Genomic DNA, 144179 nt, shown 5'->3' with positions numbered 1-144179 from the left:
GCCATGGCCATATTAGGATGGGAAGACGGCGCATCCAGAAACCTAGACATTAAAGGGGCACCTCTAGGACCCAGCGGTGTAGCTTCTTCAGGACGCAGTTGTTAAAGGGGGAGGGCACTGACGAACGGCCCCTGACACTGGCTGTTTCCAGGGGCGCCGTCTGTGGGGGCAGTCGGGCGTCTGCCCCGATTCCTTCTCCCAAAATAGTTATTGGGACTGGAGAATGAGGGTGGTGAAAAGGTAAATGGGTTTGGAGGGGATACGAGAGGAGATAAGGAGTGTGGGAGGGGCAAAGAGGCGTTGGCACAATTAAGGAGGATGTGGAACGGTGTAACACCAGAGGGAGACAAATAGGTGAAAGGATGAGAAACTGGAAACGAGTGAAAGGAGGGGAGAAGGTGGTAGAATAGAGGCTTTAGAAGCGACGTGGTAAGACAGGGAGAGTTGAGCTAAAAGAGGCGCTAGGAGACAAGTGTAAGAATGAGGGAGGAGGAAGACAAAGAAGTGCCGATAAAAATCTGAAGCTCTCCCGAACAGGTGCCTTTTGATTACCTCTTGACATTGTAGTTTTCCTTTGCATGATGGTATCTGTAGTTTTGGGCATTAAATATTTACAACTACAAATATGAGAAATAAAAGAAAAACAAGCATGGGTGAACCTCTCACACCTGACAAGAGGTAACTTGAACTCTCCGAGGACAGTGGGTTAGAAGGATAAGCGAAAAGGGGGTCGAGGGTTGAAATGGAGGAGAGAGGTAGGGGAAGGGCAGAAGTGCTGTGGGGCAGTGAGGAGGCAGGAGAGTGACAGACAAAGGGAGAGGCAAGGAACAGCGACCTCACATTCTTCCAAGCCAAGTGTGAAGAGCAGATCAGGGCCAGTTTTCACGTTTATAGTTGAATAAGACACATTTAGTGGTACTCATCGACCCCAGAGGGCCAAAGGGTTGAGGGAAATTTCCAGGATACAAACCTGTGACTTTGAGGTCAAATAAAGGTCGTTGGAGTTGATGCATTAGTCGACTGATCAGGCCCAACAGGAATAGATGAGCCCCTTGAAATCCTGGTGTTAGGGCGAGACACAGGTAAAGTGAAAAAGAGAGACCGACAGAGAGCCTGGGGCTAGAGGGAGAAAAGGATAGAGTCAGAGCAAATAAAGAGTAGAAACCTTGAGGGATGTCAGGAGAAGAAAAATACAGAGAGTTAGGAAATGGCCAGAGGAGTAGAGGAAGTGGAAAAGGAAATACCCTGAGGGAGAAGAGATACAATATTAGTGAACTGCTGTCGTGTTACAATATTGAAAACACACATCACTATCCCTGAATTGAGGTGTAAACACATTTAGAATGTGGAGTGTTCCTGTGCACTGCCAGTGACCTGGCCATAGAGAGCATGAAAGAGCTGAACTTGGATCATGAATTCTAAGCTGTTCTGCCCCGAATATACATTTGGCCCAGGGACCTCAAAATCCTTAAGATGTTCCTGCACCCACAGCACCCCCTATTTGCCTCCCTACGTTCTCTCCCGTCAGAAATCTTCCACTACCACACTCCATGCATCCTCACCTGCCCCAGTCTGAGTAAGAATCCCCACCTTCTGCAATAAACCTTTGTACTCAATCCCACTGCTGTATGGCCAGTCTTTTCCTCAAAATGTCACATTGACACTTCCTGTGATGTCACTGCTTCCGATTTAAATTCTGTGATTCCACTTCCTAATATGTCACTTGAGTTCGCAGTCATGCCGTGAGGCTGCCATTTACATGAAATTCGGATGCAAACGCTTCTGGAGGATTGCATGCACCCACAGAGAACTGCGTGCAGGCACTAGACATGTCATGCACTCACGAGACTCATGAACGTCATGCATGCTGAAAGAAATACATGTCATCACAGTGCATGCAGCACAGGGTGCTACATTGAGGCATATGGTACATGCACGCAAAGAGCGGTGCATGCATCCATGCAGGAAATTGGTGGTGCAGGAAAGTGCCGAAAGTTCAGCAGGCCCTGGCTGATCCAGGGAAGTGCAGGGCAATAGATGCCTGCATAGGATGTTGCATACAGCCAAATACTAGAGTATTGAGGCAGAATGTACGGAACATATAAAAATATAGTGTAAGAAGGGACATGCATAGAGGGCAAGGATGGAGTACGCAGGAACAACACAGTGCTTGGAGACCAGGCAAGAACATTCTAGGACAGGATGGTGCAGGCAATGCTTTCACAGACACATGTGGAAGATAAAAAGCCACAATCCTGTGCCCCTTGCAGCCACATGTATGCCCTGAAGACTTATGTGGTCCAGAAGGCCCACTAGGATTTGAAAAAATCTTTGATCCAATTCCTTTAAGATGACTGGTGGACAAGCCGCGAACCCTAGGGACGAGATCTGGGTCCTCTACAAGATTAGGAGCAGGCTGGTCCCGGGCCCTGACCCCTTGTATGCATTCATCAATGAAGTTGCGCAGGGGCAGTCAGGCATTATTAAGAGTAATTCTCCTCCTGGGTTGCTTCTCGAGACTTTTGTGGAGTACTCTACGAAATTAGGTGGCCTATCTGACTGGTGCAGAGTTTTCCATAAAGAGTGTTTTGAAAAATAATGTGAAATTACCTGTCATTGGAATTGACAGCCGACTGTCATGTGACGTTCGTTATCAGGAATATTGAGGACCAAATATTGAAAAGTCACAGTATAATGGCCAGAATATCGATGGACATTATATATAAGATTTAGGGATAGAAACTGTATACAAATTTACCTTTCAATATTTTGTCCCTTGATATTCTGGCCACTATTTCCTTTCAATATTTGGTCCTCGATATTCCTGACCTGACCTACCCTTGGTCTAGCCTGCGTTGATCTTAAGGTGGGGTTGTTCTATGTGACTTACAAAGATATTTCCATTGGCTGTTTTCTGGTAAATTAGGTTTTACCCTTCCCACATTGGGCCCTCTGAGAAGCAACACTTGCATGAAGGGGGAAAGTGGAACAGATTCAGAGAGCGCAGATACATTTATACCTAAAAAACAAAGGTTAAAGTAACATTATAGTTAGGTGAAAATTTCAGTGACAAGGTAACGTTTTAAATATACAAAAACAGTTATAGTTATCTCAACTAACTATAGCTCATGCCCTAAGGTAACTATAACTCTCACCTCTGCCATGCGCAATTTTATTATCAATAATTTAATTGCAAATGTTGCAGTGATATTATCAATGATGTCATAGAAGTTGTGATTGAGTGATGTAATATGTTGGGTAATTGGCAGTGCATGGCGAGGGCCTGACCGGCGAGCCTACCTGGATTAGGATGTACTTGGCTACATCTCCCAGAAGGCCATCCTTCTGGGAGGAACGGGAAGAGCATTTAATCACGTGAGACGCTGGGGAGCGTCGTACGTGATTCTTGTCCTATGGTGGCAGTTGTGGTTGCGGACGCCCTGTTCCCGCGGAGCAGTTGGATTTCGGGACCGCATTTGCGGTCGAAACGCCTGTCCCCCTTGTTAAAACAGCGGCTGCTGTTTTGATTCATGAGAACTCCCGTACGCGTTCCGCTCGGCTGAGCGGGAACGCATTGTTTGTTCCGGTTTGCTTTGGTTCTCTCGGCAGGCTGGGAGACGCTGGATTGCCCCCTCTTTGCTCGGTTGAGGAAAGCACTAATTTCTCCCCGATTTCCTTTTGGTCCTCTCAGCGGGCAGGGAGACGCTGGATTGCCCCCATCCTGTGCCTTGCTTAGACCTTTGATTGCTGATTTCGAATACCGCTCGGCAGAGCGGGTATTTTCCTTCTACCATTTGATTCTACGACTCCCAGCTGGGGATCGTGGGGCAGATTATCCTGCAGCTCCTGTGGGGAGTGATTACCGGTGCCGGTCCTGGAGGGGCATGATAAGACCCTGAGTGTTCTGCTGTGTGCGGGGAGACCGGTAAGATCGGAGTCACACAAAGTGGATGACATCATTTGTGACTAGTTACTTTCCTTTGTTACTGAGTATCCGAACTGGGGCTGGGGCTGCAGTAACTTCCTTGGATTATATGTTTTCTTCTCACGCTCTAGCACATTATTGTTTTCGGATGCTTCAATCCCTATTTTGCTGGTGCTGGAGATGGCTTTAATTACAGTTCTAGGGTGAATTTATAGATTGTGAGTCCTACCTGCGGTGAGAGAATCATCTTGTTGTATGGAAAGGAAGAAGGGTTCATCTCCTGATTTTGTTACCAGGCACAGAATAGCACCAAGCGAGAAATACATGAGAGTAGTTAGGAAATCTTTTGTTACAGGTATCCCTTTTCCACCGCTGTTCCCACCCTATCCTATCCCTCGCTTGATTACTTCTGTACTCTGTACACATACAATTCAGCCAGAGTACGGGGAAATCAGGAGGTGGACCCCTTTGAGCATCATCCTGATCCTGATGAGCCCGTTGACTGTGACAGAATCACGTACTCACGAAGGCCTCGCCTCCTGGTCAGGAAGATCCTCAGAGATGGCTACTTTAGATGATGTTCTACAGGCTCTGGTCCTAGTACAACAAGAACTAGCTACTTCACGGGCTGAGACTGCAGCCCTGAAAGAGAGATTGGAATGGCAGACAAGGAATCCTTTTGACATTTCAGCAGGCGCCCAGCAGATTCAGGTGACGGTTGCTCCACCCATCCCATTAGCTAGCCCCGAAAGATACTCAGAAGATCCCCATAAGATACAGGCTTTTCTGACACAAATCACTTTCCATTTTTCTTGCAGACCTGCTTCTTTCCCGACGAATCTGTCTAGAGCAGCCTTTGCTATTTCATACCTAACCGGGGATGCGGCCAATTGGGCAGTCCCTTTGGTCAGGAATGACGACCCTTTGCTGTCGGATTGGGCAGCCTTTCGAAGAGAATTCGAACGGGTGTTCGATCGGAGGGCCACCACACTGAGCGCCGACAGAGAACTTCTGGAGTTACATCAGGGCAAGAAGGATCTGGTTACTTACATGACCACGTTCAATCGATTAGTGGCCGAGACCACCTGGCCGAAAGAAAAAAGAATGGCGCTTTATTACCAGGGGTTAAAGGAAGAGATTAAGGACGTGCTAGCCCAAATAGACCCGCAGCCTACCACTTGCACTGACTTGATACATTTAACCTTAAGATTAGATAATCGACTCGCCGAAAGGGGAGGAGATCGTAGAAGGAGCGATAGAGCTTCAGGAGGGAAAACCGCAGGACTCAGGGTCTCTACATGTATTGTGGCAAAAAGGGGCACTATGTGAAAGAGTGTACCCTGAAACCAAAGAGACAAAAACCTTTCTATGCTGGTAAAAACATAACACTCACAGTGGTGGAAAGTTCCGATACCAAAGGTAATCATGTACCAGGGAATGTTTCTGAGGGGACGGAATGGAGGTTGCCATCCTTAGCGGCCATTGACTCTATAAACACAGTGGTGCTCATCGTATTGTCCATGATTCTTCGGACAAGAGAACAGCAATATCCAGCGTGGGGTATGATTGATTCCGGAGCCACCGGAAATGTTATCGATAATGGGTTGGTACGTCGCCTGGGACTAGCGAGAGTACCCAACAAAAAACCCGAAAAGGTGTTGGCGGTGGATGGTACCCCGTTAAAATCAGGCCTGATAACAGAACACACTGAGGTAATGGAATTGATCCTCACAGGCAATCCACTAGATCATGTGGAGTCCATTGTTTTGAACATAATTGAGGCCCCACAATATGAGGTAATCTTGGGTATGCCGTTGTTAGGGCAACACAACCCCACCATGGATTGGAGGCTCAAGACTATCAGATTCCTCTCCGAAGAATGTCGGAATAGTTGCATGAAAGACACTGATTATCACACCTTAGCTTTAGCACACATCTTTCAGGTAGTCCACTGCAGCCGAAAAAGAAGTAGAGTTGCAGTCTGCTTATGAGGAGTAGAGGGAGGTATTCAGTGTAATCAAGGCAAAGACTACCACCTCATCGCGAATATGACTGTCGCATTGATCTGATAGATGGGGTGGCTCTACCATCATTTAGGGTATACGCTCTATCAGAGCCGGAGACTAGACACTTACTAGAGTATTTGGAGCACTTTAGTTCTATTGGTTTCATTCGACCTTCACAGTATCCGGCGGCCTCCCCTCTTTTTTTATGGCAAAAACCAACGGCGATCTAAGAACCTGTATCGATTATCGCCTGTTGAATAAACATACAGTGAGGAACCGCTACCCTCTTCCGCACATCCCCGTCTTTCTGGATCAAGTAAGGGAGGCCAACATCTACACCCGGTTGGACTTCCGAGGAGCCTATCACTTGGTAAGGATCCGCGAGGACGATGAGTGGAAGACGGCGTTCAAAACTAGGTACGGGTTGTTTGAATACTTGGTCATGCCGTTCCGGTTGTGCAACGCCCGGGCGGCTTTCCAGTATTTTCTCAATGATGTGCTGAAGCAATACATAGACCAGTTTGTCATAGTCTACATCGATGACATTCTGGTCTATTCGGTTTCTCGGGCACAACGTGTGAGTCACGTCATCCTCATTCTCAAAAGGTTATTAGACAATAGCCTTTACTTCAAACTCAGTAAATGTGAGTTTAATGTCTCAGAGGTGGAATTCTTGGGGGTTATTCTGAATCCTCAAGGGTTTCGAATGGCGGAAAGGAAGGTTGAGGCAGTACAGCACTGGCCTGTGCCTAAAAGTGTGAAAGATGTGCAATGTTTCAAGGGTTTTTCCAACTATTACAGGAGATTTATCCCACAGTTTTCTCAGTTGGCCTCTCCAGTGACTAGATTGTTAAGGAAAGGAATTCCTTTTGTGTGGACCGCAGAGGCCATGGGGGCTTTCGAACAAATGAAAAAGGCATTTAGTACTGCTCCAATCCTGAGACATCCCCAGCTAGATTTACCATTTGTTGTAGAGGCGGATTCTTCTGATTTGGCGGTGGGGGCTGTCTTATCTCAGAAAGACAGACATATGGACAATTGCATCCGGTGGCCTTCTTGTCAAACAAGCTGAATCTGGCCGAGAATAACTACACAGTGGCAGGAAAAGAACTATTGGCCATCAAAAAGGCTTTTCAGGAGTGGAGGCACTATCTTTGGGGGGCACAGCATCCAATAACGGTCTACTCCGACCACCGAAATCTACAATTCATGCAGACCTCCCGCCATCTTTCGCATCGACAAATGCGGTGGATGCTGTTCTTCGCAGAATATGATTTTGCAATCACATTTCGTCCAGGGTCTGATAATTGTAAGGCAGATTCCCTATCCAGGCAAGGAGAAACGCTACTCCACAACATGAGGTACAACGAGCGATCATACCTCCTAATTAGGTTCTATGCACTGTCACAGTGGAACACTTCTTGGATCAAGTCGCTAGTCATAGGTCTCAGGCCCAGTGGCAGGTATGGGCAGGGCAAAGCAAACTCCGAACCCTTAAACATGGGATGCCCATGTATGATGGAAAACTGTACTTGCCCACACACCCTCTACGTCTGAAGGCTTTCAATTGGTGTCATGACGCAGTTCTAGCAGGTCATCCCGTAAACAAGAAAACATTACATTTAGTGAAGCGCCAATTCTGGTGGGAGGGCATGGCAAAGGACGTAGAGTCCTGGATCAGACAATGCAATACCTGTGCCCGAGCCAAAGGAGATCAGACCAAGAGCAAAGGAAAGCTTATGCCTCTACCCACACCATCACAACCATGGCACACAATCAGTCTGGACTTCATAGTTGGCCTACCATCCGATCAGGGATGCAATGCGATCTTGTTAGTGGTGGACAGCTTGATCAAAATGGGACATTTCATCCCTTGTCATAACTTACCTTCTGCTAGCCAGACCGCCCAGCTGTTGTTAACACATGTGGTGAAATTACATGGAATACCAAGGGTCATCATTTCCGACAGAGGTCCTCAGTTTGTGGCACGATTCTGGCACATGTGGTGCAAAGCCCTTCGAGTGGAAGATGCCTTATTCACCAGTTTCCATCCCCAAATGGCTGAGCAGACAGAAAGACTAAATCAGAACATCAGGAAGTATCTAAGACGTTATTCTGAAGAGGCTGCACATTCCAGGGTATCTCTGTTGTGGTTGGCTGAACTGTCCTACAATAATGCCTGGCACAGCTCCATAGGGGACACTCCGTTCAGGGCTAACACCGGGTTTCATGCTAACACTTTGCCTTTGGTGATCCCGAGTGAAGTGCAAAATCACCCTACAGCAGCAGCCCATGTGAAGACACTCCTGTAAACCCACCGACAGATACAAAGTCGCTGGATCAGGCAAAGACGTTCTACGAAAAATGGGCCGATCTGCACCGTCAAGATGGTCCTACGTATCAAGTAGGCGACAAAGTATGGTTATCTACGAAGAATATACGCTTTCTCTATCGCAGTATTTTCCATCCTCGATATATTGGTCCTTATTCCATCCTTCGCAGAATAAATCCAGTGGCCTACAAACTTAAGCTGCCTGCTTCCTTGAGAAAACATCCGGTATTCCACTGTAGTTTGCTGAAACCCGCCAGAGGAGCATGGCGAAAGGCTGTGTCACCAGTGTTGAGGGATGGCCAACTGGAGTACGAGGTTCGCGGAATCCTGGATTCCAGATATCGCCAGGGTCGGCTGTGGTTTCTGATCTCCTGGAAGGGATATCAATCGGAGGATGACTCGTGGGTACCCAGTTCTGAGGTACCTGCACCTCGGGAGGGCCGTCTGTTCTATTCTCAAAACACTGGGAAGCCTGGTGCTAGGAGGCACTTTATTTTTTATTTTTTATTTATTTGCTTATATAGCGCAGGACTCGACCCCCGGAGGGGTATCTCTGTGCTTGTACTGTAGCTAAGATGTCTAGCTATGGTCCATGGGCTGCACTGTATTTTAGGATGCCGAGAACAGGTATGTTTTAAGTGATTTCTTAAAGGTCTGAAAGTTGGTATTTTGTCTCATAGTGAAAGGGAGCGAGTTCCAGATTATAGGGCCCTTGTAGGATAGAGCTCGACCTCCCTGTCTAACCTTCCTAATCTTGGGGACCTGAAGCAGCAGTTGATTACTGGAGCGTAGAGAGCATCCAGGACTGTAAAGGTTGAATTTATCTGCTAAATATTTAGGGCCTGAGCCAAAGAGACACTTATGTATTGTACAGCAGACCTTGAACTTGACACGTTGCCGAACAGGCAACCAGTGGAGTTTGTTCAAGAGAGGGCGTGAGGGAGATCTGGCCGGGGCATTAAGGACCAGTCTTGCCGCGGTGTTCTGGGCCACTTGTAGTCTGCTGAGCTGTTCCTCATTGGCTGAAATAAAGAGGCCATTACAGTAGTCTAGTCTACTGACCACAAGGGTCTGGACCAGGGTCTTTCTGTACCTGTCGGGCAGGAATGGGAACACACGCCTTAAGAGTCCGATGACCCGAAAGCAGGACCCAGTTACCTGGTTAGCATGTTCTTTTAGCAATAATGCCTGATCTAACCGCACTCCAAGATTCTTCACTGCCTGTTTGGGGCAGGGTACCGGCCCCAAATCCAATGGCCACCACTCAGGAGACCACAGGAGGTGAGCCTCCCCGAACAGCATGACCTCAGTTTTGCCCACGTTACATTGGAGGCAATTAGAGGCCATCCAATCAGACACCGCTCTCATACCTTCAGCAAAGGATTTTTTAATTGCGGGTGTGAGGGTCTGAAAAGGGAACAAAAGCTGGGTGTCGTCGGCATATGACACCGGGGTGAATCCATACACTCTCACAATGTCAGCCAAGGGGGCCACATACACATTAAAGAGTGTGGGGCTTAGGCATGAGCCCTGTGGCACTCCCTTGGTGAGCTCCCTGGAGATGGAATGAAGGGAGCCCAATCTGACGCCTTGTGAGCGACCCGAGAGAAAACTCTCCAGCCAGGACAGGGCCGAGCCTCCAATCCCCACCTTCCGTAGATGACCGAGAAGAATATCATGTGACACCGTGTCAAAGGCAGCGGATAAATCTAACAGCACCAGAATCATAGAGCCCCCTCCATCCAGTGCCATCCTGATGTTGTCGGTCACGGAGAGGAGGGCAGATTCGGTGCTGTAGTTAGGTCTAAACCCAGATTGAGAATAGTCTAGACCTTCCGCTGCCTCGATGTATTTAGACAGATGGGTGTTCACATGTTTCTCGGTGATCTACCTCTTGTTTTGAACTGGGGTACTGTTTGTTTAGTTTCAAAGGGGCCAGCAAATTAAGTGCCTCTACAAGAGAGTTGTTGCACTTAAATATAGTGGACTCCACATTGTCTGTTGCTAAAATGATAGGTTTCTTCCACACCCTCTGTAGCTCCTCAGCTGGTACCTTATGCCATTGGCGGCGCCAAACAGGCGGGAGAGGGAACTTTTGAGGGGGCTTATCCATGCCTACCAGAGAAAATTCAACCAAAAATTGATCAGACCAATTCACTTGAGTCACGGGACGACACCGTATTTTGGAACAATTGGAGAATACCAAGTCCAGGGTATGACCCCCTATATGTGTAGGGGCCACTATTCTGTACCACAAGCCCTAAGGAAGATAGATCAGAAAGCAGGGATATAGTATCAGGGTGCGTGGGAATATCTACATGAGTGTTAAAATCACCCAAAAGGATGAAATCATAATTTGCCTTAAAATGCGGGGCCAGTAATTCCATAAGAGAAAGTGCAAAACCTGAATAGGGTCCAGGAGGGTGATAAACTAAGGCTCCCTTCCAGTGAGTTTTAGAAGCTGAGCTAATCTTAAATATCATAATTTCCATTGATGTACAACTCCTTTGCTCAAGCACGGAGATCTTCAAGTCTTCTCTGTACATAATAGCTATGCCACCCCCTACTTTGTCCGGGCGATCCAGTTTTAGTATTTTATATCCTACAGGGACCCCCAACATTATTGCGGGGACTGTGTGAGGTTTCAACCAGGTTTCCGTTAGGAAACAGATATCCGGTTTTACTGTGTGAACAAGGTCCCAAAGTTCAACATGGTGTTTGGGCAGGGAGCGGATATTCAGAAAAATGCTCTTCAAGCCACAGGGTAGTATGGCTTCCCCAGTATTTCTGCAGATGGTAATGGTAGTGTGGGAGGCCTGAAAACGACAGTTAAAGCAAGAAAAAGGGCCTTCCAGGCATGGCCAGGAGCCCTGAGCACATCCCGGCAGCGAGGCTGTCTGCAGATCTTTTAGTGCTCGGGCTGTATACCTAATAACATGTGCCTCATCCTGAGCTCTGTCCACCTGAGCAGAGTCCATAGCCCCTAGCCCCGTCCTGTCGCGGACGGAGCCACTCTGTGGCTACTCTTCGGCGTAGCTTTGGCTCCCTAGCGCACGACCGCTGCGCGCTCGTGGTCAGGCGAGGGCTAAATAGCCCTTCGAATCCAGCCACTAGAGCGCTAACCGCTCCAGTGATTCACAGGAAGTGCCTGGCTCTCACGTGACCCGCACAACGGTACTAGCTACCCTGTCGGAGCGAGGCGGTCAGGAATTAAGATTGAGCCCAGGCTTCCTCGCTGCCCTGCAGGTATCGTTCCCCCCTACTAAATCAGGTTTAGGGAAAAGTTGTGAATACTAGCGCTTCACAAGTGCAGGCTGCCACTAACACGCTGGCAGTTTCAAAGTGCGATTCCCATATGGTAAAAACAGCTAAAATTCAATTCGGATTTAATTTAAAAAGATTAATGATGACAGATTATAATTAAAATACACAGCACAGCGTAGCGCATAGAGCACAGGTTAGGCACCTCAGTGAAGCAAGCGGATCGGGGGACTCTGCCACCATCCCTTACCGCCTCGGGAGGGGGGCGTACTGTCAGGGTCTGACATGCGTGCCTACCTGGATTAGGATGTACTTGACTACATCTCCCAGAAGGCCATCCTTCTGGGAGGAACTGTAAGAGCATTTAATCACATGAGACGCTGGGGAGCGTCGTACGTGATTCTTGTCCTATGGTGGCAGTCGTGGTTGCGGACGCCCTGTTCCTGCGGAACAGTTGGATTTTGGGACCGTGTTCGCGGTCGAAACGCCTGTCCTCCTTGTTAAAACAGCGGCTGCTGTTTTGATTCACGAGACCTCCCGTACACGTTTCGCTCGGCTGAGCGGAAACGCATCGTTTGTTCCGGTTTGCTTTGGTTCTCTCGGCGGGCGGGGAGACGCTGGATTGTCCCCTCCTTGCCAAGTTGAGGAAAGTGCTCATTTCTCCCCGATTTCCTTTTGGTTCTCTCGGCGGGCAGGGAGACGCTGGATTGCCCCCTCCTGTGCCTGGCTGAGACCTTTGATTGCTGATTTTGAATACCACTCGGCGGAGCGGGTATTTCCCTACTACCCTTTGATTCTACGATTCCCGGCTGGGGATCGTGGGGCAGATTATCCTGCAGCTCCTGTGGGGAGTGATTACCAGAGCCAGCCCTGGAGGGGCTTGATAAGACCCTGAGTGTTCTGCTGTGTGCAGGGAGACCGGTAAGATCGGAGTCACACAAAGTGGATGACATAATTTGTGACTAGTTACTTTCCTTTGTTACTGAGTATCCAAACTGGGGCTGGGTCTGCAGTAACTTCCTTGGATTATATGTTTTCTTCTCATGCTCTAGCACATTATTGTTTTCGGATGCTTCCCTATTTTGCTGGTGCTGGAGATGGCGTTAATTACAGTTCTAAGGTGAATTTATAGATGGTGAGTCCTACCTGCGGTGAGAGAATCATCTTCTCGTATGGAAAGGAAGAAGGGTTCATCTCCTGATTTAGTTACCAGGTACGGAATAGCACCAAGCGAGAAATACATGAGAGTAGCTAGGAAATTACATGAATTAATGTGTGGTTTCTTTTGTTACAGGTATCCCTTTTCCACCGCTGTTCCCACCCTATCCTATCCCTCGCTTGATTACTTCTGTACTCTGTACACATAAAATTCAGCCAGAGTACGAGGAAATCAGGAGGTGGACCCCTTTGAGCATCATCCTGATCCTGAGGAGCCTGTTGACCGTGACAGCAGTTACTTGAGATGACTATAAAAAGGGAATTTCAGTGGTTTTATGAAGATTCGTCAAACGGAGCCAAAGTTGTTAGGAAAACTCATGAAAACTCAGACCTAAGTTTAACTACCCAGGTTAACTGGGTTATATATATATATATATATATATATATATATATATATATATATATTCACTTAAAGAACTCAAAGGTTACTGGGTCATTGTAGTTAAAAAATAGAATAAAAAAACCTTAGAAATTCACTGAAAAAAAGAAAGGTTACAGGAACGTTATAGTTGGGCTCAGATTTCACTCATTCAAATCAGTGAAATTTGGAAGTTATAGTTCCCTGAGTTAACTATAACCTAAGCCCCCACAGTGCACTGCTTATTACACCACTCAAGAAATGGTCAGTGACATCACTGATGACATCACTGTTAACACCTCAAATGACCACTGATGACATCCTTAAGTGAGTGGAAGTGTTTTTAAGTGTTTACGAGTGTTAAACATATATATTAACCTACTGCAAAAGTTAAATTAGCATATTAGATGCACTACTACTGAGTGATATTTCTTCTAACATATTAAATAAGTGGCTGTGTGACTGTATGTATCCTTGTATGTATGAGTGTGTAAGTGGCTGTATGGGTGTGTAAGTGGGTGTGTGAGTAAAATGTGTGAGTGGCGGTACTGGTTGGTGAGTGGGTGTGTCAGTGGCTGTATGGGCGAGTGAGTGTCAGTGTGTGTGGATCTATGGGTGGGTAAGGGGGTTTGTAGTGGCTGTATGGGTGAATGAGTGGGTGTCTGCATGACTGTATGAGCGAGTGACTGTGTGCAAGTGGCTGAATGGGTGAGTGAGGGGCTGTTTGAGTGGATGTTTGGTTAAGTGAGTTGGTTTGTGAGTGTCTGTATTGGAGAGTATGTGTCTATGTGAATGGCTGTATGGGCGAGTGAGCAGATGTGTGAGTGCTTGTATGAATGTGTGAATGGGTATGTAATTGGCTGTGTGGGTGGGTGAGTGAGTGTGTGAGTGCATGTATGGGGAAGTGAATGGCTGTGTTGAGATGCTGTATGGGTGAGTGAGTGGCTGCGTTGAGAGGCTGCATGGGTGAGTGAGTGATTGTATGAGTGTGTAGGGAAATCGTCTGTGTGAGTAGCTTTATGGGTGGTTGTGTTGCTATGTGAGTGGCTGTACAGGTGATTGACTGGTTGTGTGAGTGGTAGTATGGGTGACTGAATCATTGTGTGAGTGGCTGTACAAGTGAGTGAGCGAGTTTGTGAGTGTCTCTATGAAGGAGTGTGAGGGTGTGTGAGCACTGGCATGGGTTTGTGAATGGGTATGTGAGTGGTTGTGTAGGAGTGGGCGTACAAATGTTTTTTATGGGGGTATGAGCAGGTGTGTGAGTGGGCCTGTGGATGATGTCATCAGTGATGTCATTTGAGATGTCATCAGTGATTTCATGTCATGAGTCATGAGTCAGGAATGATGTGATATGTGAGATCCTAAGCAGTGCATTGCAGGGGTGTAAGTTATAACTAACTCAGGTAACTATAACTGCTGAATTTCACTGGTTTTGTGTGAGTGAAATCTGAGCCTAACTATAATGTCCCTGTAACCTTTGTTTTTTTTCAGTGAATTTCTAAGGTTTTTTCAAATTCTATATCCTAACTATAACTTCCCTGAAACCTTTGTTTTTTGTATGTGAATTTCTGTGTTTTTTTTAACTAGTAGTCACATTTTCAGAGTGGTAGAGAAAGGGAGCAGGGCCTTCAACCAGCTCTCAGGAATCCTACTGTGTCTGACTTAGTATAGGTAACAGGAGGGCTTCTGGCCCCCCAAGAGCCTTCAGCATCCAAGAGGACTTCAGCCCCCAATCAGCAGTGCGCTAGGAGGTGCGTTTGAAGAGTGGTGGAGAAAGTGGGCGTGGCCTCCAAAGACCTCTCAGCAATTCTGCTGTGTGAGACTTACTACAGGTAACAGGAGGGCTTGTTGGCCCCCCGGACACGGACACTGTAGAGCCAAGGTATTTCATCTCCCAACCAGCAGTGCACCAGGAGTCACGTTAGCACAGTGGTGAAGAAAGGGAGCCTGGCCTCCGAAGACCTCTCCGTAATCGCGCTCTGTGGGACTAACTGGAGGTAACAGGAAGCCTTGTTGGCCCCCAAGGACCCTCTGGAGCCAATGGGACTTTAAAAAAAATATATATGTATTGATTTCGAAGGCAGAAAAACAATCTAGTAAGGCAATGGTGTACAAAATGCTTAGATTACATAAATCCCCTCCGTACCTCCTCCTTCCACCCTCAGGCAGAGCAAGATCAATATTCACGAACATTCGAAATACAACTGTGCGTCAACAGACAGTTGTATGCGAGGCAATAGCAATGATGACGGTAGAGAAGCCCTCACATGGAACGGGATCCCAAGAGCCGGGCAAAGCAACACGCAAATGGACCGAGGTACCATTCATGGGGCGGCCTAGGTCAGAACATCAGGCGGGCACCTCAACACAATCCCTTAAGCTGAATAGATAAGGGTTGCAGCAGTGCTGGAGCCAATGGGACTTCATCCCCCAACCAGCAGTGCACCAGGAGGCCTGTCTTGCAGAGTCTTCATGAAAGGGGCATGGCCTCTGACAACCTCTCAGTAATCCTGCTGTGTGGGACTTACTGGAGATAACAGGAGGGGTAGTTGGCCCCCAAGGACCCTCAAGAGCCAAGGGGTCTTCATCCCCTAACTAGTAGTGCACAAGGAGGTGCGTTTGCAGAGTGGTGGATAAAGGGGGCGTGGCCTGCAACAACGGCTCAGCAATCTCAATTTGTGACACTTACTGGAGGTAACAGCAAGGGTAGTTGGATCCCAAGGACCCTCTGGAGTCAAGGGGACTTCATTCCTCAACTAGTAGTGCACCAGTAGGCGAATTTGCAGACTGGTGATAAAAGGGGGTGGGGCCTCCAGTGACCTGCTGTCTGTTTTTTTAGGTCGAGGCTGGGGAGCACGTACACTGCTCTGCTCTGCCAGAAGCCCCACCTACTCTCCACCCATATTTGTCATTGGCTTGTGTCATTGTCCTTCGTAAATGCTGGCTTCTGATTCGTTAATAGACATGTTAGTCCCTCCTTAGTACTGCTTTGCCTTCATTTGTAATCTCCCATAAAGGCTGGCCCTTTTACTTCGGTTGTTACTCAGTATGTCTTTTTAGGGAGCGAGAATTCAAGTGCTCGAAATCCTCCTCAAACCAAGGGATTTGTTCCTTGCGGTTTTCTTGAAGTTCACGTGGCCACAGGCACGCGCTTTTGGGCCATAAACTCTGTTCCCCACAGCCTTACATTCATTTCTCCTCCCCCTCCCCAGCCAGCTTCCCCCAGGCCGTAGCAGCACTCCTCCCACACCAGCACCTCCCTTCTCTCTCCCCGCAAACACAGCCTTTACTTTCATTTCTCCTCCCCTCCCGAGCCATGCCGAATTCTCCTCCCACCTCCCACGGCCGTCCTTTCTGCCCGCACGAGCCTTCTCTTCTCTGCTCTCCCCTCGGGCGCCGTGACATACTTCAAAGTCTTATCACTTCACACGGCCGCAGGCCGTGCAACCAGAGCACTTCAGTTGGTGCGCAGCCCCCCTCCCAGCACTGCCTTGTTTAGTCTGTCAGCACTATTTTCTTTAATGAGTTTCTCCTACTGCAGGCACAACATCGTTTTCTACAACATTCAGTACGCCATGCGCTCTTTCACTTCCCAACCAGCCGGGACAATGGCGGCCGCTTCTTTGAATAGGCCTCGCATTTACAAGAGTTTGAGCTATTTGCATTATAAATGACAATGCCTTTTATTTATGTGTTAAAAAGCAAAACAGATAAATAAAAGGCATTGTTATTTACAATGTCAATAGCTTAAACTCTTGCAAATGCTAGGCCTATTGCATTGCAAAGGCTTATTTTTAGTTATTAGGGGAGGCGGGTCATGTGCCCCCCTTCCTTGTGCCAATTTGGGCACCAGAGATACCATCCCTCAGGGCCTTTTTTGAATGAGGGAGTGGGCCATGTGACCCCGGCCTCTTTTTGGGGGCTTTTATTTTACAAATTAAAGGGAGGAGGCCAAGCATCCCCCCTCCCGGGTCTATTTAGGCCCCATGGACCCCATCCCCTGGGGCCCAACCTTTTGATTGATTTAATTTTAATAAACACTAAGGGGAGGGGGTCGCGCAGCTCCTCTCCCAGGCCGTTTTCGATGGCGGGAACCACATCTCCTGGGGTCCGGCCTCCCTTCTGGATGCCCTGGTCCCACCCAGGGCACCAAGTTAGTTTTGTTGGAGACCGCGAGGAGCCTCAAGGCCCCTGCAGTCCCTGCTGGCTCCCCGACTCCTGTAGGAGCCAGCATTGCTTTTACAGAGAGGAAGCAGCTAACATGCAGCTCCCTCTCTATAAAAGCAATTTTGCTCTGCTTCTAGCAAGCAAGACCATTTTTATGCTTATGCTTTCTAGAAGTGGACACCGGCTGCTATAGCTTGGCAGGAGCAATGGCTGCCAAACCATAGCAAAAGGTTTTGGCCTGGGGGTGAAGGGTACTACAATGTGTTCGGTTGGGCCATTCAATTCCCATGTATGGTTCCAGGATGGGGCGCCCCTCCTTTCTTAGAATTTACCCCGAGGAGGTAGTGGTTCCGAGGGCTGCGGGGGGCTGTACCCCCCGCATGCATTCAAATGAATAAAAGCCCTGGGGAAGTGACAGTCCAGGGGCTCCGTACGGTCTGCATGACCCCCCTGCATTACTTTCAGGTTAAGTTCCTGGGAGGTGACAGTCCCCAGGGCTGGGGGGTCTGAGAGGCCCCCCAAGCGAAAAATAGATGCACTCTGGTCAGGGGCTGGTCCCCGAGGCAGTGGGGGAGGCAATATGGACCTCCCCCACTTCATTTTTAAAGAAGCCTAGCGAGAGTCTGGGAGTGGTGGACCCCAGGGCAATATTCTGCCCCAGGAGGGGGCCCTATGCACCCCCCTCCTTTATTAAGCAATTGCTCCCGGGGCCTGCCCCACCTGGGGACCAACAAATAATGAAGAGCTGGAGCCTGGGCTTCGTTATTTTTAAAAATGTTTGCAAAAAACAGTTTTATTAGCCTACGGGGTCCCTGTGGGACCCCACTAGAGGCCTAGGTGTTCGGGATGTTTCTATCCTGCTGCCTTGTCTTTAAAAAAAATAATAATCTGGGACTCAGGTCAAGCCGAGTCCCAAGATGGCTGCCAGCCAACATTTCCTTGTTTGAAGTGTTGGCAGCCAATCAGAAATCAGCACGAGATCAGACGGACTCTCGGATCCTCCGCACCCCTATATATACAACCGAACATTTCTTTAAAACACCCCACAACTACTGAATGGATTTACACCAATTTACAACAAGTATTTGCAATACAATAGGTCTCGCATTAACGAGAGTTTAAGCTATTGGCAATGCAATAGCCTAATCTCTCATAAATACGAAACCTATTGCATTTTAAATATTTGTTTTACTTGTGCCCATGCAACACTTTCACATTCATGTTTGCTGCACCCCTTTCTTTACACAAACTGCTTCTAAAGAAAGGCGCATATCCGACATTAAAGCGAAACCGCAGCATGGGGGCATTGACACAAAAAAGCATCTGTTTGTCAAGTTGATAAAACAGATGTTTTTTTTGTTTTTTTTGTAAACATCACCCATGCCGCGCTTTCACTTTAATGTTGGCCGGGTACCTTTCTTTAGATGCGGTTTGTGTAAACAAGGGGGCGCACTCTATGAATGTGAAAGCAAGGCATGGGCGCTAGTGAACCAAATAAATGCATAAATAAGTAAGCGCGGCTGCTAAATGCGGACCACTCTGGTAAAATAAATAAATAAAAAGGCGCGGCCGCTATAGTTAAAGAGGACCGCCATTAGTAAAAAATAAAAGTGGGCTGCGTGATGCGAGGTAGTGGGTGGAATAGGGGAAGAGCATTAAAGAAAATAGTGCTCACCGACTTATAAACCAGACCATGTATCAACACCAGTAAAAGAGCCAGTTGTTATGGGAGGTAACAAATGCAGACAAGGCGGTACCAAGGAGGGACTAACAAGCCTAATAACGACTCAGAAGCCAGCATTTATGAAGGACAATGACACAAGCCAATTAGAAATATGGGCGGAGAGTGGGTGGGGCTTCAAAGCCATACTCCACTATTGCGTGCCTCGCAGCAGCGCATGCGCTGCCCAGGCTCGACCTAAAAAGGGCTCTTTCTGGACCAACAGCTACCTTTCTGCCAAATTTGGTGTTATTCCGTTCAGCAGTTCGTACTCTATACATGTCTAAACTTCCTATGGAAATGAACATGGGAAAAACACATTTTTGGACCCTCGCTCTTTTATACCAGTGATTCAAGGAACAGGTTGAGCCTTACGCAGCTGCTCGAGTGCTTTCCAAACTGCGTGTGTCAACCAGGAGCTTGATATTTTGCCCTGGATATCCCCTACACCATTTGCCAAAGGTCAGGTGTCATAGGCAGGCATGCAATGAGCAAAAGACAATTGAGGAAATTTAAGGGGAGGGAGAGTGTGACTTAGTTGACCATATGCGCAGAGGGAGTGTAATGAATGTTGTGTAGCGACAGAAGATGCAGGAATGTGGCAGGGACGAGAGTTATCTCAGAGTAATTTGTTGACCTTTACCACGATAGGGCATTTCCCAGTTGAGCATTCGTGTAGGAAGTACATTAGAAGTTGAAGGTGCACTCAGACTGGAACTGTGAATAAATATACAACTCAGCGACACTGGGCTGATTACATGCTGTGTTCCATGTTAGGGTAATGAGGCAGGCTGTGAAGACATACAACACATTTTATATAACTAATACATGTGCACGTGTAGCCAGCTAGTCAAAGATATACTCAATATCCATAACCCAAAGCTTGTGCAACACGATTACACGTCCAGATGAAACCTGGTTCTATATTTGTCTGTGTTGTGATCGTTGCAGGAAGAGTGACATTGATCTCACTCCAAGGGATTACATGGTTGTGAGTAAACACAGTGCGATACAATATCGCCGCTTTTATCAGCAGGAAACTGCCGATAAAGCGGCGATAATGGGCTTGATAATATGCTCTATGGAATTTCAATCGAAGCCCATGTTAGATGTGAAGACATCTAACATAGGCTTCGATTGGAATTCCAAAGAGCATATTATCAAGCCCATTATCGCCGCTTTATCGGCAGTTTCCTGCCGATAAAAGCGGCGATAATGTATCCTTGATAATATGCCCCAGTGTTCCGTATGTTGTAATTTTATTTTGTTTGGGACATGTATTTACAATTGCCAAATAGTAGTAAACACCTTCTTACAGCAACCACAGCAAGGTATCTTAGCACTATAATTTAATCTTAGCAGTAGAGCAAAGGACAACTAATTAGAAAGGAAATGATTTCTGACAGGTTTGGGGACATCAGAATGGGTGAGAGAACAGATCTGCACATGGTGGGTTGCAATTAGGGTGGATGGTAGGAAAGTGATGCTAATGGTTGAGATAGTTGAGGCGAGGGTGGGTGTTAGGAGACAGCTCAAAGCCCCGTAAGGGGTGTTCAGGCAGGGGCGACTCCGCCGTAATGGCGGAGGAGCGTCGCCCCATTGCCAGCAAATGATAAATAAAATGATAATAACACGTTGTTATTATTGTTTTATTTATATCTGTCTGAGTTACTTCTGTACGACAGGAGGGGCATTGCCAGGCCATGGCATGGAATTTTACTGTGCACTTATATGTGCACATGTATGTTTGTCAGCCTGTCTTTGGCCGGCGAAACACACAGTCGCACTTATGTTTCTCCTACCCAGCTGCATTGTACAGCTGAGTTGGAGAACCCCCACAGGCTCCCGGCACCGTCTGAGCAGCAAACAAGGCTGTTCAGACCAACACTGGTGCTGCTCTCATGCTGGAGAGCAGCGTCGGGATTTGGTACGGTGCCTGTGCATTTAGGCTCATCCACTTCTGGAATGAGAGGATGAACAAGACGCCCGCAGAGGGAGTGGAGCACAGCGGCAGGTACGGTTTTTTTTTTTCCAAACCTCTCCCTCCCCACCCCCTCGCAGCCCTACCAGTTTTGATTGGTGGCAGCCACCACTATGTTCAGGTTAAGGTAAGTGGTAGGATAGTAAAGTTAGGACTTGTGATGAATAACAGAAGACAGCTACAGTCAGAGGGGGCACCTTTTGTAATAAATAGCAGGGTGTGTGAAATTCACATAATATTTATAAAAAACTTCGGAAAAATTGCACAACATTACGAGTAATTAGGTAAAGTGCAAATACATCATTTGTGTGAAATGTGTCATTTGATGCTAGAAATAGCTAAAAATAAAGTAAAACATAATTGCCATAAACAACAGCTCCTAGAATGCTGGTTGTTTGCATTGTTCCCACACTCCTGCGCTATAATCTTGCCATGTATGGCAGCATAATTATTCAATTTGGCATAATTTTGGTAATTTTGTTTAGCAAGAATAACGTGGAAACCAGGAATATCCACCTGTTTTTTTCAGCTGAGGAAAATAAGAAAGATCAGAGGATTTCTCACCCAGGATGCTTTGACCCAGGTGGGCCTTGCCATGGTTATGTCCCATGTTGAATATGCCAACTCGCTATATTTTGGCATCCCACTCTACCTAACCAAACGCCTGTAACTGGTACAGAACCAAGCAGCAAGACTGATTTTTCTTTAGCCTAGACACCATCATGTCACCCCCCTCATGAGGAAGCTGCACTGGCTCCCCATCTCACAGCTTTGCGCCTTCAAGGTATGCTGTCTCATCTTCAAATCTCTGAATGGAAGGAGCCCGAAACTCTTAGAGATAGCCTTATTCAGAGGCACATACCCACGCGCAACTTGCGCTCGGCCCACAAGCACCTTCTGTCAAACCCCGCCTTCAAACTAAAGCGCTTGGGCGTTGCTAGGTTTGCCGTTCTAGCTCCCAGACTCTGGGACGCTCTCCCCTCCGAAATCCGATCATGCAACAATCTCCTAAGTTTCAGGAAGCTTCTCAAGACCTGGTTATTCATACAAGTTTACAAGTAATTCCCTAGGGTCAGGTACCTCTCAGAGTAGCACCATGAAACCGTACGCGCGCTTTACAAACATTTTTAACATAACATAACAATCAGCTGAACAAACACTCCAGGAACCCAACACATCTTTCCCCTAATGATACAAAACATAATGAAACTTTATTAACTCAGTAACAAAATGAATAATTCAAAAATAGAAATGGAAGGTATGAATTGGACTATGAGCTAACACCAATCCTCAACAGAACAAGAAAAAATTCAACAATGCCGGAAAATCCCTGTAGCACAATAATATAATACACAACTGAAACACGCAATACCATGTCAGTACATTGTCTTAGAAATGGTGCAGTTTACATCTGACACAAGAATGACTAATAGTGCAAAGCAGAGTCATTGGTCTATGTCAGTACATAATCCTTGAGATAGGTGGTTTTACCTCTGAGCCAAAAAGAGACCCTTCACAAGAGAACAATCTTGCTGGGAGGATTACCAGCCTCCAAGTTCTTCAGTACCTTTGTTTTTGTTCATTTCCATCATTTTGGCAGAAGAGCCTCCGTGTTCTTCAGTACCTTTGTTTGTTTTCATTTTCGTCACTTTTGTCAACCTAAACATGCTCCAAACTCCTCCATCGCTCAAAACAACCACATTTTTCCAGCCTCAATGATTTTCTTGGGACCAAAGTATTCTGTTCTCCCCTTTGGTGACCACCCCTGTTTACAGCATATAAACCATATCCCCTACACTCCATCTCCTTCCACAAGTCGCATGCTTTTCATCAAAATGCCTTTTGTACCTATTTTGATACTCACAATTTCTTGTGATGACTTCCCTTTCCACCGGCCATTCCCATAATTTCCACGCCACAACAGATTCAATTTGGAGCCAGCCACCCTCCCCTTGAGACATACAAAGGGGGAAATATCTGTCACACTATTGGGAGTACAGCGATGAGCCGAAAACTTCTCCCTCAATACTCCCTTGAGGGATACACTATTCCCAATGGCAACCAAAGCACACTCTTTGACCAACCTGTTCATGCGCGCCACAAGACCATGCCTGCTGCCCTTAAACAGCAGTACGACGGTGAACAATAGATAGTTCACTTAAAAACTCCTTAATTTCCTGTGAAACAAATTGCACACCATTATTGGTAATGAGGATTTTAGGTACATCTTCAGGTGTAAGAACATCACACAAAAATTCTAAAACACTCATTGTAGTAACAGAATTCATGCAAGAAGCTGTAACCCATTTCGAAGTATAAACTATCAATACTACCACGTACCTTTTACTCTGTCGCAACAAATGAAAAGGTCTCAGTAAGGTCTTGTGCACTACATGCTTGGCATTTGAAAAAAAATATTTGATGTTTGAAATTTTTCAGCAAAACCAAATCTTCCTTAAAAACGTCTTCAAATTCACTCACTAAGTAATTATCATGACTCACAATTTTCAATCAGTAGCACTTGGTCAGGGAATTCGGGTTTTCAATGCCTCCAACCTAACAGATTATCACCTCTCTTAGCTACAAAGATCTTCCCAACAGTCTGCCTTCCCTTAAAACTGATGTTCAAAAGTATAGCCAATGAGGTCAATCTTCATTCCATCATATCCGCGAGAACTGATATCTGGTGGAAAAAGAGTGATCTTATTACATCCAAAATCTTTTTCCAGTTCTTGTCCCACACTGAGGTGTAAGGAGCCCCCAAATCTGCAAGCACAGGTAGAACCTTACCTCCAATGTGAACACCACACCCATATATTTTACAGCAATGCTAATGCATTGAATGGCTTTGACATTGTCGTCTGGAATCCCCTCCAACATAAAATTTACTATAGAATTCTAACAGATAAGAGCAAAATTGCCTTTTTCCCCAATGTCTGCATAAAGAAGTGTGGGCATGGCTATCTGGACTATTAGACAAATGGATGGAGCTGTCACATTTGAAAACCCTTAACCTGGAATCTTTGTACGCACTAAAATGCAATCTAGAGGTTATGTTGTAAACAATTAGGCATCCCAGCTCTATGGTTCTAGAAATGTATTGGTTGAATGTAACAGGGTACAACCATACAGGAAAACCAGCCACATCCACTACCAGCCACATCAACTGATCATGAGAGATAGTGCCAATATCTCCTAGGTAGTCAGATGGATTCAGCTGAGAAAACTTTCCAGGAACCAAAGAAATGGACCACTACACTATACCTGAATGAAAAGCCCCAATCAAGGAGAAACCAGTCTTGGGTTGCTTGTCTTCCAGTTCACTGATGACCTGGTCTGGGAGTACAGGCTGGACTGCCCCTATTGAAGCAGGGTCAAAGCTGATTTGCACATCGTTGGGTCAAAACTGAGGTGGCCTGTTGTGCAAAATACCAATGTACTGGGATGCAGCACTGAGTAATTATCAGTGGCTGAGATAAATTAAAGCTTTTCACCCATCACTTTAATAAATAATATGAACATACATATTTTATGCAGCATGCTATTCACAAGTAAAGAATAACATGGTTATGTAGGTCCTTTCAGGCGTAAGTACTAATGTCGTCTGTGATGGCAGCTGCATTAGCCATTTGTCGATGTCAATAATGTTCCCTCGTGCATAATCATAATTGGCACTTGTGTAATCTGCATCCTTCTCCTCCTTTGGTTCTTCCAGCATGCCACAATGGAATATAAAATGCAATACAGCTTATTGTATTGTAATTGCATTTATATAGTGCTTACTAACCCTGATGAGGCGTCAAAGTGCTTTTTGTCTAGTAGCACGCTACTACGGTACCCAAAAAAGATTAGTGGTGAATTAGTATAGGAAGATATCAAATTAATTTAAGCAGTGAACATGTGAGTTTATTATTTGGATTGAAAAAGGATAGTCGAGGGATAGAAAAGGGAAGGGCAAGCCCTGATGAGGTGTCGAAGCGCTTTTGGCATGTAGCACTCTACTCCAGCAGCCTCTAAAATCTAAAAAGGTGGTGAACCAACAGCTTATCACCTTTCTGGCTGAGAACAATTTGTTGCACCCGCCCCACAATCGGGTTTTAGAGCATGCCATAGCACATCTGGCTTGTACAGGTGTTTAGGAAGCAGAAGTACCACATCTTGGAGTAGATTAGGACCACCAGACGAGGTGGGGACACCGATAAACTAAGAAAAACCCGGGAACAATGGTACTTCTGCTTCCTAAACACCATCCTCAAAGGCTTAAATACCAGGGAGGATTGGACGAAATGTATCTAGAGTAACCTGCATCATTCTAAATCTTAGGGACATGAATACTCTGATAGGCTTTTGCTTATCACCGCCAAGTACTCCTGATAGTGTGGGCCCACAATCCCTCACCATTCAAATATGATTTCCCTTCCATTAGGATAGACTTATATTCCTTCGTATGCAGACATTCCATCCCTCAACCTTTTTATTGTCATTATTAGGAAGCGGGATAGTCCGCTCCCTGTCTCTCTAATAAAAGAAGAACACTGGTAGTTTTCAATCTCTTTCCATGGCCATGTATCTATTAAGAGAAAAAAAGAAAAAACCGAAGGAAGAAACCTGGTCAAAATCACTGTGAGTGTGCCATGTTGAGTCTGAGACCTTGAGTCCATTAATGACACTGTAGTGATACCACTGGGCTAGAGAAAATTCCCATCAGCCCACCCATCTGGTGGATTTTCGTCACGTGGGAGATGACTCATAAATCCATTTCTTAAAGCACCTCAAATTGGTGCAAAGAAGGATTCTGAAAAGTTTTTAGACCACAGTGATTCACTAGTGATGCCAATGGGGTGCAGTGCGCGTGAAAAAGTGAAAGTGCAAGATAAAATTGACTCAAAGGACCAAAAATGAGTTTATTAGATATGGTACTATGGTCAAAACTAAAAACAACACTAGTGTAGTCGGAAATTCTTAATCAGCATTGCGAGTCCGGCTCACCCGTTTAACATATAAACAGGAAGTGCAACATATCAACTCTACGTAGAAAACACACAAGTCAGGGACTACGTCCAATGGGATTTAGGCATTACAAGCCCGCGTATGCAAATATTCCTGATCCATATACACCGTCCCGATTGGCTTACGCATGGACCTATGAGGCACCAGATAGGGTATTTAAACATGGCGTCTTCCGTCTTCTCCCTGGTAGACTCCACTCAACCAGAGAAGCAGGCAGCCCTCTGCGACTTAATAGGTAAGCGGTGCATTGAAGCATGTGGGATTAGTGACGGATAGCTCTAAGACTAAGCGCACAATCTTTAATAGCCTCGTTTGTATTTTTGTTTTTTTTCTCGATCTCCAGTAAAGCACTTTTCCACGTCGCAAGGGCATGACGTAAGCGCCCCTGGTTTTTTAAAGTAAAGAAAAGCGCATCACGAGGATCGACCATTTGGACCTACTGCAGCCAGAGTTTAAGCGCCCCAGTAACAGGTACGACAGCTTTCTAACAAACCAAGATGAGGCAACATGATAGGGTATAATGATCACGTTCAGTGTCTACCCCCTGCAAATGCAGTTACAATATAGATGCCCCCCTCTAATTGTCCATTACCGTTCTGATTTGTAGGATATCGGACCTGCAACTCGATAAAGATACGCATTTTAAAAGGACATATGAAGCCAGCGTTTCTCCTCCTATACTTTATGTCATCAGGAAAATACTGAAATTTGACAGCACTCAAAAGTGGATTTAGAGGTAACTAAACAACAGTAATAATATGTGCGCTGTAGAAAGTCCAAATAAATAATCAAAAACATAGGATGCAGGGCTTAATTCCCGTTTTTGTGTTTACCAAATAGGAATACCAACCTCATGTGGAAACTATAGAAACGCTAAATGCAACTAGACGTTCTCTGCCTAATTCGCTAATAAGATGAAGCGGTAATAGAAGAGAAACGTAACAGCACCTTTGGCTTTAGAGGTATTTTTAATCATTTTACTCCATCTTTTGTATCATAGCTTAGTATGAGACCAGGTCTAATGTCCGCCTCTATGTTGATTACTATAGGAAGAATAACTTTATCACAGACATTACCTTCCACACCCAATTCGATGAGACTGGACACTTTACCGAAAGTTACCACAGTGCTGGGTAAGATCATGTCTCCCTCCTTTTAGACCCAAAGGTAGGAGGGATAAGTACCACCCATAAGTTAGGGTTTGATAAATATAAAACCAACATCCCCATCCTACATGGCCCATCAAAGAGCGCAAAGAAGGTGGCTATAATTCTGTAACTCCACTTCCACTATAGGATACTACTTAGGATTTGAATAGGGACGTTTGGTATTATCCAATAGACTATAAGTTCAGGCCCTTTAAAACAGAAACTGAAAGTGAAATAAGTGGATTAGCTTGCTCTTAGACACATAGAGATGTATGTATATGTATTTGAAACCATCGTTCAAGCAGATTAGAAAATAAATTGTGTTTCTCTCCAAAGCATTTCTGTATCCATGTTATATGCTATTGCTTTTGATTGGCACTTATAAATACAAATAGAAGTGTATGACCAATAGTAAAGTACTAGGAAGGCTCACATTGAGGCAATTGGTTTGGAATTTATACCTCCTACTGTATGAGATTAGAATATGTCTAATTGTTTAGAATTACCAAGTATTATCTCTAATTCATTGTGTATCCATTTTTAGGGAGATTGTACTGACCCCAAGTACTACGACAGATACCATTTGTAGTCTTGATAAAGGTGGATAGAATTTTGGGAAGCCACCGAAACGCGTCGACGCATTCTTCAGTATAATTCACGACTCGGATATCCCTGTTGATACACTGTACCGTAGTGTGCATAACATTGGTGTCAGAAATTGAGTTGGAATATACACTGAGTATTGTACAAGTTCAATGTCTTACTGTTTTCTGTCTTTATGTATCAATTTTGCTGGTCAATATTGAATGTTAGGTATTTTTATTGCTATTTCTTTTAAACCTGTGTTAAGTGGTCTTTAAACCGTCCACTTTTTTAATCATTGTGTAACCAATAAATTGTGTTCTTTTTATACATGCAAATTTTGTAATTGTTTTCGTTTCCAAACTTTAATTGTGTTTACAAATGTAACTCTGTTCAAGGGAATCTCTCCTTTTTTTCCACTGGTTGGTTAACCCTACTTCCCTTGATTCTAGTTAATGGGTACCTCTCTATTTGCTCTCTACAGCTAGCCCCCTCAGAGGCTGGTTTCAGAAAGGGCCTGAAAACCTGGCTTTTTACCCATGGACTTCCCCTCACCACTTTCATCTCTCGTACTGCACGCTTAGCGCCGGGACACTTCCGGTTGAGGTAACCGCACGCACTTTACAAAATTCTGAATTATTATTATTATTACTAAAAATATCATGGAAAGCACGCAGAAATACAAGATAGGTGCGTGATTCCACAGCTCTGCAGACCCTCCTCACTGACAAAATATTTTGATAAACGTAAGAAATGAAGAAGAACGTATGTACAATGAGTAGTGGATTCATTTTGGAGTAAAGAAATTTCGATTGCATACCAATCATTGATATCAATGAACAGGATCTCAGGAGGTGAAAATTTTGGCACAGCGCACTTTTGAGACTAAGGTCACGTACTGGTGTATCCATTTAGGAATGGGTCTACATTGACCATATATTGTTTGAGGAGTCATCTGTTTAGTACCTGCTTGCCTTGGAATTTTAGGCTGAGGAAGACTCAAGACTGACGAATTCAAGGTCTTTCTCGCATTTTATGATGACTGAGACATATCTATTTTGAACGGCATCTTATCGGGAGACCAAGACAAGTGCGTCTACAAATAGAGGACTATGCTTACATAAGTGATACAGAAGAGGGATCTGATTGTTATTTGCCGGACGTGAAGAGAAAAGGACACTCAGTGGGACAAATATACGGATTGAGGAGCGCTGAAGAAATTCTTCAACAGGACGAAACGCGTTGGCTACTGAGAAGAGTTATAAGAAAATAAAGATTGAAGGAAAAATGACCTGTGTGAAAAAATTTTGAATGAACAGACTATCTTATTGTGTGTGCGGACCAAAATATTTTTGTACTTATTAAGCTGACTGGACAGAATCTCAGCGATCTTCGGATTCATGTAAGTTTGAAGGCTTTCAAATGGTGGATCAGCTGTCATCACTGATAAGGGTCAGAAAGCAGCCTGTATCACTATGGTGGATCCCGTAGGGACTAGGTGGAGGGCTGTCAAATTCAACGGTGAGCCAGCTGTCACCACAGGGTCCCTTATTTTCCACACTGTGAACAGGGAGGAGGCCTTGTTTCCTGGTCTGGGGGGTCGTGCCAGCTATCTGTAATCTTTGCCCGGAAAGTCTGCCTGGTCGTGTGAAAGGGCCTGTACTATAGGCAGGAGCCCACCAAGTTTCATTATGGGCCTGCCGGAGAAAGAAGAGGGAAGACTCTAGGCAGGTGCATTCCAGAGAGAGAGGTTTAGGGTAGGTTTTGCTCTGTCACCTCTCCTCCACTTTCACTCATGGCTAATAAGAGGCATGGAGTCCATTAGGTACAATGCAGCTAAATTGAGGAATAGTGTTAACTCAGTTAAATTATATGTACGTGAATATTGAAAATACTATGGCAAATTCATTGTAGAGTAAATATATTGTGCTTCCCTCAATGGTAGCACTGCCGATGGTAGAATTTACACAAGAGAAGGAAGCTACTGCTAGGGGTCACACAGAATCAGTGATCAATTTGAGCCGGTGGTTGCAAGTGGGCCCCACCGGCACTCATTTTAGGGTCCCAGCACTTATTTTTCCTCATCAGACTCTAACTCAAAGCAAGACAGAAAATAACAATCAACTGGGAAAGGAAAGAGGAAAAGACGGAAAAACTGTGAGAAAGGGCAAAAACAGGGATGAGTGCAAGAGTGAAATAAAGGAGCAGGGAGTACATGGTGGTGGAAGAAAGGAGATAATGTGCAATCAAGACTCTGCAGCGTTGGTAGTTGGTAATTGCGACGCTTCTCATCACCAGCTGTGGGTTTTTGAGAAAAACTTTGGAGACCGCAACTGGTTAAATTACAAATTAAGAACTGCAAATACTGACATACCTATATACGGGCACAATGATCGTTTATTTTGGAAAGAGTAACTATAAGGAGTCATTCGATAATATCAGGACTGATGTTCTAGACATGCAATCAAAAATGAATACAACACCAACCTATTATAGTGCCTAGCCTGATATTAAATGCTACTTAAGCAGAAAAGGTTTCTCAGCACAAGTGCCCTTCAAGTCAAAACAGGAATCTCACAATTCCTAGGAATAATCAGCACCTAAAAAGGAGCACTCGGAATTTGGTAACAACAGATTGAAAATCAGCAGTCGGAGCTCTGCAATACAGCAATGCAATGGAACTATGAAAAGCATTAGGCTTTAGGAGGCTGGTGAGTGAAATGACGCAATTCTATGAAGTCCAGAGATCTATATTCTTGAAGACCAGCTAAAATATTTACAATAGCTACAAAATAGAGTGATTAAGCTAGCAGATGGCAACTTTAACAATAAAGACAGACTTGAAAGATGAAAGTAGAAAGAACCATATACATTCATTTGAGGCATTGGGACAATTGTAAGACAAGAAATCCATGCAGCGCATAGAGAGCAAGATCTCCAAATGACCAATCAGAACATTTAAGCCACAGCTCGAGAAACAAAGAGCCCCCAGGATAAGCCTATTTTATAAAGGGGTTTTTGCTGGTATGAAACCAGTTTTAATATCAGTAGGGTTATCAAAAAATTGCGTCCTGAATTATGGAAGAGAGATTTAGGACTTCTACGTCTCAGTGGAATGCTTGTCACCATGGAAAATGGTGTAACAAAAACTTTCCAGATCCGGAGCATCTCAATGTATTTTAGAGCACCTCAATTTCGAAGACAGACACCTCAATACCTGGAATGTTTTCTGTATCGTAAAAGAAGAATTTATTGGATGCAAAATGAATACTTACAATAAAGTAATTTCAGATACATCTATGTGTCAGGTTAAGTCATGGGATGCATAGTTAAGACTCCATGGAAATCGAGAAGGGCAATAGACATCGACACATGACGAATGGAATTGCGTTGCCTATGAAAAACGCTATAAACGACGGCTCTTTCTACGAATTCTGTACAAAGGAGGAACATAGGCTGGGGAATAAAGTTCCCCACTTCCCATGTAATAGTTGTATGCATTGCTTTGTTCGGTGGCACATATTATACACATTATCAATGTCACAGAAAAAAGAGTGCAGATATACTGGATGGTGTGGTGTTTACTGTTGAACCCCTTTGGTAGCCACTAGTCGGACAGCTAGGATCAGAATACATTTGTTCTTCATGCATAAGAACATGCATCAGCACTCAGAGGCTTTCAGAGGAGCGCCTGGAAGTGCAGGCTGACCAGCATCTGTTTGGTAACTGGAAATGGAAAACATATTATCTTGTTACATAATAGATGTCTTGACACATCTGGTATATCAAGAGGTGTCTTCGAGGAGAACAATTACTATGACAGGTGCAGGCATAATTAATAATGTGAAATGCAGGCGCATCCTTCATTATCTGAAAACAGTGAATCTTGAATAGGGCTTCAGCAAGAAACTGATATGTCCCAGAAGAAACTGACAAACTCTAAGAGTGAGTCAGCAAACTATATCACAATAGCAGGGGCAAATAGAAAACATGTGAGGCCCGCATCCTGAATAATGCATCAGGTTTGTAGGGTTGCTAGGATATAAAAGTATCATGAAGGGAAAATTGTTGTGATATAATTGCAGATGACAAAAAGACAATTCTCAATTCCACCTAAGAACCCAGCGATGATAGGTCTGGCTTCCTGTCATGCCCGAAGAGACTCATTTTAGAGGCATGACATACACCTGTGAATTTTGGAGATAATTGGAATTTACTAGATCCAGCCCTGCCCGCCTATTTAGTAATTTTAGTTTGACAGAGATAAGCAGATAAGGAACATACTTGTTGACGTTTTGGGACATCACATGAATGCATAACATATATCTAAATCCGCTGTTAATGGCCTATTTTCTACAATCTTGTACTTAACTCTTTAAACCTTGCTACTCATAATTTCTCAATGTGAAACATTAGCAGATGATGTACCAGGTTATTCACCTGTGGTAATTTGAAGAAGTAATGTTAGGACATACAGCAAGAGGCTGTGTCATCTAATCTAATTAGATTATAGTTCTTAAATAAGATTTACATTGCCTACATTTATGGAGGACTGTACTGTCCGAAACCTGCAGCAATGTTTCAGCTTGCCTGTGATATATGAAATGTATTTATGATATGTGCATACATAATACGTCATTCAGAGAGCACTGGGCTCAATTATTTTATTGAAGAGATTGAGGCATAAACATGTTTGATCACTGATCTGCACAGTGCCCATCTCACATGCACTTGACAGCCATGCTCTCTCTTGAAGCAAGCTGATTGCGAGCTGAGCTGGCCAAGGGCATCAAGAGCCTTGTGTGATCATCTGAAGCTCTGCGCATCGCCCTAGAGCAGACCTGTCACCGGGGCGCGCACACCGACAGCAGCACCATGGGGATCTAAGCAGAGTTAGAATGAGGCGATGTTTGCATGGGCATTATCTGCATATCTGCTGACTCAGGAAAGAAAAAATTATTATCACTTCAAAAAACATAGCCCAAATGAGGCGCCCAATGGCATCCCATTGTAGTTCCGCTGATATGTGCAGCGGGTATATACAAACTGCTTAGCTCTAATTAGGGTAGTAGCAGGGCTTGAAATGGAAAAATAGAAGTGCAGATACCCTATACCAGAGTACCTGCATGCTTCTGAGAAGTGTTGGTACTCTCCAGTTAAAAATATTGCACCTCTGCTGAGAAGTGCAGGTGTGGTCCCTCTCAAAATAACGAAGTGCAGGTACTCAGTACCTGACAGTACCGGCCCATTTAAAGCACTGGCCGTAAGGCCCCTTTCAGAAACACCAGCACACATGGGCACAAGGACTGTAAGACACAAGGGGAATGCATTGAAAACTGCCCGCAAAAATGCAGCTTCAAATGACAATCATGCATGTACACCCGGACAGGGCTACACGAAGAATGTACTGTAGTAGGCAGGCGGCAAGTACTGACAAAAGCATTGTGGGTGCTAACGGTCTATGAGTGCACTTTAAGCATATTCTTCTGTGCTGCTGTCGGTATGTGTGGGTTTCAGTTGAATCACCCGTGCATCTGCCTTTGGATCCCGTTGTGCTACTGTCAGTGTGTGCTGCCTACAGTGCATTCTTCTGTGCTGCTGCTCTTGTGCTCTACCCTACTTGGGACCTACTGTTCTTGGCAGCATGCACATGCACTCAAATCAGAAAATGTGACAACGCACATGAATTTACAGTGAATTCGGGAATTTTTGGGAAGTGAGAAGGTTCAGTGGATAAAATACACACACGACCTGCTCGAGGAAGCTCTGAATATCTGCTGGCTGATTTGGCCTTTCATTCTACTGAAGGTGATTAAGGCCTTCATTTTGGAGTCACATTATTATATTCTTTGTGTGAGCTGTGTGGGCAGTGTGTACTGCTTCGAGGGGCTTTCAACTTAGGTTATTATCTCGCTGTAAAATCACTCCTTGTTACTTCTATTTTGCACTGAAACCCTGTTATTTAGTCACCATGTAGAAGCATGCTTGCATGCAGGGAAGGAAGTCTCCAACCGTCCCAGCATTAGCGTCCATTTAACTGAGTCTCAGCATCAGATCAACATCCTGTGATTTTGTGCAAATCACTTAGGGCCATATGTATCAGGCCTTTTTGGATTCACAAAGGCCGGAATTCGGCGAATTCCGGCCTTTGCGAATCGCAAAAGGCTGTTTAGCATTTTTTGCTATGTATGTAAAAATCGCATCATAAGGAATCGCAAAAATGTGCGAATCTTTATTTTGCTATAGCATTTAAGGAATCGCAATTTTGCGATTCCTTAAATGCTATGTATGATGCAATTTTCAATAGCGATGTTAGCTTAAGAAATCGCAATTTGGGGGAGGAGCCTAACCAGCAACCATGATGGCCGCCTGATCTCTCGGCTCCGCCGACCCTCTCGCTTTTCTCCCGTTTTCCGCCTAATCCTGTGGTTTATCCTGTTATTACGTAGTATCGGCGGAAACGGGAAGAGACCCCGGATCTATTGGTGTGCTTTGTTGCTGGACCCCGGCGGTGCAACGATTGAAGCATCTCCGTCCCTGCCTCGCGCTGCGCGGCTACGGCCGGGTCTTTGTTCTCGTACTGGGACCGGCCTCGCTCACTACAACAGTCGCCGTCGCCGGTGGACCAACCACGGTGGCGCAAGCCTCGTCCTGCTCCCTGTGGCGTGCTTTCTTGTTTTATGGGCTCGCACGTCGCCGCTACGGGGAACACATTGTATCGTGTTTTTCACCCGGACACGACTCTACTTGATACTTTGTCTCCCTACGAGCCGGGCTGGGCGCCATCTTACAGGCTGTTCTCCCTTCCTGATACAGCGGACCCTGGGCTGCTACCGAAAATACAGCTGTCCTCCCACGCCAACGCTCATACTCTGCGCCCATGCAGTGTGCCTCCCCTGAGCCTCTAGACTGGTTGCGCCATTACTCGGATCTACGCGGTGCCCGGCTGGCCACGGATGGTAATGGTGGATGGCTTGACGGGCAGTGCTGCCCTTGTTTGCCCCGCGTGCGGAGGACAGCTGAATCCTCTCATCCCGGTGCACCAGTGCTGCTCAGTGACGTGATGTGCACCCTGGCTACTCTGGGAGAAGCTCTACATTCGGCGGCTCGTGAACTGGGAGACCGGCTGGCTTTGATTTCCCCTGTGGCGCCATTGCTTGCACATGGACGCCGCCGGGAGCGGGACACTGTGTCTCATGTTGATGCTGCCCTCTGTTGTCCCTTCACTCCGGCTATTACTGGCAAATTGAAGGTGCGAGACCCAATTGCAGTCAAGATGCCGGCTGTAATATCCTTGGAGCAGGCTGCAGTTTCGGGACGTGTGGTGCGGCTGGAGCAGCGTAGCTGGGCGCCATGTCTTGTTTCTCCTCCCGAGGTCCCTGGCGTGTCTCGATTCCTCATCCTGATGCGACTCCTATTGACTGGGCTTGCCAATCCCGGGGGATCACGGATGTGCGCTATTCTTGTTTGTGCCACGGACGCCTACATTGCTGTGTATCGGATGGACTTTATTGATTGTCTCTCCACTCAGGTCTGGTTATTTGGTTCGCCTGCTTCCTTCAAGATGTCTACCGTGAGGCCGGACTATGTCGCTGCTTCACATCGCAGGGGGCAGGGCTGAGAGCGCTCCCCATTATGTCGGGACTGTTTCACTTGCATCGCTGGGACACTGATGGACTACCGGGGATATCGAAGATGGGTATTGTACTGGTCGCGGGGTCTGGGATCGGGCGGCCGGAATGAAACGTTGTGGTGCTTTGGGGAAACTCGCTGGCCCTCCTCCGGCCTTCTGTGGATTAGGTTTTTCTTCTTTCTTTTCTCTTTTCTCCTTTTCTTGCCTTTTTCTTCTGTGTTTTATTCCCCCTTTTTTTGGTCTCTTTTGTCTATATTTCGGGTTCCTACTGGGCGACAGGCACGCTGCTAGGGGGGGGGCCGTAGTCACATGCAGTGGTGCAGGGTGGGGGGATGATGTTTTGTATTGTTTTATGTTTCTATGGCCTTCTTTATTCTTCGTGGTTTTGGTTGTTATCCCTTTTTCCTTTGTTATTCCCTTTTTGTATTCTCCCTTCTTCTCGTATATTTAGATCGGGCCGGGGATCGGGTGGTGTTCCTTTCTGGGTGGGTTCCGCACTTTGTGTTTATGGGGTTTGCGCTGTTTCTGGGATTTTGTGTGCATAGCGCTGATAACAGTACGTACCCATTGAATGCTCGCATATCCTGTTTCTCCTCCCGATTAGGTTTTCAATGGGTGTTTTTCCTCCTTCGTGGCTTGTTCCCGATACAATTCGCTTCACTGTATGACGCCGTATTCTCTCTTCCTGTTATAAAAAGTGCCCTCTCCAGTCCTGCTGGATAGTGGTTACGTTTGCACATACATCCTGAAGTGGTTTGTCGATTGGGTGGGCGCAGTCTTGCGCGGACTGTAGTGTATTGTTTGTGTATACTGTTTGCAATGCTTTACGCACGACTCCCATTGTTGTGGTTCCTTTGGTTGATATTCTGTCGTATGGCCCACCTTGTCGGTTGTCTGACCTGAGTGTACGATTTCTCTCTAATCTCATAAAATGAAACCTGCATGATTCTTTTTCCGTCTGCTGTTAATACGTTGTAGCGCTATTGTTTTTCGCTTTCCGCTTTTTGCGATGACCTGTAATGTTTCTGTATGTCATGGCGGCCGGCCCGTAGTGGTTGTAGGCAGACGCTGTGTACTGCCCATAAGCTGAATAAAGGTTTTCAAAAAAAAAAAAAAAAAGAAATCGCAATTTACCACCAACTTTCAATTGGTGGTAATTTGCGATTTCTTTTAAAAATGCACAAATTGGCATTTTTTAATGTGGCATGTGACGCACATACATGCCCATAGGGCATGTATGTGCGCCATATGCACACACATGCTGATTTCAGGAGTGCAGCAGGGTGTTCTTGAGACACCCCTGCACCCTTAAAATCAATCTCATTTTGCAAATAGCAAATTGCGAATCGCAAAATGAAATGCATTTCACAATCATTCCTATGGGCCTCCTTGCCCATAGGAATGAATGGGAAATTATTCCTTATTTGCGAATTCGCATCTTGCAAATTCGCAAATAAAGAAGATTAAGGAATCGCAAAAAAAATGCGATTTTTTACATACATACCGTTTTGCGAATTCTAAATAGCGATTCCTTAAAAATCGCTATTTAGAATTCGCAAAACGGAACTATGATACATATGGCCCTTAATCTCCCAGTGACCATGTCACAATGATCTGAAACACGGGCCTACAGTAACCTCCTCCATTGCTTTGGCTCTTGATAACAACCAATGTATGTGCTTACAATGTTTCAGATAAAAGCTAGGAGGGCATCCTTTATCATCGATAAAAAAAAGGCAAAAAATAAATGTGAAAAGTAATCTGGTGTGCATGTAAAACGCTGCAGTGTCCTCAGTCCTATTTTGAGCTTTTTAGAAAAAAACTGGATGGGGTGGGTGGGGGCGAAAAAACTAGATCTAGGCAGCTTGGGGGAAAGAAGAAATTGGTGGAGGTGGGGAGAAAGTAATAGTAAAACAAGGGAGGAGGGCGCACCATCTCACTGCACTGTATTTAACGACCAATTGATAGGCGAGGACACAGCTTTTCCATGTGGACCTTTGGCCACCTTCAGCCTGAGGAAACAGAGAAGACAGCTCCCAAGAGCCCATGGCATGAAAGGCCTGCTGACACGGCGCGTGGGAATCCGAGGATGCGAATTTTTGAGGTCTAGCTACGGGCAAGATCTTCGGGACGCTAAGCATGCCAAGCCACTGCTTTTCGTGGCTTAGTGGAGAGTAAAGGACCCTAGCAAGTTGCCCCACCCGCCTCAGCACCACTTTCAAACCCCGTCCCTGTTATAACATGCTCCCAAGAATGGGATATCAGACACCTGCAGGCCACCCTCTTGGATTCTGGATATACCAAACGGCCACGATCACATCCGCGTGAGCCAAGGAGGCAGTAACATGAGCAGGTGGTGGAGAGCAAGTACCTGCAAAAGATTAAGCATGGTGTCCATGAAGAGGGCACTTCACTGAGCCAGGGAAACGCTCACAGGGGAAGGAGAGCAAGGTCTGTGAAAGATAAAACGCAGTGCCCATGAAGCGGCGCTAAGCCAGGGAAATGCTCATCCAACTTTAAAAAGTCTCTGAACAGAAAGTTAAAAAAAAGCTGAAGCCTCCAAGTCCTGGGGTAATACTCCAGGGGAGTCAACAACTTGGAAAAAGGAGGGACCAGGAATCAACATTACCCACTAGGAAGCAAGGATTTGTACAAGACAACCGACTAGACAAATCCAAAGCAATAGGAGGAGTCAAAGCCCACACAGTACGTACAAAAGATCATCCTGACAGCGGAAGAGCTATCTAGGCTTGACCTAAAAAGAGAAAGAAGGAGGAAGAAAAAAACATAAACACAGTAACAACGAGAAAAGGGGAGGATAAAAAAACATTCAAGAGTGATATATAGAAACTGGCTGTATAGGTTGGTGGAGAAAGAGTCAGAGGGTTGTAGCAACCATTCATTTATTTACAAATTAGCACTGCACATGAGGGTGGATTTCTGTAGTTGTATTAAAGGTCCACTGTGGTAGAACATGGGATGTATAAAAACTGGGAATACATCATTTATTTTGAGTTTAAAAGAGGAGAAGGGAATTTAAACGGATAGGGACAAATCTATATCCACATTTAATCAGGTGTAGGAAAATACTGTTTACCTCAGTTTGAGAAAGTCAGGTTTAAACAAGGGAAAACATAATTTGAAAGGACTCATTTCAAAGCCATTGGAACAAATTCTGCTTCCATATTAGCATAGGGTACTGAAGAATAGAGCAATCATTCGGGTCTAATGTTTATTTGCACTCCTTCATCTTAAAAGATTATTTTTCAAAGAAGGTTATCCATCTATCAAGTTCAGGCAGGAATTATACCTGGGGTGTAATTTGTTAGATGATTAATGGAGTAAAATTATTAATGTTGCCACTGAGGGTGCGAGGGATTCTGGTGGTACACACAATGTGTTCACTGTAAGACTCTCCAAAATTCGTACTGGTCCCTAGATAAGTTGAACAAAGTGAGTCTTAACACATATGGCACCTGCACATGATCACAGTTAGTACCCTGTATACATAACACAGAAGTACGGAAGTGCCCAACTCTGGAAATGCTTTGGTCTCAATAGGGGAGACAGTTATACCTTTCACATGCAAGGTCTTGCCTAACAATTTAGAATGGCTATATTGCCCGAATTATCAGATGCTGGAAACAATCACAAAAGTGTTTGGCCTTTATTATGATTGTGGATAAATTGAACAGTTTGTTCAGGGATACGAATTCTGAGTTGTGCTGTTTTCTCCTGACATATTTTGCCAGTTAAATACTACTAAACGTTTGGAGGAAATACCCAGTGAAAAGGCATAACAAGCACATTTAGCTACGATAAATTCTAAATTTGCATGTCATGTCTCATTATAAGGACAACACAATGCAGTAACAATCCAATAACCGAATACTTGCCTTTGACCCTGTACGGTGCCTTTCCATCTAGCTCTGCCCTATACAACATACATACATATCTGCATACATAAACAGACCAAACTTGAAGGCATTTACATAAGTATTCCTGGCATAGCGATATTTACTGGGTAAGGTAAGTAACTCACTTCATTCTTCTACCCTCGTAGGTGGCTCAGAGCAACCACCAGCATGGGCTCTAAAACAGGTATCTTACCTACATGGGAAAAAAACTTCCAGCTCATTGCATGGTACTTGGTTGACTAATATGGCAATGCGGCTAGCTTTTATAACTTGATTTCCAGATCAATTGATCAAGAAGGTATGTTTAGTAGATATAGCCTTTTTTTTATTAGGCATTGAAATCCTGCTCACACAGATAGAAAATCTGAATACATCTTGGGATATGGTGGTACGTTAAATACTGTTGATATTATAATTGGGAATTTAATTGTTGTCTGATGCTCACTGAGATTTGCATAATATATTTCTTATATCTCTTGTAGTAGCTCTACTTTTCTTTTAAAATGCTCATCTATATAGCCTGCTATGAGGGCAACAGACATTGTTTACAGACCCCGAATAATGTGGGCCTCTTGCATGGGTGAGGGCCTTTAAAACCATTATAGCCCCCATGGCAATAGAGCTCCAATTAAAGAAGATCATTCCACTGACTGAGGGTAGAATGTTAAAAGTTAAAAAAAAGAAACAAAAAGACATGCATTAGCAATGTTGGCACAGAAGGTGTCTCTACCAGCCATTGTGGACGATGACGCAATTGATTATCTTCAGTGGAGCTCTCAACATTCCAATGTTCAAATGTTATATACATCACTTTCAATAGACCATATATTTGGTGTTATTAGTTACTTTTCATGGAATGTAATGATATAATTTATTCTACAGTCACTTCTGGGCACGCCTATTTTCGAATAATCATATAAGACTAATACCATGACAACTTTTCTAAGATACACTGCTTGGACACAATCACAGAATTTCTGACACTATGTCAGACTCATGGCTGTTGTGACGCTCTGTGCTTCAAAGCAACTTTTTTTTTTTAGTTTTTGCCATCCACTTTGTACTCTAGTGGCTGTCATGGATTACTCAGCCCCCAGAGACAGCAAACATGCTCATCAGAATGGTTCATGTGCAAGCCATGCAACGCATCCCGCTTGAGGCGAGAAACATTGAAGTCAGCTAGTGTCTCTGAAAGAACGGTTGTACTGGGGCGCGTATGGGGTAGAGGGATCAGTTGCCGGACTATTTTCAGCCCTACCCGCAGCTCTTTTGGGATAACATTCAATAAGAAACTTAACAATTTTCCTTAATGACAAATTTGTCTTTATGCATCACAAAGTGTCAGATTCCGTGATGAATAAAATTTTATAAGGGGTGACTTCTACTCATAACGAATTTCAAAGAAATTCCAATGCAAGGGAATTTCTCTCAGCGCCTGGGCAGGTCTTCGGACTAGCACCTCATGTCTGTGCGCCCGTACCTCAAACCCTACCCCTTCTTTTTGAGGCCACACCTGCTTCATGGTATCCTGAGCTCGGGGCTCACCTCCTCCTGCGATGACCAGACCTATTTGCGTACCAGTCTAGCCAGGAGGTGTTAACAGCCCATTCTCTGGTTGCTCCAGGGACAGACATGATTAGAACCTCTTGTGCTCCTCTTCATCCAGGATGGTGCAAATTCCTCCCTTCGAGTATATTGCATGTGGCTTCCGCTCTGCTGTTCTTTCTAGGATGTACCATGTATTACAAAGAGCCACTGAATCAACAAGAGACGAATACAACTGTTCATAGAGAGTTTATTACAAAAGTACAGTCTTTCAATGAAAAGAGACATTCTGATCTCTGCCCAGGTCAGCTGCACACACACATCTCCCAAGCACTGAGGGCATTCGCACAGCAGGGATCACGGTACTTACAAGCATCTCTAAAGCCATTCGACGCACTTGAAGAGGACCTCTGCCCCGCTACACCTAAACTCTCTCCACAGTCTCATTTGCTTTTTCTCAGTTGCAACCATAACGGTCCAAAGCCCCAGGGCCAGCGTTTCAGAAATAGTTGTGATTGCAGCACCAGCGCCTCTCCTCCTTAGTTGGACTCCAGTTATAGCGGAATGTGGCAGCTTGGCATCAGCTATGCAGGCCTCGCCTCTGGGGTTCTCTGAAGCTCCTGCCCTTTGTGTTCTAAATTTCATACCCCAAAGGGCGTTGTCTACTGAGCACTAGGTCTATGTCCCCCAAATACATGGCTACAATAGTCCAGCATCTTCAGTACTCCCACAAGGTGGCATAGTCTACCAAATCTGCATCCGCCTTCAGAGTACCTGCCTGGTCACCGCGTAGGTACTTGCCATTCTTGCCCTTGATGGCTATGCGGCCGTGCTCTCGGAACTCGAAAAAAAAGTCCTCAGACATGTCCCCGTCACAGAAAATGGTGCCATTGCCTGCGATGTACCAGAATTTGCCATCCAGCCCTGAGAGGAAGAGACATCAAAGAAGGAGGTTAGTACTCGAATTGGTAAAACCCACCTGTTTCCTTTGGAAGACCTCTAAGGAGTCTTGCAAAGCCCTGTCATTGGTGTTGTGTCTTTTGTTTGCTGTTTGGAAACAGAGATGGATTGGTCTACTTGGAAGCAGGGACAATGGTCATCAGACTTGTGCCCCTAGACAGTTAGAAGTGCTGGAAAGAGCTACATGTCAGACAGATATGAGACTTGCTCTTTGAAAGGCCTGTCTTCCAGAGGCAACAGAATCTTGGGAATCAGGGGGAATCACTGAGTTCAAGTTAGCCAAGTATGTCTCTTCATAATGACAATTGTGTTCCAGTTTTACATTTGTCTAACGCACATTCACTGTCGACAGCATTACATGGCTTTGTGAGTTTCTCCTGCCCAGGAATTTCTGCTACAGTATCATCTGATCCCAAAAGAATCATTTCTTATGCATGAAATCTGGTTGAATAAGATGCCCCCATTTGCACAATCCTTTGGAATTATGCTATGAATAAAAGCAGCATGTCCACTGCCCTGTGCTTGGCTGTGGAGAGATAGTGAAGTTTCAAGCCTGTACCATTTGACCAAAGGAAACAGCCACTAGCTTAAAGGATCCCGCCAATAAAGAGCCGCAATCTATTAATTAGCAAATCAATGCTGTGACGCACATTCTTGAACCGCTTTAGTAGTTGGAACTCAGAAGCAAAGCAATGCCCTAGACTCCTCACATAAACCTTGAGAACCTTAAATGGAAAAAGACCTGAACATTTCTGATGAAATCAGAAGTATCCCTGAACCCTAGAATGTGTGCCAGTGTTATTATGGTGGATAGACTAGGATCCCCCCACCCTTAGACGAGCAGAACTATCCAGGAGGTGCCATGTGGCAGAACGCAGGAAATTAGTGAAGTAGCATCATGCCACACACGATCCCTTCTTGTAATGCCTGTTCTCCAAGATCGTTTGAGCAAGTAATTTACATTGTGGTTGGAGAGACTGGATGTACCTCTAACGGCAGATTATATGATGCCACTTCCTCTTGGGGGGATGCGGTGGGGCAGGCGGGGCGGCAAGTTGACCTTGGCAGTCCATAGTGATGGACAGGCAGAATGTGAAAAAGTGAAGTGCAACATGCCCATGTGGGCAATCTGAGGTCTCTTATAGTTGTCATCTCCCTCACCACCAAGAGTGGTGGTTCATACTCAGTGAGATATTCAAAGCCCTCACAGGTAGTTAGGTCACAGAAATGTTACTGAAATCAATGGTGCTCACTTAATAAACATCAGAAAGACGGTTGAAAGGGCCCTGCTAAAAATGAAACTTGTGTGCTGGAGGTCATGTGGGGTTATGTGGGGTTTGCAACTGCAGGTGCATTGCCCCACTGGGCTTTTTCACGTGGCTAATGCTTGCGAAGGTTCTTATTTCAAGTCAAGACGGCTATATGCAGCCTTATCACAATACTTAGTATTGTGGTTGCTGATGAACCAGGAATGAGAAAAGTGACATCTATTGTGTTCTACAAGGTAGGTGTGGAGCACTTTGAAGGGGTAAGACAGCTTGCTCTGCTGTGGTCAACTTACTTTAGAGAAAGCGTATACACTTTGTTTGCCAGGGGTCAACCTAGCCGCACCATCCTCCAAAGTTCTAAACTGGGGGTGAAAGTCTGTTTTCTCACTATGCCTGAGCCTCACCTCTCTGTGAAAAGCTAGTAAATGAGCACCTCTTTAATAAGTGCAAAAAGTGCCACTCGGAAGTCCATAGGACCCTGTTTCCCAACACCAGTAGCAATGGCCTGTCACAGATTCAGCCAGCCAGAGGTTCCCAGCTGTGCCCGGATCCTGCTTACCTTTAATCTGGTAGGCCCCATCATGGAATACAATCTGGAAGACATCGTAGGTGGAGCGGTTGGCATCCAATGTGCTGGAGCTCTTATGGTAGCAGACGAATCCGAGGTCACCACGCAGGACCAGGATTGGCCGATTGATTAGCTTCATGATAAACTCCTCATCCTCACCTATGGGGAGGAAGCACAAAGGCTGGTTGAAGACCTCTGTTTTTCTAAACCGAAGGCTGCTTGTAAGGGTTCCTGTTTCCAGGGTCATCTATATCTGGGCAGCGGATTCATCCTGAGCAATTTACGCTAAGGCAGTTAGTACAGTTATTTAGATAGTAAGGTTACACAATTAGAAAGTATACGCGGTATAATTAAACAGCTGGTATGGTTAAGTAGTTAGCATAGGTGCAATTAGAATGGTATAGTCAGTGGTACAATTGCACTGTGATGTACTTTTGCATTATCCTGGAGAACAAAGATGATGTAAGAAGGCATGCATCTGGTGTGTGCAAAGACTGGTCTCTCAGACTCCCTATTAGAAAGGGCAGATGTCCAATGTGAAGTAGCCAGAGGATCATGTTCCCTAAGTATATTAATTGGCCTGCATTCCCAGAGGAGAACCTTCCTCTCTCTTTAAATCCACCCCAGTACAGTTGTATAAAATGGTATGTTATGCTGGGTACCTCAGTCTCACAGAAATATATAAAATGAGATACTTTGAAAATAGCTTCACAGCTTTGGTAACTATTCTACACATTTGAGGATCTCTTCTCCATGCGCTGGGTGCTTAGATTAATAGGGATTGTATGGAATGCAGCTGAGTTGGTGTCTATATTTTCAGTTTCCTGCATGGCTACATGCTTTGGAAGAGAGCTGGGGGGATTTTTACAATAAAATGTTGGAGCGCGGTGTTACTTCAAAATTGGTACTGCTGCGCTCTGACATTTTTTAAACGCAGGGATGTGCCATATTTACCAAAATATGCAGCACCCCTGTGTTTCCCATGGCACTGGCGCTAAAATAGCCACCTAGCGCCAGCGCAGGCACCCTTGCGCCATGTTGCAAGGGTGCCTGTGCTGCAGCGAAGATGGTTTGCGTGCAGGAAGGGACATTTTCCTGTACATAAATAATCTTTAAAGGCAATTTGCGGTTTCTATGTTTGCTGCATAAAAAAAGCAAAATACGAGGAGAAATTAATAATTTCTTCTTGTATCAGCATCCTAGGGCCAGGCTTTACCTGTTCTTCGTTTTTGGTGCTGCCCCATCTTTGTAAAGAAGGGGCAGCGTCAAAAAGCAATGGGTGTTGCGGTGGAATGCCCAACGCAACACCCTTTGCCTGCCCTCTGCCGCTGCGGACTGCTGTGCAAGGGTCATTTTACAAGGTGGCGTTAAGCCACATTAAGTGGCTTAACGCTACCTTGTAAATATGAGGTAGAGAGCAACGCCACCGGTCCGTCAGAAAAAGTGACGCTCCGGTGGCGTTAGGGGCTTGTAAAGATGCCCCCACATTTTCTAAGTTGTTGGCCGAGAGCAAGAGAGAGAACTTACATTTCAATGCAGAGAACAGCGCGACTAAACATAGTAAGAATACTTTTTTTATGTTGTTCTCCAAAAAAGATCTAAGATCTTCTTGGTCCAATCGAACTTTTACTGATTTAAGATGTAGAATGTGCGATTATAAAAATGAATCAATACTCCACTTACTTTGCTGCTGCCCTGGGGCTAAAAAGGAACAGTCAATATGCATTAGACTGATTTTTATTGCTGACAGAATAACGAGATGTATAGATGCACTAAAATACTGCTTTAATACAGGGAATATTTCAGAACTATGTTGGGATGGTAAGTTTTTTCAGCCGGGATTTAAAAAACTTTTGTCAGTTTCTAATTTAAGTGCTAGTCTTTTATAGTATTTATATTTACATATACTTAGAATAGTAGTTTTATTATAGACAAACTGTCCTTAGTCTACTTTGTTTCTTTCTGAATTGTAATGGTTTTAATTAATCAAATGCAATAAATGTAATCATGCATTTCATGCCACTTACTGCAAAAAGGACAATCCGCTTTTACATGGAGGAATATGGAGGTCACTTGGTTTAGGGGTGAGAAATTAACTTATCAATACTGCAGAGAAACACTAGATTGAAAAGGCTGATTGAGCAAGTTTCCCTTGTGTATGTGTATGGAGGCAGGAGGGCCGGGGACACCATCTCCAGGAGGGGGGCACTTCCGCCAGAGAAAGTCACCTAGTTCCATTCCCCTATCATGAAGCTGGCCACCCTTGATCCAGTGCTGGATGCCTGAGGAGAAAAGACTCATGGTGCCCTCTCGTGAAACACTTAAACTCTCACTCGTGTGACTTTTTCACTATACCCAAAGGTAGAGGTCAGCAGACACCCCCCTTCCGTCTGCATGGTAAATGTGTTAGTCCAGAAGGAAGGAATATGTAGCCCAATTCTACACTGATATAAACTTTAGAAGCTCAGGACTCCACTGACAGAGATTAAGATTTCTTTCCAAGGGCAGTGTATGGGCCTTTTTGATACTCAGGGCCACAGGAATTATGAGGCTGGGGAGGGTCACATTATTTAGCAGGGTTGTCTAAATTATGCAGCAAAAAAAAAGGCAAATTATGAGGCGAAGTACAGCATGTTTCTTGATAGTATTACTTCATTATTTTGGCATTTTTAAAGTGTGACACTGTATGGGCAAAGGTTTCACAGCATTAGTATCAGAATAGCACCCAAATACACCAAAAGATAAATGAAAGGTGACCAGTCGGGCCTTCCACTGAACGGCAACATGTATTGCTGCGTGTTTTAGTAATAGTGGATCTCTTTGAGCTAGAAACCATTGTTTGTTAGAATCTGCAAATTATGCAGCAGAAAGATTATGTGGCAAACGCGATAAATGCATTATTATGCGGAAAAATCTCAGTTTCTCCTGTTAGCTTTACTTGTCCGGATTGAGCGAGAAGGTGCTATTGCACTATTTTGATATATTTTTTTTTTCACTGCAATATATTTTTTATTTTTTTCACTGCAATTGACAACCCACACCATTACATACATTTGGTTTTTGGTATGATTCCTCACTGTTGGTCCCTTTGGTTTGGAGAAGCACACAATACCAACAGGTGTGTCACTCCTTAACCGGATCATCTTTGATTTTATCCCAGATGATGATGCTCTGCCATATGGGTGGGCTGATGGGATTCATTTTCTTTTTGTTGTACACACTTCATAGGTAGACAGAGATTCTCTTTTTCTTCGCCTATACTAGCTGTAGAGACCATTGACGGTCTTGTTTTGTATAGTGCTATTGCACTAACGCCATCTGCCTTCATATTACCATTTCAGAATATCGAGGTAGCAGTGCCTCCACCAGCTTGTCTCTACTGGTAATGGTTTCCCTAGGGTGGAGACCTGTGACCACTCTTCAGCCCATAGGGATGAGCTCTCCTGCAGTTGCTACCCAATGTTAAGTGCACACTCCGTCTTTAATGCTGGCGGCGAGGACCTCATGCTGTTTGCTCAAGGTCACATTTCCACTCCTGCTTCGCTATGGAGATGAGGTGTCTTAGACACACATATTTTATGCACTTCGTAGTATGTCAGCCTGCTTGCTACTCAAAGTTACTTGCTCACATTTTAGTGAGTGTGCATATGAGGTCTGTGCTTATTACTTACTGGCACGCACCCTCTCCCTAATGCCCATGGATAGGAAACACCTGCTTGATATGGTCATGGACCTGTGTGAATGGAACCTATGCTAATAACACGTGAGCACATTTCTGTTCCTTAACCTCAGTGGATATGAATCCACTGTTCATCATTCTTTCCCACATGCCCACTCCTAACTCTTTACCTGCCCCATCTCCTTCCTGCCTGGTATCCTGACAACCTTCTGTCTGCCGGGTACCTCGGTGTACCATTCAATAATATTAGTACAAGGTTAGGGCAGTTTAGCACTACCACACCCCCCGCTGTCAGGTACATTAAATGCACCCACTGCTCAGGTACATTAAATGCACCCACTGCTCCTCTTCCACACCATGGACGCATTTATCAATTCTTAGTTGTGAGCTGGATCAGCTGTTGCAATAACCTACTGGTGGGATAACCACTAACCAGCCCTCCGTCTCCATCAGCAAAGTCATTTATTGTGCTGTAGGATCCAATACAACCATCTCTGACATGGAACCATGCCTCATCACTGGAATCGGGCGGACTGACAGCCAAAACAAGCAACAGATGTGTGCTGCACGTCTGATTGTTTACTGATATTTACGGTACATCACTCTCACAGCTTATTATTGTATAATCACCAAGGCATTCATAATGCTCAGGCATACCTGCTCAACGTCCCATGTACGACCACATGTCACCTCAAGATTCTGTGTCTTGAATTTCCCTCTAAATATCCTGCATAGTCAACTTCATTCAACAACAGGAGGAACTGAAGTTCTTTCCAAAGGTCCACCTCTTTGTTATAGAGAATGCTTACAACCAAACTCCCTAGCTTCCCTGCTCTACCACTTGTATCCACTGCAACCCCAAGCTGCAACCTCAAGCTACGCCCCCAAGCTGCAACCCCAAGATGTAACCTCCAGGTGCAACCTCAAGCTGCAACCCCAAGATGTAACCTCAAGCTGTAACCCCAAGATGTAACCTCCAGCTGCAACCTCAAGCTGCAACCCCAAGCTGCAACCACAAGCTGCAACCCCAAGATGTAACCTCCAGCTGCAACCTCAAGCTGCAACCCCAAGCTGCAACCACAAGCTGCAACCTCAAGATGTAACCTCTAGCTGCAACCACAAGCTGCGACCCCAAGCTGCAACCCCAAGATGTAACCTCCAGCTGCAACCTCAAGCTGCAACCCCAAGCTGCAACCACAAGCTGCAACCACAAGCTGCAACCCCAAGATGTAACCTCCAGCTGCAACCACAAGCTGCGACCCCAAGCTGCAACCCCAAGATGTAACCTTCAGCTGCAACCACAAGCTGCAACCCCAAGATGTAACCTCCAGCTACAACCTCAAGCTGCAACCCCAAGATGTAACCTCCAGCTGCAACCTCAAGCTGCGACCCCCAAGCTGCAATCCCAAGATGTAACCTCCAGCTGCAACCACAAGCTGCAACCCCAAGATGTAACCTCCAGCTACAACCACAAGCTGCAACCCCAAGATGTAACCTCCAGCTACAACCTCAAGCTGCAACCCCAAGATGTAACCTCCAGCTGCAACCACAAGCTGCAATCAATCAATCAATCAATCATGCCATTTGTATAGCGCACTACTCACCCGGGAGGGTCTCAAGGCGCTTGGGGGGGAGGGGTATGCTACTGCTCGAACAGCCAGGTCTTGAGTTGTTTCCTGAAGGCGAGATGGTCCTGGGTCAGCCGAAGGTGGATGGGGAGGGAGTTCCAAGTCTTGGCAGCCAGGTAAGAGAAGGATCTTCCTCCGGCGGTGGCTCTTCGGATGCGTGGTACGGCTGCGAGGGCGAGGCTGGTGGACCGTAGCTGGCAGGTGGGCGTGTAGAAGGTCAGGCGGTCGTTGAGGTACTTAGGGCCCAGGTCGTGGAGAGACTTGTGTGCGTGGGTGAGGAGCCGGAACGTGATCCTCTTGTCGACGGGGAGCCAGTGCAGGTTCCTCAGGTGGCTGGAGATGTGGCTGCGTCGGGGGACATCCAGGATGAGTCGGGCGGAGGCGTTCTGGATGCGCTGGAGTCTTTTCTGTAGCTTGGCTGTGGTTCCGGCGTAGAGGGCATTTCCGTAGTCCAGTCGGCTGGTGACGAGTGCCTGGGTGACAGTCTTCCTGGTCTCGGTCGGGATCCAGCAGAAGATCTTGCGAAGCATACGCAGGGTGTTGAAGCACGATGAGGAGACGGCGTTGACTTGTCTGGTCATCGAGAGGGAGGGGTCCAGGATGAAGCCCAGGTTGCGTGCGTGGTCGGTTGGCTTGGGTGCGGTGCCCAGGGCTGGGGGCCACCAGGAGTCGTCCCAGGCGGAGGGCGAAGATCCCAGGATGAGGACTTCCGTCTTGTCCGAGTTCAGTTTCAGGCGGCTGTCCTTCATCCACTCGGCGACGTCTTTCATCCCTTCGTGTAGGCAGGTTCTGGCGGTGTCGGGGTCTCTGGTGAGGGAGAGGATCAGCTGGGTGTCGTCGGCGTAAGAGATGATGTTGAGGTTGTGCTGGCGTGCTATGGCTGCGAGAGGTTTCATGTAGATGTTTAAGAGGGTGGGGCTGAGTGAAGATCCTTGCGGGACGCCGCAGATGACTTCGGTGGCCTCGGAGCGAAACGGGGGGAGGCGGACTCTTTGTGTTCTTCCGGCGAGGAACGAGATGATCCACTCCAGTGCCTTCTCTTGGATACCGATGTTGCTGAGGCGCTGGACTAGGGTGCGGTGGCAGACCGTGTGGAACGCAGCGGAGAGGTCCAGGAAGATGAGGGCCACTATTTCCCCCTTGTCGAGCAGGGTCCGGATGTCGTCGGTGGCTGTGATGAGGGTTGTCTCGGTGCTGTGGTTGGCTCTGAAGCCGGACTGCGAGGGGTCGAGGGATCCGTTCGTCTCGAGGAAGGCGGTCAGCTGTCTGTTGACGATCTTCTCTATGACTTTAGCAGGAAAAGGGAGGAGCGAGATGGGGCGGAAGTTTTTGAGATCGGTGGGGTCCGCTGTAGGTTTCTTCAGGAGGGCGCTGATCTCGGCGTGCTTCCAGCTCTCCGGGAAGGTGGCGGTGTTGAAGGAGGCGTTGATGATGTTCCGGAATTGGGGTGCGATGGTGGAGTCGGCCTTGCTGAAGACGTGGTGTGGGCAGGGGTCGGTCGGTGATCCGGAGTGGATGGTGTTCATCGTGCGGGCTGTTTCTTCGGTGGTAACCGTGGTCCAGGTGCGAAGGGTGGCGGTGGGGGGCGTTGGTTCGACGGTTGGGTGCGTGGGTGGGGCGCCGAAGCTGTTGTGGATGTCGGCGATCTTGCGGTGGAAGAACGAGGCGAGGGAGTCGCAGAGGTCTTGTGACAGAGTGATGTCGTTGGTGCCGGTGCTGGGGTTGGAGAACTCCTTGACGATAGTGAAGAGCTCTTTGCTGTCGTGGGCGTTGTTGTCCAGTCGTTCCTTCAGGGATTTCTTCTTGGTGGTGCGGATGAGCTGGTGGTGCTTGCGGGTAGCGTGTTTGAGGGCGGTCATGTTGTCGGTGGTCCGGTCGAGGAGCCAGGCTTTCTCGAGGGTGCGGCAGATCTTCTTGGAGTCCTTGAGGTCGTCGGTGAACTAGGATGCCTTCTTGCTTCTGGGTCTGCTGGGAGGGTTCTTTAGTGGCGCGAGGTCGTCGGCGCAGGCGGTCAGCCACTGTGTGAAGTTGCGGGCTGCTTCGTTGGGGTCCGTTATGTTGGCGGGTGGGCTCTGGCTGAGGGAGGTGGTGAGCTGGTCTGCGGTGATCTTGCTCCAATTCCTGTGAGGTACCTGTTGCGGGTGGTGGTGGGTCGTGGATCTTTTGAAGCTGAAGTGGACGCAGCTGTGGTCGGTCCAGTGGAGTCCGGTGGCGTGGCTGAAGGTGATGTACTTGCTGGAAGAGAAGACGGGATCAAGCGTGTGGCAGGCGTAGTGGGTGGGGGTGTTGACCAGTTGCTTGAGTCCGAGGTTGGTGAGGTTTTCCAGCAGGGCGGTGGTGTTGCGGTCCTTGTTCTCCAGGTGGAAGTTGAGGTCTCCGAGGAGGATGTAGTCAGTGGAGGGGAGGGCGTGCGGGCTGATGAAGTCTGTGATGTATTCGCTGAATTGTGTGCGTGGTCCCGGGGGTCTGTAGACGAGGGTGCCTCTGAGGGTCGTCTTAGGGTCGGTGTGAATCTGGAAGTGGAGATGTTCGGCTGCGGCGAAGGAGTCGTTGGCGTCGGTCGTGATGCGGATGGTGTTCCTGTGGACGATGGCGATGCCACCTCCGGTCTGGTTGATGCGGTCCCTCCTGATGATCTTGTACCCGTCCGGGATGGCGATGGCGATGTCGGATGCAGAGGAGGCGTTCATCCAGGTTTCCGTGAGGAAGGCGACGTCCGGTGATGTAGCGTCGAGGAGGTTCCAGAGTTCCACAGCGTGTCTGTGGACGGAGCGGGTGTTGATCAGGATGCAATTGAGGTGGTTGCTGCTGGTGTTTGTCTTGGCAGGTGCGGGGCAGGTTCGGAGGCAGGTGAACTTGCAGGTGCAGCAGGTGAAGGGTCCGTGGGTGCGTCTCGGGGTGGCTCGGCAGCAGGCGTGGGTCCGGACGGCATTGAGTGCGTTGAGAGTGGCAGCGTCGTAGGTCAGTCGGGTCGTCTTGCCTCGGCGGGGAGGGCCAGGGGTCCTGGCGCTGGGCGCGGGCCAGGCGCGGACGGGCGCAGACGGGCTTACCTTTGGCGCACCTTCGGCGCTCAATCGGCGCTCCCGCTGCGCGCGTCCGCTGCGCGGTCGCTCTGGGGGCGTCATAAGTAAGGAGCCGGGAGGGAGGAGCAGCTGGGTGGCGGGAGCGGGGCGGCGAATGGAATCACAGGGGGGCGGGGCCGCAGGGAGGCAGCGGCGGGAAATTCCAAGAAGCAGCGGGCAGCGGGAAATTCCCAGGAGCAGCGGGAAATTCCCAGGAGCAGTGGGCAGCGAGCGAAGGAATCTGCAGGCAGGAGGCGGCAAAGGCAGGCAGGAGCGGCAGCAGTGAGTGGGGCGACCAAGCCCTGTGGAGGGCAGAGCGGTCACCCCAAGATATAACCTCCAGATATAACCTCCAGCTGCAACCCCAAGATGCAACCTCCAGCTACAACCTCAAGCTGCAACCCCAAGATTTAACCTCCAGCTACAACCTCAAGCTGCAACCCCAAGATGTAACCTCCAGCTGCAACCTCAAACTGCAACCACAAGCTGCAACCTCAAGCTGCAACCACAAGCTGCAACCCCAAGATGTAACCTCCAGCTGCAACCCCAAGATGTAACCTCCAGCTGCAACCCAAAGATGTAACCTCCAGCTGCAACCTCAAGCTGCAACCCGAAGCTGCAACCACAAGCTGCAACCACAAGCTGCAACCCCAAGATGTAACCTCCAGCTGCAACCACAAGCTGCAACCCCATGCAGTAACCCCAGAATGTAATCTCCAGCTGCAACCCCAAGCTGCAACCCCATGCCGTAACCCCAAGCTGCATGTGTAAATATTGAGGACTCTGTAGGGTGCAAAGATGCTCTAGGCGTGGCAGCCTTCTCTCTGCTTACGTTCTCCATGCCTGTCATCGCTGCATCCCCACCTCCTCCCTGCTGCAGGCCGTCTCTCGGACGGTGATGTCATGCGCCGCTTCCTGTTGCCATGTACAGTCCTTCTTCAGGAAGTGCTTCTCAAAGACTCATAAATAAATAAGTGACCGGCGTGGTGTTGATGCCGCTGCCTGTTCCCTAGGGAGTGACTGCTTTGTCCTGACTCCGAGGGGCTGTCACCTTGTAGGCTGTGGCCTGGGGTGCGCAGCCTACGGGAGTGATGCCATGCACTATAAAGCATGTACTCACTCCACTGTGAGTATGAAACTCACGCTTGACCTGTGTGCCACATGACCTCTCTCAATAGGTGTACCACTGTCAGAAATGTTATCTGACATAATCTCGTGTCCTAATTATCGTTTACTAAAATATTGTTCCCTTTAGTGTAGATTTTCTCATATTATTCCCAATGGGGTGATATCTAGGTAAGCTATATTTTTTACTCGCTATTTTAGTAAACTATACGTAGGACGCGATATTTATTTCAGCTGATATCCCGACAAGGGTATTCGGGTTTCATACCCTCCCACCTTCATTGACCAGATGCTCCTGCTCTTTACTGGGGTCGCCTCCCCACTTTTTAGCAGCAGCATGGCACTGGTGTCGATTACTCCAGGGTCGTACCCAGCCCCAGCCCCCCGGGCATTACAAGACGGACGTGAAAGCCTGGCAGATCTTGATATGATGCTCACCCACGCTGCAATGCAACCGTCGCTTAGCAACCTCCGGCTTTACTAGTTGCATTACAGATAACGCTGTCTATCGACGCTCACATCTTGCACTCGGATTGCATTACAGGAAGTCACTCCACCGCACGCCGGGCTTCCTTTACTTAAAATAACCTTTTAGAGTTACAGAATGTTTATCCAATTTTATAGGTAACGTTGGCAAGACAGCCAGGCTACTCAACGTGAAATATGAGGCAAGAGAGTAAAATTCCTGTGTCTAAGGTACATGGCAAAGAGCCCTCGTCACGTTGAATTGAGCCTTTAAAGAACACAAAACCTCAGACTGGGATCGCACTGAAGCCAAAGTATGTGTGGCAACATGATTGATTCCGCACGTGCAAGTGTGTGTTGTTACTTCATCTTCTGACTCCAGGACTGCATGGCTGGGCAGGCTTAAAAATGAGCTGGTGGTTTTTGTGGGGTGGGGGAGAGAGCTGGCAAGGGTACCCCTTTTGCTTCCCCTTCCTGGAATCAATGCTGGTGTTGAAATATAGATCATTTTGTGTAACAGTGTATTTTTATGAACCTTCTTCTACAGCACTCTTGCACTGAGTCTGGGGTATGTCCTACGTCTTAAGGAACATCATAGTAACTAGATACATACTTTAACTTATAAGCATGTTGACTTATCCTGAGAACCAAAGGAGCCTTACCCACAGCGTCAGAGACGGCGGCCAGCTGCCCATTTTTCTTGGTGCACACGTACTTTCCATTACTGGCCCTGAGGGCCACTCTTCGGCCGCGCCACTCGATGTCAAACATTGTGTTGGCAGCGCTGGAGAAAAAAGGAGACCGGAAGTTAATCTTTGAGCTAATTTACAGATGTGCCCAACTTCCTCCTGAACCACCCACCTCAGCGCTATAGTCAACGATTGACATAGGACTGCATAGGGAAAGGGTCTATACGGAAAATGGGATATTTCCAGACACAGTAGTGCCCTCATCAGCCTTTCCTGCCAGAGTTTTTAGATTCACAAGCCTGTCTGGATCCTCCCCACGCCCTTAAGGTCAAACACCCTCCGAGGACTCTGTGGTAGGGCTATTCAACATATATAGGCTCCACGAGTGAAGAGCGTCACCACCTACATTTCTGTGGCCGTGGACTGAATGCCACCGTGGGTGACCAGACACCAGTAGTTGCCGGCACTCGTGTAGAATATGCACTTCCGTGACTCTTTGTCAACTTGCATCTGGAACGTTTCAAAATCTGTCTCCTCATCTTGATTGGCAGACACATTGATCCCTGTAAGTGAAAGAAAGCGGATGACAGATCTGTTATTGTGTTTTTTATGTTCAAGACACAAACAGTGCTACTCCGATTAGGATAACCCAACATTTCCCTGGGCAGCATCTTTACATTCCTCTATCTCCAGGTATATAGCGATGACCTCCAAACGAGCATAGGGGCGGACTCACCACCTGGGTAATCTATCAGTTAGATCCCAAATTCGTTGAAGTCTCATGACCCTTCGGCCCATTTTAAAGTCAATTGGTCTCACCTCTGGTATATATTGGCTTTGCCAATGGTTTTTCGTGATGCTGTACAGCATGGGGAGAAAAGTCAAATGCTTTTTTGTGATGCTGTGCAACATTGGTAACAATGCAATAGAAAACAGATGCAACAACACTTCATTCCACGCTGGCGTGCACATACATCACAACGCATGCGCACCAGCAGAATGACACAAGCACCATTGACTTTTTTACTAACCGATTGCCACTCAGTAAATCAAAATCAGCACGTTAGAGCAACTTGGAGGGCAAAATCAACATTGAGGAGAAGCACACAATGGAGTGGTGGCAGGAGAGAAGAACACTAAGCACAGGTGTGTGAAAGACGCACTCAACAGAGTGAGCAGTGCGCAAGGGTGACAACAACACAGGGAGCGGAGGAAGAAGCATTGAGCGGGGAGAGGCATAGGAAGCATTTGGGGGGGCGCATGAGGGAGAGAGCTTGAAATCATATAGACCATCATTGAGTGCTTAATCAAAATACAAAAGTAGTTCCCTAATAGTGAGCAGTGGGAGGGCACAAGTCAGTCGAATCAAGTGGATGGTTATGTTATGTTATATTAGTAAAGCACACCATCACCCACAAGGGTATCCTAGCGCCGAGCAGCTGTGTGTGCTTAGCCCTACCTATGGTAAGTTGGTTAAGTGAAAAGAAAGGTCTTCAGCTAATTGTGGAACTCAAGAAGAGAGCATAAGGCCCTGGAGGGAGGTTGTTCGTTGCTTTAGGAGCGATGCATGAGAACATTTGCCCTCCTGATCTGGTTCTGTGTATATGTGGGATGTTGACAAGTAGGAGTCCTGCTGAGCAGAGGTGTTTGGATAGTTGATGGGAGGAGATGCAACTGTTCAGGTAGGTGAGGCCTGAGGTGTCGAGTGCCTTGAATGTGTGTGTGAGGAGTTTGAATTGAGCGCATTTGTGTATTGGAAACCAGTGTAGTTCTCTCTGGTGTGGCGTGATATGAGTTCTGTGTGGGAGGTTGAGGATGAGTCTACCATCCGACTTTTGATGGTCATTAGTCTTCTGGTGAGTTTCTTAGTGATCTCAGTGTAGGAGGTGTTCACATAGTCCCACCTGCGGGTGACTAAAGTGTGAGTGATCTTTTTTGTGTTGTTTGGGAGCCCTTTGAAGTTCTTCCTCAGAACCTCCAGGGTGTGGAAGCAGGGTGCAGTGATGCGGTTGACTTGTGCAGTCATGTCCAATTTCCTGCCGATGATGATTCTGAGGTTCCTGGTGTGGGTACAGGGTGTCGGTCCGAGTTCAGTCGACCACCAGTTTGAATCCCATAGTGAGGAGTTTGTGCCAAAGATCACTACTTATGTCTTGTCTGTGTTGAGCTTGAGGCAGTTGGCTTTCATTCAGCTAGCGACTTTGGTCATGCAGGAGATGAATGTTTTTCTTGTGTTTAGCGTCTGGTCCTAGAGGAGTTTGAGTTGCCTACCATTTGCGTAGGAGAGGATGTTGATGTTGTCTGCAGATGAAATTGGCCAGAGGGATCAGATATGTGTTGAAGAGGGTGGGGCTGAGCGTTTAACCATGTGGAACTCTGCAGATGAGTTTGCAGGCTTTCGAGGAGTAGGATGACAGGCGCACAACTTGTGTTCTATCCAGTAAGAAGGAGCAGAAACAGCAAAAAGCTGGTCCTTGGATGGCAATCTTGTGCTGGCACCTGATAAGCATGGGGTGTGAGACCATGTCAAATGCCACAGAGAGGTCAAGGAGAATGAGGGATGCCATGCCTCCTCTCTCAAGGATCATGCAGATGTCATCTGTGGCAGCAATGTGTGCTATTTCTGTACTGTGGTTGGATCTGAATTCAGACTGTGTGGTATTGAAGGGGCAGGTGGTTAAAGAGGTAATTGGTGATGATAAAGAGGCTAGGCTCCTGGAGGGGGACAAACACAAGACGGAGCAAAACGGACAAGGCAAATAAGAAGCAAGAAAATGAGAGTGACAACAAAGCCAGCCAATGGTATGCAATGTATGGGTGTTAAGCCCACTGTAAGTTCTTGGTAAACCGACACTAGGTCTTTTCCAAACAGACAGTTGTGCTGCCCGGTCGGCTTGACCTAAAAAAATGATTAAATTGCACCCATAGTTTTGCTCTTAAGTTTGAAGTAAATTTACATTTTTTGGGACTCCATTAAAAAACTCAAGGCATACTTCTCTGAAGCTGAGACAGTCACAGCTTCCCATAAGTACTTACTTGTGTAGGCATTTATGCATGTATAAATGTAGTAAGTAAACATTTACGCAGGTTTGCATGCTCCATAAACATTTGTACTTTACAACTTTTCTTTCTTGATAGGGAAAAGGTAGGTAGAGCATGAGCATTAGTGCAAGTTTCTATGCCTCACAAAACAGGTACAACATATTCATCAGCAATGTAGGCTGCATTCTATTGCACAAGAGATGAAGAAAGGTATCAGAAGTGTAAGTTTCACTCACAAGCTAAGCCTCTCTCTCTCACAGGACAGGTAAAACTTGGATATCAAATGAACAAGCTTCTCTTCCTGACAGATCAGATGGAGCGCAGCAGCAATAGTGCATTAGCAGTGCATGCTGAACATTGAGAAATGCAAAAGAACTAAGAAGGAAAAATTAAAAGAGTGGGATAAATGTGTGTGTGCATGCACGTGTGTTACAGATCCTACAATCTCCCTGATTGCTTGAGCTACCACGTGGAATCCTGACATTAGGCAACAATAGTAGGGAGTGACTGATTACCACTGAGCAGTCCTTGGGTAATTTCCTCTTTTATGTTCCCCCTTAAGTAGTCTTTTTGGAAGGGTTTTCACACTGCATGTTGAGTTTAAGTATGGAGTCAGGAGCTCTGATTTATAGCTTGGCTTGGAAGGTGTGGACTGTGTGCTTAGTATTAGAACAGCAGATCTTTCTGTGCTTTGTAGGAAGGACAGGTTAAGTAGTAATGGTGCCATACTCTTGGAGTAGACATGGGCTGTGGTGATCCTAATTGGTTCACTTGATTGCACAGTCATAGCCGGGAGTCAGAGGATGTCCATTGTGTAGGGAAGTACCTGTCCAGAGGGACGTCTGGAAGGCAAGATAATCTTAGCTTTGGTCCCTTCACTTGTGTTTTACACCAAAAGACATGCCTATGTAGGTGGAATATGCTAACAGGTGCACTTAATTTCAGGGCTTTTTTTCCAGCTAGTCAGGATCTCTCTAAATTCTTGAGGTTGGATGTGGTTGTGGCCTATTCTGACCCAAGCAATGGGTTAGCCTGGTACTTGAGTCTCTTTACAGCTTCTTCTGTGTCTTTAGCTTTTGCGTGCTTTGATAATGTAAGTGCTGGTGAGAGCACTGTGCAGTTGGGGGACCTTTGTGAGCCACATATCCTTCTTACTACAGTAACTGACACAGGGCCTGATTTAAAGATTGGCAGGCAGCCTGCCATATCTTGAGATTACCACCAGCCTATCAGTGATACATGTACCTTCAGAGGAACCACCATCATGGCAGTTACTCTGAAAGTACTGCAAGTTTGGCGCACATCTGCTGTTGTTCAGGCAGCCGTACAACCATCTTTTTTTGTTTTTCAAAAACAAAAAAATGAACAAACGAATAAACCATGGAGGTTTTCTCCCAGGGTGTGGGGGTCATTTTTAGGTCGAGCCTAGAGTCAGTGTGCATGCGCTGCTCTGCGAGACTTGCTGTATTGGAGCATGGAATAGAAGCTCCGCACACTCTCCACCCATATTTGTCATTGGCTTGTGTCATTGTCCTTCCTAAATGCAGTCTTCTGATTCCTTAATAGGCTTGTTAGTCCCTCCTTAGCACCGCCTTGTCTTAATTTTTACCTTCCCATGGTGACTGGCCCCTTTACTTTGGTTGTTACACTGTACACCTTCTTTAGTCTGTGAGCACCATTTTCCTTATTGAGTTTCTCTTACTGCAGGCAGGACATGGGTGCCTGCTTCCAATAACAACATGGGTGCCCACTTTCACTTTAACCTGGGTGCCCGGCATTATCTCAATCCCCCACCCACCCCATTGCTGCTTAATCTCGCTTTGTTGCCCTCGTGTATGTTTCTCCCCCCCACCGACCAGTCCTAAAGCCCCGCCTCCTTCACGAGACCGTCTACTTGATGTTATCATTGCTTGTTTTACCTGAGTAAACTGAGGGGCCAATACTTAAAGCATTATTTTGTCAACGTAGGCCAGCTTAACACTTAATATTAACAACCACGCATTTCCCACCTACTCAACATTTCGTTTTCTTGACTCCATCACATTCCTAGGCTAGGCTGGACCAGGAGCTAAAAGCGGCCCTAGAACAAATGTTAATTTTTTGCAAGGATGATGGAGTTTCCAGAGAAGCCGAAATGCCATTTCTCCGATGCCAGTCCCATGAAGTCGCATGTCGGGGGAGGCTAAATAACTCAGGCTTGCCAATCCCCACCTGTCACCTTCTGGGCCGAGCCAAGAGCTGTCGCTTCCATTGGTGCAGCAGGTACTGTGGCACCGGGTCCCTTGCACAAGGCCACACTGCTACGCTGCTGTCTGTGCTTAGCCCTGAGTAGAAGCGGGGAAATAAACGGCAGACCATGCCATGCTCAACTCATGCGTAACTTCTGGGGGCAGTGGATTCAACTGTGCCTTGATAGGAATGCGGGTGACCAGGGGCGGATTGGCACTGCGGGCACTCGGGCATGGACCGAAGGGCCGATGTCCCAGTGCACTCTGTGGGCCGGTTTTTCCCCCCCTTTCCCAGTGTACAGAGAGCACTGACAGGGAGAGGAAAGCATCTTCGCTGTGCAGCCGCCGCAGCGATGATCAGCTGAGGCCTCTCCTTGACCCCCTTCCCTGCCAAGCAATCACTCTGATGATGGGTTGGGGAAGGGTGATTCTGTGCCAGAATCGGCCTACCAGGGGGCCAGGTGTTTCTCAGGCCTATGAGGCATTTTCACCTTGTCCCCCCTTGGGCCCACGCAGCCAGAAACAGTGCTTGCATTAGCCCTCGACCCCAGCCCATCTCATCCAGGGCATAGTGGGCGAGGAAGAATGGGTCTCACTTTGGGGGCCAGGTGATGTGGGGACTTGCACCATCTTCACCTTAGCCTCCCCCCACCCTCATGGATGGCCCAGAAGCTGTGTTTTTGCTTTAGCCCCTCTCCTGCCACGCCATTGCCCCGAGGCAATGAAGGGCTGGAGAGGGCTGAGTAATTTACAAATAGCTGGAGGCTCGCTGTTTTTCAGTTTCAGATGCTTCTGCGCTGGAGGGCTGGGGAATCATTTTTTAATAGAAAGGGGCCTCGCTGTTTTTCAGGTGCTCCTGCGCTGGAAGGTGGGGAATCATTTTTTAAGAGAAAGGGGCCTCGCTGTTTTCAGATGCTCCTGCGCTGGAGGGCTGTGAATAATTTGGTGATAGAGGGGGCGTGGCTGTTTTTCAGGTGCTCAGCTTGTAGGGCATTGTCACCTTGACCCTGTGTCCTTCCCAAGAACAATATCCTCCCACTTACATTCCTTGTGTGTTTCATGAAAGGGCACGCCCGCGAATGTGGGCCACGCCCAGCGAATGTGGGCCACGCCCTGCAAATGTGGGCCACTTTTTTCGTCAGTGCCCGGGCCAAATTGCGATCCCAATCCGACACAGCGGGTTCAGTGAGAACATGGACATACATTCTGGGATATGCTACGTGTGTAATTACTTTAAAATAACACAATACCGACATTGGTGAAACTACAAGGTATTGGGAACAGCAAAAGAGGCAACAGCTACTGCTTAGCTGGCCTAATGTGACACCGCCGGGGTCTCGTGACACATCGGTTGAACTTGTTCACAAGTCCCGCTTTGAATCGCTATCAAAGGCCGCACTGTGGCCCACATCCATTGTTCTCCATTGATCGAGTGCGCTGAGCCCACAGAGATGCTGGTGACACAGCACCTACTGCATGCCTACTCCTTAGGGACGAAGACGTCATGAAAACTCAACTAGTGACATGGTAGGGACTGCATGTCTACAATTTAGGCACACAGATGTTCTGAAAACTCCACTGGTGACACAGCATCTACAACACACCTACAACTTGGGCACAAAGACGTACTGAAAACTCCACTGGTGGCACACGAGCTGCCACACGCCTACAACTTGGGCACAAAGTTGTTATGGAAACTCAACTTGTGAATTGGCACCTACTTCACGCCTACACCATGGATCTAAAAGGGGTCCTGAAAATACAACCGGTGAAACGGCACGCCTACACCAAAGGGCTGTCCGAATGCCCACCTGGTGCCACAGCACTTACTGCACAACGCGCCATGAAGCTGTCCTGAAAATCCAACTTGTGAATTAGCACTTACTTCACGCCTACACCATGGATCTAAAAGGGGTCCTGAAAATACAACCGGTGAAACGGCACGCCTACACCAAAGGGCTGTCCGAATGCCCACCTGGCGCCACAGCACTTACTGCACAACGCGCCATGAAGCTGTCCTGAAAATCCAACTTGTGAATTAGCACTTACTTCACGCCTACACCATGGATCTAAAAGGGGTCCTGAAAATACAACCGGTGAAACGGCACGCCTACACCAAAGGGCTGTCCGAATGCCCGCCTGGTGCCACAGCACTTACTGCACCACGCACCATGAAGCTGTCCTGAAAATCCAACTTGTGAATTGGCACCTATTGCACGTCTACACCATGGGGCACAAAAGTGTCCTAAAAACTCAACTACCGATGGAGTCCCTGTGGCCTCGCCAAGGAGCATAAAAAACAAAAGGTGCACACCTGTGATGCAAATCAAAACTACGATCCACTTTCCCTACAGGGAAGTATTTGTTGATTTGCTACACAGCTGTCTTGTGGTCAGCGGACACTAATGCACTACTCCTTAGACCTGAAGAGGCACTTAATGAGCTGCAGTGACCTAAATGACACCTTGACCATAGACCCATGCCAGCGGGCGAAGACCAAAAGCTAGTGCGGTCGACCTCGAAGCTGGGGAACCAGGTTCGAGTCTCGGCAACGACGCTCAACATTCTGTTATTCTGGACAAATCACCTAATCGCACTGTGCCTAGCAAAAAAAAGATGAATATCTCCGTCTGTAACGAAATTGGTGATTATGTAAAGCGCTCTGATGCCTTCGAGGCAAGTTCGCGCTATATAAAAATCCCAACAAAAAAAATTGTGTTTTATCAAAAAAGCTGTTTCCTCTGCTTTACAATACCACCTTCAACAAGCCACATTATTTTGCCTCTAGTCCCACGCCAAAGAAAACCTTGCACAAGACATGATTTGACTGATAAACAACAGCAAAGTGAGACAATCTTAAGAATTACTCTGGTCCCAATTTACAAATCCAATTGCACGTGTAAATTAAATTAAAATGTGCAAATGGATTGTTTTGAGAGTGTAAATTCTGGTTTCTGTAGCCACAACCTAGAATTTGCACTTGTAAATCGGTTCACTAACATACAATAGCTCCATTATAATGTAATATTAAGCTGGATTAAACTTGCTCTCAGGTTGGTTTGAGGGTTTGAATCTGTAAATGTGATATTTAAGGTGAACCTCAAGCTTTTGATCTCTTTGACTTAACAAACGTTTTCTGAGCCCTTTCCACCCTAGACACGGTCACAGATTTACTCCTGTCAGAGGCAGGAGTAGATCCACACCCTAGGTGGGAAAGGGAAGGGATTATTCCCAGAATTGGTGAATAAGGGAAACAGTTTCACCTTGAGGAAAAATATTCTCCCTTTGGGGAAAAAAAATTGTGCATATACATTTTTGTATGTGTTCATGCGAAAATGGGATTTGCAAAATGACTTTTCCATTGTGAAGAAGTATAGTGAAGGTACCCAAGTGCCATCAGTAGACTACTGCTACCAGTGTCACTTTGAAATAAATGATGAAACTGCAAAACTAAACACTCAAAACATTCTATAGGTGCACACCTTAGCTAAATTAGGACGGGGCTATTTCTGGTACTAAATCGGGTTTTAAATAAAGGTTAACTCGTTCCGCAGCCTCCATGATTACACAGCATTTTTTTACCACATGCATCAATTCACTAGCAGGACCATTAGCGCTGCGGCCCACCAGTTGTTCCTTTTTCTGTACCTTATGCATACTCACTACAAATGAATCCATTTCCAATACAACGCCAATAGCTCTAACTCTAAAAGAAATGCGAGACCTATTGCATTGCAAATGCTTGTTATTTTTCTCTGTTCAGGGCTCCCAGAATTTTCCTGGTGGCAAAGAACAGAAAAAAATACATCAGACCATTTGCTGTAAATAGGGTGAGCGGTCTGAGGTCCTTACTCCTACAGCCCTTACTCTGCTGAGCTATCGGAGTAAGATTGCTGATGGCCAAACCATAGCAGGACGCCACCATCTGAAAGATACCAGTCTGCCCAACTCACAAAAGAGCAGGCAGACCAGAGGTTTGATGGAGAGAGTACACCACCACATTTGTGCCGAAGTACACTGCCTGCCAAACTCTAAATCAGACCCATAATACCTGTTGGAGGTTCTTAATAACACCTGAATTAGTGGGATCGCTGCTGTAATTTCATAAACAGGTTGTGCTTTTCGGGTGTAAAGAGGCAGATATCCCTGCTCTCTGAGTGATAGTAGATAGGTTGAGAGAACGCTCCACTCTCAACTCAAAGGTGAATTTACAGTAAAATAATAACTTAGGTGAGTGCAGGGGAACACAATGAAAAAGAGAATAAAGAATATCAAGGCATTCGAACTGAACACAACAGAATTTAATGATGCAGGATAAATAAGAAAACGTCCAATAGAAGTACACCGACTCCTACAATAATGCTTGCAAGAGCGAGCTGTGCAGCTACAGGGGGCACCAAAAGGGGAAAACATCAGTAAACCTGAACTCATACTGTATTCCTGGGCCACTTGTTACCTTACTTTTTAGTAAATGCAGACTCCTTTCCAAGCACTCACGGCGAAGTCACCACGAGGCACTTATGAACAAATACATTCAGAAAAGTGGAACACTCTAAATAGATAAGTGTTTGGCATCAAAGTAGACAACTGTTGTACGCCAAAGACTCAGGATAATCCTGCCTTTATTTCAGGTGTTCTCTACTTTGTCTGTTTGCAACTTTAGATGTCAAGTGTCCCAAAGTGCTCCAGAGGACCACATAGGTAGCACTATGGCATGATGTTTGATACAAAATAAGTCCCAATGGTCCCACAGGATGCAGAAGATTTATCACGAAGGCAAGGTACACGAGCAACCTGTTGGGACTGGGGTGACCAGTTCCAGAAAGGTCATTATGTACACTGTTTACAGTCCTGGACATTTGTGTGACGTCCTAATGCATTCTGGCTGTTGTATTGTTTTGCTTCAATTGAACTAATTAGATGAACACCACGGTAATCAGTAATTTGTAGATAAAAAGTTCAGGAGTGGAAATAGTGTTGATAAAGACCTGGAGGGAGGTGGTCATCCTAGAAGAAGCATCACATTCTATTTTGTGGGACAAGTCCTAGGGAGAAGTGCAGGAATGAAAGGTTTTATTGAAGGGGGATTTGGGTGGGACTTAATGGGAACCAAAGACCAAAAGTCAACCAATCATACACATACAATAGCAATGGATGACAGGTTTGCGCTCTAAACTTTTCACAAAACTAATGGTGGAAACCTGAAAGATGCAAACCCTCCGTCCTTCTACTCCCCGCAATAATAATGTCCTGCCAGGTCCACGACAGGCACCTGAGAAACAACCGCACATCAGTTCTAAACTGTTTCACACAATTTATTTGAATAGAATGTCAAGAGCACAGGTAGGGGTTCTCATCATTTGTGGTAATCAGGGGTAACAACTGCTACCCCTGACTTGCACTATGTTGGCATTGCCATCTGACTGCTATTCTCCCTATCTGGCTAGTGGGAAAAGCAGCAAAAACAGGCACTTCTCCCTCCTTGAAATATAATCTTGATACAAGCAATCCAAAGAGAAATCACTGCTAGTGTATGTTAAAGCTGTCTAGACTGGGAAACAACCTTTACAATGCAACTTTTACCACGCACTACCATTACAACAAACTTTTACAACGCAAGATCCATCACATCGCATGCCATTACAACGCAACCATTACATCTCATGACACTACAACGCATTCCATTACAACGCATGTCATTACAACGCAGTCATTACAACGCATACCATTACAACGCATACCATCACAACGCATAGTACCCTACACTATCCCAAACTTACCCTACTGTTGCACCCCCTGGAGTTAGAATAGTAATTTTTACCCCTACACTATCCAAAACTTACCCTACTGTTGCTCCCCCTGGAGTTAGAATAGTAATTTTTACCCCTACACTATCCAACACTTAACCTACTGTTGCACCCCCTGGAGTTAGAGTAGTAATTTTTACCCCTATACTATCCAATACTTACCATACATGCAATGTAATGGTATGCGTTGTAATGGTATGCGTTGTAAAGGTAGTATGCGTTGTAATGGAATGCGTTGTAAAGGTAGTTTTTAGACAATTCGTTGTAATGGCATGCGTTGTGATGGAATGCGTTGTAAAGGATGTTGCGTTGTAAAAAATGCGTTGTAAAGGCATGCGTTGAAAAAGTATGCGTTGTAACGTCATACAACCGTCTAGACTATTACTAAATGGTCAATAAAGTAAGATGTGGAAGGTTAACCATATTAAGAAAAAATTCTGAGAATTTTACACAATATCATATATCAATACCCGCGCTTTCGAAACACGTACAAAAGGCTGGTATTTTCTCTGAATATGGTGGCAATCTTATCATTGGTTTCACCAGCACTGCGCTTGCTATTCCTGCTCTTAGAGGTATGAAGGCTGCTGCAAAGGGAGACGCGCACTTTCCACAGTAATGCGTAGACTCGTTGCGTATCTATTGAGACCCAGTGATTTTGGGAAGATCTAGCACCGTTTTGTTTTCAAATACATGAATCCCCTTAGGCACTCATGAATTCTGCAGGCATCCTGATTGGCCAATAAAGGCAGTTTAGACTTAAATAGGCAATCCTGGTTACTTGTCATTTACTGCACCTCTAAGATATTCGCACTCTGTTTTACGGGTTAAATTTGTTGGAATTTGTGGGGGAGGCATCATCACTCTGAGTTTTCCTATCTTGAAACAGGGAACTCCCCATTTCGAGGTGCAGAACTGAAAGATGCTGTAACATCACAGGTGGTAAATTCCACACCCAGCAGACTAGGGGCAGATTTACTATAAAGTCATGTAAAGCAAGGCAGCAAGACAACTTGCTGCGGTGTGTGACAGGGAGAGAGCAGGAATGCCCTATATCTACGAAGATATAACACATTCCTGCTCTCTCCCTGCACTGGCGCATTGAGTGCAGCGTAGCGCCAGCACAGGCAACCTTGCACCATGCACCTTAATGCAAGGGTGTCCAAGTTACACCCTGGATTATTTTATGCAAGAAGGGACACCTTCTTGCACAAAAACAATCCTCTGAGGATTTTTCCTCTTTCTACATGTGCTACATACTTAAAAAGAGGAGATAACTAGAGGAAATAAACATTTTTTCATTGTTACACCTCACCCATGCATGCCATTTGGGCAGGGCTGTAGCTTGGTCAGTATGATGGGGGTATGAGCTTAGGGTTTCCCAACAATCACACTGGGACAGCTTGTTAAAACACATTATATGAGAAGCAAAACATGAGGAGGGCTTAAGGGGCAGAGGAAAGAGAGAGGAGTGCATATTGTTAGGGGTACACAAGATACTCAAAACAAAGAAGAAAGAGACTGGTAAAGAAGAGAGAGACTGGTAAAATCTGACAGACAGTTCACAATACCCAAAGTGAAATAAAAGGTGCCACACCTAATGTGCGTGCACTAATTGTTAAATACATACGATTTACTCAATGGTAGGTGGTATTTTTTATTCAATGCGCTGCCAGCCACAGCAAGTGGATGGTGGGACTGGGCAGATTCCTGCACATTGCAGTATGGCATCGTAGGTGCAAATGGACGCATGTCACAATCCCAACACTGAAATACAACCAAGGGATTGCCGGCACCGGACCCCCAGCCTCAAAATGAGCATTGGGTTAGCCAGCTCCAGTCAATCCTGGAGCTGATTGGTCTGATTCAAATGCAGGAAGTAAACCACCTTCTTTTCCCGCTCGTCGTCCGAGCGAGGAGTAGACATCAGCGAGTTTTAAGGCGTTCTGCGCCTCACCTATTTTTAAAGCTGCAAGCCGCCCTTGGCTTCTTCTTAAATGGCTTGTTCTAACCTCATGCGCTTCTATAAAAAGGCCCCCAAGCTCTGATCCACACAAATTCCAACTAATAACCCCTATAATCTTGACAGGAAGTGGCTGATCTCTGCAATCATGAAAAGTGTGACAATTTTCAATGCAAGGCCACACCCTCCACTCCACTTACTTCATATCTTGCGGCATTAGGAAATCCGGCCTGCGTGCTGTTCTGCGTCACCGGCCCCCTGACGCTTCACCCAGAGCCAAGATGTCTGTGAGCTTTCCTCGGCAGTGCTCTCAGCATGCATCCAGTTTCCCGTGAGTGAAGCAACGTTCCTACCACAGGGGATGTCCCCCGTCCCCCTCTCCCCTCAAGGGAGCGTGCCCAAAGTTTAAAGATCATTCGCAATGCTTTTCCTTTCACTCATTATCAAGGTTCTTAGCTAAGTTCAATGGAATGGAATAAGGGCGCCTCTGGAAGAGAAGGTGATGTCTTAAGAGGCCTGGCACTTTTCCCAGTCAAAATGCATATGTGTGCCTGGGTGGCATCACAAGACAGTCAATTTATGTAAAGATGTAGGGATAAATGGTTTCAGGATTAGGTGTAATCGTACAATAATAACGGCCCCGTGCCAGGGAAGCAGATCTCCAGAGTGACTGTGCGGTGTTTGCATTCTCCATTTGAAGTGAATATGAAATAATTGAGAAACAATTCTTTCACTTTGCATGCATGTTATTTTGTATTCATAGGGGGCAAAGGCTTATGGCACACAATACCAGAAAAAAGGTGAATTACTGCAGAGTTTGCAGCTGGAAACGACTGGGACAGCTAGGACACTCCACAATTACAGCTGGCGCTTCCAGCAGCCATGCAGAAGCAGTGGTGCTGCTGAGCCCGATCCATGATGGCCGCTGCTCCAGCTTCAAGTGAGAGACGATACACTGGCAGTTTATGGGGCCGCTTGCACCTTGAGTGGTAAATAATCCCATGGAGGACTAGCAAGCTCTGCAAGGTTCCATGGCACAAGACATGCATTGGGAATCTAGGCCATCTTGGAACAAAGGTCTGCCTGCCACTCTGTGGTAGAGCTGCGGATACTGCAGGATGCAGGTGCAGAAGCCTGAGCCCAAGTGCCAGAAAATCAAGGGTGCACCAGCAATTAGCAGATGTCACCAGAATCGGCAAGTAGAAAGACGGGAACCTATCTTCTGGCCCATGACAGGCTGCTGACAACAGCAGGAGATCCTGGGGAATGGATCCGAAGAGAAGGTGAGTAAAGAAGAGAGTCCCCCACCGTATGAGAGCAAGGAAGAAAATGCATCTAGTGTCTCTAATAGCCTCCTCCACCTGGCTGAAGTGCAGCGCAATTCAAGAAGACATTCAGCTCGACTGAGGTGTGCTGCCTTGAAACTGCACCTTACAGGTCTGTCCTGATGCTGAGAGAGGCCGGGAGAGGTCTTCAGGCACGCACACACATTACGTCACGCTCACGGAAAGATGTGGAACCCATGGGCCTTTCCAAATGCGGCCTCGCACCACAAGGGGAAAACTAGAGGCCATATTATCAAGAAAGGGCGATACATTATCGCCCCTATTATCGTCAGGAAACTGCCGATAAAGCGGCGATAATGGGGTTGATAATATGCCCTTGTGAATTCCCATAGCAGCCCAGGTTAACCCCAGAACCTGGGCTGCTATGGGAATTCATAAGGGCATATTATCAAGCCCATTATCGCCGCTTTATCAGCAGTTTCCTGCCGATAATAGCGGCGATAATGTATCGCCCTTTCTTGATAATATGGCCCTAGGTTTCACAAAATGGCATCTCTTTCTGATTCAGGCAGCTTGCCCTAAAATGAGACAGAGTGCAGCAAACACTTAACCTGAGGAAGATTCCAGACATATCCACCAAAAAGACTGAGGGCAGCAGAGACCGCACCCTAATGCCCAGGAAGAATTTAAATCAGAGGAATGTCTTCACACAAAATATACCGGACACAGACCTCGATAATACATAAATAGCCACTGTGCGTACATTTGGTCATGTGAAAAGACTGCTGTACCCAGGACAGCAGGAGATCTGGTTGTGGAGCCAAAATCCAAGTAGATAAGATGGAGGAGCTTTAGAGATAAGATCTATAGAGATTAAGGGGCATATTATCAAGGGATTTATCTCTGCTTTTTTGGCTTTAAAAGCCAAGAAAGCGGAGATAAAATTATCTCCCTACTACCTAGCTGTCGCTAACACCAGTTAGCGACAGCTAGTAGGAGATAGCGACCATCTTGGGCCCCGCTTTGCATGTCAGAGATATTTATCACTAAAGACATGCAAAGTGGGCGTGCCAAGATGTTAGCGACGGGAAACAGTCGCTAACATCGCTATCTCCTATTACCAACTTTTGGAGATATTCGCGCTAAGCGCGAATATCTCCAAAAGCTAACACCTGCCCTGAGCAGTTCTTAGCTATGTTATCCAATGGGAGGTGGATAAAATGGCTAAGAGCATTAGCTCGGTAATGCATGAATATCGCTGACTTTACAGCGATATTCATGCATTTCGGCCGATTTTTAGCGCTTAGGAGATAAACCTTGATAATAGCAAGGCTCCTAAGCGATAAAAATCGCCGCAACACGGCGATAAAATTATTGGCGCTAAGCCAACATAGCGATAATTATCGCTAGTTGTTGGTAATATGCCCCAAGATCCTTAGGGAAAAGTTAAAAAGACTGTTCTCTCATATTTTCTGCTGTATTCACAGCTATCAACAATATTTTTAATGTTTTACTTATGTGGGGCTACTTCCTCATTGTGACATCATCTTCCCGCAGGGCTTTATCTTACTTTAGTGTAAAATAAGCCCTCTTGTCATCTTTTGCGCCTATGAATTTTTCCTCTCTGCCGCTTCACTGTTCTCACCTTTCCCTAGCAACTTGCTATTAGTTGCGTCTTGTTTTCGGGAAGCACTTTTCCTCATTGCTGCTAACCTGGAATCAATACACAGGGGATTCCAAACTTCAGACTGCCTAGCCCGTCCGTTTCCTCCTTTGTGTCTGAACTGTTTTGGTCAGCGGGCTCTGTTCTGTAAGGAAGCAAGCCCGAAGGAGCTTTATCCTATGTCTATTCAAACATGCATCAGTGGGAGAGACAATTCCATCCACCCTCCAAAGCCTCATGATCAGCTTCATTGTCCTCTTACGTTTTAAAGTAGATTATTATTACTAGTCTTAGCTCCATTTAGGGTGTCTACTTATGCTATCTTCTCAGTTCCCATTGTCTTTTTAACAAAGGTGATATTTCTACAATCTTTTCACGGTTCCTTATACATGTAGCTTACAATATTCACTCACACAACACACACTAGCTTGCCTGTAGAAACCCTGGAGGTATATCGGACAGCCTGTAAGGAGCAGCAGACAAACCAGTTGTGCCTTGAAAACAAGTGCATGTAATAGTGGCACTATATAACAGAGATTAGGATATGATCCTAAAAAAAAAATGTTCCTCATGTAAACACGGCAAGTAGCCCAGAGAAACGGTTCAAAGTTTCAGAATAGCTTAAGAGAACAAAAAACGATGTGACCCTTTTTCAGGTAAGAGTAAACTCACTTGACAGGGAAAAGAAAAGAAAGCTAAAAAAGAAGCAGAAGGGTAGAGTCTTATGTAAACGTCTGGTAAAAAAAAAACATGGCGAGTGACCACTGTGGTTCAACGCCAGGTTCGTGAGCCATGTGGTGTTACACCAATATGGCCACTGGGTGGAAGCTGGTAGAATAGCATGAGGTGTTTTATTTTTCATGACAGCCTATGGTCTAAAAAGCAATACTAAATGGTGTCCTCCTTGTAAGGCCATAAACTTGTTAGGACAAGGTTCTCGATCTGGTCTTGGATAGTCGGGTACAACAAGGATTCTCAACTCCCCAGTACCTTGGGAATTTCACCTTACTCTTTGGATGCAGAGCTTAGTCAATGCTTGGAGGCTGCTGCGATGTAAAGAACAAGACTATGCGGTCCAGTCCCCCAGACATTTAACCATTCCTGGATTTACAGCATTCTTTCCCCAAAAGATCCCACATAGGGTCTTTTTGAATCAAATGACCGTGCTCGGGGGATACCTATTGTTGCTCTTGTTTCCATAATACTAACAATGACGAGATATCCAATAGCACCGAAGAACTTGAAATATGAAATGTTTATCTTTCAAAACAAGCAGGACGTAGCCACAGCCAGGGCAGAAATAACCTGTTGGACCACTTTAGGCTGAGCGATGTAGAAGGAGCTACAGTTCAAATATTGTCCGAAGGAGCAGCTTACACTTTCTTATGGTCATAGAGGTAATCTGAAATAAAGATGAATAACCACTTCAAAGCAGTAGAACAGATGACAAAATGGAGCAAAGGGGTGAAATGCTCAAAGGAACTATGGCATAGTAGAGTGGGAATGCTAAAAAAACCACACATACCTCAATAAAAAATATCAAGCAAGGGCAATGCCAATTGGTCTATGATTTGCGAGAATTAGAGCTATTGGCGTTGTGGATGTCACTGTCTTTTGCCCATGCGTTTTGTTTTGGAGTGGAATTATGTGGGCTGGAATTGTTAGTTGTGGAATTGTGTGGTGTGGAGTGGATCTGTGGAGTGGAAATATGTGACATGGTGGATAGATATGGGTGGGAGCTGCACAGCATAGACAGGAAGACAGCGAGGGATAGGTAGTTTATGCACGAGGTGCTGAATGAACTCCAGACAGAGGAGCAGAGAGAGCGTGCAAGAAAGACAAACTGAGTTAGTATGAGAGGAGAGCAATAGAATAAAAGAATGATAACCAAACAAAGGATAAAGGGTAACATAGAAAGAAGAGAGAGAAACACCAAGAAGTTCTGTGTGTGTGTGCTTGAGAAAGAGATAGAGGGCGTTAGAGAGAGAATGAGTAAAACTGAGAGGGGAAAAAGACAGTGTGTTTCAGAATGAGAGTGACCACAGGAGGGATCAAAAGAAATAGACCATTTATATGTTTGGCACCTTTTTCCGGTTAATAACCTTCCCAGACTGTAACAACTGGTCCATGGTGAAGCTTATTTGCCCATGCGATGACACCTCTGCTCAATCAAACATCCACTGTGTTTTATTTTGTACATTTTATTCTGTACCCAGATGGGCTTACCCGAAACCCATCTGGAGGTCGTGGGGGCATCGCACATGTACAACAGCTTTTCTTAGGCTGCAACAGCTTGAAAATGACGGTGTTACTCATGCTGTGTCTAGTTTTTTAAAATTAGTGATCAAGTTGTGGAAGTCCATGTAAATAATCACGATTTTAAATTGACTTTGTTTTATTTGGAACTTAAGATTCCTTTTATGATGAAATGCTATTCTTATTTAATAGAGAATTACTGTGTTAGCCACTTTTAAATGTATGCTTTTATGAATTCAATATTGAATACCGAATAAAGCTCTTTTTGAATTTGAATTTGACCATGTGTGCCTGGGTGAATGTTAGACAGAAATAGAGAGAGCAGAGGACTAAATATAGAGAGAACAAAGAGCAGCATAGAGGACAAGAAAAAGAGGAGAGGTGAAATGGTGAGAGGAAGAGTGGAAAGAGGTAAACAGAGGAGAGAAAAAGGAAGAAGAGACAGGGTTACCGAGGAAGTGTGAAAGGCAGAAAATTGAATATATAGAAAAGGTGAAATTTGAGGAAAATTCATGGAAACCAGGTTGCAAAAGCAAAGAAGTGAAAGGGAGAAAGTGAAAGCTGAATGAGAAAAAACATGCAAACTGAAAAAGAAAAAAAGGGAACGTTTGAGAACTAAAATGTTATGTAATGTTAGAAATAAAAAGTAGAAAGACAAGAGAAGAAAGATGGAAGATATGAAAGAAGGAACGTTAAGAGGGAGGACACATAGATATTAGAAACATTAGAGAAACCTATAGAAGAGTGAAAAGACCGAGGGCAAGAATGAGACGGGGGCGGGGAAATAAACGACTGCGTAGGAGAGAGGCAGAAAGAGATAGATGAAGGATTAAGAGGGCAGAGGAAGAAGACAGGAAAGAGAATCAAATATGGGTAACATGGAAGCTAGCCAACTACTCAGTATTCTTAAAGGTACACAAATGAAATGCAACTACACCGACCATTAGGTCTTTGACCAGATCTATGCCTACTGCCATGGTCCCTAAGTTGTCAGCAGTCATCCTGGGCCGGCTACCAGTTCATCGACCTAAAAAATGTTCATATATATTTCTTCACGGGGCGCAACTAACCACGAGAACAAGCATTTTGATGAACTGCCTCACCTATTAGTTTTTATTCCTCCGCAATTTTATAGAATCACTGCATATCTGCTATCTCTTTTAGCATTATTTAATGTAGCTGCTTTTTGTGAATACATGTTTTACTTGTTTGCGAAGGTTTTAATTAATCATGCAATAAAGCGATTATTATTATTATTAAGAAATGCAGAAGAAGACCCATGCAGCGTCTAAAGTACACCATTTGGTGGAAACAGAACACAGGATTCATTTTTAAAAGGGATTGGTGCAGAGATTAGTAGCAAACCCCACCCCAAAAGAAAAGGTTTGTAAGGTCGGACTACCAACCAGCAAGGTATGGTGTTAATGGTCACACAAATGATAAAATACAGTGAAAGCAGTAAGTCCAGCAAATCTAACTGAATAAAATAGTCACATAATTTAAGAACACAGGTAAATCACAAGAAGTAGTCATGACGGCTTCACGAATTAGAACCTTGAAAAAGATTCAACCAAGAAGCACATAAATACATCAAAATACTGTGTAAAATACAATCAACATGTATTAATGGAAGAAATTATACAAAGACTGGCTTAAGGGATCCGATTGTGATAAATAATTAAAACCAGGATACGGTCACATTCTTATTCTGCAATTTTTTCCAAAAGGCATAAACTCGCCCTCTAAAAGTCAATGCCTGCTGCGCGATTGCCTGTGAACTAACAATCCTCAAGCACGTTGAGAGCAAATCATGGACAAAATAGAGGCCTGCCGAATGTAGGCCGAATGGAAGTAAGAGATTTAGGGGGATGGCTGAGGAGGCAACATAACCATCATTGAAGTATTTTTCTAACAGCAGATTTATTCAATAACGCTGCTTTTATTAGTGACGGCTGATATGCTGAAAATAAGTACATAGCTCAAAACGAATAATGACTGTTTTCTAACGAAAGATACACAACATTGACATAACCCTTCTCCCCTCAGTCAGCAGCAAAAACACAGCAGCGGCTCCTCCGCTAAGGCGGAGGAGTGTCGTCCCAATTGAAAAAAGGAAAAATAAAATTATAATAATGCATTGTTATTATCATTTTATTTTTCTGTAGTGCACCAGTTTGGTTTTTAATACTGGGCAATGTGGGGCGGGGCTGGGCCTGTGTCACGGGGAGAAGTGGTGGATGCACCAGAAGTGCGCATGACGGTTTGGCCGGCCGTCTTGAGCCGGCCAAATGGTCACGTGCACTTTAGCATTTCTCCACCAATTTGGAGAGCCGGGTGAAGAACTGTTTCAGGCTCCCACCCCTGTCTGAGAGGCAAACCAGGCCGCTCAGACCAATCATGACGCTGCTGTCATGCTAGTGACAGCAGCATTGTGATTGGCTAGGGGAGTCTGGGAGTCTGTGTGCTTCCTGCTTCCTTGCATCGTGGACAGAAGGACGGAGGAGCGGCATAGCCATCAGGTAAGTGAATTTTTCTTTTCTCTACCCCCTCACCCATACTATTCAGTAGCTGGCGCCACTACAAAAACACCTCAGCTTGACGGGAATGTGCATTTTGCTTTATTCAGTCACTGAAAAGGAATAAATGCATACTATTGCTGTTAATAGTTATAATATACATTTATTTCTGAATGACCTGTAAATAGAAATTCCTCTCATGTTCTTCCCAGGATATGTTAGAGGGTGCCCTCTGCACCCTTTAAGGTTGTATTTCTGTTTCTAAACAAGGGGGTTTACATAAAGAACCAAAGAACTCCAGGATAACGTGAACTGCTCATGGTGCGCTGGCCCAAGGGCCCTCGATTATAGCATGAGGGGTTAATCATGCTTCTTTCCACACCACCAGTCCCTGAAGGGAACATTAAAAAAGATAGCAAACGCAGGTAAGCGCTCCTTACCGTCTATTCCCTAAGGGATTCAGACAGCGACAGAGCCAGCAGACGCCTGATGTAACCCATCCCTTTAAGCTGTAAACAACAAAGAGACAATTTCCAAAGGATCACTGACTGCAAGCAGTAAGTTCGACACTGGGTGACCCAACTCAATGCCTAACAATACGACTGGGGGTCATATTTACAAGAACTGACACATCTGCATCGATGCATCAGATTTCTTGTGCCCGCTGCAAATGCCCTAATGCTGCCATGGATGTTCTGTATTTACAAGACAGTGATCCATGGCGCAAGGATTCAAGGATCTGTCAGAAATTCTGATGCATCTTTCGGTGCAAAAGTGACACATTGCTGGAGTTGGTGGTAAGACTGACGCAACTCCAGAAATGCATCAGAACACAGAGGCAAGCCCCATGTTAAAAGCCCCACTTCAATTCTTACACCTGTTTTAGAAGGCATAGGGACTTTGACCCAGTCAAGTTGTAGAGTGACGCAGTGAAAAGTTGTACATTTCATTGCATCAGTTCTACGTTGCTTTTAATGTGGGAATGCCGACCCTGTATGCATTTTACCTGGTGTAGATATAATATGAAGCAGGACTCTACAAATTGAGGAATTGGACCCAATGTGTTAGTTTGTAAATATGGAGCAGTGTGAAGCACTGATTGCGCCGCTGAGGCATAAAAAAAGAATGACTCTGTGGCGGCGCCATCTCTTTGTAAATATGCCTCAGGGTGATTTGCAGCATAGTAAGCTCAGCAACCCCAAGAGATATGACCCCAGAAGAGCTAGGTCATTTAAGGATAGACATAGAAGAAATACATTTGTGGATAGCAGTCACATTCACAAGAAAATGGTACGCTTAATAAAGTATACACATGTTATTATAGAAGCAGCAGTGTTCTTTAACACCAAAATATGTAAAGTATTAGTTGAACTATGTGGTGAAGTAAATGTGCAATGTCGACATCACAGCTTAGAGCATTACTTACACTGTGAGAGGGTGTGTGCAGCATACTCCTGAACATTGACATAAACAACGAGGAAATGGCAAACAAGCCGACGCAGAGGAACACCATAAAAAACAATTAACATGTAGCCCAGCGGAATGACACAGGACTTTGTGTGGTGCTTGAGAGGCACTTTGATGTGTGAGATGTTGCCCTGAATATTTAATTAAATCAAGCTCAAGGAACAAAAGAACAAATACCATCTTCAGGAGCCATTGTGCTGCTCAAACAGAAGCCGCACCTGCAGATCCAACAAAAGTCGCGAGGGCTACAAAAGCATTGAATTCTAGAAACTTTGTTTACACATGTATACATACAAGGTCCGTATCTCCCAACCGCTTGTGGGCCGTTGTGCTGCTCACACAGAAGCCGCGTGCGTTGATCCTACAAAAGCCACGTGGGCTACAAAAGCATTTAATTGTTAAAAGTCTGTTTACACGTGCATACATACAAGCAATGCTACCCCCAACTGCGTGGGGGCCATTGTGCTGCTCAAACAGAGTCCGTGTATGCTGATCCAACAAAAGCCATTTGGGCTACAAAAGCATTTAATTGTAGAAACTTTGTTTACACATGCATACATACAAGCTCTGCTCCTCCCAACCTGTGGGGGCCATTGTGCTGCTCAACTAAACTGTGTGTGCTGATCCAACAAAAGCTGTGTTGGCTCCTAAAGCATTTAAATGTGGAAACTTTATTAACACACTCATACATTTCAAACTACGCTCCTCTCAACCATCGTCCCTGTTCACCTATGTTCTATTGCCACCAGCTGAGTGTGTTTCACTCACCAAGCACAGAAACACCGCATTCCTAAAACACAAGCTTAGAGAAAAAACAAAAATAGTGCAACGCAACTAGCATAAATCAACAGGAGACAAGAGTACATGTAATAGGGCCAGTTGCCATTGGTGGGAATCAAGCACACAAAGGAGGGACAAATACAAGCAATGCACCATTGAAAAGCCAGCATTTCAGAACAGCACACAAAATGACAAATGGAAATCAATGGGCGTGCCAAAAGCCAACAGAGGAGATACAACATGCCTCGAAGATATCGCATGCACACTGCCTCAGCTCAATCTAAAAAACAAATACAAGGAGATGTTTACGGCAACAACATTATTTCGTATAGGAAAGCATTTTTTACAGATAGGACAACAAAACAGGGCACCATATAAAGCATTAGCAACCTGTCAAACCTGCAAAAAGGCCATCAGGGAGGAATGAAAGAACTGAACCACACACATAATGACTTCCTGCTCCAGGATTGTTCTTGAGTGTGGCACCAGGAAGTAGGATATTGTCATAAAGACAACTTCTTGCCTGCAGCTCGCTCAGGCTGAAAGGTAAGCGGGAGATATCTGTGAAAGTTAGTGGGGTGCAGGGACAGCAGTTGGAATTTGCATGGGGGTGTGTTTACTTTGTGCGCCCTAAGTTGGTAGGGTATGCCCAGACGTGGGCCCTTGCTCAATTTGCTACCGGATTCAAACTAGCCTGGCTGATGAAGGGTGTTACCCAGAAACCATTCACAGGATGCTTGCTTTCGGTTCAGGGAAGACCTGGCTTGGCAGTTCGGGCTGGACTGTTCCCATGAGGCACAGGGTCAAGACTGATTTGCATATAGCTTGGTCTGAACTGAGGTGGCAAAGTGAGCTAAAGAATGATGATGGATTTAACCCAGATCTGTGACTGGGGTTGAGTGTCTGAAAAGTTTCAGCGCTCCCTCCATCATCTCCTTGTGTTTGCTTTGTGCGCCCAAGTTGGCAGGGAATGCCCAGACGTGGGTTCCTTGCTTTCTTTGCCACTGGATTCAAGCTAGCCTGGCTGATGAAGGGTGTTACCCAGAAACCGGTCCCAGGATGCTTGTTTTCGGTTCATGGAAGGCCTGGCTTGGCAGTTCGGGCTGGACTGTTCCCATGAGGCACAGGGTCAAGACTGATTTGCACATAGCTTGGTATGAACTGAGGTGGCAAAGTCAACTAATGAACAATGATAGATTCAGCCCAGATCTGTGACTGGGGGTGAGTGTCTGAAAAGTTTCAGCGCTCCGTCTATCATCTCCTTGTGTTTGCGTTGTGGGAAAGGGTACATGAGCAACTGAACTTTGCATGCAGGTGGAGACAATGGTGGGAGCAGAACCTTGACTTTGGTGTTAGAGACTGCAGAAGGATGGCAGAAGGAGACTGCAGAAGGATGGCAGAAGTACCAGGTTTACCTGGGGACACCGAGGTGGGACAATGGTGGCAGAGGTACTATATTCTTTGAGGAGGGAGGCTCAGTTAAGATGGGGGTAGCTGCCAAACAGGGCTTGACCCTCTCATCATACTTCTCCCCAGAATGGCATTTTGAGGCAGTCGGAATTTTTTCTGTTATCAGAACGGGTCACTCAAACTGTCCCTTTTTATAAACTTCAAAGCTTATAGGCATTTTTTTTAAAATAGAAAAGTTATGAGCCTGAAGACTTTGCAATTTCGCACAACTCTAATCAACTGCTCAGTGGTTGGTGTCAATGCGCATATGACTTGAAGGCAAAACACTGCAGTAAGGGTTCCGGCAGTGAAGTGGAGCTGGAGAGTTAATGCACACCTGTTACCTTGGGTCTTACACGAGCTACTCCATTTTCAGGGTTGCATTTTGGGAGGTCATGTTTTCTTGCAACTCATGTCAAAGAGAGAGAGAAATATCAGGGTAGAGTCTGAAGGCAGTACATAGCTGTACTAAAGCTAGGTGGTTTGCAGAACAATAAAAATCGAGAGCTGACATAATTGAGGGAATTAGGTTATATCCTACATTGACGAGTGAGGAGAGAGCCACCGCCCCAGTGAATACGAGTCAAAACCTTACGGGAGAGAGTTCAGGGATCCGTGCTCCTGTTAACTCTACTGTTTCTAATGCCCGAGCAGCAATTTCTATACTAGTCACTATTGGTCCCGCAGATACTTTCTATAAACCTGAGTCATCAGGAGCCACCACACACGGTTTGACGGTTCCTACTGGAGTAAATACATCAACTATTGTTCATGTTACCTCCGGATGGAGAGGTATTGGAAAACTCCTTTGGTCCTGAAAAGGGTGACTCCACCTTATTTAGCTCCTGCACCATCGACAAAGAATCTGACAGGACTCACCCCCTGTACAGGAACCAGCTCATGGGTCACAAAATTCTCACTTGTCCATTTGTAACTAACTTCACTGTATTTCAAGCTGTAGTCCTTGAGAAGGAATAACGTCCAATACTCCAGGAGTCCAAAATGGTGTTAATTTACAGGAATTATATGATTTGTTTAGGTTTTTCAATGGGTACCCATGAGAAGATGAGGGTTCAGGATTGAGCAAATAGCTCCAGTCTTCAGGAAGGGAGAAAGCAGTGGATGTGGTGACATTAAAATTACAATTGGATGAGATAATATTAGAAATGTTGATCACTCTAGGTTAGATACCTATCAATTAAATGAACCCATATACATGTGCGAAGATGTTACTAAGCATAAAGAGCAAGCTCATGATAAGCTGTCTGAATTAGCTTGAGTGCATGATGTAGATTTCCTTGCAGAAACGTTACCACATATGTTTTGATGAAAATGGCTTAACCAGTATGATGACTTCAGGAATGAAAATGACAATTAGGGAGTTTTTTGGTAGCATCCAGGAATTGAGTAAATTGGACAAGTGGGAATGCAGATGGGCCAAGAAGAAAGAGCAGAAGAAAGTGAAGGGAGATCCGCCTCCGTCTTTGATAGATGGAGAAGGTGCTTCAAATTTCCCTTTGGAAAAAGTGCCTGGTGGAGGTTCATTTACCGTGGATGAGTGATCTTGCATCATTTACAAATGATGTCCCCAAATTGAGAGATAAGCCGGTGGAGTGGTACACCCAAGCTGATTGATTTGTGAAGATTTCATTGGTATTGTGGATAGATTTGAGTACCCTTTTAGACACTCTGGGACAGAGTGATTTGTGGGCAGAATGTAAAGTGTCTATACAGGGGCCAGAGAAGCAGCCTCACAGAAATCGAATATCTCATGCCCCGTCGCCTTTGGTAATGAAAAAGTATCAACAGGTGATCACCGGACATTGGGTTCAGATTGACAGAATGACTCATGAGCCTATAGAGACTGTGTATTCTTTTTATGAGAGAAAGTTACAAGTGTTTAGACAGCACAGCTGGATGGAAAATCCCAAAACCAAAGATGTGGGATGAATCGTGTCCCGGTTTGTGACAGGATTGAGACCTAGGGTTAGCATGATGATTCAAAAGCATTTAATTTGTTGGCAGAGTAAGTCAATTGGTGAGATCTTGAGATATGCAAAATATTGCAGTGATGAATTGGAAATTATACAGAAGCGGTTGAAAGAAAAGCTCATTTTGGCCCAAATGAAAGCAACATAGATAGGAAATCAGAATCAACAGTATGTTGGTGCTATGCAAGGTGTGTATCCGCAGGGAGCTCCTGTGATGCAGGATGAAGTTAGTTATCTGCAACTGGGTAGAGAACATGTTATCCCATTTGACCCAAGAACTGGGATTGATGTGGCAACATTGAAGAAATCAAATCTATGTCATTATTGTAACAAGTTAGGACATTGGAAATGGGAATGTCGTCCTAATCCCAACAGAGTAATGAATAGGAATCAGATTCAGGGTTTGCACAGACACAGGTTAACATCCTGTTCTGCCACAAAATGTGCAGAGACAAAGGACCCAAGGTCCTAATGTACAAGTCCCAGTGATACAAGTTCCTCTAGCCCTGACTCAACAGCAAGATATAAATGGCCCTATATTTAATTCTAACAGGCCCCAATTTTTTATCAGAATTCCTTCCAGAACCAAAATCTGTTTCAGTAAGTTCCTGTGTTTGATACAGTAGAGGGCCAAGGCTCTGATTTGTCCCAATAACGGTGCCTGAAGCAAAAGAAAGATTGTGTGCTTGGTGCAGTCTCAGTAGGAGACGAGAAGGTCCATTCATGGAAGGTGAAGTGAATGGCCAATCAGCGTCATTTTTGATTGGCACTGGTGCTACCCATTCCGCTCTACCCCTATTGGGGAAAACAATCCAAGTTGTAGGAGTTGCAAATAAAAATATGACAAACCCAGTAAAAAGAAGAAGTGCCTGTTAAAATAGGGTCCTTTGAAGAGAGCTGTGAGTTTGTGGTGTGTGATTCTAGTCCTGTAAATCTTTTGGGTCGCGACTTGCACTGTAAACTACATTGCACAATGTATTGCAAGCCGAAAGGTGTGGAGTTTCAGACTCATGACAGAGTTGTTGATTTCAAATTGGCGAGTCAAGGCCAAACATTGGATTGTGCCCTTTGATGACAAATGATGATTTGCCACCAGATCTTAGAGTTATGGTTAAGTCTGAAGTCTGGGACTAGTCAGGAAAGGCCATAGGTTTCATAAAAGGAGTTGAACCTGTCTGTATAACTGTTAAACCTAATGCTGAATTTCTCTGAACTCCTCATTACACTTTGACTCCCGAAACGATTGCTGGGATTACCCTGACGATTGAGTCAACGATACAACATGGCATTTTGAAAGAGATGATGGAGAGTCCATGTAATTCACCCATCATGGACATGCAGAAGCCTAGTGGTAGGTACTACATCCTGCAGGACGGGAGAAAGTTTAATAACATCATTGTTCCCTGTTGTCCTGTGGTGCTGAATCCAGCTGTGATTTTATTTCAGATTCCATTTGAGGCTGAGTGGTTTACTGAGATTGATGTGTGCCAGGCCTTTCTCTCTATACCCTTGCATGAGGATGGCTAATACCTCTTTGCTTTCTGGTTCCATAGCTGTGTTTTGGCTTGGTGCAAAGTCCCAGGGGTGCATACAGAAAGTCCTCAATTTTTAACCAGGTGCTTAAAAAGAACATTGAGTCACTAATGATGCCCTGCAACTTTGTCTTAGTACAGTATATCGACGATCTGCTAGTAGCATCAGCTACCCACGAAGCATGTAAACGAGACACCATTGCACTGTTTAACCACTTGGCTGAGAATGGACATTTAGTGTTCCCAGATAAGATACAGTATTGTCAAAGAGATGTTATGTATCTCAGACATCACATTGAGAAGGGAGCGTGGAAGGTGTCACAAGAGAGAATCTTGGTAGTTCTGAAAAGGAATCCACCAACCACCCAGAGAGAAGTCAGGAATGGTAGGCTGCTGTCGACAGTGGATACTCAACTTTTCCCCAGTGGCCAAGCCTGTATAGAGGTTGACACACAAGTATGTGTTGGATCCGGTACCATAGGATAACGATTGCTTGGTTGCCTTCCCAGAGCTGAGAGAAAGTCTCTGTCATACCCAGCACTGGGAATGCCTCAAGATAACAAAGCTTCTACGCTTTTCTTCAGTAGGAGAGAAGGCTGCGCTCTCTCAGTGCTTACACAGAAGCATGGAAATGCAAGGAGACCTGTGGCTTATTTTTCTGCTACTCATGATCCCATAGCAACAAGACTACCTACAGCAGTATGGGTTAGCATACAATGGTGTGAAACTATTGTCATGGGACATCCTCTTACTGTGTTAATTCCCCATTCTGTGGAGATCTTGTTGACGTGTACCGACCCTCAATATTTGGACAACAGTCACTTGACCAAAGATTATACTTGCTGCAGATAACATTACCTTCAAAAGATGTGCTTCTATGAATCCTGCTACACTATTACCTGTACCTGAAAATGAAAATGATGATGGGGAAGTAAAGCATGACTGTCTCGTTGTCACCGAATTATGCACCAAGCCAAGACCAGCTATACAAGATGAGCCATTGACAAAGTCCAATCTCATTCTGTTTGTTGATGGGTCCTGCCTGAGAGACGATGGGGAACATTAGAGCTGTCTAGACAGTCTGTACAGTCAAAGGAGGTAGTGGAAGCCTGCTGGCTTCAAGGGGTTTCATCTGCACAACTGCCTGAATTGATCGCTCTTACTAGAGCTTGTTGTGTTTATGAACGTCTGAAAGTGGAAATTCTTAATGACAGTCAGTATAGCTGTGGTGTTGTTCATGATTTTGGTCAGTTATGGTCACAGAGGGGATTCATGACGCCATCAGGATCCCCTGTACACTATGGAGAACTTATCATAAGATTGTTGAAGGCATTGCAATTGCGTACCAAAATTGCTGTTGCGAAGTGTTCAGCCCATAAAAGTGGAGAGGGCTATCTGACAGTTGACAACCGGTATGCTGATGAGGTTTTGCGATATTTTGCTCATGGATATCAAACCTTTAATGAAGAATATGTAAATGAATCTGAAGATGAGATCAATTACAACCTTTTGTTGACAGTAGCTGATACTTGGGAAGAAATGGAAAGGTTGCAGGAGGAAGGGCCAGAGACCAAACAACAGGGTTGGGTCAGAGCAGGTTGTGTTAAAAGTGAGGATGACATTTGGGTTTCAGCAGATGGAAGAGCTTCTATGGCTAGATAGCTTGCTGTCTCCGATGGCTAGACATTTGCACTGTCCTATACATTTTGGAAGAGATGCCATGGTCAGATTGTTTTGACAGAACTGGTTTAACCCCAACTTAGGTTGATGGCTGAAGGATGGTAACACAGGTGTCATGTGTCAGCAGATGAATGTTAGGAAAAGTACCACAGTGATACTAAGCCATATGGGAAGATGAGGAGGGTCGATTAACAGGATGCAGCTGGACAATTTCAAGATGCATGTGTGCAACTGCTGAGATATGTCCTGGTGATTTTGTGTAACTTCTCGCTTTAGGTTGTAGCATACCCAGCCAGGAGAAACAAAAGCCTCACAGTAGCTAAGTTGTTGTTGAGGGAACTGATCCCTAGGTTTGGTTTCTCAAATTCGCTGAAGTCAGACAAAGAAACTCAGTTTATTAATGTGGTCCTGAAAATGTTGCCAGTAGCATTAAAATTGGAGCAAAGACTACATTGCAATTTCCAGGCATAGTCGAGCAGGTGAAAGAAACATTGAAATCCAATTTGGCCAAGGTGGGTGCCCCTTGTGTTAATGAATCTTCGAAGCTTTCCTCATCGGAGGACAGGACTGTTATCACATGAAATCGTCATAGGTCGAGCAATGAGACTGCCAGCAGTGCCTGCAAATGCGCCTGTTAACATTACAGAGGACATGATTCTTGATAACTGCATGGAACTGGCTGTTGTGGTGCATTTTGTGTCTCACCGGGTTGGAGCTGCTGGCCCTGCCCCCCTCCGCATCAGGAACAATGCCATGACCTCAGTCCTGGCAACTTGATCTTGGCGAAGAAACTCATTCGGAAGATGTGTCTGAAACCTTGTTCGAACGGACCTTTTCAAGTGATCCTTGTGATTAACACTGCTGTCAAGTGTGAAAGTCTCCCCAATTTTATTCATACTGTGTATACTTGCAGAGTGGAGTACCCCCTTGATGATATCTCAGGACTTCTCCCAGAAATGCAGACCTCAACTGTAACGCAGTGGGAAGAGGTTGAACAAGATACAGAAAATCACAGAGAACCTGAAACAGCACATCTTCGGCCTGAGGGGGGTTGATCAGTCGACATCTGAGGTGGAGACAGGACAGTCTTGGCCTGTGGCACTGACTGAGCCAGATTCAGACCCAAAGGGTTTAGTTCTGTGGTAAGCCAAGTCGGACCGGTAGACAGCTGGCCGAGAAAGACAGGGGAGAGAGAGAGACTTAGTCTGCCGGCAGAGCGTGTGCCCCGCACTATCTCAAAGGATACTGATGATTCTGATCTAAGTGATAGTGAAGATGAATGATCTGTACCCAGGAGATAAAAAATAGTTAGGGTACCCTGTTTGAGGTACACATCCCCTGAATAGGCATACTTCGTGGCACATGAAAGCGAGCGAGGGTCCTGGTATTTTGAGGATAACAGTGAAATTCCAATTGAACCTCTGTGAATTTAACTTGCAGCTGAACTGCGCTTTTAATTTGCTTTGCTTTGAAAAGACTGACACGATTTGTCACTGGCATGATCTCTAAATTGAACTTTGATCTGTGCTTAGTTGAATTAACCTTGTTTTAAAAGACTTAAGAAGATTCCCTAGACTTAAGGCTGCACAAGGAGCATAAGGGTGTCATTTAGAAGAAGATGGGGTAGAGTTAGGGAAGACTCACAAAGACTTTGTAAATAATTTCATCATATGATTTATGACGTGTTTTATCAATTGCGCAAGTAGAAACATACAGAAGTAATCTATTTGCTGCTATTTTCTATTCAACTGTCCGATTTTAGGGAAGTCATGAAAACTAGTAATCCTAATAAGCATTGCCTTATATTAGCTGGTATATTTATAGCTATAATTGTAGGACTAGTATTCACCCACACTTCCCAATTCAGGTGAACATAGATCTTAGTCAGAGGTCTTCAAACGTTTTTTCTCTGGCACCCCCTAAGCAACATGTTTTGAAGTTGGGCCCACCTCCAAAACTATATGGCAAGGATTTGGTGAGTGGGAAGGTAGGGATGATCGCACGGGACAGTGATCCTGAGATCATCTAAAGGGTGCTTTTCTTTAGCTCGTAACTCATACTAAATGTGAGACCTATATAAAAGCAACAGCATCAAACAAGAACAGAATTGACCAAAAAAGACTACTCCCAATAATTGGGGTGTTGTGGGCCCCAGTGAACTCTACCTGTTGCACTAATGATGGCTGTAGCCTTGAGAAGCACTCTTTGTTCACTCCTTCCTCACCGTGTCTGATTACAACTTCAATCTCTAAACAAGTCTGGTCTCTTTCTGAAAGAAAATGAGCTTCCACATGCTGCTCCCCAGTTTGTGCCAAGGGCTCGATCTGCCCTAATGCTAGCAAGAAAAATGAGCTCCCTTGCCCACTTTTTATTGTAAAACATTCATAATTGTGATGCAGTAGGCCCCTGGGCAAAAGTCCTTGGCACCTGTTTCCCTAATGATAGCTACTGCCTTGCTGTCGCCTCTGACCTTTCTTAACCAGATGGGTTCCCATCTAACACCATCCCACTTCCTCCCATCTTTCATTATCCCTCTCATCTCTCTGATTCCCCAAATCAGGGTGTCTCCTCTGCTTTATTTCCACCCTCTCTTAGGCCATTACTCCGAGGCGCAAAGAAACACTGGCACAGGAAGTAGGCCCTGGAACTCTAATGCTGCCTCAGCACCAATGATACCTATAGCTCTGTAAAGCAGGCAATCTACTCTGCCCACTCAGTAGGGCCACTACTTCTTAGCCAGGTGCCCAAAGCAGGCTTTCTGCTGCTTTGTGTAAAAAATAAGAACGAAAAGAGCCAATTTAGCCCACTCTCCTCTCCTGTTGCTTGGGCCCTGTTCCGTGCGCAACAATGGTGACTTGGGCCCTAATGCTAGGAAGGAACAGGCAGCACGCATTCTTTTTCATTGTAAGCCTGCCATAACTGGGGTCCTGTGCCCGCTCACAGATGGTAGAAGGGGCTCCTGGGCTGTGAAACAGATAGTAGAGTCCTAAAGTAGAAAATGCCTTTTCACCAAAGTGCCCACTACCTGAAAGAAATGTAAATGCATGCAATGGTTAATCACCAAATATAAAGGCTGGTTTGGGGCCACTGTAGGTTTAAATTAATGGAGTCACTCAGCTTCATGGTGACAAATATTTATTATTTTTGAGAGGTAATATATGTGTTCATTAAAAGAAGTGCACATAAAAATATTTTCACTAGATGTAGTCTGAATGCTTATCAGTAAAATGTATATTTATAAGGAATCTGTTTTACCTTAAACATTATTTTGCAGTAGCCTGCTTTATAATGTAATGCAATTTGAAAATAATGACATTCACAGTGCTTTCAGTCCAGACTGAGACCGTGTGGCACTATAAACAATTCACTATTCCTCACTGCACCATTCGGTATTTAATTCAGTGATCACTTTAGCTAACTGATGTTTCGTAAGATAAAAGAGTATATTTCCCTTTGAATAGTTTACCTTGCATTTATTTTTCATTTGAGGTGCCTGTGTGTTTTTATATACAGTTACCCGAAGGTTAAAAAAACTATAAAATAACGAATGGTTTCTTCTTTAGCCATGTGTTTGACTTCGAATTCATACTCACTGACCCTGCCCAATGCCACTCAGTAGTACTGTCCTCACACTTTTCTTATGGCTTTTAACTGATGCATGTAAATGAAGGCAGCCTAGGAATGCGCCTTTCGTGCTTACAGGCTATCTTCATTTAAATAGAGTTGCAAACCCATTTGACCTTTCCTGGATACACCTGCACGCCCCCCTGGGGGGGACCAGAGTGTGAAGGCCACTGATCTAGGGCTAACCCTAGAACCCAGATTCCTACTGACAGTATTTTAAATACATTTGATTTTAAGACTGTGCATGTAGATTCATTGAGGGGAGACTTCTCAAATGCTTATTTCAAGTTTCTTTATAAATATATTGACACCATGGACGCTAAGGACTGTTATGTATGTATGCAGTCACCTGCTTCAGCGGCAAAAAAGATTACCTATCATCATATTCCTTTTATATATTGCACTACATTTAGCCGCTTAATGAGTCTTTTGTATGGAGAGGATAATTTCCAGTGTTATGTTTCAAATAATGATTTTGTGTTTCCTGAAGCCCTTATGTTTAAATCTTTGAATCGTCACCCCAAAGACAAAGATATGAATACAGCTCATTGCCTCTTTAAACCCATTGTAATGCTAGACACTGCTTATGCTCATATTCACAATATGACTTGTTACCTAACTGATGTTGAAAGGAAAGTTCTAGATTTGGTAGAAGACAGGAGAAGGGCAATGGATGCTAGATTGAAGACAGGGAATGATCAAATGTATAGAAATAGGTAGGGCTAAAGAGGAAGATGAACATCAAGGATCAGGAGTTATGCCTGCGCTAACTTTAGATTTGAAACACAAGGGAAAATGATGTGTGCTTGGAGGTTAATCCGTAGTTCACACCAAATTTATGGGAAAGAGGATTGTGATCACATTTTTTAATATAGGGGAAATTTGCCATTATTCATGGTAGGCCAGTATCTTGTTATTCCTAGAATGTATTATGTTTGTAGGGATCGTGCATTTCTTACAATGCCCACATGGGTGGTATGGTACATGTAATTTGCCAATATTCTTCCCAAAGATTCATCATGTCGAACATTTGGATGATCCTGTTTAGGAAATGAAATCACAAGTTAGAACCAAAAGAAACAGCAATGGTTCTGAAATAGTTTAAGACATATTTGGTTAATTGAGTCCTTCTGTAGGAGTAGCTTTGAATAATCTCAAAATTAGAAACTTGCCCACTCTAGTTGATAATTTAGCTACTAGTACCACAAATTCATTGTTAATTATGAACACTGAAATGATAGCTATAAGGTTTGTGGTAATGCAGAATCGCTTATGGTTAGACATCCTTCTCAATTAGAAAGGCAAGGTCTGCAAGATGTTGCAGGTTCATCAATGCTGAACCTATATTGCCGACAAGAGTGAGGAGGTGAAGAGATACATTAAGAATATTACAGATTTAAAGGGAGATTTAAAGGAGTTGGAAGCTACAGGTGCTAGAGAAGAATTTGGAAATAGATGTTCTGCAATAGGCAAATGGTTCAGAAATCTTTGTCACACTTGCCCTTTTTGCAATCTGCTTGTTTGTTATCTTTAAGGGGTACAAGTGTAAAAAAGTGAAAGGAAAGGAGCAGGAAAGAAGGGGAATAAGAAGAAATGATGTGGAACTAGAGGAGAGTCAGTGCAGATTTTAACCCCTTCCATGCTGCCGTCGGCCATTGGCCGACGGCAGCACTACCTGCCCAGTGCTGCCGTCGGCCAATGGCCGACGCGGCCCCTCCCATTTTGCGGAAGTGCCGCACTTCCTCAAAATCGGCGGCGCATGAAACGGGTTAAGAAGAAATTACGGCATGGAAATCTCTGAATGAAAAATGTTGAAAAAAATCTGGGTTTTGAGCTAGTCTCATCTGATGAAATTCATATATTGATTGTGATGGCTAACATCGTTACCAGAGGGGAAATTGGCACAGCACAATTTAGGCTCCACTCTTTCACATCACAATTATGCATATTCGTAACTGACATTAAATTCACTATGTGCCTCAACATCATTAATATGTGTGAAGGATTTAAATGCAATCATTAAATGTAATTATTGTAGAGATTAGAGACTTATACACGTATGCATTCATGTTCTTTTGAAACCTATAAACATGTACTCTTTTACTCACATTTTACATTTATTCTTCAAGTTACACATGCGCATGTATAACCATGGTACACGAGGTGCATTATAAATTCTTAATTAAACTTATTCTGACTACAGGCCTCAATTGAAATGCATTTTCCTTTGCCAGCATGTTCTCTCTTTCTTTGCAGGTGTATTATCATGATTTTCGTTAGTTAGAAGAAAGGCTTATTGATTGTATTAGACAGCTGACAGTGACGCTTAGAGGGAAGAACTTGGCAGTGAAAATGAAGAATTAATGGTCAAAATAGGCCTTCTGTTTATCATGTACCAGGATGGAGAGATGATCAAGGTTGAGTACTGCAGACTAAGTTTGATAAAACGTGAAACGAAAGGGATGTTGCTGATGCACTCGAGTAATGATTTGGTTGGTTCCTGGTGGTGTGAAAGGAGATAAGGATGTGTATGAATCTCCTTTTGCTTTTAAATTGGTTTTCTCACAGCTGTAAGACATGAGATTCCCTTTAGACTTCAAGAGGTACAAACCTCTTGGCTTGCCCTATTCTTACAAGATTGAAGCTTTATGCTTATTTCCTTTTTCCAAGACTTATACTGAAGTCTGATCATGCTGCCCCTTCTATGCTCACAAATTAGAGTCCCTTGATAGATGGTTCCATATTTATCCTACGTTTAGAAGAGAGAAGGGAAGTTTCTTCACAGAACACCTGTTTGTGTTAATCTTTTTCTTCCGTATCTCATTTTATTGTGTCTCAAGTTACTGAGATATTTCAGTTTATCTGCTGTATTGTCACAGCTTTTGAACTTATTATTGGTTTGCTTATATACTGGATTGATTGTAATCCAAAACAAGATCCTTTAACCATATTTGGTGATTCCTGGTCCTTATTGTAGAGTCACACTCACATTGGCTTGCAAGTTACAAATGTATTGTTGATGTCTTCTCCCTTTCAATGTTTCATGTCAATCAACATAGCTCCTTATGACCAATGGGTAAAAATCTTTAATGACTTGACTAAGAGATTGAGTTTTAAGGACCAGTGCTCTTTCAGCTTCACCTTTGGGTACTTCTCTTGCACTCCAAAGCACTATAATGTTGCCACCAGCCAGGGACTGTTCACAGAAGGTCGAGGATGGGTGTCCCTTAGGATAAGATGGTGGTGAAACTAAAGGAGGATCTCCACAATCTCAAGGAACAACAAAAGGTGTTTTTTTTTTTTTTGATCAAATATATTTTTATTGAGTTCCACAAAGCAATGTGATACATACAATATATGAAGAAACAAAAAGCGATGTCATGGCGCCCGTCCCCGACCCAGCAGCGCACCCCTCTGAGTGTCCATGAGGTGAGGCAAGTCCGGGCGCCCGAGTATGCTAGCTTGGCGGAGGGGCACGCCCCCCTGCGGCCATCCGAACTCTTTTCACCCAACTCCCAAACAGGCCCTCCCTCCCACCCCACCCCAACTGTATCCCACCCCTTCAACTACCCCCAAGCCCCCCCACCCTCCCCCCTCCCGCCCGGTGTGTTCCTTGTAGCGCCTATGTTGGTTGTACTGTGTAGAGGCTAGACTTTGTGTTCCGCTCTGGTCTTTTCATCTCTAAACCCCTCCGCCAATTTCAGGACCCGGAGATACCTCGGGCATGTGAGCGCCGTAAATTCCTGGGAAAGTAGAGAGATGAGTGGACGCCAGGTTGCCCTGAAGGTTTCGGAGGACTGAGTAAGCGAGGCTTGTATCCTTTCCATCCCCATGATGTACCATAACCGATGTAACCACCCCGTGTGTGTGGGCTGCCTAGTGGACCCCCAGAGTGACAAGATGTGCTGCGTCGCTGCCCCCATTGCCAGTCCCATCTGTTTTCCCCTCATAGATTTGAGGGGGAACGTCAGGTCGTTCGGCAGTCCGAGAACAGCATAAGCTGGGAATCGTGGAATGTCGGTGTCAAAGTGAGTGTCTATGTCCTTGAGTACCGCTGTCCAATATTCCTGTACCTCGGTGCAGTCCCACAGGATGTGTAGCATGGTCCCCGTGTGCCCGCACCCTCTCCAACATTTAGGGTCTTTGCTCGGATTCCCCTGGTGTAGACGCTCAGGGGTCAAGTGCCAGTAGTAGGCGATCTTGACCGCCGCCTCCCTGCTAGCGGTATTCCTGGCCGTATGATGAGCCCGGTGGTATACGTCTCGCCATTCTTTAGCTGAAAGAGCGCGCCCCAGTTCCCTCTCCCAGCGCCTCTGCCCAGCAGATTTCTCCGAAGGGGGGGGAGGGGACAGCATCTGATATAATTCCGTGATGGACCTTGTGTCCGATGTCTTGGTCACTATCCAACGCTCATAGGGGGTGAGGGGGCGTCCAACCAAAGGCGCCACATCGGCGTGCGTCAGCCAGTGCCTAAGCTGGAAGTACTGGTAGCGGAGTGGCTTATCCAGTGAATAGTGTGCTGTCACGGCGTCCCATGTCATGAAGCCCTCCGTATCGAAGAGGTGGCCCGCTGAGCGACACTCGGATTGTCGCCACTGTGGGAATGAGCTCGTGGGGCTGCCAGGGGGGAACGCCGGATTGTCCAGCAGAGGCGTCATGGGGGAGGGAAAGGTCGTCAGGCCCCTTGGGACCGCGGTAGCATCCCACACTTGCAAAAGGGTCCTGGTGATAGGGGATCTTTTGAGGTACGGTGGTCTGTCTGGGCGCGCCAGGTAGGGAACCTTCCAGAGGGGCATGCCCGCCATGGCCCTGTCCTGGAACAACCAGTGCTTCTCCGAAGTCGGTCGGGACCACTCCAGTAGGAATCTAAGCTGAGCCGCTTGGAAGTAGCGCCTGAGGTCCGGAAGCCCCAGACCCCCCTCCGCTGTCGTCCTCGTGGCCAGGTCGCGTCGCAGTTTGGACCTTTTATTCGCCCATACATAGTGATGTAGGGCATCCTGTAGTTTCTTCAGCATCCCCAATGGGGGAGTGACCGGGATGGTCTGGAATACATAAAGGATCTTGGGCAACAGGGACATTTTTATGGCCGCCACCCGGCCCAGCCACGAAAGCGGCTGTTGCTTCCACCTCGCAATGTCCCCCTGGACTCGCGACAGCAGCTTGGTATAGTTAAGGTCGACCGTTTGAACGGTTGACGGCGTCAGGTCTATCCCCAGGTACTGCACGGTGGTGCTGACCTCAAGCCCCCTATGTGCAACGAAGCCCTGTTAGCTGGTCGGGTGTTGCTACCTAGCGGCAGGACGACGGACTTCTGGACATTCATTTTGAAGCCCGACACTGCCCCAAACGCGGTCATTTCCGATAGGAAGGCCGGCAGAGAGACCCGAGGGTTATCCACCGCCACCAGAATGTTGTCCGCGTAGAGGCTGATGGTTTGCTCCACTCCTCCAAACTTGATCCCGGCTATGGCTCGGTTGTCCCGAACCCGCTGGGCAAATGGCTCGATATAAAGGGCACAAAAGGTGTTTTAAAGTAACACACAATTTGCTATTTGAGGTGTTCCTTCGATAAGTAAAGCAAAGAGAACCTCGGGACAAACAGAAAATGGAAGGGATGGCAAAGAGGCACAGATGACTGAAGAATTTCACCTTTACAGATGGCCATATAAAACTGAGCAAGGCAGACCTTTTCATACCATGCAAGTACTTTTATCCCCACAGATGGCAATCAAGTTAGCTCCAGAATCTGCGATTTTCTCCCTAGAATGTGTGATCTCCCTCACACTGTTGTACATTTAATTTCCTTTTGCAGGTGATCATTCACCCCTGTTGCAAACATGGTAATTCCTAGGCACCCACCTCAAGCCTCTTAGGCAGGGCTGACGTGAATGACTGCAGTATTAATAGATCTGTCTGTGCTGGAATTGCTGGCTGAATGGAAACATTTGACCTTTCCTGGATACACCTGCACGCCCCCCTGGGGGGGACCAGAGTGTGAAGGCCACTGATCTAGGGCTAACCCTAGAACCCAGATTCCTACTGACAGTATTTTAAATACATTTGATTTTAAGACTGTGCATGTAGATTCATTGAGGGGAGACTTCTCAAATGCTTATTTCAAGTTTCTTTATAAATATATTGACACCATGGACGCTAAGGACTGTTATGTATGTATGCAGTCACCTGCTTCAGCGGCAAAAAAGATTACCTATCATCATATTCCTTTTATATATTGCACTACATTTAGCCGCTTAATGAGTCTTTTGTATGGAGAGGATAATTTCCAGTGTTATGTTTCAAATAATGATTTTGTGTTTCCTGAAGCCCTTATGTTTAAATCTTTGAATCGTCACCCCAAAGACAAAGATATGAATACAGCTCATTGCCTCTTTAAACCCATTGTAATGCTAGACACTGCTTATGCTCATATTCACAATATGACTTGTTACCTAACTGATGTTGAAAGGAAAGTTCTAGATTTGGTAGAAGACAGGAGAAGGGCAATGGATGCTAGATTGAAGACAGGGAATGATCAAATGTATAGAAATAGGTAGGGCTAAAGAGGAAGATGAACATCAAGGATCAGGAGTTATGCCTGCGCTAACTTTAGATTTGAAACACAAGGGAAAATGATGTGTGCTTGGAGGTTAATCCGTAGTTCACACCAAATTTATGGGAAAGAGGATTGTGATCACATTTTTTAATATAGGGGAAATTTGCCATTATTCATGGTAGGCCAGTATCTTGTTATTCCTAGAATGTATTATGTTTGTAGGGATCGTGCATTTCTTACAATGCCCACATGGGTGGTATGGTACATGTAATTTGCCAATATTCTTCCCAAAGATTCATCATGTCGAACATTTGGATGATCCTGTTTAGGAAATGAAATCACAAGTTAGAACCAAAAGAAACAGCAATGGTTCTGAAATAGTTTAAGACATATTTGGTTAATTGAGTCCTTCTGTAGGAGTAGCTTTGAATAATCTCAAAATTAGAAACTTGCCCACTCTAGTTGATAATTTAGCTACTAGTACCACAAATTCATTGTTAATTATGAACACTGAAATGATAGCTATAAGGTTTGTGGTAATGCAGAATCGCTTATGGTTAGACATCCTTCTCAATTAGAAAGGCAAGGTCTGCAAGATGTTGCAGGTTCATCAATGCTGAACCTATATTGCCGACAAGATTGAGGAGGTGAAGAGATACATTAAGAATATTACAGATTTAAAGGGAGATTTAAAGGAGTTGGAAGCTACAGGTGCTAGAGAAGAATTTGGAAATAGATGTTCTGCAATAGGCAAATGGTTCAGAAATCTTTGTCACACTTGCCCTTTTTGCAATCTGCTTGTTTGTTATCTTTAAGGGGTACAAGTGTAAAAAAGTGAAAGGAAAGGAGCAGGAAAGAAGGGGAATAAGAAGAAATGATGTGGAACTAGAGGAGAGTCAGTGCAGATTTTAACCCCTTCCATGCTGCCGTCGGCCATTGGCCGACGGCAGCACTACCTGCCCAGTGCTGCCGTCGGCCAATGGCCGACGCGGCCCCTCCCATTTTGCGGAAGTGCCGCACTTCCTCAAAATCGGCGGCGCATGAAACGGGTTAAGAAGAAATTACGGCATGGAAATCTCTGAATGAAAAATGTTGAAAAAAATCTGGGTTTTGAGCTAGTCTCATCTGATGAAATTCATATATTGATTGTGATGGCTAACATCGTTACCAGAGGGGAAATTGGCACAGCACAATTTAGGCTCCACTCTTTCACATCACAATTATGCATATTCGTAACTGACATTAAATTCACTATGTGCCTCAACATCATTAATATGTGTGAAGGATTTAAATGCAATCATTAAATGTAATTATTGTAGAGATTAGAGACTTATACACGTATGCATTCATGTTCTTTTGAAACCTATAAACATGTACTCTTTTACTCACATTTTACATTTATTCTTCAAGTTACACATGCGCATGTATAACCATGGTACACGAGGTGCATTATAAATTCTTAATTAAACTTATTCTGACTACAGGCCTCAATTGAAATGCATTTTCCTTTGCCAGCATGTTCTCTCTTTCTTTGCAGGTGTATTATCATGATTTTCGTTAGTTAGAAGAAAGGCTTATTGATTGTATTAGACAGCTGACAGTGACGCTTAGAGGGAAGAACTTGGCAGTGAAAATGAAGAATTAATGGTCAAAATAGGCCTTCTGTTTATCATGTACCAGGATGGAGAGATGATCAAGGTTGAGTACTGCAGACTAAGTTTGATAAAACGTGAAACGAAAGGGATGTTGCTGATGCACTCGAGTAATGATTTGGTTGGTTCCTGGTGGTGTGAAAGGAGATAAGGATGTGTATGAATCTCCTTTTGCTTTTAAATTGGTTTTCTCACAGCTGTAAGACATGAGATTCCCTTTAGACTTCAAGAGGTACAAACCTCTTGGCTTGCCCTATTCTTACAAGATTGAAGCTTTATGCTTATTTCCTTTTTCCAAGACTTATACTGAAGTCTGATCATGCTGCCCCTTCTATGCTCACAAATTAGAGTCCCTTGATAGATGGTTCCATATTTATCCTACGTTTAGAAGAGAGAAGGGAAGTTTCTTCACAGAACACCTGTTTGTGTTAATCTTTTTCTTCCGTATCTCATTTTATTGTGTCTCAAGTTACTGAGATATTTCAGTTTATCTGCTGTATTGTCACAGCTTTTGAACTTATTATTGGTTTGCTTATATACTGGATTGATTGTAATCCAAAACAAGATCCTTTAACCATATTTGGTGATTCCTGGTCCTTATTGTAGAGTCACACTCACATTGGCTTGCAAGTTACAAATGTATTGTTGATGTCTTCTCCCTTTCAATGTTTCATGTCAATCAACATAGCTCCTTATGACCAATGGGTAAAAATCTTTAATGACTTGACTAAGAGATTGAGTTTTAAGGACCAGTGCTCTTTCAGCTTCACCTTTGGGTACTTCTCTTGCACTCCAAAGCACTATAATGTTGCCACCAGCCAGGGACTGTTCACAGAAGGTCGAGGATGGGTGTCCCTTAGGATAAGATGGTGGTGAAACTAAAGGAGGATCTCCACAATCTCAAGGAACAACAAAAGGTGTTTTTTTTTTTTTGATCAAATATATTTTTATTGAGTTCCACAAAGCAATGTGATACATACAATATATGAAGAAACAAAAAGCGATGTCATGGCGCCCGTCCCCGACCCAGCAGCGCACCCCTCTGAGTGTCCATGAGGTGAGGCAAGTCCGGGCGCCCGAGTATGCTAGCTTGGCGGAGGGGCACGCCCCCCTGCGGCCATCCAAACTCTTTTCACCCAACTCCCAAACAGGCCCTCCCTCCCACCCCACCCCAACTGTATCCCACCCCTTCAACTACCCCCAAGCCCCCCCACCCTCCCCCCTCCCGCCCGGTGTGTTCCTTGTAGCGCCTATGTTGGTTGTACTGTGTAGAGGCTAGACTTTGTGTTCCGCTCTGGTCTTTTCATCTCTAAACCCCTCCGCCAATTTCAGGACCCGGAGATACCTCGGGCATGTGAGCGCCGTAAATTCCTGGGAAAGTAGAGAGATGAGTGGACGCCAGGTTGCCCTGAAGGTTTCGGAGGACTGAGTAAGCGAGGCTTGTATCCTTTCCATCCCCATGATGTACCATAACCGATGTAACCACCCCGTGTGTGTGGGCTGCCTAGTGGACCCCCAGAGTGACAAGATGTGCTGCGTCGCTGCCCCCATTGCCAGTCCCATCTGTTTTCCCCTCATAGATTTGAGGGGGAACGTCAGGTCGTTCGGCAGTCCGAGAACAGCATAAGCTGGGAATCGTGGAATGTCGGTGTCAAAGTGAGTGTCTATGTCCTTGAGTACCGCTGTCCAATATTCCTGTACCTCGGTGCAGTCCCACAGGATGTGTAGCATGGTCCCCGTGTGCCCGCACCCTCTCCAACATTTAGGGTCTTTGCTCGGATTCCCCTGGTGTAGACGCTCAGGGGTCAAGTGCCAGTAGTAGGCGATCTTGACCGCCGCCTCCCTGCTAGCGGTATTCCTGGCCGTATGATGAGCCCGGTGGTATACGTCTCGCCATTCTTTAGCTGAAAGAGCGCGCCCCAGTTCCCTCTCCCAGCGCCTCTGCCCAGCAGATTTCTCCGAAGGGGGGGGAGGGGACAGCATCTGATATAATTCCGTGATGGACCTTGTGTCCGATGTCTTGGTCACTATCCAACGCTCATAGGGGGTGAGGGGGCGTCCAACCAAAGGCGCCACATCGGCGTGCGTCAGCCAGTGCCTAAGCTGGAAGTACTGGTAGCGGAGTGGCTTATCCAGTGAATAGTGTGCTGTCACGGCGTCCCATGTCATGAAGCCCTCCGTATCGAAGAGGTGGCCCGCTGAGCGACACTCGGATTGTCGCCACTGTGGGAATGAGCTCGTGGGGCTGCCAGGGGGGAACGCCGGATTGTCCAGCAGAGGCGTCATGGGGGAGGGAAAGGTCGTCAGGCCCCTTGGGACCGCGGTAGCATCCCACACTTGCAAAAGAGTCCTGGTGATAGGGGATCTTTTGAGGTACGGTGGTCTGTCTGGGCGCGCCAGGTAGGGAACCTTCCAGAGGGGCATGCCCGCCATGGCCCTGTCCTGGAACAACCAGTGCTTCTCCGAAGTCGGTCGGGACCACTCCAGTAGGAATCTAAGCTGAGCCGCTTGGAAGTAGCGCCTGAGGTCCGGAACCCCCAGACCCCCCTCCGCTGTCGTCCTCGTGGCCAGGTCGCGTCGCAGTTTGGACCTTTTATTCGCCCATACATAGTGATGTAGGGCATCCTGTAGTTTCTTCAGCATCCCCAATGGGGGAGTGACCGGGATGGTCTGGAATACATAAAGGATCTTGGGCAACAGGGACATTTTTATGGCCGCCACCCGGCCCAGCCACGAAAGCGGCTGTTGCTTCCACCTCGCAATGTCCCCCTGGACTCGCGACAGCAGCTTGGTATAGTTAAGGTCGACCGTTTGAACGGTTGACGGCGTCAGGTCTATCCCCAGGTACTGCACGGTGGTGCTGACCTCAAGCCCCCCTATGTGCAACGAAGCCCTGTTAGCTGGTCGGGTGTTGCTACCTAGCGGCAGGACGACGGACTTCTGGACATTCATTTTGAAGCCCGACACTGCCCCAAACGCGGTCATTTCCGATAGGAAGGCCGGCAGAGAGACCCGAGGGTTATCCACCGCCACCAGAATGTTGTCCGCGTAGAGGCTGATGGTTTGCTCCACTCCTCCAAACTTGATCCCGGCTATGGCTCGGTTGTCCCGAACCCGCTGGGCAAATGGCTCGATATAAAGGGCACAAAAGGTGTTTTAAAGTAACACACAATTTGCTATTTGAGGTGTTCCTTCGATAAGTAAAGCAAAGAGAACCTCGGGACAAACAGAAAATGGAAGGGATGGCAAAGAGGCACAGATGACTGAAGAATTTCACCTTTACAGATGGCCATATAAAACTGAGCAAGGCAGACCTTTTCATACCATGCAAGTACTTTTATCCCCACAGATGGCAATCAAGTTAGCTCCAGAATCTGCGATTTTCTCCCTAGAATGTGTGATCTCCCTCACACTGTTGTACATTTAATTTCCTTTTGCAGGTGATCATTCACCCCTGTTGCAAACATGGTAATTCCTAGGCACCCACCTCAAGCCTCTTAGGCAGGGCTGACGCGAATGACTGCAGTATTAATAGATCTGTCTGTGCTGGAATTGCTGGCTGAATGGAAACAACAGCAATCAGATTAAGCAGCTCAATTAGGCACAATTGTTTAGGTGGATTTGGTACATAATGGGATTGAGTGCAGACCACCCACCGAGGGGTTGCAGGCTTTCAGATCACCTTCTCATACAGAGAGGATAACGAGAATGTGGACTGCGGAGAAAAAACTGCACACTGGAAAATGAATCGCCTCATGGAGCTCAAATTAGATTGTATTTTAATCCAACTCAGTGGTGTCCATTGTATATGTTATTTGTGTAACCATTCAAACACCATACATTGCGTGGATATGATTCAGTTACACAACAAAAAAATAAAATATGAACGATCAGCATGAAGAATTTAAGTGAAAAAGGAAACTGCAGAGAATAAAAATGGACATGAAATTCAGCTCCAGAGAGGTGGAGAAAAAGGTATCAGATTGTATTGTATTGCATTTATATAGTGCTTACTACCCCTGATGAGGCGTCAAAGCACCTTTACGGCAAGTAGATGAGCGTTGATAAAACTCCAGCCTTTGTGGTTTAGGAAAGTGGAGGCAATACGAGTCAGTTCTCAGGACCACGGGTAATATTATCTAAAATGCCGCATTAGAACCACAAGTATTCACCTCAATAGCATGAAATGCTGAGTCACCAAATCCTTAAATTAAATCTGTGACCCGTTGGTTATACACAAATCTCTGCAACATGTGCGTAACCCTCTGAGCCATTTACCAGCTTACTGCGTCGAACAGTCTGTCCACAGGCACCCTTTGTAAGAGACTGATTGGCATGTAAGGGGATAGGCACAGTGATTTTCGGAGAAGTCAGGAGAGCTGCCAAGCGACATAATCTCCCGGGCGCTTCTGGCCTTTCCGAGGACCCAAACCTGTCAGTGATTCCCCTAGAAGCCAGTCCAACGGGCAAACTCCAAAATACAATACCTCTTGCCCACCACAGACATCTTCCTTGCCACCTCTTGCATCAAGCATAAGAATTTTAAGCACATTATTCAGTGTTCAGCAGATGCAGCATATCTACCAAAAAGCGGTGAATGTCCCGTCCACCCCATTTAGAGGGCCATACACTCTAAACAGGGTGGTAGGGAGGTTCACAGTATTTGGCAGGTGTCCAATATCTGCCAAACACTAGATAAGGCCTAAAGCTATTATGCATCTACAAATAAATAAATATTTAGTTCAAAATCCTTTGACATGGGAACATCTCGAGTCATGTAGTGTTCTGCACACCTTATGCCTAATGAAGGGTCATTTATATACCATTAAGATGCTTAACACTAAGAGCCTGAGATTGACTTTGGCTGGAGTCTCGCCGTCCAGTAGGGTGTTGGAGGACATGTTCTATTTAGAGATGATCACTGGCCCAGCATTGATCTTTGACCCTTCAGGTTCCTCTGAAAGTACTGCAAGTTTGATGCACGGCCCTTGTCCTTCACCAACACCAAACTTTTTTTGTTTCACAAAAATAAACAGGAGATTGTTATTGACAACAAAAAAAACAAATGGACCCTCGGACCCTCACACCCTGGAAGTTCGCTCCTAGGGTGTAGGGCTTATTTGTAAAAAAAAATCTGACTGGCTCTGACAGGTTTTTCCTGGTGGTGACAGACAGAATACATTTTTTTTAAAACATCAGACTCTGAATTGGATGGGTAGTCTCATAGCGTCACTCCTATGGTAAAGCGAGCAGGGGCAATGCCAGTAACGGTCCGACCAACCCTACATATTGCAGGCGTACCATCAGTCTGGCAGGCAGGGTACTCTGCCGCTTTTATGATGCAATACCATGTCGGCCAAATTCTGAATTGGGCCCATAGTCATAGAATGAAAGTGCCTCGCCAACCAGGAGACTGGCAGCCATGTCTGCCACCTTAGGAATGAAAAAAACCTTTAGCCTCACACCTTTGAAGAGATTTTCCACTTCACCTTGAACCTGCCTGTGGAAATTCCCAAGCAGGTTTTTTTTAGCAAAAGGGAGAGGGAACCAATGGACTATGTAGGAGACCACATTTATGGATGCAACTGTGATAGCTTGATTGTTACGCTACCGACTGGTCTCACTGGGTTTTAGGTGAAATGACGTAAAAAGGAGAGACGCACACTAATAAACTCACATGCTGCAGAAAAAGCTTCTCAAATTTGATGGCACACTGTTTGTGTATCTGTCGTCATGTGTAAGACATGTCCTAACATGTGTAGGAAAGCTATTGGCTCTTCTTGGCAGAGCTGGACGAAATGGGTTAGTTCTTACAGTCATGATGCTTTGGACTGGATACATCAGGATTCAAGCAAGCCGGGCCGAAGAGGCTGAAATGCCAGAAACCGGTCCCCGGTAGCTTGCCTCCTTTCTGGTGAAGAATTGGCTTGGTAGTTTGGTCTGCCCTGCCCTGTTCCCATGATGCACTGGGTCAGGGACAGACTAATTTGCATATAGCCAGGTTCTGAGCTGGGATGGGGCAGTGAGATAAATAACGGTGATGGATCAAGCCCTGATCTTTGGACTGGGTAAGAGTGGTCTGCTTAATTCAGACACTCTGTTCATCACCACCCCCTTTTCTGAATCGTTGGACTGGATACAGGCTGTCACGTAAAGCATGCTTTGTTGGCGAAACCAGTGGACTCTGGATTTTCAAGTATTTGCAAAGTCAGTGCGCCTGGCTTGCACCTTGTAAAGAGAACTGCGGTTTGGTACCCAGAGACACCTGCCTTCTGCAGGAGGCAGCTGGGCGAGTGCAGCTAGTGGGGCAGCGAGCCTTCGGTGATCGGACCAAAACTGCCGACAAATCTGCACTGGCTGTGTGTGAGGTGAGGAGCTACTTTGCTTAGCAACATAACCAGAATTTAAAGTCAAAGGCGAAATATGGCCATCGACAAAATGCCATAGCCTTGTTCTGGTCGTATGAATGCTTGCAATAGATAGCTCGAAGGGCCTGCAGCCAGATGCTACAATAATTAGCTCTGCTTAAAAAGCAACAAGAGCAACCCTTAAACCCACGAGAACATGATCTTGATACAAAAGTATGCAACAAGGGTTCTTACAGGTATAATTCAAGCCAACATATGCATTTTGAGGTTAGATGTCCTCATGCACTCAAGGCTTTAGTGACAATAGGTAAGCAGAAAACCAACATAAAATAAAAACGGTGTTGAATTTCCTTAATTATTCCATTTTGACCTGGAGTCACATTACACCGATTTCTGGATTAATTGATGTACTTATCCTTGTGGTTTTTATATGTCATTGGGATTGGTTGATAATCGAGGTAATTAAACTAGCACCAATACAAGCAAAACTCGTCTGGGTCCAGAAACTAAGCACAACTGTAGAAAGCTACTAGGAGAGGCACCTGTTGTGGCCCTCTGATCCAAGCTGCCAAAGAGGCCCCCGTGTCTGGCAGAAATCTTCCTGGTTGTAATCCAACAATTTGTGGGCACAGCTGCCAGACACTCGACCTAGGGCTTGCTGTGAGAAGGGCACCTTTAAAACATAGATGTCTTTCCACGGGGGAGCCTAGCATGAACCCTGTGTGATCCCAGTTGAGGTCTCAGACAGACAGTTCTTTGGGACACTCTGGCAAGGTGGGCACCTCCGGACAAAGTGAAGTCATTTTAGCCATTTCACCAGAAAAAGTTAACTTCGTGTTAAATAGGCAACATAGGAGAGGAAAAAGAGGTTCCTTAGAATCTTTAAAACTCTCTGGTCCAGGATTCCCTCTAACGATTTGAAGGAATGTACAGAGCATGGCAAAGAACAAAAAAAAGTTGAATTTATTTATTTAAGGAGTTTTACATAGCGCTGGCAAACCCCAAGGGTATCAGAGTGCTTTACATACATTGTCCAAGGCAGGGCTGGATAACATTGATTACCAAATAAATCTTGTTGAAAAATCAGTCAAAGTATAACCTGTAGAGGAACATACATAATGTACAGCTCAAGAGAGAGGTTCCAGATGAGATATGCTATGTTATGTTATGTTAAAGCGATTTAAAGAACGCTTGAATACCTGGAGGTGTCTTGGCGCTTAACTTTGCTCGAGCACAAACAGGATAAAACCCTTAATTATTACAAAGCCATGTTTTACAAAGCCATGTTTTCAGACCCTTTCTGAAGGGTAGGAGGGAGCACAGGGCCCTGATGTGGGGGGAAAGAAGATTCCAAATCTTGGTCGTGCCTGTAATGAAGCTTCTTCCTTCCTCAATTAATCCTTTGGAATCTGGGGATCACTGTGTTTTTTGGCCCCAGAGGATCACAGATTTCTTGCTGGGTTCGTACATTTCAAACGTCTGCCTCAGAAACTTGGGGCCAGTGTCATGCAGTGCCTTATAGGCTATGCAGAGAACCTTAAATTTGATACAGTTCCTGACTGGCAGTCAGTGTAACTTGTAGTTTGTCGAGGAGACTGACTGAAATTTGGGAATGTCCAAGAGCAGTTTGACCGCCGCATTTTGCAAGTTCTGAAGTTTATTCAAATATTGCTCTTGCATATTTAAATACACACTATTGCAATAGTCAGGTTTTGATAGGACTAGAGCTGTAATTACAGTATTTTTTAGCATCTGATGGGATGTAATGAAGAATTTTTGTAATCATCCTCAGGGTGTAGAATGAGGATGAAACAACTGAAATGACCTGATTTCCAAAGTTCTGTTTATCATAAATGACAACTCCTACAAGCCTTTCTCACAGGAGTTGGAAGTGGTTCCAGACCTCTGGCCTCCAGGATGGGGACCAAACCGAGGTATGATTTCAAATAAGATAACCTCAGTTTTTCCTGTATTTAGCTTTATACACTGTTTGCTCATCCATTCACTGATTGCTCGCAGGCAATTGTGAAACCTAATGCCAATGATATTCCCATTATTAAATGAAGACACCACAATTTGCTTGTCATCGGCATAAGAGGTAAGGGTGAAACTGATGGATATAATCAATATTGCAAGCGCTGTTACGTATATGTTGAAGAACTTAAGACTGAGCAAGAATCCTTGTGGACCCCGCATAGCAGGGAACTCGTTTAGAAACAAACTGATCCAGGGCCACAGTTTGCTCTCTTCCTCCCGGAAATGGAATCAGCAGGGTGAGTGTCTTCCTTCGATCCTGATCTCCCCTAGGCAGTCAGTCAGAATCTTATGGTCGAACAGATCAATGGCCACTGACTAATTGAGGAGAATAAGGGCCACAGTTCCTCCCTTATCCAATGCTGTCCTTATCTCCTCCATGGCCTTGATTAAGGCAGTCTCAGTGACGTGTCCAAGTCTGAACCCAAACTGCGTTGGGTCCAGAAGATGGTTATCTTGAATGAATTGAGCAAACTGTTGGTTCATCACTTTCTCAGTAATTTTTGCAGGTAGAGGTAGGCGAGAGATAGGGCGAAAATTGTTTGGGTCTGCAGGGTTCAGGCTAGCTTTTTTTATAAGGGGAAGAATAGAGGCATTTTTCCACTGTGAGGTAAAGTGTCTAACTTTGAACATTGAATTAAAGATGTTTGTAAGATTGGAAGATATCAGCTCTGGAACAAGATTCACCACCGAAGGAGGACAGGGGTCTCTAATTGTCAGCCAGATTTAGGAGATTGAATCAAATTGACAACCTGTTCTGGAGTAACCGCGGAGAATTCTGAAAAGGTCACCTGTTCTAGATCTTCCTGAGGATTCATTATTCAAATTGGAGGTGAATCTTGTTTGCATAAAATTTCAAAAAGATTTGATCTACTTTGTCCCAGAAACAATGGGCAAGTGAGTCACAAAAGGACTGACTACTTCTTACTACTTTGTTACCTGGTAGTGTAGTTAATTTTGTAACTACCTAAAATAACCCTTTGGACAAGATTTTTGAAGACTGATTTTGCTGCTTGTAATAGGTACTTTTTTTGTCAATAAGAGTTTTGTTTGGTCATAGTGAGTTTATATCACTCTTTCTCAAGTTTGCAGTAGTGTGTTCACCGTTTTCTTTAATTGTCTTCTACAGTTTTGTTTTTCCTTTCTAAGTGCTTCAGTAAACCAAGGCACAGAGGTTTTTTTTCCTATGGGTATTAGTAGTCTAAAATGGGACTAGAATTGAAAATGCTGAGATTAGCCAGTTATTATAGTCTGAGGTAGCTTGTTCAGGATCTTGCGAAAGTAATGGCTGAGACTGTGATAGCTGCTGGGTGAGTTGGTCTCTATTTATTTTATTACAGACTCGAAAGCTGGTTGATCCACCATGCACTTTGGTACGTTGGAATAGCTGTAGAATATACATTTTGAACATGACTGCATGATCTGACCAGATCAACGGCAAGACATCCTTAACAAAGATTTGAGGATTATTTGAGAATATTCCATCCAATATTTGGCCTGCCTGGTGTGTAGGATTATGAATTAGTTGCGAGAGGCCTAAAGTAGTCATAATTTCCATGAAAGTCCCGGTGTCTTTTTTCAGTGGAGACATCAAGGTGAAATCTTTTGAGCATAAATCAGCTTCCAGCTGTGATCTGATTGTCTTTAAGAAATTGCTCCTAGGGCTAGGTGGGCGATATATGAGCATACCATTAAATGATTGTTCTTTTGGTGAGTTCAATACTAAAAGAAAGTGCTTTACAATCTGGGAATGAAGGTATATCAAATTTGGCAGTAAAGCATTCTTGATAAATTATGGCTATGTCGCCACTCGCCACCCCTTTTAAGAGGTCTATCTAATTTATGGCTAGAATATCCTAAGGGGACTGCAATTGCCAGGTTGGAACTCAAAGACGCGTCCGCCCAGGTTTCTGTTGTAAAAACAATATCGAGCTGATGACTGCCTATAAAATCAGTGAATTCAAACCTGTGTTTGACTAATGAGAGCACATTTATAAGCGAACACAACATTTTCGTATTAGGACCCTTGGTGATGGGTGAAATGTCCAATGGCAGGTTTGTCAACTTCGTTGCGTTGATAGAGGACTCATATTCCTTTATTTGAAAGCCACATTTGTAACAGATTAAATTGGTCAGGAGAGGAAGTGCAACGAGATTAAAACACGCACAGCCCGAAGCGTGGCCTAAGAGATTAAATGCTCAAAGTTCCTTACCAGAATAGCGTCTTTTAACTGCATGATGTGAGGCAGAACTGACAGAGGTTCGGGCATTCGTCGCAATCCATGCACAAGCGGGGCAGGCTGTGTTATAAGCGTTGATAAAGGCAGTGTTAGATAACATTGGTAGCATTTCCTGTAGGGGAATGAACATAATATATGGCTTGAGATTCCAGATGAGATTTGAGATGTGTGCTAAGCATTGGAGCCAGAAGGGTTAAGTTGCTGATTTTAGAGAAAATATTTTACTTGTCTTTTAAAGCTCATGCTGGAGGGATTCGTCCTGATATATACTGGGAAGGAGTTCCAGATTTTGGGGACATAGCCAGAGAAAGAGCATGCTTGGGTCTTTTGTTTGTGTTTTTGGGGGGAGAATGCTCCAGTTACGCTGGTGTACTTTAATAAAAGGTTGTAGAAAAACAATTGGATCCCCCCACTGAACGTCTCTCTGCTGTCCAAGTGAATATGGTTCCTTAAATTGTTCCCTGTGTACAAGAGTTCTCTTATTACAATTCTTAGTGAGACAGTATCGCAGCTCTCCATTTATTTTTCACCTTCTGAGCTGAGTCTCCATCCATTATGGTTAGTATGTTGAAAGGCATTAAGAACTGGTCTAAGCAATCTAGTGAGATAAAGCTTTAGCTTCATAACAAATATCAGGTCCAGTGTTGAGCCTTTACTGTGGGTAGGGTAGGTACAATGACAGAGTAGGTTGTTGTCATAGGTAGAATTTGAGGAAGGATGCAAGCATCTGTTTAACTTTTCCCCAGAGGAGGTGGAAACCACCCAGGAAAATCTGGTCACAAGAAGTGGGTTGATCAGTGGTATATTGAATAAAAGCATCAATAAAACATTGCTTGTGCTAGATGGGTGACAAAACGTAATTAGTCTCAGTGCTTTAGGTGGTAGGTTAGTCTCCTTTGAGGTACTGAACACAAAATAAATTATTGAGTTAATTAGTTGCATTTAAGGAATATTGTGTGTGTAAATGCAACCACCACCAGTGCTCTATCAGGGTGGAGGTTGTTGTATCCTAGTTGAACCAGCTTTCCATGAGTGCACTGGTGTCAAGGTCATGGTCTTGGATGAGTGCAGATATAGATGTTGCATTTAAGACAGCATACTTGAAGTTGCAGAGGGCCGGTTTGGTGTGATGTGTAGCAGATATCCGTGTTGACCGAAAAGAGGTGAGTTTTCTGAGGTTACTTGGGCAGTTTGACATTTGATTGCTTTTAGCATGTCATGGTCAGAGACTAAGATTAAAGGATGTTTTGTGGTATTATTACAGGTTATTCAGGAATGCATTTGTGGTAATGTGCATGGCCAATTGTCCCAAAGTATTGGCATTTGTTTGCATGGTGGGTTCTTCCAAAGATGGCGTATCACGTGAGGTGTAACATGGGGAGGATTATAACAGAGGAAGGGTTAGAACAGCTGCCCCTGGGAGGAGAGAGCTGGTGGGATTGAGGAATGGAAAGTGTGGTTTCAGACTTTATACTCTACAATAGTAAGTAGGTGTGATGATGTAGGATGTGAGTAAGCACATCTCTTGTGAATCATGGATTGAGTCATTTTTTGGAGAATTAGTTTGTGTGTTGTTGTTTGGTGTAGATGAGATAGACCAGGAGATTGGTTGACAGAAGGAGATTGCATTGAGGGACAGTGGTAGCTACTTGGAGGACAGATGGCCCCAAGATTGGTCCTTGATAGTGTTTCGCTCTGTGTGAGTGTAGCAGAAGCTTTGTTCCAGGTTATAGTCTATCTTGATTGATGCTCACATGATTCTGTATGGCACCATTTCACAAGGGGAATGTAGGCGATAGTAGAGAGAAATAGAGAAGTGGAGAAGGGTGGTAGGCATGGTAACAGCATTAACATTCCTAGCCATGGAAGCTGCTAGGCACTGGGGTGTATCAATCAATGTGGTGGAGATATTGGGATGGTTGACATCAAAGGGCTGGATCATGACAATATCATTTTCATACAGAGTTATATATATTACATTTCTGGTTATGGTAACCAAAGATAATACATGTGTTCCTGTAGGAATTTTTTGAGACTAAGAAGGGCAAGCATAGTGTATCCTCTTTGGACCGTATGTATTAAGAGCAAATACCTATTTAGGCATAAAACTCCTTAAACCTAATGCATATATGATTAAAACTAACTACCTGTACTTAGTTTAAGTGCTCTTAGTAATAATATAGTACCAGTTCTCCAACAGATGAAATCTATTGTTCAAAAATGTCAAAGCCCAAGACCAACATCCTCCCTTTCACATTACATTCTATCTAATCCAAAAATTCAGAACCCATTTAGAAAGAAACTCTTTCCACACTACTGTGCCAGAATCTATTATAACACATAGAGCCTTTGTCTGCTATATGTGCTTAGATGAGCAGAACCAACCCTATCACATCAATACAACTATAACATAAGTAGACATGTGCATCCTACTTTGGTTACCTAATCCCAAATAAGGAACATATCTCTATGAATAATATACAAGAGTAAGAGACAACCAAAAGTAAGGTTTCTCAAATGGTGGATTAATCATATAACCAACCAGCCAGCATTGCAAAAACCATTGTTTCTTCTTCAAAATAGATAAATAAATGCCATGTTGTTCTCATTTCAGCGGGCTCTTGGTTTCTCCCCCATACAGCAAGCTCCTTGATCTGAACAGAAACCCACCTTCATCAATGGCAATATACATTTACTCCAGCAAAACCATCAATCAAAAATTCAACCACCACCACTCTCAGACTTACTGAAGCTTTGTAAAAATATAAATCCTCCCACAATATGCTGGTGGCTGAAATCTAGACCCCTGATCCCAAATCTTAAGGGACTCACATAAATACCATCAGAAAGAAAACACGTTTCAACCTACAACCTTATATTCTGATCACAGAACAACAACACAAAAAAAATTAGTGAATACCTCAAGCAAAACTGACGGATCGACTGACTCAAGACTACCAAACTGATGTAAACAGTGGCCCTAAGAAGGATTCTCTAACACGCTATCAAATCAGCACAAACCCAAAAGACTTTTCAATGAACAGTGGAAGCTAATCTTCCTCCACATAGCTGGTCATTAACAAATCTGAGACGATAAGAACCCTGCTATAATAAGTAAGCTAACCCCTTGAGATTATGCTACACAGATCATGCAGTGGCACGATGCTTAAAACATGATAGGAAATAAAAGCAAAGGGATTCAAATGCTTCAATACTCCTGCATGGCCCCCTAATTGCCACACAAACACACAAGCAAGATAAAACCAAGCACACCCACCATCAACACTGTCCACATTCAAAACAGCAAACACAGTTCAAGCACAAATATCCCTCCACAGTAGAAACATTTAGGGCCATATTATCAAGAATGGCGATAATATTATTACCACTTTAGGCGGCAGGAAACTGCCGCTAAAGAGGCAATAAGGGGCTTTATAATATGCCCTTGTGAATTCCCATAGAAGCCCAGGTTCTGGTGTGAACCTGGGCTTCTATGGGAATTCACAAGGGCATATTATGAAGCTCCTTATCGCCGCTTTAGCGGCAGGAGCGGCGATAATGTTATCGCTGTTCTTGATAATATGGCCCCACGTCTCCACCTAAGGAAAGCTCTCTGGGTCCTCCCCACAGCACATTCGGCCACACCACAAAGCTCAAAGAAATACTTACTAAAACTCCTAGTAAATGTTAATTACACATGTACCTCCAAGCCCTTCGAACCTGAATCTCACACAAATAGAAGTCCTTCCCTTCCACATCCTAACCACATGCCTCTAGTTCAGCTAAGAATACATTCGGGTCAAAAAACAACAAAGACTACCTTCCATGTTTCACACATCATAAATAATAAACATCTCCATCAAAGAGGAACAAGGTTGTCCCAAATGTGTATGCACCTCTTCACACAACCGCATCCAAGTCTCCATGGCGCACATTTCCAAAAGATAGGAACAACCACCTATGTTGGTCTGATTACCCTGCCCTGTTTTGTACCATGGCCCCATCCTACCCAGAACACCAGAAAGCCCCAAAGAGACAGTCAAAGATGAGAAACATAAACAAGACCTCCACTGTCAGCTAAATCAGTCTTTAAAGTCCCCTGAAATTCATGACCTACTGTTAGGAAACCAAATAGAATTCTTATGCACTGCAGAAACCTGGTTCTTCGACAACTGTGAACCATTTCTACACAACCCAATTCTCAAAGGCAAATAAGCTGCGATGAAAAATCGACAACGAAGCAGACTGTTTAGCCACTGTTTACAAAAAAGAAATATGAACTACCTTACATTCTAACTCAAAAATAAAAAATTGCGAAATTCTCCACAAATAGAACCATACGCCAAACCTAAGCCACAAACATCTGATATGCAGACTCCAGCCCATTACCACAAGTTTGGAGATACCATTAGCGATGTGGTAGCTTACATAATATCTGACCACCAAAACCAGATCCTTCTAGACTTCAACATTTGTATAACCAATATACCACATATTGTATCCAATTGATGTCTGAGAAGATGGAAACCCAACACTCACCCTGAGAATGAAAGGCAGCACTTACATAGTGGCACACAACATTGATACCATCTTCAGCCCCCAAGGCATTATCAAACCCAACACCCTCTACCCACTAATCTGGAGAGATAACTTTGCCCTTAATTTTTCCCTTCTCAACATACAGAAGATCAATCCAACAAAATGCCCTAAACTCTTGCAAGGTCAAGTCCAGGAACACAACTAAGAAAAACTATTTGACCACAACCCCTTCACCCCTGAACATTAAACCCCTTTACAATATCACAAGAACTCAAACCACTAATTAAAAGCCATCAATGATATGGTTCCCTCCACCACCTCGCACAGGAACCAAAGGAGATAACGGAATAACTGCTTCAGCAGACCTGAGAAAAATTCAAATAACTAGCAGGATCACAGTACAGGAAAGGAGGAAAAGAAACAATGAAAAACTAGGATAAATGATACAATTTAGATTGTACCATATTATATTATGAAAAGCCCAAAAACAAATTCTACTCTGAAAGGATATTGAATGCCAAATGACCAAGCAAATAAGTGTTCAAACGTATCCATGAATTGAAAACCCAGCTGCCTTATCACCAACAATCCAATCTTTTCAAGAATGTTTAAACAATCTTCTCTTCTATAATCTCATTAAGTTTGAGCACATCAATTCTAAAATAAACCTAAATACTCATCACCAGCTACCCTCTCTTGGATCTCCCTCTGAGCACTCATCCAAACTCTAGAGAGACTGCTCTCCGGCTTCCTACAACCTTCTCATAACACAAAACAAGAACCCTGCCACGTCACAAACCTATTCGTTCCTTATATTTTCAAAGAAATCCTGGCCTTCCCTTGAATCTCCGCTGCTGGGTTCTAAAACCCGGTTCTTCAGTGGGCGCCAACTGAAGAACCGGGTTTTAGAACCCAGCGGCGCCAGGGGCACGCCCAAAGTCTTCGGGTTCACCTGTCTTAGAATACAGAGACACGGGATACTTCTGAGTGGCGTCAAAGATCAAATTTATTGGTTGCAGCCAGTAACAGAAGTCCTAGAAATCATCACGGTATGAGTTCTCAGGAGACTGCTCAACTTTACAAAGCAAGTCATCCCTTTTTATGCCAAACATTATGCTTCAGGCAAACATTCCTTGTTTACAGTTTAACCAATCACATGTTTCCACAACAAAAGTATTGCATGATGACAAACCTATTTTACAGTTGTCCGGCCCACAATCAATCATTGAACAAACCCAACATTCTTCTTTAGACAAGCCGGACAGACCCATAATAAAAAGGACCACAACCCATATCGTAAATAGACCATAAAAGAAGGAACAGAAACATATAGAAGTAGGATAAGGCATATTTGTGTGCAATAAAACTTTACGATGTCCTGTGCTCTGATCCTTAATCTTGATCAGCAACAGGCAGGAACTGGTTTAACAAGGTCAGCTTCAGGCAATAGGGTCAGTTCACTCAGGTCAAACAGGAGTCAGCACGAACTCAAGCTAAGGTGTACATGTCCTTAAAGACTAGTTCAGCCACAGTCATCGGCCTATGTGAGGGCAACCACAAAATGGCTGCCATACACAAAATGGAACCCACGGTTCAGAACGAAATCTCCACATACAGGATGATTCTATAGGTGTAGCATGACAAGATCACTCGTACTTGCCGAACTCACTAGTTACGGTTTGCTACTATCAAATTCGTAAGGAAACCATGCCATTTATAAAACGGGTTCAGAATTCACTGAACCACAACACATATCAAACAATTACTGAAAGCTAAGCTCTTTAGACCACAGTGACACAAACAAAACTAGGACAACTCAAACTTACCATTTCCAGGAAACATACCAGCATGCTTGGTATACCATTAACTCTAAATCTTCCTGGAATACAACAAGTGACTCACTGATACACAAATGGGTTGAAACCCTGAAAAAACATTTGGCCTAGTTTCTATATGGGATCGCCTGAAAGAGCAAGCAGATAAAGATGGAGCCGTCAGCTGTATGCTACTACACCTTTCTGTGGCCCTACATACCGTCAAGCACAACGTTCTTATCAAAAGACTACAAGATATGGGAATCAGCAACCTAGCACTAAAAGGGTTCCAGTTCTTCTTATTAAATAAAACAGAATATTTCTCTAGGTCAAATCTCCTCTTCCTCTCAAGCCCTATCGTTTGGAATGCCAGAAGGATCTGCCATCACTGCCTTAAAAAAAGACAATTATCTGAGCCTTGTAGAACCACACTATCAGGTCAATCACTTGCTACAGTATGCTGACAAAACACAGATTACATTTAAAATTGGATACATTTGCACACTTCAATCTCAAAAACATGAACAATTGCACAACAAAATAGAAATAATGCCATCTGGCAACATAACAACACTACCCTCTTCCATTCTCTGTCTCTTTCTCTAGGATCCATTCTTTACTCCACACAAGCAGTGAAGAACCATCATCATGGTCCAATCTCTCCTTAATCCTGGAAATAAACAAGAAAATCCAAACGTGCTTCTACCAGCTGTGAATTTTCCAAAGGATCTCCCCCTTGTTCTTAAACAAAGATCCATGGCAATTCTAGCTTTCGCACTGCCACGGCTGAATTATCCCTATCTAAACAAAGGGCTCAAACGAGTGCAAGCAGAATGCGGCACCTAGACTCCGATTCCATCTAGATGATGCATGTGATGTATCGGTGACCGATCAAGCAGCTCAATATCTTCAAATCACTCTGTATTGTAAACAAAGAAGAAAACAAACTGGGACCAAAGTTCCAACAAACAAAACGCAAGAAATGCCAACCAAGCAAACCTTTAATAAAACCCCCTTAAGAGCTGCCTCAGAGGATTTAGCTGTGCAGCAAAACCTACCAAACTATGGGACACATACCCAAGACATGTTCTGCCACCTGCAAACACTCCTTCTTCCAGAAACTGCTCAAAACCTGCCTCTATCCCAAAGCAAAAGTTGAGTGACCTCGAATTAGAGAATTATCTCTCAACCTCTCAGCCTAATCCCGAGCCCATTGATCCAAGCAATAATCCACAGTTCTGCACAGCTAACATAATCTGATAACCATCACTGAGCAACTAGAAACAAGCTTGCAGGTACCATTCATACACCTTAAGCCGATTCAACATCAAACAAACATCTACAAAATAGCCAGAAACACTTGCAATTCATGGAAAAGAGAAAGAAGGCTGCAGCCCATTACAGCAACCAAGCCAAAGTAAGCACAGGTGTATTTTGTCACCAAAACACCAGTATATATGGAAGATAATTCAAAAATTGTTATAATTACTGCACAAACATGTAATGCCCACCTTACAACAAACGTAGTTCTCACACTTAAGTTGACATTCTTAAATCTATTGAACATTTTGAGAGCAGCAGACGAATGCCCAGGATCAAACAAGACATTTTAATTATTGGGAAATCTTGTGAAATATATGGACTTATGTCAAGGCACCAACAATTTGTATGTGCTGGAAGTGTATTGTAACTGCATCACTATTCATATTTTGATAATATCACTGTTTTATATCCAAATCATTTTTATTATGCATTCCATTAACCAAACTTTTTAGGCAAAGAGCCAGGTTCTGCATCAAGTATGTCATTTTTTCTGTCTCAATAACTTATCTCGTAATTCTCAATAGTAAACAATCAGAACTATAGTCCCTGTTACCTCATGCAAAGCTCATGTAGGTAATGCACGAACCACTCCCTCAGATGGAACATATCTTAATTGGAAAATACCTCCTGCTGCCAACACCATATTTCACTACACAAGACATGAAAGCCCAATATATTAACCATGTCCACAGTACTGAAAAACATAAAACAGACTCCATTCTAGGACAGCATCTTTAAGAATTTGGCGCGCAGGTAACCAAACCCAAAAATGCTGAGAGGCTTCACTAATGGCAATATAGAACTGTTATTGTCAAAGAATGTATTGTTTAGTTAGTAAAAACCATAACAATTTTACAATAAACAATTATTAAAAAGATAAGAAAGAGCACCGTTTTACCAACTTATTCTGTAATGTTGATCTTGTTTTCATTAACTCTCAATAAAAATAATTTTTTAAAAAAAAGAAAGAGCACCGTTATTGTCCAGGTGCAAAAATGAGATTGTACAATAAAAAAAATGGTTGCAATCTGTATATAAGTGTCTAAAACCCATCAACCTGACCTTTGAGACAGTCAGTAAAACGATTAAAGTGCAAAGTGCAAATATTGATGTCCCGGAAAGGCGTTATGGGGTTAAAAATAAGTTGGGCTGTTGCGACTAGAGCTATTTTCAAATGTTAGTTGTGTAGATCAGGTGACAATTTTGGTTTTTGTTTATAATGCATATTTTCCACGGACTTTGCTTTATGTATCCTTCTGTCAACAATAAAATCTGTTGTGAGAAAAATAAGTTGGGCTGGGCCTATGCAGTAAGCATATTGGGGGTGAGAGTAGTGGGGGTCGGCAAAGGGGGCCACTTTCCCTCTTAGTGTGTTGTAGTTAACGAGTGAGTCCTTTGCCGCGCCATTACCTAATTCTGGATCTCGCCGTGAAGTAGTCCGTTATCAGTATTTGAGGTAACAGAGTGCGGATCTGCAGGATGGTGTCAGTAGGCCCTCAAGCTTCTCGACATATTTACCGCACCTTGATAGGGTTCTTGTATCAGTATGGGAGGAGGCACAGTGACGAAGCTTTCAGGGAAGAGCGAATTTCCTTCTTTAGGTAAATTGGTTTTAGGGGAGTGCTCCTGGGTTGTCGAAAATGGGACAACAGCACAGAAGGTGTAACCAAGGCTCTTTCTTATACCTGCAGAATCTGCAGGCCCCCTCTTGCCATGTTGGGACCGTGAGTTAAAGTCGGCCACCGGAAGGCCTCACAAGCGCATAAATAAAATGTCTCTGCAGATTTGTAGCTCTGTAAAATTCCCAATAAACCTTATAATGTGCTGTTTTTTATAGCGCCTTGACACCTCCCTTCACCATCCAGCTCTGTAATGGAAAGCACTCTTTAATCAGGTGGACTAACACATATAATAGCCAATAGCTACTGGTGAGACTGAAATATTCCTCTGGCCTGATCAAAAATGTGTATGACTTTTTTCAGGCAGAGCTGCTGAGGGCTGACCTGAATGGCCCATGGATGAAGAAGGCTTACACCAAGCCCCTGGGCTCTGTGTTTGTTTTTCCTATTACCTCCTCATTAGCCCTCCCCGTCCCAGTCCTTACTAATGAGCATAGCTCCACCCACCAGAAATTCCCAAGCACCTAAAAACCCATCCCTTCCCTCCAGGCCACACCCACACCCGGAGGCATATAACCCTGCGACACGCCCATCCACATCCTGTTTGTTTTTTCTGCGGAAACCATTGCTGGCAACTTCGTCGTGGGGGGGTGCTGCACCGGTGCCTCCTTTCGGGTGAGTGTGAAATGGTCTGCTGGGCGGCCGTTTGATCCCCTGATGTACCTGGTGTTACATGTGCTTTTGAGTCCCTGCTTTAACGGGACCGTGGGGTTGGGCGGCCTGGACTGCCTGGTGTGGGGTGGTGACTCCCTGCTGCGACCTCTCCTCTTCCGGGTTCATTCCCTGCTCTAGCGGGAACACCCAGGGTAGGAGGGGTTGTGTGTTGGGCGCGGCTGCCTTCTCTGAGCGCCGGGGGCGTGGCAGTTTGGCTCCTCCAAGGAGGTGTTTGTGAGGGGCTCGGTGCTCATCTCATTTCAAGCCTCTGTTTTACTTGCTATAGCGGTCGAACCTCTGGCAGCTAAACTACGGCAACACCATAACCACAGGGGCCTTATTTACCCCTCCAGACAAGTTTTGGTTTCCCTCTATGCGGATGACATTACCCTGTACATCCGTAACCCGCATGAGAACCTAAACCCAGTATTGAGGGAAATCACCAAATTTGGCGCAATTGCCCGAGTGCAAATGAACTGGGGGAAATCGGCAGTATTCCCACTGACTGAGCGTACGCCCCTGCGTTCTCTGGACTACCCATTGCAATGGGAGGAGTCAGAGTTTAAATACTTGGGGATCCACATCTCCAGGGATAAAGAAGTCTTAATGAGGACGAATTATGGGCGGGACATGACTAAGGTAACGGATAACATCACGAGCTGGCTTAAACTCCCCCTGTCAATGGCCGGGAGGGTCTCATTAATTAAGATGGTAATTGTTCCCAAATGTTTATATTTGTTCATTAACATCCCTTATCACCCGGGAGCTCATTTTTTTGCAACTCTGAAAACGCAGCTAGTAAGATTAATATGGGGAGGGAGGCAAGCACGGTTGAAACTGCATACCCTCATGCTCTCGTATCGACACGGGGGCTTCGACGTGCCCGACTTTGAACAATACTACCACAGTGCACAGGCGCATTTCGTAGTGTATTGGTTCCATCCCCTTCCCTACATGCCCCATCTTGCGGTTGAAGATGGTCATATGGCCCCGGTCCCACCGTCGGGATATGTGTTTGCGCCATATAAAGAGAGAGATAGGGACCCGACTACTGTGGATTGTACAGTCAAAGCTTGCCACTGGTTAGCGAAAACGGAAGCAGTTCCTCAACTATACTCCCCTAGAATTCCATTAAATAACTGCCCGTATCTGCAGGTTATGACGGAAAAAATCTGCCAAAATTTACTAACTAGGCTGAAGTATTCAACCTGGGGGGACTTGTAACTCGGAGGAGAATTTCGAACTAAGGAACAGTTCTTTGGTGAGGCCCCTTACACGTTTATGGATTTGTTCCTATACACTAGGCTCAGGCAGTGCGTACGTGCCAAGTCTTCGGACTTCCCGAAGGAGCCGGAGATGTTCACCTCCCTCCATCGGACGCTGCAGACGGCTGCACCAGCGCATGTCATTTCCATGTTGTATGCGCGGGTCCGCTCTGTGCTTCCTAATTTGCAAGTCCGAGCCAGGTCTGAATGGGATAGAGACCTACCTGAGCCGCTTTCTGATGATCAGTGGGAAATGGCATGTCAGCAGACAGAGCTGGTTCTGGTAGTAGCAGGTTACGATTTCTGCATTTCAAATTTCTGCATAGACTGTACCACACGCCAGCGCGCTTACATAGATTAGGCCTCCGGGATGACGATAGATGCCTTAGATGTAGGCAGGGCCCGGCGGACTTCCTGCACCTGGCATGGAACTGCCCTAAGGTGGCTGAGTACTGGGGAGAAGTCTTTGCGGGGCTAACTGAGATGTTGGGGACTGATATTGCACCTCTTCCCACCAGGGCCCTTCTGGGCCTAGTCGCAGATATCAACACACCGAATCGCAAATTTCTAATTATGGGCATACTCTTAGCACGCAGGCAGGTGGCATGCAGATGGGGCAGACACCTAAATTTAAGGGGTGGATACATGACGACCACATGGCAGGAATATTTACAAGTGTATGCTGAACAATTACGATGACGTGCCCGGCCAAAGGATATCTGGGGCCCATTGATGTCCTACCTCAGGGGACAGCAGGAGAGGAAGATACATGCAACATAGGAGCAGAAGGCGAGTGTGCTACTGAATGAGACGTGAGGGCGTGGGGTGCGGGGAAAGATGCAGGGAGATGGGGAGTAAGGAGGGACAATAGCAGTGGGAGGGAAAGGGCCTAATTCAATGTTGGGAGCTTTTGTGGAACCCTCTACATCAGGACAGTTGCCAGATGAACAACAGGACGATGAGAAGCACGTGCTGGACTTTAATAGGAGCAAGCTATAGTACTATACTCAGCTCACGAAGATAGGTTTTTCTCTTTTTTGAAGACTTTAGGGGACACAGGGGAAGGGTAAGGGAGGGAGGGGGGACGTTTGGGGGGACAATGTAGAATGTGGACTGTACTTATATACCAGGAGCAACTGTTATACCGTTAAATAATATGAATACTATCCAATGCTTTGTATTTGAGTAAGCAGATATAAATAAAGTAAAAAAATAAAATAAAAAAAAGCCTCTGTTTTACTACAAAATGCTGTTTCTACTTGGTCTGCGCCTCGTGCTTCATGCTCGGGGTCAGTGCTTTGGAATGGCGGAGCGCTGTATACCAAGCTGTGTAGCCCTGTTTTCACCCGGGCCTCTTTACCCTGCCATGGGACGTTCCCTGTCCAAGCTGTCTGAGATCCTCAGTTGGGGGAGCGTTTGACTGGTGATCTGAATGGTCCCTGGTTCAGAACGTGGGTTTCGGCTCAGTTTGAACTTATGCTTTCATTTTTAATGTGCATCTCGTTTATTTAGTGCTGTGTGTGCCCGTTCGTAAGTGGGCTGCCTGTGGTTTTGGTTGCACGTTTTAATTTGTCATTACATGGGGGGGCGCCCTGTTGGGGTTTTCCCGGTGGTTTGAGTCAGTTTTCTCTGACGTGTACTTCCTGCAAGAGGTGTCTCTGTGGCCTTGTGATTGAGGTCTTTGACTCGCCTCCAAAGGATATGGATTCATATCCTGGTGTTTCGGTTGTTGTGGTTTCTGTGCTTCGATTACTATGTATGTTATGGGGGCGTGGTCTGCATGGGCTGGGACTTTTGGGATCTTTTGGGGTCCTTCCGATTGGGGCCTTTTTAGTCGTTTCTTTGGTGTTTGTGTCCCTGGTGGGCCGGCCTGCTGTCTTGTTGTGGTTTGGCGTTCCCTGGTTGCACTTATGGTCTTGCATTGCTTGGTCTGGGGTGCTTTGTTGGGCACTGGTTTCTCTGTTCTCTTCACATCATGGACATGAAGGGTTTGGGTGAGAGTGGGCTCCGCTGTATGGAGGTGGTGGGGGTCGCTGGGTCTTCCTCTTCTCCTTCACTAGTGTCATGTGCAGGATACTTTTGCTGACATGGCTCCGGACATGGTTTCGGATGAGACCTGGGGGCAGGCTTTGCGGTGTTCTGCTGCGTGTTCAAGACGGTTTGGGGTTCCCTAGGCCCATGGGAGGTGGGAAGTCTGTAGACTTTTTTGCCATTTTCCAGTTGATGGGGCTTGTAGGTCTCCATATTCCTTAAACTCTGTGGTAATATGCTACAGGGGGAGTGGAAGGATGTTGTCAAACATGTTTTTCCCCGGTCTCTGGCGGCGGGATTTCCTTTATGGTGGTTCGCTGTGGTATCCTGGCTGTGGTGATGGTGGATCCCTGCTGGCTGGTGTGTCATCTCGGTGCCTGGTGGTGTCATTGGGTGCCATTCCCTCTTATTCTGTGGTCCTGCTTGTTGCGGGACTTTGGATCAGGCTTTTACGGCCTCTGGTCTTGCAGTTCAGTCTGTGCATTGCCCCAGCTTTCGGGTTCAGTCGCTTCTGTATGGATGTCAGGGTTTCCTTGGCAGTTCTTGCTGGATGTGGATACCTCTGAATCTTTTTCCGTGTTGGGGCTGCTGTTGCGTTTCCAGGCGGATTTGTCCTGCGGTTCCCTTGGTACGGCAGCGGCAGTGGCTCGGTCCTCTGTGGCTGCTCGATGGCGGTTGTGCTTTTAGCCTTGGGAGGCGGTGCTGCTTGAAAGGCTACTGTGATGGGGGCTCTATACAGTTTGGTAATCCGTTGGAGGCCGTGATTGGTATGACGTCTGAGGACAATTTTTTGTTGGCTCCAGTCCGTTTCTGGGTGTGGGAAGTTTGAGAGTTGTGAGCGGGCTTTTGGTCTGCGTTTCATTTGATTTGATGGCCCAGCCCTTTTGTAGTGTAGTACAGGGCTGGTGGAACCCTTCCTTCCACATGTCCCGGGGTTTTCGGGGTGCTTCCTCTTCTTCTAGTCCCTTCTTGTTGGGCTGGGCTACTGGATGTGTTCTGCGCTGCCCCTGTTTCTGGTTCTCTGGCGATGTGTCGGGCTTTATTTCACAGCGTTCGGGGCTTAGTTTCTGTTGGGCCTGTGTTGTGGGGGCCTGTGTCTGCTGGGTCGGGTGGTTCCTCGCTTCTGTTTCCGGTCCAGAAGCCATTTGGGGGCTTTCGTCCTGTCCTGGTTCTGGTGGCTGTACACCTGTCTCACCCTCATCATTCCTTCATGATGGTGTTTCTTCAGTTGTTTCTTCCCTTCCTGTTGGTGGGGGTTTCCTGGCTTCTCTGGGTCTTTGGGACGCCTGCTTTTATATGCCGGTTCCCGAGACTTCATGGTGGTTCCTACGTTCGGTGTGGGAGTTATTCATTACCGGTTTTTGGTGCTGCCTTTTAAATGGTCTACGTCTCCTGGAGAGTTTACTGATGTTTTAGCTCCCTTTGGGGTTTTGTTGCCTGCTCGGGGGTTCCTGGTGTTCCCTTCCTTGAATGGTTGACTGATTCTTCCTCTTCTTTCCTTCCGGCTCCGGCCCTTTTACTGGGTGTTTTCTGGCTCCTGCGTCGGTTTGGGTGGATTCTAAACTTGGAGACTTCCATTCTTTGCATCACTCAGGTGCTACTGTTCGTAAGGTGGTTTCGGCGCCTCGGTTGGAGAGTTATTCCTGTCGGTGCCCCGCAGACTGGCTCTGTTGCGAGGACTACGGTGGTGGTTGGGGGCTCAGTCTTCCTCTACTCCCCGGCAGCTCCATGTTCAGCAGCTGTTGTCTGCTGCTGTGGTGTTTGTTCCTTGGGCCAGTTGGCTCTTGTTCCCCCTGGCGTGTCTTGCACTGGGGCTTTGCGTTCCGGCTTCTCTGGGGTGGCCATTGGCCGCGGGTTTGTCCTGATGGCTGGGGGTTTGATCCTCTTGCGGGGCTGTCCTTTTGTGTCCCGAGAGCGGTTGGTTCTGTGACGGTCTTGGATTTGTTGGGTGTTGATTTACCTAGGAGCTATTGCTCTATGGGGTGTGTTGTGCCTCTGCTGACGCAGGCTCACACAGGACAAGGATTCATATCCTGCCTCTGCTTTCGTAGTATCCCATGGTGGTTTTGGGTTAATGTGGTGCTTTCATTTTGACCTGGGTGCTATTGCTAATGTCTTGTGCCTCTGGTGGCGCTGGCTCGGACTGGTCTAGGGTTTGAACGCTGCCTATGCTTTCTGTATATCCCATTGTCGGTTCGGTTGGCCTGGCCTCTTTCTGCCTTGGGTCCTCCTGAGGTTCGTGATGGTCCGGTCGGACTGTGTGATGTTGGTGTATTATATCATCCGCCGTTGGTGTGCAGGGTTGGCTTCTCTAGACGGATCAGGTATTCAGCCAGGGGTGCAGGATCTTCCTTGTGGTCCCCGTAGGCTTTACGTCTGCCGGGGGCTTTGTTCTCGTGGCGGCTCACCTGCGTGGGGTGTTTCCCTCCCTGTCCGAGTTGAGCCTCTTGCTGACCTGGTCCGGGGTCCCGTGGTTGGACCTGTTTTGCATCTCCGGGGATTGCCTTGGGTTGAGGTTGTTCTCTGGTTTGGTCAGATGCTGTCTGGGGGGTGGTTGCCCTGTACTTCTGTTGTACGAGGGCCTGCGCTGTGCCTTTCCCCTGATTGCGCTGGATCCGCGGGTCCTGCTGCGGGTTGGACTGGGTTGGGCCTCGCTTGTCCTGGTGGCTCCGGTTTGGTCTGGGTGGCCTGTTGTGGTTGGCTATGGGGCCTTGCTGGTGATTGCCAGTGGTCGGTTGTTGTTTCCCTTCTGTCTCGGGGTGTCTGGTCCGCTTGCGGGGTGGCTGTGGTGTGTCTGGACCTCCTGGCTTTGGGGTATTCTCCTTCTGTGGCAGAGTTTTTTTCTCAGTTCGGGAGCCCTTCGCCTCTCCTGTCCTATGCCAGTCATGGGGTTTTCTTTCCCGGATTGCTGTCCGACATGGGGTGTGTCTGCATTGGATTCCGGTGCTTGTCTTGGATTTCTTGGTGGTTGGCTTCGACTTGGGTCGGACTGTGTCCTCCCTGTGAGCTCTGTGGGTGGCTGTGTGGGCCTTTCGGGGTTCGAGCGTTGAGCCGGTGAGCCCCTTGGTGTCCAGGTGGTTGTGGAGTTGTTTCCTCCTGGGACTGTTCTTTCGTTCCTTTGCTCCTTGTTGGAGTTTCTGGTTCTGCCTGTTTTCTGTCCTGTTCCTCTTTCTGGGGTTTAGGTGCAGCTGCTCTGTTTGGCGATTGTGCTGGATCTGGAGGTGTGCCTCCTTTCTGCTGTGCCTTTTTTATAGGGTGGTTTCCCTTTTTGTTTCCTTTGGGCTGGCTGGTCATGATCTGGGGCCTTCTGTGGCTACTCTCCATCAGTGGCTGTGTTGGCTGTGGGGCCTGCTTTTGGGCTTGTGGTGTATTGGCGCCTGGGTCAGTTCGAGGTTGCTCGCCTCGGAGGTGGCTGCTTATTGGGCTTGCTTCCGGGGGGCTTCCCTGGTCGTGTTCTGCATGGATGCTGCTGGGTGTTCTCCTCTCGCTTTTATGTCCTGTGGTCATTGAGTGATGTGTGGGACTGTGTCTCCTGGGTTTGGGGATGCAGTGTTGCGTTCTGCTCGGGTTGTGTGACTTTCTGCTTGTGCTGCTTGAGTCTGTTTTGCTACTGTGTGAAGCTGATTCTTGCTTTGGTATCTGCTCATTAGTAAGGACTGGGACAAGGAGGGCTGACGAGGAGGTAATGACCGGTTACTTACCGCTAATATTCATTACTCCGAGTCGTAGCCCTCCCCCTCCCAGTCCAGGTTCCCATCCCTCCCTCCCTGTTCGGCTTCTTGTGCTTGTTGGTACAGGATGTGGATGGGCGTCTCGCAGGGTTATATGCCTCCGGGTGTGGGTGTGGCCTGGAGGGAAGGGATGGGTTTTTAGTTGCTTGGGAGTTTCTGGTGGGAGGAGCTATGCTCATTAGTAAGGACTCAGACGGGGAGGGCTACGACTTGGAGTAATGAATATTACCGGTGAGTAACCGGTCATTAATGGCATGAGCTCTTGCAGACAACTGTAGCCAGAGGTTAAAAGGGTTTAGTGCTTGAGCCTGAGGAATGATTGACTCAAGGCTGATGGTAAGCTGCATTTCGGTATAGGGGTGAGATACTCATTGTTTTTATATGCCACTGTCGAGACTGGTCTCATCTCTGATTCCTTCCAGGGTTAGAGGTAAAAAAAAACAACAACAAAAAACAAGGATGTCAAAACAGGCATTTCTGTGGCTGAATAGTAAAAACAGTTACTGCAAAACAAAAATGACATGTCAGGAGTGGGGATAGAATTTGTAATGGGGGTGCATAGGGAAAATCTAATTTTAATTTGCATCTGATACAGCAAAAGTGCTATATAGACAATACTGAATGCACGTCGGTGGGAGACGTGGTGTTGAATAATGACTAAGAAGAATGAACGGTAAATTTACTTACAGTGAATTCATTTGATCTAATTCACAGTGGATACTCTGTAAATCTGCAAGCACCCAGCCCTTCTGGACCTATCTTGGACAGATACCTTTTTATAAGGGATACTCATGGCCTTATTTCATCTCAGACGATGTGGTAATTATGACAGCCAAAAAGGAATCTAAGAACTGCGCACACCCTGCATAGTCAATTTGATCATAAATATAATGGTATTGCTAAATATGAGGCTATCTGTCGCAGATTAAAACTTCGAGAAGATTAGTTTCATAAGGGCCTAGCTTTCAACGAGTTATGCATGACTTATTTTTTCTGCAGAAAGCCTGTTTTATGTTTTTTTCTGGGAAAAAAAGTGTGTTTTTGTTGTTGCAAATGACATACGAAGATTTTATATGTGTTATTAAATATGGTTTTTTTGGGCTCATGTATGGATTCATAAATTCTCAATAAAGTTTTTTTATTACGTTTGTCAAAGTAAGGAAAAACTGTGGGTTCTGCCTCATTACATGTCGGTTATTGTGTACCTGTGTTTCCAAATTGATGAGTCTGATGGTCTGCTGGGCCTGGTGGGTGTATAAGCATGATGTTGTAGTGGGTTTGACGGTAAACGCTTCTTGGTGGTCCAAAGGGCCTGGTGGGTAGTGTACGTGATGGTCCTATAGACCTGGTGGCAGAGTGTTTTGTGGTCTGATGGTACAGCATTCTCTGTGGTCCTATGGACCTGGTGGCACAGAGTGTTTTGTGGTCTGATGGTACAGCATTCTTGGTGGTCCTATGGACCTGGTGGCACAGAGTGCTTGGTGGGCTGATGGTACAGCATACTTGGTGGTCCTATGGACCTGTTGGCACAGAGTGCTTGGTGGGTTGATGGCTCTGATAGTACAGCATTCTTGGTGGTTCTATAGACCTGGTGGCACAAAGTGCTTGGTGGGTTGATGGCTCTGATGGGACAGCATTCTTGGTGGTTCTATGGACCTGGTGGCACAGAGTGCTTGGTGGGTTGATTGCTCTGATGGTACAGCATTCTCGGTTGTCCATTGGACCTGGTGGCACAGAGTGCTTTGTGGTCTGATGGCTCTGATGGTACAGCGTTCTTGGTGGTGCTATAGATCTGGTGGCAGAGAGTGCTTGGTGGGTTGATTGCTCTGATGGTACAGCATTCTTGGTTGTCCATTGGACCTGGTGGCACAGAGTGCTTCGTGGTCTGATAGCTCTGATGGTACAGCGTTCTTGGTGGTCCTATGGGCCTGGTGGCACAGAGTGCTTTGTTGTCTGATGGCTCTGATGGTACAGCATTCTTGGCGGTCCTATGGCCCTGGTGGCACAGAGTGCTTTGTAGTCTGATGAGTCTGATGGTACAGCATACTTGGTGGTCCTATGGACATGGTGGCACAGAGTGCTTGGTGGGCTGATGGTACAGCATTCTTGGTTGTCCATTGGACATGGTGGCACAGAGCGCTTGGTGGACTGATGGTACAGCATTCTTGGTTGTCCATTGGACCTGGTGGCACAGAGTGCTTGGTGGGTTGATGGCTCTGATGGTACAGCATTATTGGTGGTCCTATGGTCCTGGTGGCACCGAGTGCTTGGTGGGTTGATGGCTCTGATGGTACAGCATTCTTGGTGGTCCTATGGACCTGGTGGCACAGAGTGCTTTGTGGTCTGATGGGTGTGATGGTACAGCGTTCTTGGTGGTCCTATGGACCTGGTGGCACAGAGTGCTTGGTGGTCTGGTGGTACAGCATTCTTGGTTGTCCATTGGATCTGGTGGCACAGAGTGCTAGGTGGTCTGATGGGTCTGATGTTGCAGCATTCTTGGTGGTCCTGTGGACCTGGTGGCAAAGAGTGCTTTGTGGACTGATGGGTTTGATGGTACAGTGTTCTTGGTGGGATAGTGCGTCTGGTGGTCCCAAAGGTCTGGCAGTACAGTGCGTCTGGGGCACCAAAATTTCTGTTTATTTAACGAGTTACGTGGCCCAAAGGGCCCCGGTGCCCCTATCTGCCTGCCATATAGTACCAGGCGGGTATTATTAGGGTACTGGATTGGCCAGTGTGATCATTTAGGAATTGTATGTATTTGTGAACGGGCATTGACTCTTTTGTTAAGCAATGACTGACTGGTGAGCAGCGGTCTATGCTGTCGTGGAAAGGTTTTTGGAAAGGGAAGGGATGTACTGATTGCAAATGAATTATAAAAGGAGAACTGCAAGATACGCCTGTCCTGATAGGCGTGTACACCGGGTAACCACAGTGGCTTCAGACAAGCAACTTGCTTTCTCACTATCTGTCCTAACAGCTGTGCATTACAGGTGTGTACATGACAATGCATTCTTCATTCAGGGAACTTTCTCGACATTTTGGTTAAAGGTGCTTGCATAGTTTTCATTGTCGTGCATAGAAACAAACAACCCTCACACCCGTTAACCGATGAACCCACACCAGTTTCAGAGTTTTTGTTGTACTGAATCAATATTCGAAGGAAAAAAACCCACACAGACAATCATAAATGTTCTGGAAAATAGCTTTGAAATGTGTCTACATCAGCAAGACGTCCTTGTTGACAAGTATTAAAGACCCAGCCTGTAAAAAGCAGATAGGATTAAATATGGAAATAAATGAAACCCCTTTGTGTTGGCCATTGTACACACTCCCGAATATTGGAGCGCGCATGGCTGGCCAGCTCCAGGCTCGTCTGATGCCGAACCTGTTACTGGACACATTCCAGTTATTCGACCCAGATGCCCAGCTCAGGTGACCTCAAGCCACATCTTGGCAGTAGCTTACTTTTGTGTTCTGATCCTCTTACACTTAGCTGCTGCAGTTTGCACGCTACTTGCGGTCTCCTTACAGTCCCCTGGGTGGGAAGGTCTCGCTCAGGGACAACTGCCCTATTTTGCATGGCCATGTCGTGAGGAATTAGATCATAATCCCCCAGCTCTATTTAAAAATGAGTACCCCCGAGGTCTTCACCTTCTTCCAAGGACACTCGGCTTCGCTTTTTACATGACCTTCTGTTCTTACCTGAAAGGGTTCGCTATTCACTGAACCAGGGACATCTTAAGGATTTTGGGGGCTTCGGTTCAAGAACAGCTTTTAATTTATGATCAGGTTTCAGCTCTTTAGTGCCTTCTTTGGCCAGATCACTGACAGTACTCAGACACGCTCTTTCAAATTCTAGATGTGTTTACATCTAATATTTAGGGATAGTGACCTTTTTTTCAAAATTTTAACACAGCAGCAGCTCACTAATATTACTGCAAATAATATCTGACACCCTCTCAATTCTACAATGCGAGGTACTGTTTTCATTAAAAGAAACGTTTTTTATGGCTATTGCATGAAGCATAAACAATATTTCTCTGGTAAATGTCTCTAACAGACTCTACCACATTACACATAAATTGAAGCAAATCAGTATTTAAAACAACCTGTTTATGAATTATTCAAGATAATCAGGGCAAGACTCTCTGCAAGACAGAGCTGGTCAATGAGGAGGCACCCTGAAAGGCTGGGGCACCGGGCCAGAGCCCACGTTGCCCATGCCTTAAAACGTCTCTGCTCTGAACTTCACAACACCAATTTTGCAGACTATTAATCAGTGCTGCAGAGCTCTGGGGTGCAGAAGGTCCCTTTCACTGAAGCATCTCAGACGCACCAGTTGTCCTGAAGCTGTATCTCGAGACAAGGCCTGGGAGATGAATGGAGGTAAGAAGGCTGTGAACCATACCCCGCTGCATGTCTTACGACTGGATTTGACATCAAATTAACACCGCTGTGTTCAGTTCACCGTAGTCCAATAAATGAACAACCCTGCACCTTTGCCTCTGGCACGAGTTTACTTTACTGTGGCTAGGGAACGCCCAAGCGCTCGGATCAATAATGCTCATTTTCTTTGATGACTATTTAACAGTGAGCTCTTGTCCTTGAAAACTGTGGCCTTAGCCCCATCTGGTCGCCAGGCTCTTTCTAGGATCGCACATCTCTGTCTGCAGCCAATATCTCCAGGGCACTTCAGGTAATCTTACAACCTGGTGGGAAAATTAGATGTTGACTAGTTGTTGTTTCACATTGATGAAACAAGAAACCATAGCTCAAATCCCACCTTCCTGATGAGGACAAAACATGTGACAATGGGCATCTTACTCACTGTTTCAGTTCTGTAAGAACCTAAAAACTATGCTGTTCAGCAGCCCTGACTGAACCCTGCCTTCTTAGGTATTCTTTTTGCTGTGCCGTGCTATTGTCCGCTGATAGCGCCGGGAGAGCCTTTTGGGTAGCGCGCTTTATAAGCTTCTTAAATAAATGAAATATTACTTTCTTTTCTAGTGCCAAGGTTCCCTTATCCAGTGCTTGAAATGGAAAAAATATAAGTGAAGGTACTCTGTACTAGAGTACCTTCTTGTTTCTGCGAAGTGCTGGTACTCTCTGTGGTATGTATATAATTACGTGTATATTTATCAGATATAGCTTTAAGGAATTTGTCATGTTAAAACATTCTTAGAGTTCTTATGGTATTCTAAGGCTGGGTTTCCTTTTGTCTTTCTCAAAGCTGGAAGACTTGAAGGATGTCGTGGGCTATCTTACTCCTGGAATAAATACTGCTTTTTACTTCCAACCTTCCTGGATGTCACTTTTATTATTAATGAGCTTACAACATATTTTGGCGACGAGGATGGGATAGTCTAAATTTTCATCACCGGTTCAAGTTGTCAGGGTGGCACGTATGGCAGTTCTTTTACAAGATAGGGGTTGATGGAACAAAAATGCGCTAGTTAAAATTACTGATAAGCAAGCCACCATTATTCGCAGGAATAAACATAATGACAATATTCTTGATGATTCTGATTCGGATTGGTATGGTGTTGCTGAAAACAATTTAATCCCTGCTGGTCAGGGTTCGAGTCACCAAACACAAAACTCTCTTACTTCTGCTTCACCCGTTGGGTCTGGGGATTCGGTGTTCTCCCTCATTCTGCATTGTGTCCTTTGGCTCCTTTAAGAGGGGAGGGAGAGGGTAGTGGTAGAGTAGACAGTGCGTCATGGGTTAGAAATCTACCTTTTCGTTTTCGTGATTATGTCATGAATTCATGTTCTAATGTTGTATTTTTCCAGATTCAGTATGTATATATTATTAGTTAATGAATTTGTAAATTTTCTATCTCAATGATCTCATGTTTATGTATTTATTTATAAGTTTGTTTTATCTCTTGTTATTTTCCGTATAAGGGGAGGATGTGTGGTATGTATATACTTACTTGTATATTTATCAGATATAGCTTCAAGGAATTTGTCATGTTAAAACATTCTTAGAGTTCTTATGGTATTCTAAGGCTGGGATTCCTTATGTCATTCTCAAAGCTGGAAGACTTGAAGGATGTCGTGGGATATCTTACTCCTGGAATAAATACTGCTTTTTACTTCCAACCTTCCTGGACGTCACTTTTATTATTAATGAGCTTACTACACTCTCCAATTAAAAGCATTGCATTTCTCTTGAAGAAGAGCTGGTACACTCCCTGTCAAAATGAAAATGTGCCGGTACTCCGTATCGGACAGTACCGGACGATTTAAAGCACTGCCCTTATCTCTTCACAATGGGAGCGTTGAGGAATAAACCAAATGGTGATACTAACTGGTCAATGAAAAACCTGAAACCTTACTCAGTAACAATGTGGTTGTATAGCTTTCGAATATTTTCATCTTTAACGCCCTGCTTTTTCAAGAAAGGAAGAACCTTCCAAGTGGCAAGAGAGGCAGTAAAGATCCACGAGTGGGTAGCGAGAGGTGAGGGGAGACAGGAGGGATAAAGTAAAATATTTGAGAAACGACTTTCAGCACTTAATGAAGCATCATTAGATGATGAGTTACAGCATTGCCAGAATGAGTGACTCAGCACTGCCATTCATGCGAGCAGCGCTGGGCATACGCGTTGCATACATGCTGGTAATACGTTATTGGTACCTCAAATGTTAGGGTTAATTTATGATCAAGGGATGCAGCCAGCCAAGGAATCACCAGTGATGTGACGTCCTGCATTACCCTGCTCCAGAGGGGTGTCCAACAATTATGGGGTCCCTCAGCCATTCAGGGAGGACCCTATTAAACTCAAGGCCAATGAACATCTGTGAGTTATTGTATACTCAGGGGTCCATCTTCACATTCTTTAGGGGGGGCGAGGGGTATAAATGTGTATTAGGACGCTAGTTCATGGGTGTAATGGCTGGAGAAACTGTGATAGGAGGATCCTGCTAGAGCCTTTGGTGGTTCTGGCAGGTTGTTAGCACGTGCACACCACATCACCCAGAAGCAGTCCATTAACATTAGTACAGAGCAATTATTGTTACACAGTAACTACTGCAAAATAAAAGCAATGATGAGGTAATTCAGATAGTGGTGCCAATTATAGAAAAAGGGATTCGTAAATTGTGTGGCAAGCAAATGAAACTGCTTCCACGAGCAGTGGTACGGACAAAATCAATAAAAGTTTTAAGAGGCATTAACAATAATACGACAGAGCAGACTAAGCTCAGAACTGTGTAGTAACAACTGACTCAACAGTGGAAAATTTGGAGATCAATTGGGTTGGGATGTCTTTGTCTGCCATCACAATCATCTATACTATGTTACATTTATTATTTTAATGGCATTAGAGGGGCTCATGCCTATTTAAGAACTTTGTGAAAGCACTGACCCTTTACCTTGCCGTATGGAAACAAATCTTCCATTGGAAGCCACAAACACCACCTGCGGGTGGCTCTCCTCCAGGTCGAAAAGTTCGTCCTTGCCGGGCTTGGAGCTCCTCCCTGATCGCAGCGTCCCTGTTGGGCCCATGGGAGTCAGATACTTGCCGACACAGTCCTTGAAGGCTAGTTTGCCAGTCTTGAACTCCAGGGTGTAGCGGGTCGCCTCTTCAGGCTCTTTGACCAGCCGCCCATCGTTCCGCAGGTACCTGTTGTCGCAGGTCTTCAGGCAGTAGCGTTTATCCAGGAAGATAAGAGTGATCAGGGAATCCACCCCCCATGGGATGTTGCTGTCAGTAGAGATCTCGTCCTCCTGGGCGCTGAGGTGTGCATACCTTCTCCGGCTGACGCTCAACAGATTGGCTTGGGGGTGGATCGCCAGGTGCACTGCCCACAGCTCGCTCTCCGTAATGGTCTGGGCGAAGCAGGAGAGCTTGTCTTGGGAGCCTCCAAAGAACCGCTTGTGGGGCTCCGATTGTAAGGCCCACCGTCCATCGGACTGGGCCGTAATTGTAAACCGGCAGTCTGCTTCAGGCTTCTCGGCCTCACAAGATACCCTACCATCTTTGTCGGCAGTCAGGTACCTGCCCAAATGGCTCTTCAAGTAGACTGTGCCATTGTCGACCTCATCTTGCTCCAGAGACCATATCTGCTTCCTCTTTAGGCTTGACGCCGAAGCGTAGACCTTGAAGCCAAAGGCTTCAGCAGTCAGGTACCGGCTCTCAGAGTTGAGCAAGCCAAACTGAATCTTCAAGACCTGGTGTATTCCGTTGGATGGCATCTTTCACCCAAAGAAGCCGTCGTGTGTGTTGCGACCAATCGCCCAATGTGTTCTGTTTTCACAGCAACCCTCCGGAATGCCCGCACAGGAATGCGAGGCACCTGTCAAGCAGCGCGGCCAGGGAATATCTGGATTAGTGGGACTGAACTCTGGACCTCCTCAGCCCCGCAGCTGATGACGTGGCCTTGATCCGCCGGCTGGCCCCCCGCCGCTCGGAGCGCGGTACCTCCTGCATTTAAGCTGCAGGTTGTTGACGAGTGCGCAGACCGGTCATGCGACCTCCTGCCCCCAACAGACCTAATGTTCAGGAGAGGGACTAATGCGGCCCATGGTTTTACTCCGGCGGGGCCCGGCCAGGGCTGCTTGGGTCTGCGGCCCGTTTAATTAAGTGCCTCTAGGATTACCAGAATTCTCTCCAAGATCCCATTGAGCTGGCGGCTGTGGGCGGCCAATCGCTGTGGACGTCTGCTTAAGACACAAAGGAAATGTTGCGCACAATGTGGCACAAAGGACCTTTTGTGAGCGCCCTATTCACGTGCCCAGCTCCTCCACATAAACGCCGTCGATGCTTTTAAGTGCCCCTTCCACAGGTACCTTTGTTCCCTCTGCCACCACAGAGCGCCGGCTCTCTCTCTGTGCACGCTGCCTCCCAGGCTCCTCTTACCACCGCAGCCCTCCACGCAACCGGCTACCTAGCGGCAGGTGGAAAGAAAGAAATAGGGCCGGTAACCGGAGCCCCACAACCGGCCTGCCCCCACCATGCGCGTATCCCTTCCTTTTGCACTTGTATAAAGTTACCTGGTTCTCTGATTCCCCCGGTGTGGCTCCAGGTCACCTCCCCCCACCTGCCGGCACTCTCTACTCCAACAGCTAATCTCGTTAGCAGTGGGCCTGACGCTCCATCCGTGTAATCCGGTTAGGCTTCTAGGAGGCCCCCCGCGGCGCAGCCTCCATCTGTTCCCAGACGCCCGGTGAGCTGCCCTGCCGGGAGGGGCCACGTGCAGCCATCAGGAGGAGGGCACGTCTTTGCAAGGCGCGTGTCAACCGTTAAACGACGTGCCGCACGACTCCGCCAAAAGCCTGTTGTATAGAGAGAGGGGCCGTGGTGGACACAGGGCTGAGGTTTATTAGAGCCACGCTCAACGCGTCTGTAAATGTGGTGTGGCAGGGGCAGCCACTTCAAGGCAAAGGCTGAGCTCCATTGGAAACTGTAGTGTCACCCCGCCTCTACAATACTTTGTATTGCTTCCACAGGGATAAATAAAGGGCGGAGTGGTCGCTCGTGGCCACTCCGGGGAGTTCTGTGCTGTACCTTGGTGTGCATGTGGTTTGTGCCCAGAGCGGCTACAGCCTAACCGGGTCTACATGAGGCAAACCTCACACTGCAAACGAGGATTGTGGTGACCTGTTCGTGCCACCATTGCTGCTTAGCCCATATGCTCCATGCGGCTGTGAGTGGTGTGGCTCCCTCTACATGGCAGGTGGCCAGTTTCAGAGAGGGCCTTCTTGCCCACGGGAGCCCACCGGCTGTGTGACGATATTTCATGTGCATGTATTCAGCCAGGCTGCTCCGCATCCCTGGAGCAGCGATACTGTAGTAAATGTCCTCTCTAATGTTCTTCACTAGATAGACTGTACTATGTCTTCTGTGACATAATAGAATGCCTGAGTGACTCTCTAGCTCACAGTGTCTCTCTCTATCTGGCTGTGGCAGTTAGTTAACTCGGGCTGAGCTGCTAACAGCTGGCTCCTGGTGGGGTCTTACTTCTATATCTAATAACCTGGAAGGAACTTACAATGAAGGAATTTAACTCTACAGTGGACTCTGCATTATCCTTTACTACAATTTGGTGACGATTTTAAATGGATGAACCTATGCGTGAAGTAAGGAGAAAGGCCAACTAAGGAACCAAGGAACCTAAAGACAAGAAAAGGAACTAAAGACATTAAGATCTTTCATCTTAAATTTGAAACTATAAGGTAACGCCCAGCCCACCCCACCAGTGTTCCGTTCCACCTGGACAGCCTGCACCCTGGGTGTGTGTGTTTTATCTTTGATGTCTGCTTCTAACCTACGTGAGAACTAGACTGATTAACTACAGATGTGGTCAACTTCCTGTGCAGAGAGTTCTTTCAAAATAATAGTTTTCTTGGCAGCGCTGTGCTGAATGGGCAAGAAGAATATTTTGCAACAACAATCGACAACAGTCTCTCCAGTCAGGGGTTTCACTGAAGTGCTGCAGACTTGCCCACCCATGCCATGTGAAGTGCTTTTATAGGGTATCTAGCCTTGTTCTTTGTTGATTGAGGAACGGTGTCTTCTTTAACGAGTGGATCAGTCTGTCTTTCGCGGGGGAGTCAATGTGAGAGGCGAATTCTCTAGCCTACTGTAATATGTGCACATGTGTTACACGCGCTCTCACACGAGCGCAAGTCAGTATTAGACTACACGCGCATTTGCATGCGCGCATGTTTTCCTTCAAAGTCCGACTTCATGCGCACACTTCCTGTTAAGTGCGCATGAAGTCTAATGTTATGTTATGTATTTATGTTTGAATATGCATTCTCGTGAGGGCGATCTAACTCTCTGGCATGGACAGTTTCCTTTGTCAATTGCTGTTTATGGCCCGGAGAGGAAGGACGCACTCCCGTGGTGTTCTGCTTATTTACTTAAATAAATCCATTCTTCTAATCTACTGCTTCCTTTGGATTACTCATTCCTGGAAAACCTCAACTTTACATTTGGCGACGATTTTCGGCGTTTTCGTGGATTTAACTTCAGGATTTAACATCACCATTTATTTGTGCTGTGCCTCCCTTGATCTGCTTCTTCAACTGCTCCCTCTGTTCAACCGGAAAGAAAACACGTGATCAGCCCTGAGCTTCCGACTCTCGTTTCTCATAAAAGGGTCTGCCTGCTTTACTAAGACTCCTTCCAATTGGGTTTCTTCGCATGGTCACGCCCTCTAATGAAACGATTGGCTGTTCACCTTTCCCTGCTTGTTTAAGGAACTGGAGCACGATCGTTTACCAGAAAACGATTTTACTGGCTTTAAAAAAAAAAAAAAAGAAATAAAACAATCCGGAGGACATTTCTTCTCGTTAAAGGAACTGTAAGTCTAAATATTTTTCTACTTACTCCCTATTTGTCCAAGAGAAACTAAGCACTTTATTTTAATTAATAACTTAAGTAAAAGGAAAATTTAAACCTCATTCATCAACTTAAATTCCTGTTTTTCAATGGCAAAACAAGAAATTTTTCAATTAGAACATTTTTTACCTCATCAGGGTAAACCCAAAGAACCCTGGAAACTATGGATTAAATCTTTTGAAAACTATTTGGTAGCCATTGACGCAGAGGATTATTCTGCTAAGCGCAAACTTGCTATTTTATATAATTTTTTGGGAAGAGTTGGACGTGAGACTTTTAATAATTTGCCAGTCACTATTCCACCTCCAGATGGAGGTGAAGGATGGAATGTATATACAGATGCTATCCAGAGATTAAATAAGACATTTTTGGAAGAACCAAGTGTGATGCTTGAAAGATTTAACTTTAGAAAGAAGAAACAAAGTTCAGATGAATCCGTGGAAGACTATATATCAGTTCTCAGGAATTTAGCGTCTGAATGTAACTTTGGTGCAGAATTAGACTATCACATAAGAGACCAATTTGTTTACTCTTGTTTTCATAAGAAGATACAAGAAAGGATTCTCAGTTGCAGAGACCCAACCTTGACTGAAGTCATTATCATAGCAAAAGGAATAGAGAGGTCCATCATCACCTCTTCTTGCTTGAATCAAGACAACGTTTCGCATATTAATGTTGTTGAACATGATGCTTCTGTTAATAATATTGCTTACAGATCACGTTTTTCAAAACCTTTTCAAGTGAGACAAAACAAAACTCCATCATATTGTTACAGGTGTGGATCTAAAATGCACTTAGGTGATAGTCCCATTTGCCCAGCCTTAGGCAAAAAATGTACTAAATGTGGAAAAACTGGTCATTTTTATAATGTGTGTAAAAGCAAGAGACTTGTCAAAGTCAGTTCTCTAGATACTAGAGAAATTTCAAATGAAGACTCTACTGAACATGGTCTCATTCTTTCTAATAGTATGGAAAGAATGATGCTGTCTGTTGACATTGATATTGTAGATTTAAATTCTTCTTCAGAGAAAAAGGTCAAAGAACCGTTAGCTGAATTCATTATTGGTGATTTAAAATTAGAAATGATGGGTGACTCTGGAGCACCAGTCACGATCATTTCTGACACTTTGTTTGAGAAACACTGGCCCGGTAAAGTATTAGAAGAATTGGATATCATTCCCAAAGGTTATACGGGTAAAAAAATTGTAATGTATGGGTATTTCATTGAGTTTGTGTCTGGTTTTGGGAGAAAAATTTCAACGAAAGTTTATGTTGCACTTAAAGGCAAACTCATTATTGGATGGCAAGATTTAGCCAAGATGGGCTTAAAATTAGTCCCTGGTTCTGAAAATCCCATTCAAATCAATAATGATGTTGCTATTGATGTCATAGATAGTGTTACTATTGATGTCATAGATAGTTCAGAAACAAATGATGCTTCTTCCTTCACAAGTAAAATTTTAAATGAATTTGCAGATGTGTTCACATCACGCATTGGTAAGATTACCAAGGTAGAACATTTTATAAAGTTAAAAGAGAATGCTATTCCCATTGTACATAAAGCTAGGCCCATTCCCTTGAGCGTGAGAACCGATCTAAAAATTTTACTTGATAAATTGGTGGAAGAAGGGATCATAACTCCTACAGACTCCTCTGAATGGGTGAGTCCCATTGTTATTGTGCGAAAAAAAGATAATTCGATTCGTTTGTGTGCTGACCTACGCTCACTTAACAAAAATATAGTGATAGACTGCCATCCACTGCCCAAAATTCAAGATCTTTTATCGAATATTGCAGGCTCCACATGTTTTTCTATCCTGGATCTGAAATCCGCATACCATCAAATTCCTTTGTCCACTCCTTCTACTGACCTGACAACCTTTATAACACCTTTCGGTGCATTTAAATATCTAAGGTTACCCTTTGGTTTAGCCTCTGCGGCAAGCGTGTTCCAGAGGTTCATGGATCACATGTTAGCTGGTATTGCTTCAGTTCAAGCTTACCAGGATGATGTCCTCATTTACTCAAAAAACAGAAATGAACACATTACTACCCTAAGGAAAGTACTTGAGAAATTTAAGGAATTTGGAGTTACACTTGGTACAGATAAGTGCAAATTTATGGTTCAGTCACTAGATTATTTGGGGCATACCATCTCAGCTTCTGGAATCAGTCCCAAATTTTCTCTTACAAAGGCCATTGATGAAGTAGCTATTCCCAATACCAAAGATCTACTTAGGTCATTTCTGGGAATGACAGAATATTATTCTAGATTCATTTCCAACTACGCCCAGGTGGTTCAACCATTACGACTCCTATTGAAGAAAAACATTCAGTTTACATGGAATGATGATGCACAGAATGCCTTTGAATTAATTAAAAAGTTAATTCTTCAGGCTCCTGCGTTATCACCATTTTCACCTGGTTACAAATGCATACTAGCGGTGGATGCGAGCCAAAAAGGTTTAGGAGCTGTCTTATCCCAATGGGTGAATGGGAAAGAGAACACTGTTGGTTTCTCTTCCAGATCCCTCTCTATTGCTGAATCTAACTATAGCACAATAGAGAGGGAGGCTTTGGCTTGCACTTGGGCTGTGGAAAAATTTAGGACTTTTATTTGGGGTACCCAATTCGATATTCTGTCAGACCACAAACCCCTAATTCATTTACTTTCAGGCAATGGAACGGGTAAAGCTTCCTCAAGGCTGGTAAGATTATTATCACGCCTACATGAGTACAATTTTATTATCAAGTATATCCCGGGTGGTCGAAATGGCAGAGCGGATTGTTTGTCAAGACTGTCCTTAAAGGATGACTTTTTGCCTTCAAGGTTTGATGACGTGGAATGTGTGGTTGCCACCATAGAGGATGTTATCACTGATCTTCCTCACATAACAAAAGATGATTGGTTAAAAGCGGTTACAGAAGATTCTACGCTTCTAGCTGTTAAGAATATGATTTTAACTGGATGGCCTAAAGAGAGGTCATTACCATCTCCACTAAAATCTTTTGCACAAGTTAGTGAAGAACTATCTATAGTTGAGGATTTAGTTATGCGTGGAGACTTAGCTGTACCTCCTTTTTCTTTACGGAAAAGAATTTTTGACATAGCGCATGAGGGCCATTTAGGTATAGGTGCGACAGCTAGAAGATTGAAAGAAAGTTTTTGGTGGCCTGCCCTAGAGTCTGATGTTACCAAATGGGTAAATGCTTGTAGCACATGTCTGGTCTCAGACAAGCACTGGAAGATTGCAAAACTTCCGTTACACAACGTACCAACGCCTGAAGAAGCTTGGTTGAAAGTCGCAGTAGATTTTGCAGGCCCCTTTGATCTACTTCCCAATAATAAAAAGTACATCTTAGTATTGGTTGACTATTACTCAAAGTGGGTGGAGTTTGAGTTTTGTTCTTCAGCTTCTTCTAGTGCTGTGATCAACTTTTTATCTAGAATTTTTATGACTGAGGGTTTTCCCAAGGAGGTAGTAACTGACAATGGTTCTCATTTTACCTCGACAAGTATGGAAACATTTTTTTGTCTCACGACATCAAGCATTTGAAAGTTGCTTTGTATTCTCCAGCAGCTAATGGTTTAGTCGAACGCATGAATAGGGTCATAAAAGAAGGAATACAGACAGCTTTAGCTGAGAGGGTTCCTGTGGATGTATTTCTAAAAAAGAAACTTTGGGCATATCTCACTACCCCACACACGACCTCTGGAGTTTCCCCCTTTAGACTTTTAAGAAAAAGGGATCCAAATGGTACCTTGTGTCCTTCTTGGATCAAGGATTTAAAGAAAGGCGACAACTCATGTTTGGTTTGTAAGGACAAAGAAAGAATGCTCAAGAGTGTGTCTTTCAAGCAAGCTGCTCAGAAAAAAAATTATGATGGTAAGAAATGTAAAACTGATTCTGATTTTGTAATAGGAGATTGGGTTTTGATCAAGTCTCCGATGAAAGTAAAGAAAGGCCTTTCCAGGTTTTCTCTTCCAGTACAGGTGTTGAAAACTTCAAAGGGCTCTTTGTTTCTTGGGCAAAAAGGTTGGTGGAGTAAGAGAGTTTTGGTGAAATTAACGCCAGATCAAGCAAGAATGATAATTGATAGAAAAGAGGTCTTAAATGATGATTTACACTTTTCACATTTTTTGGAGGATTTAGGTGTGCAAAAAGAGTTTACTCTTGAACCTATTTTTGAGCCTGAACTTATAACTGTACAAAATGAGTTTCCTCATAATCAACTTGAACAGTGTCAGGATCCAATACCGTCAATTAATTCCTTTAATACCGATGTTGTGTGTACTGATCAAGCAAGACCAACACGTAATTGCTCCTTTCCTTCTAGGTACAAAGATTTTTATTTATCTTAACTGTCTTCATTTCTTTATGAAAGGGGAAGGGTGATGTAATATGTGCACATGTGTTACACGCGCTCTCACACGAGCGCAAGTCAGTATTAGACTACACGCGCATTTGCATGCGCGCATGTTTTCCTTCAAAGTCCGACTTCATGCGCACACTTCCTGTTAAGTGCGCATGAAGTCTAATGTTATGTTATGTATTTATGTTTGAATATGCATTCTCGTGAGGGCGATCTAACTCTCTGGCATGGACAGTTTCCTTTGTCAATTGCTGTTCATGGCCCGGAGAGGAAGGACGCACTCCCGTGGTGTTCTGCTTATTTACTTAAATAAATCCATTCTTCTAATCTACTGCTTCCTTTGGATTACTCATTCCTGGAAAACCTCAACTTTACACCTACCAATACACATGTCGGGTGGAGTGGCGACTGTGGCAGTATGTTTTCGAGTAAGTGAAAGCATTTTTATCATCAATTCTAGATGCTTTTACAGTTGCTGTGACTCGACAGTTTAACCGCTGTCGTTCAAACTGCTCGTGAGTCTCCCACTGCGCATACCCTCCACGCGCGCAACCTTACCTGTCTTGAATCGCCTCCAGCCACTATCTGTGACGTCTGCCCCACTGTCCGGTCGACGCTTTGCACAACGCGTCTTTGCCGTGAACCATCCGGCAGAGGCGTAACAGCGTGCCGCCATCTTGGTCCGAATCAGAGCGCCATCCCAAGTCGTGACTTTAAGCGTGTCCAGTGCTATGACTTATGACATGGAGCTCATAGTATCCTTGTGGAGTTCCTGGAGTGGCTTAAACTTGCACGCTGTGACCTTTTACTTCCTGACATTAACGTCACGAAGCGTGCCGGCATCTAGCGTACTTAGCATGATAACGATGGGAAATATGATAAGTATACGCCTCTCTGCCGCCGAGCCGACCAGTAAAGGGATACGAGCAAAGTCATTATCAGACCAGCACCATGAACATTACAGTGAAATCCATGCCTGTGATCACTGTTTCACAGTTACTGGTGAGACTGCACTAGAGATAAAGATAACTTCCCCACAACTGAATGGTTATATGAATCAAGACTCACTGGCGCTAAAGACCTCGGGTGAGAGATCGCTCACCGGAGCTAGTGTTATTTATTTATTTGTAGCATCTAATTTACCACTGCATATTATTTAACATAGCATTGTTTTAAAAGTAGTGTGTGTTTTTATTATGACAAATTTGTGTTGCTATTATGTAAACTATGTATTCTGCGTTGGGTGACCTTCTTGTTGGGTGTTGTTGGGTAGTCAATGCTCGTTCATATTCTCAAGGTTAGTATCCTGAAGTGTACCTTATCTAGGAGAGGTGTGTCTGTGTGGGTAGGCTATGCCCCTTGTAGTAATGTTTGCGGGTAGTCCATGCCCAATATAGTGTTGTTTGTGGGTAGTCCTTGCCCCAATTTTGTTCCCAGGTTTGTCCTCCTGTGGTGTACCCTACTCAGGGGAGGTTGTGGGCTTGTGGGTAGTCCATGCCCCATTTTTGGTTCCCAAGCATTGTCCTGCAGTGTACCCTACACAGGGGAAGTTGTGTGCTTGTGGGTAGTCCATGCCCCATTTTTGGTTCCCAGACATTGTCCTGCGGTGTACCCTACACAGGGGAAGTTGTGTGCTTCTGGGTAGTCCATTGAAATATGAGTATTTCTGGCAAGAGTTGCAGGTTTAAATCTTCTTTTATTCAGTAAGTGGAAACACCCACAGGGAGAAACCGCCGCTCGTTTCCAGGACTCCGGGCAACTGACTAGCGTTGCCCAGAGCGCTAGAACAGAACGGAGGAGTGGAACAATAACAAGAGAAGGCAATCCCTCGTGCTGGGCACAGCACGAGGGAAGGTATATACTACAACTTCTCCCTCTTCACAACATTTCTAAAAAAATAAAGAATAATAAAAGGAAAGCAAATACATGTGAGTTAAGACATCAAAAGCATTTAGGACCAAAGTAAAAGAAACAAACTTCAGCTTAACACATAGTCATTAAATCTGATAGGTAACCTCCTACACCGAACAGATGGAGTGGAAGCTTGATGGGAAACCTCCCCACCAATCTCAGAATGAAAGGAAGACGAAGAGGGAGACAGCAAAGAAGAGGAGGAACAAGAAGAAGGAGGAGAGGAAACAGTGATAGATGCGGATGCATCTGACGAAGGAGAGGATGAAGATGAGTAAGAAGAACCTGGGGAATCTAACCAAAAAGACCAGTCACACTGATCAAATTGTTCTTGGGTCAAACTCAACAAGGAGCGAGCTTGTGAGCCAGATAGATGAACTAAAGCTCTTTTGTTCCACCATCCTCTGCTGCCAAGTAAAGCAGAAGCCTTACTGATCGCAGTAACCTGGACTGGGGTGGAGAACTTAGAGAGCCATTTAGCAACTTTTCTTGGATTCTTGATGAGGACCCAATCACCAACTTTTAAAACAATAGAAGTGAAAGATTTACCTGAATCATGCCTGACCTTCATAAGGGATTGTTTCTGAGAGACTTTTTCAGAAAGAGAAACATGAGAAGGACGAAGGGTCTGAACGTTCTTCTCAGATAACCAAGTAGGACACAATCTGGTGTGAACATTCCTATTTCTTAACAAAGAAAATGGAGATATGCCAGTCGTGCAATGAGGAGAAATGTTGTATGACCAAAACTTTTCTTCAACAAAATTTCTTACATCGTTGTGGGAGGAAATGGCAGTCTGAACAGCATCTTTGAGCAATCTATTGGCCTGTTCAACTAAACCGTTTGAAGTGGGCGAATAAAGAGCAACTTTGAAATGAACAACATCATGTTCCATTAAAAATGAGTCAAATTTCTCGGATATGAAATGGGAACCATTGTCGGTAACAACCACAGAAGGACAACCTTCAATGATGAACAAATTTCGCAAAAATTTGATGGCATTAGCAGAGGAGGGGGAGTCACAAAACATGTGATACAACCATTTCGAATGATAGTCAATTAGAAGAATGACATATTTCATGTCATGGGGAAGGACATCAAAGGGGCCAGAAAAATCCAACCCAACCTTTTCCCAGGGTTTAAGTGGAAAAGGAACAGGATGGAGGGGCGTACTAATGAGTTTCCATTTCTTATCCGAGAGCAAACATTCATTGCAGGAATCAATGTAAAACTTTACCTGGGACTCAATAGAAGGCCACCAATAATGCGATTTGATGAGTTGGGATGTTTTGGTGATGCCTAGATGTCCTTGATGTGCAAATTTAATGATATCGGGTCTGACATCAGAAGGGGGAACAAAAACATCATGCCTCATAATTAGATTGTCAACAAGGGAGAGTTCAGAAGAAATCATGGAGAAAGCCTTTAGCTCATTGGACAATTTTCTATTCTCAGGCCAGCCCTGAGAAATGTATTGTGCAACTAATTTTAAATTGTGATCATTTTCATATGCTTTTGACCAAGAATCCTCTGAAATGAAAGGGCACAACTTGGTGGCGTCAAGAGTGGCAACTACACATTCAATGTCACCATTATCTTGAACATCAGAAGCAGTATTGAGTGACATGCGAGACAAGCAGTCGGCACGAAAATTTTTGCCACCTGAAATGTGTTTAATATTGAAATGAAATTCATGTAATTTGGACAATATTCTGACAAGTCTTGAGGAGGCTTTACCTAGGCCATCACCATTGAGAAGTTGAGTGAGAGGCTTGTGATCGGTGAATAAATCGAATTCTCTACCCCAAATGTAGTTCTTGAACTTTTCAATTGCCCAAACACAAGCCAATGACTCACGCTCAATGGTGCTATAGTGGGTTTCAGAATCCTTAAGTTTTCTGGAAGAAAAAGCAACAGTGTGTTCCCTACCAGAAACCCACTGACCAAGGACGGCACCCAAACCAGTCAAACTGGCGTCAACCATGATAAAACACTTGGCGGAGTCTTGAAAGGGGTGCAAAGCAGGAGCACCAACAATCATGTCCTTTACATGTGAAAAAGAGGTATTGATCTCTTCAGTCCAAGTATATTTGGAACCTTTGCGAAGCAAAGAGCGAAGGGGTTCAACAATTTGGGCATAGCCTTTGATAAAACGGGCGTAATATCCGCTAAACCCAAAAAGGAACGGAGGGCATCCTTGTCTTTGGGAGGAGAAGCCTGAGAAATAGCCTCAATGAGGGAGGACTTGGGTTTTATGCCTTCAGGAGTCAAAGTGTGACCTAAGTATTCGAGGGATTGATAGCCAAATTTGCATTTGTCAGCTCTGACAGTCATGCCAGTTTCATTAAGCTTGCTCAAAACAGAAGAGAGATGGGATAAATGAGAATTCCAATCAGGAGAAAAAACCAAAATGTCATCCTGATAGGCCTGCACCCCAGGCACAGACTCGAAAAGATTATCCATAATCTTTTGGAAAACACTAGCAGCGCTAGCAAGTCCAAATGGAAGTTTTAAATATTTAAAAACACCAAATGGGGTGACAAAAGTGGTGAGGTCCTGAGAAGATTCGGTAAGGGGTACCTGATGGTAAGCGGAACGTAAATCAATAAGAGAAAAATATTTGGCACCACCTAGGTTGGCAAGCAGGTCGTGAATTTTGGGAAGGGGGTGGCAATCAACCAAGATGTTTTTGTTTAGGGTGCGAAGGTCGGCACATAGCCTAACCTCACCGTTCTTTTTGCGAACGATAACAATGGGTGAAACCCATTCGGAAGAATCCGAAGGTGCAATGATACCATCCTTTTTGAGAGAGGTGAGCACAGATTTAAGCTCATCCCTGGCACTGATGGGAACAGGGCGAACTTTATGAACAATGGGTTGGGCAGAGGCTTTAAGCTTGATCTCATGTTTAAAACCTTTAACGGTGCCTGGTTGGTTGGAAAAAACATTGGGGAATTTGTCCAAAATTTGTTTGATGTCTGACTCATGATTATCAGTGAGAAGACAAACTGAAACAAAAGGTGGGACAGGGGAATAACCTTCAGGAGGATCACCAACTCTAATGGGGTCATCCGAACCAGGAACTAGGTAAATACCCATTTTGGCGAGATCTTGCCAGCCAACTATAT

General features: G+C 45.2%; 1 protein-coding gene across 1 annotated transcript; it reads right to left on the bottom strand.

The window, feature by feature from the left end:
• Positions 1–41064: 41064 nt before the first annotated feature.
• Positions 41065–131760, bottom strand: FSCN2 (fascin actin-bundling protein 2, retinal). Its single transcript, XM_078650771.1, has 5 exons — positions 130793–131760; positions 54654–54810; positions 54221–54342; positions 43591–43758; positions 41065–41727 (listed from the first exon to the last, which is right to left on the bottom strand). Exons 1-5 carry the CDS (start codon positions 131613–131615, stop codon positions 41522–41524), a joined length of 1476 nt encoding a protein of 491 aa, XP_078506897.1. The 5' UTR covers positions 131616–131760; the 3' UTR covers positions 41065–41521.
• Positions 131761–144179: the final 12419 nt, after the last annotated feature.

This window comes from Lissotriton helveticus, chromosome 7 (genome assembly GCF_964261635.1).
Source record: "Lissotriton helveticus chromosome 7, aLisHel1.1, whole genome shotgun sequence".
NCBI lineage: Eukaryota > Metazoa > Chordata > Amphibia > Caudata > Salamandridae > Lissotriton > Lissotriton helveticus.
This window is presented reverse-complemented; position numbering and strand designations above follow the sequence as displayed.

Bases quoted from the DNA above. Each gene is read 5' to 3' on its own strand.
- FSCN2 (XM_078650771.1), bottom strand. From the start codon at position 131,615: ATGCCATCCAACGGAATACACCAGGTCTTGAAGATTCAGTTTGGCTTG. The intron at 54,811-130,792 runs GTAAAGGGTCAG...TTTCACTTACAG, and splicing joins ATTTGTTTCCATACGGCAAG to GGATCAATGTGTCTGCCAAT. The intron at 43,759-54,220 runs GTAAGGCTCCTT...TCCTCCCCATAG, and splicing joins CGCCGTCTCTGACGCTGTGG to GTGAGGATGAGGAGTTTATC.